Consider the following 125,725-nt stretch of genomic DNA (forward strand, 5'->3'; position numbering starts at 1 on the left):
TTACAGACCATGTAGCTAGGACCCCTACAGACATAATGAGTCAGGTTACAGACCATGTAGCTAGGACCCTAGACATAATGAGTCAGGTTACAGACCATGTAGCTAGGACCCCTAGACATAATGAGTCAGGTTACAGACCATGTAGCTAGGACCCCTAGACAGTCAGGTTACAGACCATGTAGCTAGGACCCCTAGACAGTCAGGTTACAGACCATGCAGCTAGGACCCTAGACATAATGAGTCAGGTTACAGACCATGTAGCCAGGACCCCTAGACATAATGAGTCAGATTACAGACCATGTAGCTAGGACCCCTAGACATAATGAGTCAGGTTACAGACCATGTAGCTAGGACCCTAGACATAATGAGTCAGGTTACAGACCATGTAGCTAGGACCCCTAGACATAATGAGTCAGGTTACAGACCATGTAGCTAGGACCCTAGACATAATGAGTCAGGTTACAGACCATGTAGCTAGGACCCTAGACATAATGAGTCAGGTTACAGACCATGTAGCTAGGACCCCTAGACATAATGAGTCAGGTTACAGACCATGTAGCTAGGGACCCCTAGACATAATGAGTCAGGTTACAGACCATGTAGCTAGGACCACTAGACATAATGAGTCAGGTTACAGACCATGTAGCTAGGACCCCTAGACATAATGAGTCAGACCATGTTACAGACATAACGAGTCAGGTACAGACCATGTAGCTAGACCACTAGACATAAAAATGAGTCAGGTTACAGACCATGTAGCTAGGACCCCTAGACATAATGAGTCAGGTTACAGACCATGTAGCTAGGACCCCTAGACATAATGAGTCAGGTTACAGACCATGTAGCTAGGACCCCTAGACATAATGAGTCAGGTTACAGACCATGTAGCTAGGACCCCTAGACATAATGAGTCAGGTTACAGACCATGTAGCTAGGACCCCTAGACATAATGAGTCAGGTTACAGACCATGTAGCTAGGACCCCTAGACATAATGAGTCAGGTTACAGACCATGTAGCTAGGACCCTAGACATAATGAGTCAGGTTACAGACCATGTAGCTAGGACCCCTAGACATAATGAGTCAGGTTACAGACCATGTAGCTAGGACCCCTAGACTCAGGTTACATAATGAGTCAGGTTACAGACCATGTAGCTAGGACCCCTAGACATAATGAGTCAGGTTACAGACCATGTAGCTAGGACCCCTAGACATAATGAGTCAGGTTACAGACCATGTAGCTAGGACCCCTAGACATAATGAGTCAGATTACAGACCATGTAGCTAGGACCCCTAGACATAATGAGTCAGGTTACAGACCATGTAGCTAGGACCCCTAGACATAATGAGTCAGGTTACAGACCATGTAGCTAGGACCCCTAGACATAATGAGTCAGGTTACAGACCATGTAGCTAGGACCCCTAGACATAATGAGTCAGGTTACAGACCATGTAGCTAGGACCCCTAGACATAATGAGTCAGGTTACATGTACTAGGATAATGAGTCAGGTTACAGACCATGTAGCTAGGACCCCTAGACATAATGAGTCAGGTTACAGACCATGTAGCTAGGACCCCTAGACATAATGAGTCAGGTTACAGACCATGTAGCTAGGACCCCTAGACATAATGAGTCAGGTTACAGACCATGTAGCTAGGACCCCTAGACATAGTCAGGTTACAGACCATGTAGCAGGTTACAGAGTCCAGACCATGTAGCTAGGACCCCTAGACATAATGAGTCAGGTTACAGACCATGTAGCTAGGACCCCTAGACATAATGAGTCAGGTTACAGACCATGTAGCTAGGACCCTAGACATAATGAGTCAGGTTACAGACCATGTAGCTAGGACCCCTAGACATAATGAGTCAGGTTACAGACCATGTAGCTAGGACCCCTAGACATAATGAGTCAGGTTACAGACCATGTAGCTAGGACCCCTAGACATAATGAGTCAGGTTACAGACCATGTAGCTAGGACCCCTAGACATAATGAGTCAGGTTACAGACCATGTAGCTAGGACCCTAGACATAATGAGTCAGGTTACAGACCATGTAGCTAGGACCCCTAGACATAATGAGTCAGGTTACAGACCATGTAGCTAGGACCCCTAGACATAATGAGTCAGGTTACAGACCATGTAGCTAGGACCCCTAGACATAATGAGTCAGGTTACAGACCATGTAGCTAGGACCCCTAGACATAATGAGTCAGGTTACAGACCATGTAGCTAGGACCCCTAGAGTCAGGTTACAGACCATGAGTCAGGTCAGGTTACAGACCATGTAGCTAGGACCCCTAGACATAATGAGTCAGGTTACAGACCATGTAGCTAGGACCCCTAGACATAATGAGTCAGGTTACAGACCATGTAGCTAGGACCCCTAGACATAATGAGTCAGGTTACAGACCATGTAGCTAGGACCCCTAGACATAATGAGTCAGGTTACAGACCATGTAGCTAGGACCCCCTAGACATAATGAGTCAGGTTACAGACCATGTAGCTAGGACCACTAGACATAATGAGTCAGGTTACAGACCATGTAGCTAGGACCACTAGACATAATGAGTCAGGTTACAGACCATGTAGCTAGGACCCCTAGACATAATGAGTCAGGTTACAGACCATGTAGCTAGGACCCCTAGACATAATGAGTCAGGTTACAGACCATGTAGCTAGGACCCCCTAGACATAATGAGTCAGGTTACAGACCATGTAGCTAGGACCCCTAGACATAATGAGTCAGGTTACAGACCATGTAGCTAGGACCCCTAGACATAATGAGTCAGGTTACAGACCATGTAGCTTGGCCTAGGACCCCTAGACATAATGAGTCAGGTTAGCAGACCATGTAGCTAGGACCCCTAGACATAATGAGTCAGGTTACAGACCATGTAGCTAGGACCCCTAGACATAATGAGTCAGGTTACAGACCATGTAGCTAGGACCCCTAGACATAATGAGTCAGGTTACAGACCATGTAGCTAGGACCCCTAGACATAATGAGTCAGGTTACAGACCATGTAGCTAGGACCCCTAGACATAATGAGTCAGGTTACAGACCATGTAGCTAGGACCCCTAGACATAATGAGTCAGGTTACAGACCATGTAGCTAGGACCCTAGACATAATGAGTCAGGTTACAGACCATGTAGCTAGGACCCCTAGACATAATGAGTCAGGTTACAGACCATGTAGCTAGGACCCCTAGACATAATGAGTCAGGTTACAGACCATGTAGCTAGGACCCTAGACATAATGAGTCAGGTTACAGACCATGTAGCTAGGACCCCTAGACATAATGAGTCAGGTTACAGACCATGTAGCTAGGACCCCTAGACATAATGAGTCAGGTTACAGACCATGTAGCTAGGACCCCTAGACATAATGAGTCAGGTTACAGACCATGTAGCTAGGACCCCTAGACATAATGAGTCAGGTTACAGACCATGTAGCTAGGACCCCTAGACATAATGAGTCAGGTTACAGACCATGTAGCTAGGACCCCTAGACATAATGAGTCAGGTTACAGACCATGTAGCTAGGACCCCTAGACATAATGAGTCAGGTTACAGACCATGTAGCTAGGACCCCTAGACATAATGAGTCAGGTTACAGACCATGTAGCTAGGACCCCTAGACATAATGAGTCAGGTTACAGACCATGTAGCTAGGACCCCTAGACATAATGAGTCAGGTTACAGACCATGTAGCTAGGACCCCTAGACATAATGAGTCAGGTTACAGACCATGTAGCTAGGACCCCTAGACATAATGAGTCAGGTTACAGACCATGTAGCTAGGACCCCTAGACATAATGAGTCAGGTTACCCCTAGACATAATGAGTCAGGTTACAGACCATGTAGCTAGGACCCCTAGACATAATGAGTCAGGTTACAGACCATGTAGCTAGGACCCCTAGACATAATGAGTCAGGTTACAGACCATGTAGCTAGGACCCCTAGACATAATGAGTCAGGTTACAGACCATGTAGCTAGGACCCCTAGACATAATGAGTCAGGTTACAGACCATGTAGCATGTAGCTAGGACCCCTAGACATAATGAGTCAGGTTACAGACCATGTAGCTAGGACCCCTAGACATAATGAGTCAGGTTAGACATAGGACCCCTGAGTCAGGTTACAGACCATGTAGCTAGGACCCCTAGACATAATGAGTCAGGTTACAGACCATGTAGCTAGGACCCCTAGACATAATGAGTCAGGTTACAGACCATGTAGCTAGGACCCCTAGACATAATGAGTCAGGTTACAGACCATGTAGCTAGGACCCCTAGACATAATGAGTCAGGTTACAGACCATGTAGCTAGGACCCCTAGACATAATGAGTCAGGTTACAGACCATGTAGCTAGGACCCCTAGACATAATGAGTCAGGTTACAGACCATGTAGCTAGGACCCCTAGACATAATGAGTCAGGTTACAGACCATGTAGCTAGGACCCCTAGACATAATGAGTCAGGTTACAGACCATGTAGCTAGGACCCCTAGACATAATGAGTCAGGTTACAGACCATGTAGCTAGGACCCCTAGACATAATGAGTCAGGTTACAGACCATGTAGCTAGGACCCCTAGACATAATGAGTCAGGTTACAGACCATGTAGCTAGGACCCCTAGACATAATGAGTCAGGTTACAGACCATGTAGCTAGGACCCCTAGACATAATGAGTCAGGTTACAGACCATGTAGCTAGGACCCCTAGACATAATGAGTCAGATTACATGTAGCTAGGACCCCTAGACATAATGAGTCAGGTTACAGACCATGTAGCTAGGACCCCTAGACATAATGAGTCAGGTTACAGACCATGTAGCTAGGACCCCTAGACATAATGAGTCAGGTTACAGACCATGTAGCTAGGACCCTAGACATAATGAGTCAGGTTACAGACCATGTAGCTAGGACCCCTAGACATAATGAGTCAGGTTACAGACCATGTAGCTAGGACCCCTAGACATAATGAGTCAGGTTACAGACCATGTAGCTAGGACCCCTAGACATAATGAGTCAGGTTACAGACCATGTAGCTAGGACTCCTAGACATAATGAGTCAGGTTACAGACCATGAGTCAGGTTACAGCTAGGACCCCTAGACATAATGAGTCAGGTTACAGACCATGTAGCTAGGACCCCTAGACATAATGAGTCAGGTTACAGACCATGTAGCTAGGACCCCTAGACATAATGAGTCAGGTTACAGACCATGTAGCTAGGACCCCTAGACATAATGAGTCAGGTTACAGACCATGTAGCTAGGACCCCTAGACATAATGAGTCAGGTTACAGACCATGTAGCTAGGACCCCTAGACATAATGAGTCAGGTTACAGACCATGTAGCTAGGACCCCTAGACATAATGAGTCAGGTTACAGACCATGTAGCTAGGACCCCTAGACATAATGAGTCAGGTTACAGACCATGTAGCTAGGACCCCTAGACATAATGAGTCAGGTTACAGACCATGTAGCTAGGACCCCTAGACATAATGAGTCAGGTTACAGACCATGTAGCTAGGACCCCTAGACATAATGAGTCAGGTTACAGACCATGTAGCTAGGACCCCTAGACATAATGAGTCAGGTTACAGACCATGTAGCTAGGACCCCTAGACATAATGAGTCAGGTTACAGACCATGTAGCTAGGACCCCTAGACATAATGAGTCAGGTTACAGACCATGTAGCTAGGACCCCTAGACATAATGAGTCAGGTTACAGACCATGTAGCTAGGACCCCTAGACATAATGAGTCAGGTTACAGACCATGTAGCTAGGACCCTAGACATAATGAGTCAGGTTACAGACCATGTAGCTAGGACCCCTAGACATAATGAGTCAGGTTACAGACCATGTAGCTAGGACCCTAGACTAAGAGTCAGGTTAAGCTAGGAGTAATGAGTCAGGTTACAGACCATGTAGCTAGGACCCTAGACATAATGAGTCAGGTTACAGACCATGTAGCTAGGACCCCTAGACATAATGAGTCAGGTTACAGACCATGTAGCTAGGACCCCTAGACATAATGAGTCAGGTTACAGACCATGTAGCTAGGACCCCTAGACATAATGAGTCAGGTTACAGACCATGTAGCTAGGACCCCTAGACATAATGAGTCAGGTTACAGACCATGTAGCTAGGACCCCTAGACATAATGAGTCAGGTTACAGACCATGTAGCTAGGACCCCTAGACATAATGAGTCAGGTTACAGACCATGTAGCTAGGACCCCTAGACATAATGAGTCAGGTTACAGACCATGTAGCTAGGACCCCTAGACATAATGAGTCAGGTTACAGACCATGTAGCTAGGACCCCTAGACATAATGAGTCAGGTTACAGACCATGTAGCTAGGACCCCTAGACATAATGAGTCAGGTTACAGACCATGTAGCTAGGACCCCTAGACATAATGAGTCAGGTTACAGACCATGTAGCTAGGACCCCTAGACATAATGAGTCAGGTTACAGACCATGTAGCTAGGACCCCTAGACATAATGAGTCAGGTTACAGACCATGTAGCTAGGACCCCTAGACATAATGAGTCAGGTTACAGACCATGTAGCTAGGACCCCTAGACATAATGAGTCAGGTTACAGACCATGTAGCTAGGACCCCTAGACAGTCAGGTTACAGACCATGTAGCTAGGACCCCTAGACATAATGAGTCAGGTTACAGACCATGTAGCTAGGACCCCTAGACATAATGAGTCAGGTTACAGACCATGTAGCTAGGACCCCTAGACATAATGAGTCAGGTTACAGACCATGTAGCTAGGACCCCTAGACATAATGAGTCAGGTTAGGACAGACATAATGAGTCAGGTTACAGACCATGTAGCTAGGACCCCTAGACATAATGAGTCAGGTTACAGACCATGTAGCTAGGACCCCTAGACATAATGAGTCAGGTTACAGACCATGTAGCTAGGACCCCTAGACATAATGAGTCAGGTTACAGACCATGTAGCTAGGACCCCTAGACATAATGAGTCAGGTTACAGACCATGTAGCTAGGACCCCTAGACATAATGAGTCAGGTTACAGACCATGTAGCTAGGACCCCTAGACATAATGAGTCAGGTTACAGACCATGTAGCTAGGACCCCTAGACATAATGAGTCAGGTTACAGACCATGTAGCTAGGACCCCTAGACATAATGAGTCAGGTTACAGACCATGTAGCTAGGACCCCTAGACATAATGAGTCAGGTTACAGACCATGTAGCTAGGACCCCTAGACATAATGAGTCAGGTTACAGACCATGTAGCTAGGACCCCTAGACATAATGAGTCAGGTTACAGACCATGTAGCTAGGACCCCTAGACATAATGAGTCAGGTTACAGACCATGTAGCTAGGACCCCTAGACATAATGAGTCAGGTTACAGACCATGTAGCTAGGACCCCTAGACATAATGAGTCAGGTTACAGACCATGTAGCTAGGACCCCTAGACATAATGAGTCAGGTTACAGACCATGTAGCTAGGACCCTAGACATAATGAGTCAGGTTACAGACCATGTAGCTAGGACCCCCCAGGTTACAGACATAGGATGAGTCAGGTTACAGACCATGTAGCTAGGACCCTAGACATAATGAGTCAGGTTACAGACCATGTAGCTAGGACCCCTAGACATAATGAGTCAGGTTACAGACCATGTAGCTAGGACCCCTAGACATAATGAGTCAGGTTACAGACCATAGGACCCCTAGACATAATGAGTCAGGTTACAGACCCTAGGACCCCTAGACATAATGAGTCAGGTTACAGACCATGTAGCTAGGACCCCTAGACATAATGAGTCAGGTTACAGACCATGTAGCTAGGACCCCTAGACATAATGAGTCAGGTTACAGACCATAGGTAGCAGGTTACAGGAGCCCCTAGACATAATGAGTCAGGTTACAGACCATGTAGCTAGGACCCCTAGACATAATGAGTCAGGTTACAGACCATGTAGCTAGGACCCCTAGACATAATGAGTCAGGTTACAGACCATGTAGCTAGGACCCCTAGACATAATGAGTCAGGTTACAGACCATGTAGCTAGGACCCCTAGACATAATGAGTCAGGTTACAGACCATGTAGCTAGGACCCCTAGACATAATGAGTCAGGTTACAGACCATGTAGCTAGGACCCCTAGACATAATGAGTCAGGTTACAGACCATGTAGCTAGGACCCCTAGACATAATGAGTCAGGTTACAGACCATGTAGCTAGGACCCCTAGACATAATGAGTCAGGTTACAGACCATGTAGCTAGGACCCCTAGACATAATGAGTCAGGTTACAGACCATGTAGCTAGGACCCTAGACATAATGAGTCAGGTTACAGACCATGTAGCTAGGACCCCTAGACATAATGAGTCAGGTTACAGACCATGTAGCTAGGACCCCTAGACATAATGAGTCAGACCATTACAGACTAGACATAATGAGTCAGGTTACAGACCATGTAGGACCCCTAGACATAATGAGTCAGGTTACAGACCATGTAGCTAGGACCCCTAGACATAATGAGTCAGGTTACAGACCATGTAGCTAGGACCCCTAGACATAATGAGTCAGGTTACAGACCATGTAGCTAGGACCCCTAGACATAATGAGTCAGGTTACAGACCATGTAGCTAGGACCCCTAGACATAATGAGTCAGGTTACAGACCATGTAGCTAGGACCCCTAGACATAATGAGTCAGGTTACAGACCATGTAGCTAGGACCCCTAGACATAATGAGTCAGGTTACAGACCATGTAGCTAGGACCCCTAGACATAATGAGTCAGGTTACAGACCATGTAGCTAGGACCCCTAGACATAATGAGTCAGGTTACAGACCATGTAGCTAGGACCCCTAGACATAATGAGTCAGGTTACAGACCATGTAGCTAGGACCCCCCTAGACATAATAGACATAATGAGTCAGGTTACAGACCATGTAGCTAGGACCCCTAGACATAATGAGTCAGGTTACAGACCATGTAGCTAGGACCCCTAGACATAATGAGTCAGGTTACAGACCATGTAGCTAGGACCCCTAGACATAATGAGTCAGGTTACAGACCATGTAGCTAGGACCCCTAGACATAATGAGTCAGGTTACAGACCATGTAGCTAGGACCCCTAGACATAATGAGTCAGGTTACAGACCATGTAGCTAGGACCCCTAGACATAATGAGTCAGGTTACAGACCATGTAGCTAGGACCCCTAGACATAATGAGTCAGGTTACAGACCATGTAGCTAGGACCCCTAGACATAATGAGTCAGGTTACAGACCATGTAGCTAGGACCCCTAGACATAATGAGTCAGGTTACAGACCATGTAGCTAGGACCCCTAGACATAATGAGTCAGGTTACAGACCATGTAGCTAGGACCCCTAGACATAATGAGTCAGGTTACAGACCATGTAGCTAGGACCCCTAGACATAATGAGTCAGGTTACAGACCATGTAGCTAGGACCCCTAGACATAATGAGTCAGGTTACAGACCATGTAGCTAGGACCCCTAGACATAATGAGTCAGGTTACAGACCATGTAGCTAGGACCCCTAGACATAATGAGTCAGGTTACAGACCATGTAGCTAGGACCCCTAGACATAATGAGTCAGGTTACAGACCATGTAGCTAGGACCCCTAGACATAATGAGTCAGGTTAGCTAGGACCCCTAGACATAATGAGTCAGGTTACAGACCATGTAGCTAGGACCCCTAGACATAATGAGTCAGGTTACAGACCATGTAGCTAGGACCCCTAGACATAATGAGTCAGGTTACAGACCATGTAGCTAGGACCCCTAGACATAATGAGTCAGGTTACAGACCATGTAGCTAGGACCCCTAGACATAATGAGTCAGGTTACATGTAGCTAGGACCCCTAGACATAATGAGTCAGGTTACAGACCATGTAGCTAGGACCCCTAGACATAATGAGTCAGGTTACAGACCATGTAGCTAGGACCCTAGACATAATGAGTCAGGTTACAGACCATGTAGCTAGGACCCTAGACATAATGAGTCAGGTTACAGACCATGTAGCTAGGACCCCTAGACATAATGAGTCAGGTTACAGACCATGTAGCTAGGACCCCTAGACATAATGAGTCAGGTTACAGACCATGTAGCTAGGACCCCTAGACATAATGAGTCAGGTTACAGACCATGTAGCTAGGACTAGACCCTAGACATAATGAGTCAGGTTACAGACCATGTAGCTAGGACCCCTAGACATAATGAGTCAGGTTACAGACCATGTAGCTAGGACCCCTAGACATAATGAGTCAGGTTACAGACCATGTAGCTAGGACCCCTAGACATAATGAGTCAGGTTACAGACCATGTAGCTAGGACCCCTAGACATAATGAGTCAGGTTACAGACCATGTAGCTAGGACCCCTAGACATAATGAGTCAGGTTACAGACCATGTAGCTAGGACCCCTAGACATAATGAGTCAGGTTACAGACCATGTAGCTAGGACCCCTAGACATAATGAGTCAGGTTACAGACCATGTAGCTAGGACCCCTAGACATAATGAGTCAGGTTACAGACCATGTAGCTAGGACCCCTAGACATAATGAGTCAGGTTACAGACCATGTAGCTAGGACCCCTAGACATAATGAGTCAGGTTACAGACCATGTAGCTAGGACCCCTAGACATAATGAGTCAGGTTACAGACCATGTAGCTAGGACCCCTAGACATAATGAGTCAGGTTACAGACCATGTAGCTAGGACCCCTAGACATAATGAGTCAGGTTACATGTAGCTAGGACCCCTAGACATAATGAGTCAGGTTACATGTAGCTAGGACCCCTAGACATAATGAGTCAGGTTACATGTAGCTAGGACCCCTAGACATAATGAGTCAGGTTACAGACATGTAGCTAGGACCCCTAGACATAATGAGTCAGGTTACAGACCATGTAGCTAGGACCCCTAGACATAATGAGTTAAGCCATTTCATAACTATTGAATTATAACACTAACTAGGTGTGTGTGTGTGTGTGTGTGTGTGTGTGCAGTACTCACGCGGAGCAGGTCCTAGTACGTCTGGTTGGCAGGGGGCTGGGTATGAGGTAACCTCTCATGGGGGAGGGGGAACGGTCTCGGTACCGGGAGACTGGCGGACACAGGGACCCAGGAGAGACCGGGGAGCCAGGGGCCCCAGAGGTCAGGGGAGGGGTCGTAGAGCATGGGGATACTGACCCCTGGATGCGCGTGGCTTCAGAAGACATTGTGTGAGGAAGGAAGGGTAGTCGTGACAACCACCTAGAGTAGACAGACAGAGAGGCAGACAGGAGAGGAGAGAAAGGGAGGAGAAACCCAGTTTACTTGTTATACTAATAGACCTGATTATGACATCACAGTTCCAAATGACCCTCTGAACAGTTTACAACAGACAGGACAGGTGGATGTCGTGACTCCAGAGAATATGAAGAGATAACAGGAAGGGAGGGTGGTATCATTTTTCTCCTTCCCTCCTAACTCTTTTCTCTTGGCCCATCCATCTCTTTCATTTCCTGTTCCACTGTCTAGGAAATGGATTTGGTCTAGGGTTTCTTCCCTAGCCTGGGTACCAGTCTGTTTGTGCCATTATGCCACTGTTAGACATGACAAGCAGTGGTCCTTCTGTAGCACAGTTGGTAGAGCATGGCGCTTGTAACGCCAGGGTAGTGGGTTCGATTCCCGGGACCACCCATACGTAGAATGTATGCACACATGACTGTAAGTCGCTTTGGATAAAAGCGTCTGCTAAATGGCATATATTATTATTATTATATTATTAGCATGATGCACAAACAGAACTGGGACGTGACCAGGCTATTTCTACTCTACTGTGATAGATCAGTAGATCTGGGACCAGGCTATTTCTACTCTACTGTGATAGATCAGTAGATCTGGGACCAGGCTAACTCTACTCTACTATGATAGATCAGTAGATCTGGGACCAGGCTATTTCTACTCTACTGTGATAGATCAGTAGATCTGGGACCAGGCTATTTCTACTCTACTGTGATAGATCAGTAGATCTGGGACCAGGCTATTCTACTCTACTGTGATAGATCAGTAGATCTGGGACCAGGCTAACTCTACTCTACTATGATAGATCAGTAGATCTGGGACCAGGCTAACTCTACTCTACTGTGATAGATCAGTAGATCTGGGACCAGGCTATTTCTACTCTACTGTGATAGATCAGTAGATCTGGGACCAGGCTATTCTACTCTACTGTGATAGATCAGTAGATGTGGGACCAGGCTAATTCTACTCTACTATGATAGATCAGTAGATCTGGGACCAGGCTAATTCTACTCTACTGTGATAGATCAGTAGATCTGGGACCAGGCTAATTCTACTCTACTGTGATAGATCAGTAGATCTGGGACAAGGCTAAGTCTACTTTACTAGACTCACACTGAAAACTGTCAATCAGCTACACAGGCACTAGCCTGACTGCAGACACAGAAACACACCCACTCCAAACCCTGGCCGTCCAATCAGTGCCCTCCTAGGACATTAAGAACCCTCTTCACCATGGCAACACCAATCAAAGAGCTGCCAGGTTCTAGCCCATGGGGCCTGTTCAGGAGGGTTTAATGTTACAGAACATTCAGATATAAAATGTGTTCTACACATTACATTACTATATACAGTTGAAGGGGAAGTTTACATACACTTAGGTTGGAAACATTACAACATCAACCACTCCACACATTTCTTGTTAACAAACTATAGTTTTGTCTAGTTGGTTAGGACATCTACTTTGTGCATGACACAAGTCATTTCTCCAACAATTGTTTACAGACAGATTATTTCCCTTATAATTCACTGTATCACAATTCCAGTGGGTCAGAAGTTTACATCCACTAAGTCGACTGTGCCTTTAAACAGCTTAGGAAATTCCAGAAAATGATGTCATGGCTTTAGAAGCTTCTGATAGGCTAATTGACATCCGTTGAGTCAATTGGAGGTGTACCTGTGGATGTATTTCAAGGCCTACCTTCAGACTCAGTGCCTCTTTGCTTGACATTTGTAACTCATTTGTAAACATTTCTAAAAACATTATTTAAAACTTTAACATGATGGGGTATTGTGTGTAGGCCAGGGACACAACACCAAGATAGTGGGTTCAATCCCAGTGTCGTGTCTTTACTATCATTAAATGAAGACTTTTAGTTTTTAATCAAAGATTCGCTGTCATTAGTATTACGCGATTAAACTGATTAGTCACGTAACTGTAATTAACTAGGAAGTCGGGGCACCAAGGAAAAATATTCAGATTACAAAGTTATAATTTTCCTAATATAACTTTTCAGATATTTTATAACTGATCAATTCATCTTCGAATTAATGAATGATTTACTTTACCTCACGTTAGTCTCATTCCAAACGTCGTAAATTGTTGGTTATCTGCACGAACCCAGTCTTCACTATGAGTCATCCATACATCAATTGTCTTAAATCATTTATTTATTAACGAACTAAACAATCACAGAAGTGCACACACAAAAACACACAAAGTAAATATGGTTACAAGGAAATGATAGGGGAATGTGCCCTAGTGGGCTAAACCGGCATGGTGGCTTGTTAGACAACAGGGGAGTGGGGGTCAGCTGAGGAGTGTTATGGGAAGATTCAGAATTTGTTGGTAACATTTGTAAGATGTTTAATATTCATCAAATGCGTGTAAGTTACTTCTCATCAGAATGGTATTCATGTATAATACTGTGGCGAGGTTGCAGTCATCTGTTCTATGTCAAGACTAAGTTGCATGGGCCGCCGAGAGGGGAGAGGTCAAAGTGTCATCATGTGGAAACATATCTTTTACTCCCTACCTTTTTCTAGTGGGGAAAGGAGGGTGGCAGTGTCTGGAATCATTCTCATGCTCCCTTGTATCTTAACCTATAGCCTCACTCTCCTCTCTGTGAGCTTGTCCAGGTTTGGTTGTATTTTGAGTTGGTTGCATCTAAATGACAATTTGATATATGCCTGTTGATTTGGAGGATTGGTTTATGGTTCTGGGGTTTGAGAAAGGAGACAAAGCTGAACGATGAATTATGTCTATGCTGTCTTGACTGTGTGTGATCTTTGCTATAAAGGATCCCATTTTGCCATTGTGTGGGGACTCTCAACTTTTCATTAGAGATACTGAACTGTTAATAATAATAATAAATGCCATTTAGCAGACGCTTTTATTCAAAGCGACTTACAGTCATGTGTGCATACATTCTACGTATGGGTGGTCCTGGGAATCGAACCCACTACCCTGGCGTTACAAGCGCCATGCTCTACCAACTGAGCTACAGAACTGTTGAAAGTCAAAATGCTATAGAGATTATATAATTAAAGATGGACGTTTATAAACTCTGACTTGTGTGTGTGGTTTGCTCCCATGATTTGGTAAATAGAGGAAATTTCCACGACAGAAGTCACTACAAAGTTGATAATTATAACAATTGAAATGCTAATCCTTTGCACATGATCACTCACTCATTCGGGAACAATTGCAATCAATATACAGTATATCACAAAAGTGAGTACACCCCTCACATTTTTGTAAATATTTGAGTATATCTTTTCATGTGACAACACTGAAGAAATGACACTTTGCTACAACGTAAAGTAGTGAGTGTACAGCTTGTATAACAGTGTAAATTTGCTGTCCCCTCAAAATGACTCAACACACAGACATTAATGTCTAAACCGCTGGCAACAAAAGTGAGTACACCCCTAAGTGAAAATGTCCAAATTGGGCCCAAAGTGTCAATATTTTGTGTGGCCACCATTATTTTCCAGCACTGCCTTAACCCTCTTGGGCACAGAGTTCACCAGAGCTTCACAGGTTGCCACTGGAGTCCTCTTCCACTCCTCCATGACGACATCACGGAGCTGGTGGATGTTAGAGACCTTGCACTCCTCCACCTTCCGTTTGAGGATGCCCCACAGATGCTCAATAGGGTTTAGGTCTGGAGACATACTTGGCCAGTCCATCACCTTTACCCTCAGCTTCGTTAGCAAGGCAGTGGTCGTCTTGGAGGTGTGTTTGGGGCCGTTATCATGTTGGAATACTGCCCTGCGGCCCAGTCTCCGAAGGGAGGGGGATCATGCTCTGCTTCAGTATGTCACAGTACATGTTGGCATTCATGGTTCCATCAATGAACTGTAGCTCCCCAGTGCCAGCAGCACTCATGCAGCCCCAGACCATGACACTCCCACCACCATGCTTGACTGTAGGCAAGACACACTTGTCTTGATTTTCACCTTGTCAGCTCGGGGGAACCAATCTTGCAACCTTACAGTTAACTAGTCCAACGCAATAACGACCTGCCTCTCTCTCGTTGCACTCCACAAGTGCAACGAGAATGCAGTAAGCCAAGGTAAGTTGCTAGCTAGCATTAAACTTAATCAATCAATCAATTAATCAGAATCACTAGTTAACTACACATGGTTGATGATATTACTAGTTTATCTAGCGTGTCATGCGTTGCATATAATCTGACTGAGCATACAAGCACACAAGTATGATTGAGTGGTGATAGTGGTGGTAGGCAGCAAGCAGCAGGCTCGTAAGCATTCATTCAAACAGCACATTTGTGCGTTTTGCCAGCAACTCTTCGTTGTGCGTCAAGCATTGCTCGGTTTATGACTTCAAGCCTATCAACTCCCGAGATGAGGCTGGTGTAACCGATGTGAAATGGCAGGCTAGTTATCGGGGTGCACGATAATAACGTTTCAGACATCGCTCGCTCTGAGACTTGGAGTGGTTGTTCCCCTTGCTCTGCATGGGTAACGCTGCTTCGAGGGCGGCTGTTGTCGTTGTGTTCCTGGTTGGAGCGAGGAGAGGGACAGAAGCTATACTGTTACACTGGCAATACTAAAGTGCCTATAAGAACTTCCAATATCCAATATCCAAAGGTTAATGAAATACAAATGGTATAGAGAGAAATAGTCCTATAATAACTACAACCTAAAACTTCTTACCGGGGAATATTGAAGACTCGTGTTAAAAGGAACCACCAGCTTTCATATGTTCTCATGTTCTGAGCAAGGACCTTAAACGTTAGCTGCCTTACATGGCACATATTGCACTTTTACTTTCTTCTCCAACACTTTGTTTTTGCATTATTTAAACCAAATTAAACATGTTTCATTATTTATTTGAGTCTAAATTGATTTTATTGATGTATTATATTAAGTTAAAATAAGTGTTCATTCAGTATTGTTGTAATTGTCATGATTACAAATACATTTTTTTTTTAAAATCAGATACATTTCCTGTATAAACCTCCTCCTCTGGCTGCAATTGAGATAGCCACACATGTCAACCAGACGGACACAATGGAGCTATTTTACACACACACACACACACACACACACACACACACACACACACACACACCTGCTGACACAGGCTGGTTTCAGTAGCGATCAGACCCATGGAATATTCCACCAGAGACCAATGCTGAGCTCTACATCTCCCTGTGTGTGTGTGTTGTGGGGCTATATTTTAGGGGCACACACACACACACCTGCTGACACAGGCTGGTTTCAGTAGCGATCAGACCCATGGAATATTCCACCAGAGACCAATGCTGAGCTCTACATCTCCCTGTGTGTGTGTGTGTGTGTGTGTGTGTGTGTGGCCTATATTTTGTTGTTTCTGAATAACCTCCAATATTACCGGTCAGACGGGTTTAGCAGTACTGCTACCATCACATACATACATACATACATACACATCACTGTGATAATCATCCCGGTCCCTTTCTGTCTGTATAGGATCAGACACAGTTAAACCTCTTGGAGTTGATTATCATCATCATCACTGTCCCTCCCTCATGTCTGTATAGGATCAGACACAGTTAAACCTCTTGGAGTTGATTATCATCATCATCACTGTCCCTTCCCTCATGTCTGTATAGGATCAGACACAGTTAAACCTCTTGGAGTTGATTATCATCATCATCACTGTCCCTCCCTCATGTCTGTATAGGATCAGACACAGTTAAACCTCTTGGAGTTGATTATCATCATCATCACTGTCCCTCCCTCATGTCTGTATAGGATCAGACACAGTTAAACCTCTTGGTGTTGATTATCATCATCATCACTGTCCCTTCCCTCATGTCTGTATAGGATCAGACACAGTTAAACCTCTTGGTGTTGATTATCATCATCATCATCATCACTGTCCCTTCCCTCATGTCTGTATAGGATCAGACACACAGTTAAACCTCTTGGTGTTGATTATCATCATCATCACTGTCCCTCACTCATGTCTGTATAGGATCAGACACAGTTAAACCTCTTGTGTTGATTATCATAGGATCAGACACAGTTAAACCTCTTTGTGTTGGATTATCATCCCTCACTGTCCCTCCCTCATGTCTGTATAGGATCAGACACAGTTAAACCTCTTGGTGTTGATTATCATCATCATCATCACTGTCCCTCCCTCATGTCTGTATAGGATCAGACACAGTTAAACCTCTTGGTGTTGATTATCATCATCATCACTGTCCCTCCCTCATGTCTGTATAGGATCAGACACAGTTAAACCTCTTGGTGTTGATTATCATCATCATCACTGTCCCTCCCTCATGTCTGTATAGGATCAGACACAGTTAAACCTCTTGGTGTTGATTATCATCATCATCACTGTCCCTCCCTCATGTCTGTATAGGATCAGACACAGTTAAACCTCTTGGAGTTGATTATCATCATCATCACTGTCCCTCCCTCATGTCTGTATAGGATCAGACACAGTTAAACCTCTTGGTGTTGATTATCATCATCATCACTGTCCCTCCCTCATGTCTGTATAGGATCAGACACAGTTAAACCTCTTGGAGTTGATTATCATCATCACTGTCCCTCCCTCATGTCTGTATAGGATCAGACACAGTTAAACCTCTTGGAGTTGATTATCATCATCATCATCACTGTCCCTCCCTCATGTCTGTATAGGATCAGACACAGTTAAACCTCTTGGTGTTGATTATCATCATCATCACTGTCCCTCCCTCATGTCTGTATAGGATCAGACACAGTTAAACCTCTTGGAGTTGATTATCATCATCATCACTGTCCCTCCCTCATGTCTGTATAGGATCAGACACAGTTAAACCTCTTGGTGTTGATTATCATCATTATCACTGTCCCTCCTCATGTCTGTATAGGATCAGACACTAGTTAAACCTCTTGGTGTTGATTATCATCATCATCACTGTCCTCCCTCATGTCTGTATAGGATCAGACACAGTTAAACCTCTTGGTGTTGATTATCATCATCATCACTGTCCCTCCCTCATGTCTGTATAGGATCAGACACAGTTAAACCTCTTGGAGTTGATTATCATCATCATCACTGTCCCTCCCTCATGTCTGTATAGGATCAGACACAGTTAAACCTCTTGGTGTTGATTATCATCATCATCACTGTCCCTCCCTCATGTCTGTATAGGATCAGACACAGTTAAACCTCTTGGTGTTGATTATCATTATCACTGTCCCCTCCCTCATCATCAGTTAAACTGTCCCTCCCTCATGTCTGTATAGGATCAGACACAGTTAAACCTCTTGGTGTTGACACTATGTAGTGTAGGTTGGCATAACGGAGGAGATTCAGCTGGTTCTAGTAGTGACCACATCAACAGGTTGACATAACGGAGGAGTCAGCTGGTTCTGTAGTGTAGTCAACAGGTAACGGAGGAGATCCACAATGGAAACAAGTCAACATGTTGAGTTATCCTCCATGATTCTAGATGCTGTTTCCACTTGAGTAGCTGAATTATAGTCTGTACCAGTGAATCCCTGTTTAACAGACTAGACACTAACCAGGACACTACATCTGAATTATAGTCTGTACCAGTGAATCCCTGTTTATAGACTAGACACTAACCATCATGACACTACATCTGAATTATAGTCTGTACCAGTGGATCCCTGTTTAATAGACTAGACACTAACCAGGACACTACATCTGAATTATAGTCTGTACCAGTGGATCCCTGTTTAATAGTGTAGACTAGACACTAACCAGCAGGACACTACATCTGAATTATAGTCTGTACCAGTGAATCCCTGTTTAATAGACTAGACACTAACCAGGACACTACATCTGAATTATAGTCTGTACCAGTGGATCCCTGTTTAATAGACTAGACACTAACCAGGACACTACATCTGAATTATAGTCTGTACCAGTGATCCCTGTTTAATAGACATAGACACTAACCAGGACACTACATCTGAATTATAGTCTGTACCAGTGAATCCCTGTTTAATAGACTAGACACTAACCCAGGACACTACATCTGAATTATAGTCTGTACCAGTGAATCCCTGTTTAATAGTGTAGACAGGTTAACCAGCAGGACACTACATCTGAATTATAGTCTGTACCAGTGGATCACTGTTTAATAGGTAGACACTAACCAGGACACTACATCTGAATTATAGTCTGTACCAGTGAATCCCTGTTTAATAGTGTAGACACTAACCAGCAGGACACTACATCTGAATTATAGTCTGTACCAGTGGTTGGCATAACGGAGGAGATTCAGCTGGTTCTAGTAGTGAACAGATCAACAGGTTGACATAACGGAGGAGATTCAGCTGGTTCTAGTGGTGAACACATCAACAGGTTGGCATAACGGAGGAGATTCAGCTGGTTCTAGTAGTGAACAGATCAACAGGTTGACATAACGGAGGAGATTCAGCTGGTTCTAGTAGTGAACACATCAACAGGTTGACATAACGGAGGAGATTCAGCTGGTTCTAGTAGTGAACACATCAACAGGTTGACATAACGGAGGAGATTCAGCTGGTTCTAGTAGTGAACACATCAACAGGTTGACATAACGGAGGAGATTCAGCTGGTTCTAGTGGTGAACACATCAACAGGTTGACATAACGGAGGAGATTCAGCTGGTTCTAGTAGTGAACACATCAACAGGTTGACATAACGGAGGAGATTCAGCTGGTTCTAGTAGTGAACACATCAACAGGTTGACATAACGGAGGAGATTCAGCTGGTTCTAGTGGTGAACACATCAACAGGTTGACATAACGGAGGAGATTCAGCTGGTTCTAGTAGTGAACACATCAACAGGTTGACATAACGGAGGAGATTCAGCTGGTTCTAGTGGTGAACACATCAACAGGTTGACATAACGGAGGAGATTCAGCTGGTTCTAGTGGTGAACACATCAACAGGTTGACATAACGGAGGAGATTCAGCTGGTTCTAGTAGTGAACACATCAACAGGTTGACATAACGGAGGAGATTCAGCTGGTTCTAGTGGTGAACACATCAACAGGTTGACATAACGGAGGAGATTCAGCTGGTTCTAGTGGTGAACACATCAACAGGTTGACATAACGGAGGAGATTCAGCTGGTTCTAGTAGTGAACACATCAACAGGTTGACATAACGGAGGAGATTCAGCTGGTTCTAGTAGTGACCACATCAACAGGTTGACATAACGGAGGAGATTCAGCTGGTTCTAGTAGTGACCACATCAACAGGTTGACATAACGGAGGAGATTCAGCTGGTTCTAGTAGTGAACACATCAACAGGTTGACATAACAGAGGAGATTCAGCTGGTTCTAGTAGTGAACACATCAACAGGTTGACATAACGGAGGAGATTCAGCTGGTTCTAGTGGTGAACACATCAACAGGTTGACATAACGGAGGAGATTCAGCTGGTTCTAGTAGTGAACAGATCAACAGGTTGACATAACGGAGGAGATTCAGCTGGTTCTAGTGGTGAACACATCAACAGGTTGACATAACGGAGGAGATTCAGCTGGTTCTAGTGGTGAACACATCAACAGGTTGACATAACGGAGGAGATTCAGCTGGTTCTAGTAGTGAACACATCAACAGGTTGACATAACGGAGGAGATTCAGCTGGTTCTAGTGGTGAACACATCAACAGGTTGACATAACGGAGGAGATTCAGCTGGTTCTAGTGGTGAACACATCAACAGGTTGACATAACGGAGGAGATTCAGCTGGTTCTAGTAGTGAACACATCAACAGGTTGACATAACGGAGGAGATTCAGCTGGTTCTAGTAGTGAACACATCAACAGGTTGACATAACGGAGGAGATTCAGCTGGTTCTAGTAGTGAACACATCAACAGGTTGACATAACGGAGGAGATTCAGCTGGTTCTAGTGGTGAACACATCAACAGGTTGACATAACGGAGGAGATTCAGCTGGTTCTAGTAGTGAACACATCAACAGGTTGACATAACGGAGGAGATTCAGCTGGTTCTAGTGGTGAACACATCAACAGGTTGACATAACGGAGGAGATTCAGCTGGTTCTAGTAGTGAACACATCAACAGGTTGACATAACGGAGGAGATTCAGCTGGTTCTAGTAGTGAACACATCAACAGGTTGACATAACGGAGGAGATTCAGCTGGTTCTAGTAGTGAACACATCAACAGGTTGACATAACGGAGGAGATTCAGCTGGTTCTAGTGGTGAACACATCAACAGGTTGACATAACGGAGGAGGAGGAGATTCAGCTGGTTCTAGTGGTGAACACATCAACAGGTTGACATAACGGAGGAGATTCAGCTGGTTCTAGTGGTGAACACATCAACAGGTTGACATAACGGAGGAGATTCAGCTGGTTCTAGTGGTGAACACATCAACAGGTTGACATAACGGAGGAGATTCAGCTGGTTCTAGTAGTGAACACATCAACAGGTTGACATAACAGGTTGAGGAGATTCAGCTGGTTCTAGTAGTGAACACATCAACAGGTTGACATAACGGAGGAGATTCAGCTGGTTCTAGTAGTGAACACATCAACAGGTTGACATAACGGAGGAGATTCAGCTGGTTCTAGTAGTGAACACATCAACAGGTTGACATAACAGAGGAGATTCAGCTGGTTCTAGTAGTGAACACATCAACAGGTTGGCATAACAGAGGAGATTCAGCTGGTTCTAGTAGTGAACACATCAACAGGTTGGCATAACAGAGGAGATTCAGCTGGTTCTAGTAGTGAACACATCAACAGGTTGGCATAACGGAGGAGATTCAGCTGGTTCTAGTAGTGAACAGATCAACAGGTTGACATAACGGAGGAGATTCAGCTGGTTCTAGTAGTGAACACATCAACAGGTTGACATAACGGAGGAGATTCAGCTGGTTCTAGTGGGGAACACATCAACAGGTTGACATAACGGAGGAGATTCAGCTGGTTCTAGTGGTGAACACATCAACAGGTTGACATAACGGAGGAGATTCAGCTGGTTCTAGTAGTGAACACATCAACAGGTTGACATAACGGAGGAGATTCAGCTGGTTCTAGTGGTGAACACATCAACAGGTTGACATAACGGAGGAGATTCAGCTGGTTCTAGTAGTGAACACATCAACAGGTTGACATAACGGAGGAGATTCAGCTGGTTCTAGTAGTGAACACATCAACAGGTTGGCATAACGGAGGAGATTCAGCTGGTTCTAGTAGTGAACACATCAACAGGTTGACATAACGGAGGAGATTCAGCTGGTTCTAGTAGTGAACACATCAACAGGTTGACATAACGGAGGAGATTCAGCTGGTTCTAGTAGTGAACACATCAACAGGTTGACATAACAGAGGAGATTCAGCTGGTTCTAGTAGTGAACACATCAACAGGTTGACATAACGGAGGAGATTCAGCTGGTTCTAGTAGTGAACACATCAACAGGTTGGCATAACAGAGGAGATTCAGCTGGTTCTAGTAGTGAACACATCAACAGGTTGACATAACGGAGGAGATTCAGCTGGTTCTAGTAGTGAACACATCAACAGGTTGACATAACGGAGGAGATTCAGCTGGTTCTAGTAGTGACCACATCAACAGGTTGACATAACGGAGGAGATTCAGCTGGTTCTAGTAGTGAACACATCAACAGGTTGACATAACGGAGGAGATTCAGCTGGTTCTAGTGGTGAACACTGAATCCTTCCATTTCTTTCTGGTCTGTGTTTGTCCAATCAGCTGTCTCAGTCTCACGTTTATCCATATTTCTCAAACGTAACATTTAGAAGTTTTTCCAAACATCACATGTTTGTGTTTAGGGTGAAGTTTAGGCATTAACTCCAAATAGTTAAGCATAGGCTTAAAACACAAACACACAGCCTGTGTAGAGACAACTCCTCCCCCCACCCCTATCCTTCCTTCCCACACCATCCTCAGGGAGGAAACCAGGAACAGGACTGGCGCTTCCTGGAAAACATAAATCAGGAAGTGCCCAAGTCTCTTCCTGCCCAGTCACCGGAGATGAAATCCCTTTAACAAAACTAAACTGAGAAATGTCCTTCTGTTCTATTTAGTTCTACTCTTCCTGCAAAGGTGTGAAGCAAGGAGCAGTGTGAAGTTGTACAGCAGTAGTCAGACAGACTGCCATCCAGGACCTCTATACCAGGCGGTGTCAGACAGACTGCCATCCAGGACCTCTATACCAGGCCGGGTCAGACAGACTGCCATCCAGGACCTCTATACCAGGCGGTGTCAGACAGACTGCCATCCAGGACCTCTATACCAGGCCGGGTCAGACGTCCTGGATGGCAGTCTCTCTATACCAGGCGGTGTCAGACAGACTGCCATCCAGGACCTCTATACCAGGCGGTTTCAGACAGACTGCCATCCAGGACCTCTATACCAGGCCGGGTCAGACAGACTGCCATCCAGGACCTCTATACCAGGCCGGGTCAGACAGACTGCCATCCAGGACCTCTATACCAGGCGGTGTTAGACTGCCATCCAGGACCTCTATACCAGGCCGGGTCAGACAGACTGCCATCCAGGACCTCTATACCAGGCCGGGTCAGACAGACTGCCATCCAGGACCTCTATACCAGGCCGGGTCAGACAGACTGCTATCCAGGACCTCTATACCAGGCCGGGTCAGACAGAAATGTTAACAAATAAATGCATAAATGTCTTGAGTCAATAAGTATTCAACCCCGTTGTTATGGAAACACCTAAATAAGTTCAGGAGTAAACATTTGCGCAACAAGTGACATAATAAGTTGCATGGACTCACTATGTGTCCAATAATAGTGTTTAACATAATTTTTTCATGATTATCTCATCTCTGTACCCCAGTACACAACTATCTGTAAGGTCCCTCAGTCGAGCAGTGAATTACAAACACAGATTCAACCACAAAGACCGGGGAGGTTTTCCAATGCCTCGCAAAACAGACATTAAAAACCCCTTTGAACATGGTGAAGTCATTAATTACACTTCGGATAGTGTACCAATACACCCAGACACTACAAAGATACAGGCGTCCCTCCTAACTCAGTTGCCGGAGAGGAAGGAAACCACTCAGTGATTTCACCATGAGGTCAATGGTGACTTTAAAACAGTTACAGAGTTTAATGGCTGTGAGAACACTGAGGATGGATCAACTACATTATAGTTACTCCACAATACTAACCTAAATGACAGAGTTTAATGGCTGTGATAGGAGAACACTGAGGATGGATCAACAACATTATAGTTACTCCTCAATACTAACCTAACTGACAGAGTTTAATGGCTGTGATAGGAGAACACTGAGGATGGATCAACAACATTATAGTTACTCCTCAATACTAACCTAAATGACAGAGTGAAAAGGCTGTGATAGGAGAACACTGAGGATGGATCAACTACATTATAGTTACTCCACAATACTAACCTAACTGACAGAGTGAAAAGAAGGAAGCCTGTACAGAATAACAATATTCCAAAACATACATCCTGTTTGTAAACAAGGTACTAAAGTAATACTGCAAAGAATGTGGCAAAGAACTGTACTTTATGTCCTGATTACAACCTGTTATGTTTGTAGCAAAGCCAATAGATCACCGAGTACCACTTCATATTCTGAGGACAAAAATAAACTCAGAGTTAAGCACCGGCAAAATCTTAGGAGTTAAATAAATAAATATATGCCAAAGACGCTTTTGGACTTACAGTCATGTGTGCATACATTCTACGTATGGGTTTCCACCCTGGCCAAGCGCCATGCTCTACCAACTGAGCTACAGAAGGACCACAAGTCTGGTTTCCACCAGAGAGATGGGAGATGAATTCACCTTTCAGCAGGACAATAACCTAAAACACAAGGCCAAATATACACTGGAGTTGTTTACCAATAAGACAGTGAATGTTCCTGAGTGGCCGAGTTACAGTTTTGACTTAAAATCGGTTTGATAATGTATGAGCAAGACTTGAAAATGGCTGTCTAGCAATGATCAACGACCAACTTGTCAGAGCTTGAAGATTTGTGTTTAGAATAATGTGCAAACATTGTACAATCCAGGTGTGTAAAGCTCTTAGAGACTCACCCAGAAGGACTCACAGCTCTTAGAGACTCACCCAGAAGGACTCACAGCTCTTAGAGACTAACCCAGAAGGACTCACAGCTCTTAGAGACTAACCCAGAAGGACTCACAGCTCTTAGAGACTCACCCAGAAGGACTCACAGCTCTTAGACTCACCCAGAAGGACTCACAGCTCTTAGACTCACCTAGAAAGACTCACAGCTCTTCAGAGACTCACCCAGAAAGACTCACAGCTCTTAGAGACTCACCCAGAAGGACTCACAGCTCTTAGAGACTCACCCAGAAGGACTCACAGCTCTTAGAGACTCACCCAGAAGGACTCACAGCTCTTAGAGACTCACCCAGAAGGACTCACAGCTCTTAGAGACTCACCCAGAAGGACTCACAGCTCTTAGAGACTTTGTGCCTGGTCAACAACAGAGAGGGTAACAGCTAATGTGTCTATGTCTTTATGCCTGGTCAACAACAGAGAGGTTAACAGCTAATGTGTCTATGTCTTTGTGCCTGGTCAACAACAGAGAGGGTAACAGCTAATGTGTCTATGTCTTTGTGCCTGGTCAACAACAGAGAGGTTAACAGCTAATGTGTCTATGTCTTTGTGCCTGGTCAACAACAGAGGTTAACAGCTAATGTGTCTATGTCTTTGTGCCTGGTCAACAACAGAGTGCCTGGTTAACAGCTAATGTGTCTATGTCTTTGTGCCTGGTCAACAACAGAGAGGTTAACAGCTAATGTGTCTATGTCTTTGTGCCTGGTCAACAACAGAGGTTAACAGCTAATGTGTCTATGTCTTTATGCCTGGTCAACAACAGAGAGGGTAACAGCTAATGTGTCTGTCTTTGTGCCTGGTCAACAACAGAGAGGGTAACAGCTAATGTGTCTATGTATTTGTGCCTGGTCAACAACAGAGAGGTTAACAGGTGTGTCTATGTCTTTGTGCCTGGTCAACAACAGAGAGGTTAACAGGTGTGTCTATGTCTTTGTGCCTGGTCAACAACAGAGAGGTTAACAGCTAATGTGTCTATGTCTTTGTGCCTGGTCAACAACAGAGAGGTTAACAGCTAATGTGTCTATGTCTTTGTGCCTGGTCAACAACAGAGAGGGTAACAGCTAATGTGTCTATGTCTTTGTGCCTGGTCAACAACAGAGAGGTTAACAGCTAATGTGTCTATGTCTTTGTGCCTGGTCAACAACAGAGAGGGTAACAGCTAATGTGTCTATGTCTTTGTGCCTGGTCAACAACAGAGAGGTTAACAGCTAATGTGTCTATGTCTTTGTGCCTGGTCAACAACAGAGAGGTTAACAGGTGTGTCTATGTCTTTGTGCCTGGTCAACAACAGAGAGGTTAACAGCTAATGTGTCTATGTCTTTGTGCCTGGTCAACAACAGAGAGGTTAACAGCTAATGTGTCTATGTCTTTGTGCCTGGTCAACAACAGAGAGGGTAACAGCTAATGTGTCTATGTCTTTGTGCCTGGTCAACAACAGAGAGGTTAACAGCTAATGTGTCTATGTCTTTGTGCCTGGTCAACAACAGAGAGGTTAACAGCTAATGTGTCTATGTCTTTGTGCCTGGTCAACAACAGAGAGGGTAACAGCTAATGTGTCTATGTCTTTGTGCCTGGTCAACAACAGAGAGGTTAACAGCTAATGTGTCTATGTCTTTGTGCCTGGTCAACAACAGAGAGGTTAACAGCTAATGTGTCTATGTCTTTGTGCCTGGTCAACAACAGAGAGGTTAACAGCTAATGTGTCTATGTCTTTGTGCCTGGTCAACAACAGAGAGGTTAACAGCTAATGTGTCTATGTCTTTGTGCCTGGTCAACAACAGAGAGGTTAACAGCTAATGTGTCTATGTCTTTGTGCCTGGTCAACAACAGAGAGGTTAACAGCTAATGTGTCTATGTCTTTGTGCCTGGTCAACAACAGAGAGGGTAACAGCTAATGTGTCTATGTCTTTGTGCCTGGTCAACAACAGAGAGGTTAACAGCTAATGTGTCTATGTCTTTGTGCCTGGTCAACAACAGAGAGGTTAACAGCTAATGTGTCTATGTCTTTGTGCCTGGTCAACAACAGAGAGGTTAACAGATGTGTCTATGTCTTTGTGCCTGGTCAACACACACAGCTAATGGTAGTCTTTGGAGCTAATGTGTCTATGTCTTTGTGCCTGGTCAACAACAGAAAGGGTAACAGCTAATGTGTCTATGTCTTTGTGCCTGGTCAACAACAGAGAGGGTAACAGCTAATGTGTCTGTCTTTGTGCCTGGTCTGACTTCATGTCTCTCTGTCTTTGTGCCTGGTCAACAACAGAGAGGGTAACAGCTAACAGCTAATGTGTCTATGTCTTTGTGCCTGGTCTGACTTCAGAGGGTAACAGCTAATGTGTCTGTCTTTGTGCCTGGTCTGTCAACAGAGAGGGTAACAGCTAATGTGTCTATGTCTTTGTGCCTGGTCAACAACAGAGAGGGTAACTGTGTGTCTGTCTTTGACTTCATGTCTCAACAACAGAGAGGGTGTGTCTGTCTGTGCCTGGTCAACTTAACAGCATGTCTATGTCTTTGTGCCTGGTCAACAACTGTCTAATGTGTCTATGTCTTTGTGCCTGGTCAACAACAGAGAGGGTAACAGCTAATGTCTATGTCTTTGTGCCTGGTCAACAACAGAGAGGTTAACAGCTAATGTGTCTATGTCTGTGCCTGGTCTTAACATAATGTGTCTGTCTTTGTGCCTGGTCAACAACAGAGAGGTTAACAGCTAATGTGTCTGTCTTTGTGCCTGGTCAACAACACACACTGTCGGGAGTCTGAGGGAAGTAGCCGACTCATATCTCATGTCTCTCTCTCTATGTCTGTCTGTCTGTCTGTCTGTCTGTCTGTCTTCATGTCCCTGTCTGTCTGTCTGTCTGTCTTCATGTCCGTCTGTCTGTCTGTCTGTCTGTCTGTGGTTCCTGATATCACATTCACAAACAGCTGAAATGATATGATAATACAGCAAGTGTGTTATATATACACACACACACACACACACACACACACACACACACACAGTGAGTGAGCACACACAATACTGTACAAAGGCAAGGTTCCCAGGACTGTGTCCTTAATAGCAGCCTATTCTCTCCGTTTTACACTACTTGACCAGGACCCATACGGCTCCAGTCCAGAGGGCACTATGGAGGGGTCAGGGTGCCATTTAGGGCACACACCACAGGACTGGTCACATTTACCCGGAGAAACACAGAGGATTTACTGTACGGATCTAGTAACACAATTTCTATGATGCTTAGACCTTCACACACACACACACACATCTACTTCCCCATTCCCAGACCTTGGAGTGGTAGAGACACATCTACTCCCCATTCCCAGACCTTGGAGTGGTAGAGACACATCTACTCCCCATTCCCAGACCTTGGAGTGGTAGAGACACATCTACTTCCCCATTCCCAGACCTTGGAGTGGTAGAGACACATCTACTTCCCCATTCCCAGACCTTGGAGTGGTAGAGACATCTACTTCCCCATTCCCAGACCTTGGAGTGGTCTCTCTCCTCCTAATATCCTCCCTCTCTGTCTCTCTCCTCCTAATATCCTCCCTCTCTGTCTCTCCTCCTAATATCCTCCCTCTCGGTCTCTCCTCCTAATATCCTCCCTCTCTCCTCCTAATATCCTCCCTCTCTCCTCCTAATATCCTCCCTCTCTCCTCCTAATATCCTCCCTCTCTCCTCCTAATATCCTCCCTCTCTGTCTCTCCTCCTAATATCCTCCCTCTCTCCTCCTAATATCCTCCCTCTCTCTCTCCTCCTAATATCCTCCCTCTCTGTCTCTCCTCCTAATATCCTCCCTCTCTGTCTCTCCTCCTAATATCCTCCCTCTCTGTCTCTCCTCCTAATATCCTCCCTCTCTGTCTCTCCTCCTAATATCCTCCCTCTCTGTCTCTCCTCCTAATATCCTCCCTCTCTGTCTCTCCTCCTAATATCCTCCCTCTCTGTCTCTCCTCCTAATATCCTCCCTCTCTGTCTCTCTCCTCCTAATATCCTCCCTCTCTGTCTCTCTCCTCCTAATATCCTCCCTCTCTGTCTCTCCTCCTAATATCCTCCCTCTCTGTCTCTCCTCCTAATATCCTCCCTCTCTGTCTCTCCTCCTAATATCCTCCCTCTCTGTCTCTCTCCTCCTAATATCCTCCCTCTCTGTCTCTCTCCTCCTAATATCCTCCCCTCTCTGTCTCTCCTCCTAATATCCTCCCTCTCTGTCTCTCCTCCTAATATCCTCCCTCTCTGTCTCTCTCCTCCTAATATCCTCCCTCTCTGTCTCTCTCCTCCTAATATCCTCCCTCTGTCTCTCCTCCTAATATCCTCCCTCTCTGTCTCTCCTCCTAATATCCTCCCTCTCTGTCTCTCTCCTCCTAATATCCTCCCTCTCTGTCTCTCTCCTCCTAATATCCTCCATCTCTGTCTCTCTCCTCCTAATATCCTCCCTCTCTGTCTCTCCTCCTAATATCCTCCCTCTGTCTCTCCTCCTAATATCCTCCCTCTGTCTCTCCTCCTAATATCCTCCCTCTCTGTCTCTCTCCTCCTAATATCCTCCCTCTCTGTCTCTCTCCTCCTAATATCCTCCCTCTCTGTCTCTCCTCCTAATATCCTCCCTCTCTGTCTCTCCTCCTAATATCATCCCTCTCTCTCTCCTCCTAATATCCTCCATCTCTGTCTCTCCTCCTAATATCCTCCATCTCTGTCTCTCCTCCTAATATCCTCCCTCTCTGTCTCTCCTCCTAATATCCTCCCTCTCTGTCTCTCCTCCTAATATCATCCCTCTCTCTCTCCTCCTAATATCCTCCATCTCTGTCTCTCCTCCTAATATCCTCCATCTCTCTCTCCTCCTAATATCCTCCCACTCTGTCTCTCCTCCTAATATCATCCCTATGTCTCTCCTAATATCCTCCCTCTCTGTCTCTCCTCCTAATATCATCCCTCTGTCTCTCCTCCTAATATCCTCCCTCTCTGTCTCTCCTCCTAATATCATCCATCTGTCTCTCTCCTCCTAATATCCTCCCTCTCTGTCTCTCCTCCTAATATCCTCCCTCTCTGTCTCTCTCCTCCTAATATCCTCCCTCCCTCTCTCTCTCCTCCTAATATCCTCCCTCTCTGTCTCTCCTCCTAATATCCTCCCTCTCTGTCTCTCCTCCTAATATCATCCCTCTCTCTCTCCTCCTAATATCCTCCCATCTCTGTCTCTCCTCCTAATATCATCCCTCTGTCTCTCCTAATATCCTCCCTCTCTGTCTCTCCTCCTAATATCCTCCCTCTCTGTCTCTCCTCCTAATATCATCCCTATGTCTCTCCTCCTAATATCCTCCCTCTCTGTCTCTCCTCCTAATATCATCCATCTGTCTCTCTCCTCCTAATATCCTCCCTCTCTGTCTCTCCTCCTAATATCCTCCCTCTCTGTCTCTCTCCTCCTAATATCCTCCCTCTCTCTCTCTCTCCTCCTAATATCCTCCCTCTCTGTCTCTCTCCTCCTAATATCCTCCCTCTCTGTCTCTCCTCCTAATATCCTCCCTCTCTGTCTCTCCTCCTAATATCCTCCCTCTCTGTCTCTCCTCCTAATATCCTCCCTCTCTGTCTCTCTCCTCCTAATATCCTCCCTCTCTGTCTCTCTCCTCCTAATATCCTCCCTCTCTGTCTCTCTCCTCCTAATATCCTCCCTCTCTGTCTCTCTCCTCCTAATATCCTCCCTCTCTGTCTCTCTCCTCCTAATATCCTCCCTCTCTGTCTCTCTCCTCCTAATATCCTCCCTCTCTGTCTCTCTCCTCCTAATATCCTCCCTCTCTGTCTCTCTCCTCCTAATATCCTCCCTCTCTGTCTCTCTCCTCCTAATATCCTCCCTCTCTGTCTCTCTCCTCCTAATATCCTCCCTCTCTGTCTCTCCTCCTAATATCCTCCCTCTCTGTCTCTCTCCTCCTAATATCCTCCCTCTCTGTCTCTCTCCTCCTAATATCCTCCCTCTCTGTCTCTCTCCTCCTAATATCCTCCCTCTCTGTCTCTCTCCTCCTAATATCCTCCCTCTCTGTCTCTCTCCTCCTAATATCCTCCCTCTCTGTCTCTCTCCTCCTAATATCCTCCCTCTCTGTCTCTCTCCTCCTAATATCCTCCCTCTCTCTCTCCTCCTAATATCCTCCCTCTGTCTCTCCTCCTAATATCCTCCCTCTGTCTCTCCTCCTAATATCCTCCCTCTCTGTCTCTCCTCCTAATATCCTCCCTCTCTGTCTCTCCTCCTAATATCCTCCCTCTCTGTCTCTCCTCCTAATATCCTCCTCTCTGTCTCTCCTCCTAATATCCTCCCTCTCTGTCTCTCCTCCTAATATCTCCTCTCTGTCTCTCCTCCTAATATCATCCCCTCTCTGTCTCTCCTCCTAATATCTCCCTCTCTGTCCTCCTAATATCATCCCTCTGTCTCTCCTCCTAATATCCTCCCTCTCTGTCTCTCCTCCTAATATCCTCCCTCTCTGTCTCTCCTCCTAATATCCTCCCTCTCTGTCTCTCCTCCTAATATCCTCCCTCTCTGTCTCTCCTCCTAATATCCCCCTCTCTGTCCTCCTACTTTCGTTTTATTGCCCACTAGGGACCATTAGCACAGAAAACTAGTCTACAGAACACTAGCCTTCTAGAACCACTCATATTGACAACAGAACACTAGCCTTCTAGAACCACTCATATTGACAACAGAACACTAGCCTTCTAGAACCACTCATATTGACAACAGAACACTAGCCTTCTAGAACCATTCATATTGACAACAGAACACTAGCCTTCTAGAACCATTCATATTGACAACAGAACACTAGCCTTCTAGAACCATTCATATTGACAACAGAACACTAGCCTTCTAGAACCATTCATATTGACAACAGAACCTAGCCTTCTAGAACCATTCATATTGACAACAGAACAGTAGCCTTCTAGAACCATTCATATTGACAACAGAACAGTAGCCTTCTAGAACCATTCATACTGACAACAGAACACTAGCCTTCTAGAACCATTCATATTGACAACAGAACACTAGCCTTCTAGAACCACTCATATTGACAACAGAACACTAGCCTTCTAGAACCATTCATACTGACAACAGAACACTAGCCTTCTAGAACCATTCATACTGACAACAGAACACTAGCCTTCTAGAACCATTCATACTGACAACAGAACACTAACCTTCTAGAACCATTCATACTGACAACAGAACACTAGCCTTCTAGAACCATTCATACTGACAACAGAACACTAACCTTCTAGAACCATTCATACTGACAACAGAACACTAGCCTTCTAGAACCATTCATACTGACAACAGAACACTAACCTTCTAGAACCATTCATACTGACAACAGAACACTAGCCTTCTAGAACCATTCATACTGACAACAGAACACTAGCCTTCTAGAACCATTCATACTGACAACACTGAAGAGAAGAAAACTGGGATTTACACCAGTCTTTGACTCTTAACATGCACACAAACCCCCTACCCCGCCCCCACGCAACCCACTCCCGCCCTAACTTCCAACTACAAATATTTAAATAAATAAAAATATGCTTCACTTCGTTTTGAATCCCCATCAGTTAATCATTAATGGGTATGTTTTAGACTTAATTATAAAACATCTAGTAGTAAAATAGCCAACTATAGTTATTTTGATTTTATCGAGCGACTGCACTGATTTTCATTCGACTGTGTCAATAATGTAGGCTAACAGCGTAACTGTTTATAAATGCTGTACGATATAAATGCTGTACGCATTATATGAATGGCGTTAATGAATCAATCATGTTTGCGCGTCACCACTCACCTTTTCCGAACTTTTCCGTGGAGGAAACAAAAGCACTTTCCTTTTGAGGTCGAGCAGCAGGAAATGGATACAAACGGACTCCCTGCAGTCTGAGATTGGAATCAATCAATTCGTAACCTTTTCTCACAACCAAATAGTTTATTCGGGAAAATAGACAAGGACATGTGAAGTACACGACAGCAGTGAAGCTGGGTTTGTCTCTCCGTTCGTTTCAGTGCGAGTCCCGATGGGCGGGACCCATCTAGAGATGACGTCATCGTGGAGTCGGCTCCTCATTACCCGAAGAGATCTGAATCTAAAACCTCCACAACGGAGATTTTAGTAGCGCGCGATATTGATCGATCCAGCTCTCCATGCGGCACGTTAGGACGACAAAAAAACTATTGTCCCCAAGTGCAAAAGTCAACCTTTACCTAACGCAACATGAGTTTACAGTAAAGGGTTGACTTTTACCGACAGATCTAGGAACAGATTACCAGGCCATTGGTCGAGTTCATGCCTCACGACATTACAGACACATGCCATATTTTTACAACGTCTGGATTTTTTAAATTGTACCTTTATTTAACTAGGCAAGTCAGTTAAGAACAAATTCTTATTTACAATGACGTCCTACCCAGGTCAAACAACCCTGCTTTAACCTTCCATTAACTGTTAGACTGTTAACAGTTAGACTGTTACCCTGTGGACTATAACACTAGAAACACCATTAGAGGAATAGACTGTGGACTACAAGTGGGTGGTATTCACTAGGAACCAAACGGAGGCCAACAGGCCAAAACGGGGAGGGACTAACCTGTGATATATTCATTTGTGCACACCGTAGTAAAAATGTCTTGCAACGACAACTCATCTATCATCCTGAACACCCACTTCCCCCACATACTGACCTCTGACATCAACTACTAAGGAAATTACCTTCATAACATCGTTAAATGTAACAAGACATTATTTATTTTAAAAAGGCAATCTAATATTAATATGGTTTGTGAACTCTAGAATTTGTTTGCAAGCATGATATCTGTACAAAACACTAACGTGTCCTAACAAACAAAACACTAACGTGTCCTAACAAACAAAACACTAACGTGCCCCAACAAACAAAACACTAACGTGCCCTAACAAACAAAACACTAACGTGTCCTAACAAACAAAACACTAACGTGTCCTAACAAACAAAACATTAACGTGTCCTAACAAACAAAACACTAACGTGTCCTAACAAACAAAACACTAACGTGTCCTAACAAACAAAACACTAACGTGTCCTAACAAACAAAACACTAACGTGTCCTAACAAACAAAACACTAACGTGTCCCAACAAACAAAACACTAACGTGTCCTAACAAACAAAACACTAACGTGCCCTAACAAACAAAACACTAACGTGTCCCAACAAACAAAACACTAACGTGTCCTAACAAACAAAACACTAACGTGCCCTAACAAACAAAACACTAACATGTCCTAACAAACAAAACACTAACCTGTCCTAACAAACAAAACACTAACGTGTCCCAACAAACAAAACACTAACAACTAACAAACAAAACACTAACATGCCTAACAAACAAAACACTAACGTGCCTAACAAACAAAACACTAACGTGCCTAACAAACAAAACACTAACGTGTCCTAACAAACAAAACATAACCTGTCCTAACAAACAAAACACAAACCTGTCCTAACAAACAAAACACTACATGTCCTAACAAACAAAACACTAACGTGTCTAACAAACAAAACACTAACGTGTCCTAACAAACAAAACACTAACGTGTCCCAACAAACAAAACACTAACGTGTCCTAACAAACAAAACACTAACATGCTCTAACAAACAAAACACTAACGTGCCCTAACAAACAAAACACGAACCTGCCCTAACAAACAAAACACTAACGTGCCCTAACAAACAAAACACTAACGTGCCCTAACAAACAAAACACTAACGTGCCCCAACAAACAAAACACTCAATCAAGGGACCCCACAGCATGACATTGTAAATTCATTTATTTTCAACTGAGCTGTTGGTACAAATGTTTAACATTGGGGCTTGTGTGTGTGTATATGTGACTGTACGTGTGTGTGTGTGTATATGTGACTGTACGTGTGTGTGTGTGTATATGTGACTGTACGTGTGTGTGTGTATATGTGACTGTGTGTGTGTGTGTGTGTGTATGTGACTGTGTGTGTGTGTGTGTGTGTGTGTGTGTGTGTGTGTGTGTGTGTGTGTGTGTGTGTGTGTGTGTGTGTGTGTGTAAATGTGTGTGTGATGTAACATGTGTGATTGTGAGGTGTGCTGTGTGTGTGTGTGTGTAATGTGTGCCCTGATACTGGATGTGAAATCACAAACTAAACCAGAGGAACAGGAACTTGAAATGGTTATTCAAACTAAACCAGATACAGGAAACAGGACATGGTGTATTCAAACTAAACCAGATAAAGGAAACAGGAAACAGGAAATGGTCGTATTCAAACTAAACCAGAACAGGAAACAGGACATGGTTGTATTCAAACTGAAACGAAATGGTTGTATTCAAACTAAACCAGGAAATGGTTGTATTCAAACTAAACCAGATACAGGAAACAGGACATGGTTGTATTCAAACTAAACCAGGAAACAGGAAACAGGACATGGTCGTATTCAAACTAAACCAGATACAGGAAACAGGACATGGTTGTATTCAAACTAAACCAGATACAGGAAACAGGACATGGTTGTATTCAACCTAAACCAGGAAACAGGAAACAGGACAAAGGACATGGTCTTATTCAAACTAAACCAGATACAGGAAACATGACATGGTCGTATTCAAACTAAACCAGGAAACAGGAAACAGGACAGAGGACATGGTCTTATTCAAACTAAACCAGGAAACAGGAAACAGGACATGGTCTTATTCAAACTAAACCAGATACAGGAAACAGGACATGGTCTTATTCAAACTAAACCAGACACAGGAAACAGGACATGGTCTTATTCAAACTAAACCAGATACAGGAATCAGGACATGGTCTTATTCAAACTAAACCAGATACAGGAAACAGGACATGGTCTTATTCAAACTAAACCAGATACAGGAAACAGGACATGGTCTTATTCAAACTAAACCAGATACAGGAAACAGGACATGGTCTTATTCAAACTAAACCAGATACAGGACAACAGGACATGGTCTTATTCAAACTAAACCAGATACAGACAGGACAGGACATGGAAACAGGACAAAGGACATGGTCGTATTCAAACTAAACCAGGAAACAGGACATGGTCTTATTCAAACTAAACCAGGAAACAGGACAGGACATGGTCGTATTCAAACTAAACCAGGAAACAGGGTATTCAAACTAAACCAGATACAGGAACAGGACATGGTTGTATTCAAACTAAACCAGGAAACAGGAAATGGTTGTATTCAAACTAAACCATGGTTGTATTCAAACTAAACCAGATACAGGAAACAGGACATGGTTGTATTCAAACTAAACCAGAAACAGGAAACAGGACATGGTTGTATTACTAAACCAGATACAAACAGGACATGGTTGTATTCAAACTAAACCAGATACAGGAAACAGGACATGGTTGTATTCAACCTAAACCAGGAAACAGGAAACAGGACAAAGGACATGGTCTTATTCAAACTAAACCAGATACAGGAAACATGACATGGTCGTATTCAAACTAAACCAGGAAACAGGAAACAGGACAGAGGACATGGTCTTATTCAAACTAAACCAGGAAACAGGAAACAGGACATGGTCTTATTCAAACTAAACCAGATACAGGAAACAGGACATGGTCTTATTCAAACTAAACCAGACACAGGAAACAGGACATGGTCTTATTCAAACTAAACCAGATACAGGAATCAGGACATGGTCTTATTCAAACTAAACCAGATACAGGAAACAGGACATGGTCTTATTCAAACTAAACCAGATACAGGAAACAGGACATGGTCTTATTCAAACTAAACCAGATACAGGAAACAGGACATGGTCTTATTCAAACTAAACCAGATACAGGAAACAGGACATGGTCTTATTCAAACTAAACCAGATACAGGAAACAGGACATGGTCTTATTCAAACTAAACCAGATACAGGAAACAGGACAAAGGACATGGTCGTATTCAAACTAAACCAGGAAACAGGACATGGTCTTATTCAAACTAAACAAGGAAACAGGAAACAGGACAAAGGACATGGTCGTATTCAAACTAAACCAGGAAACAGGACATGGTCTTATTCAAACTAAACCAGGAAACAGGAAACAGGACATGGTCGTATTCAAACTAAACCAGATACAGGAAACAGGACATGGTTGTATACAAACTAAACCAGATACAGGAAACAGGACATGGTCGTATTCAAACTGAAACAGGAAACAGGACAAAGGACATGGTCGTATTCAAACTAAACCAGGAAACAGGACATGGTCTTATTCAAACTAAACCAGGAAACAGGAAACAGGACAAAGGACATGGTCGTATTCAAACTAAACCAGGAAACAGGACATGGTCTTATTCAAACTAAACCAGGAAACAGGAAACAGGACATGGTCGTATTCAAACTAAAACAGATACAGGAAACAGGACATGGTTGTATTCAAACTAAACGAGATACAGGAAACAGGACATGGTCTTATTCAAACTAAACCAGGAAACAGGACAAAGGACATGGTCGTATTCAAACTAAACCAGGAAACAGGACATGGTCTTATTCAAACTAAACCAGGAAACAGGAAACAGGACATGGTCGTATTCAAACTAAACCAGATACAGGAAACAGGACATGGTTGTATTCAAACTAAACCAGATACAGGAAACAGGACATGGTCTTATTCAAACTAAACCAGATACAGGAAACAGGACATGGTCTTATTCAAACTAAACCAGATACAGGAAACAGGACATGGTCTTATTCAAACTAAACCAGATACAGGAAACAGCACATGGTCTTATTCAAACTAAACCAGATACAGGAAACAGGACATGGTCGTATTCAAACTAAACCAGATACAGGAAACAGGACATGGTCGTATTCAAACTAAACCAGATACAGGAAACAGGACATGGTCGTATTCAAACTAAACCAGATACAGGAAACAGGACATGGTCTTATTCAAACTAAACCAGATACAGGAAACAGGACATGGTCTTATTCAAACTAAACCAGATACAGGAAACAGGACATGGTCTTATTCAAACTAAACCAGGAAACAGGAAACAGGACATGGTCGTATTCAAACTAAACCAGATACAGGAAACAGGACATGGTCTGATTCAAACTAAACCAGATACAGGAAACAGGACGTGGTCTTATTCAAACTAAACCAGATACAGGAAACAGGACATGGTTGTATTCAAACTAAACCAGATACAGGAAACAGGAAACAGGACATGGTCGTATTCAAACTAAACCAGATACAGGAAACAGGACATGGTTGTATTCAAACTAAACCAGATACAGGAAACAGGACATGGTCGTATTCAAACTAAACCAGATACAGGAAACAGGACATGGTTGTATTCAAACTAAACCAGATACAGGAAACAGGACATGGTCTTATTCAAACTAAACCAGATACAGGAAACAGGACATGGTTGTATTCAAACTAAACCAGATACAGGAAACAGGACATGGTCGTATTCAAACTAAACCAGATACAGGAAACAGGACGTGGTGTTATTCAAACTAAACCAGATACAGGAAACAGGACATGGTCTTATTCAAACTAAACCAGATACAGGAAACAGGACATGGTTGTATTCAAACTAAACCAGATACAGGAAACAGGACATGGTTGTATTCAAACTAAACCAGACGCAGGAAACAGGACATGGTTGTATTCAAACTAAACCAGACACAGGAAACAGGACATGGTTGTATTCAAACTAAACCAGACACAGGAAACAGGACATGGTTGTATTCAAACTAAACCAGAAACAGGAAACAGGACATGGTTGTATTCAAACTAAACCAGATACAGGAAACAGGACATGGTTGTATTCAAACTAAACCAGATACAGGAAACAGGACATGGTCGTATTCAAACTAAACCAGGAAACAGGAAACAGGACATGGTTGTATTCAAACTAAACCAGGAAACAGGAAACAGGACATGGTCGTATTCAAACTAAACCAGGAAACAGGAAACAGGACATGGTCGTATTCAAACTAAACCAGGAAACAGGACATGGTTGTATTCAAACTAAACCAGGAAACAGGACATGGTTGTATTCAAACTAAACCAGGAAACAGGAAACAGGACATGGTCGTATTCAAACTAAACCAGAAACAGGAAACAGGACATGGTCGTATTCAAACTAAACCAGGAAACAGGAAACAGGACATGGTCGTATTCAAACTAAACCAGGAAACAGGAAACAGGACATGGTCGTATTCAAACTAAACCAGGAAACAGGACATGGTTGTATTCAACCTAAACCAGATACAGGAAACAGGACATGGTTGTATTCAACCTAAACCAGATACAGGAAACAGGACATGGTTGTATTCAACCTAAACCAGATACAGGAAACAGGACATGGTTGTATTCAACCTAAACCAGATACAGGAAACAGGACATGGTTGTATTCAACCTAAACCAGATACAGGAAACAGGACATGGTCATATTCAAACTAAACCAGAAACAGGAAACAGGACATGGTCGTATTCAAACTAAACCAGGAAACAGGAAACAGGACATGGTCGTATTCAAACTAAACCAGGAAACAGGAAACAGGACATGGTCGTATTCAAACTAAACCAGGAAACAGGAAACAGGACATGGTCGTATTCAAACTAAACCAGACGCAGGAAACAGGACATGGTCGTATTCAAACTAAACCAGGAAACAGGACATGGTTGTATTCAACCTAAACCAGGAAACAGGAAACAGGACATGGTTGTATTCAACCTAAACCAGGAAACAGGAAACAGGACATGGTTGTATTCAAACTAAACCAGGAAATGGTTGTATTCAAACTAAACCAGATACAGGAAACAGGACATGGTTGTATTCAAACTAAACCAGGAAACAGGACATGGTTGTATTCAAACTAAACCAGGAAACAGGAAACAGGACATGGTTGTATTCAAACTAAACCAGACGCAGGAAACAGGACATGGTTGTATTCAAACTAAACCAGGAAACAGGAAACAGGACATGGTTGTATTCAAACTAAACCAGATACAGGAAACAGGACATGGTTGTATTCAAACTAAACCAGATACAGGAAACAGGACATGGTTGTATTCAAACTAAACCAGATACAGGAAACAGGACATGGTCTTATTCAAACTAAACCAGATACAGGAAACAGGACATGGTTGTATTCAAACTAAACCAGATACAGGAAACAGGACATGGTTGTATTCAAACTAAACCCGATACAGGAAACAGGACATGGTTGTATTCAAACTAAACCAGATACAGGAAACAGGACATGGTCTTATTCAAACTAAACCAGATACAGGAAACAGGACATGGTTGTATTCAAACTAAACCAGATACAGGAAACAGGACATGGTTGTATTCAAACTAAACCCGATACAGGAAACAGGACATGGTTGTATTCAAACTAAACCAGGAAACAGGAAACAGGACATGGTTGTATTCAAACTAAACCAGGAAACAGGAAACAGGACATGGTTGTATTCAAACTAAACCAGGAAACAGGAAACAGGACATGGTCGTATTCAAACTAAACCAGATACAGGAAACAGGACATGGTTGTATTCAAACTAAACCAGGAAACAGGAAACAGGACATGGTTGTATTCAAACTAAACCAGGAAACAGGAAACAGGACATGGTTGTATTCAAACTAAACCAGGAAACAGGAAACAGGACATGGTTGTATTCAAACTAAACCAGGAAACAGGAAATGGTTGTATTCAAACTAAACCAGATACAGGAAACAGGACATGGTTGTATTCAAACTAAACCAGATACAGGAAACAGGAAACAGGACATGGTCTTATTCAAACTAAACCAGATACAGGAAACAGGACACAGGTCGTATTCATTAGGCACCAAACAGTGAAGGACTACCTGAACTTATCCAGAATGAAACACACGTGATTTCATTACAAAGCATTTTCTGTTGCAATAACACTTTGCTACGGTTTCCTAGTGTGCACAAATTAATATACCGCGGGACAGGGTTGTATTCATTAGGAATCAAACAGAATGAATACACCACAGAACAGGTGATTCATTAGGAATCAAACAGAATGAATACACCACAGAACAGGTGATTCATTAGGAATCAAACAGAATGAATACACCACAGAACAGGTGATTCATTAGGAATCAAACAGAATGAATACACTACAGAACAGGTGATTCATTAGGAATCAAACAGAATGAATACACCACAGAACAGGTGATTCATTAGGAATCAAACAGAATGAATACACTACAGAACAGGTGATTCATTAGGAATCAAACAGAATGAATACACCACAGAACAGGTGATTCATTAGGAATCAAACAGAATGAATACACCACAGAACAGGTGATTCATTAGGAATCAAACAGAATGAATACACCACAGAACAGGTGATTCATTAGGAATCAAACAGAATGAATACACTACAGAACAGGTGATTCATTAGGAATCAAACAGAATGAATACACCACAGAACAGGTGATTCATTAGGAATCAAACAGAATGAATACACTACAGAACAGGTGATTCATTAGGAATCAAACAGAATGAATACACCACAGAACAGGTGATTCATTAGGAATCAAACAGAATGAATACACTACAGAACAGGTGATTCATTAGGAATCAAACAGAATGAATACACCACAGAACAGGTGATTCATTAGGAATCAAACAGAATGAATACACCACAGAACAGGGTTGTATTCATTAGGAATCAAACAGAATGAATACACCACAGAACAGGGTTGTATTCATTAGGAATCAAACAGAATGAATACACCACAGAACAGGTGATTCATTAGGAATCAAACAGAATGAATACACCACAGAACAGGTGATTCATTAGGAATCAAACAGAATGAATACACCACAGAACAGGGTTGTATTCATTAGGAATCAAACAGAATGAATACACCACAGAACAGGTGATTCATTAGGAATCAAACAGAATGAATACACCACAGAACAGGGTCGTATTCATTAGGAATCAAACAGAATGAATACACCACAGAACAGGTGATTCATTAGGAATCAAACAGAATGAATACACCACAGAACAGGTGATTCATTAGGAATCAAACAGAATGAATACACCACAGAACAGGTGATTCATTAGGAATCAAACAGAATGAATACACCACAGAACAGGTGATTCATTAGGAATCAAACAGAATGAATACACCACAGAACAGGTGATTCATTAGGAATCAAACAGAATGAATACACTACAGAACAGGTGATTCATTAGGAATCAAACAGAATGAATACACCACAGAACAGGTGATTCATTAGGAATCAAACAGAATGAATACACCACAGAACAGGTGATTCATTAGGAATCAAACAGAATGAATACACCACAGAACAGGTGATTCATTAGGAATCAAACAGAATGAATACACCACAGAACAGGTGATTCATTAGGAATCAAACAGAATGAATACACTACAGAACAGGTGATTCATTAGGAATCAAACAGAATGAATACACCACAGAACAGGTGATTCATTAGGAATCAAACAGAATGAATACACCACAGAACAGGTGATTCATTAGGAATCAAACAGAATGAATACACTACAGAACAGGTGATTCATTAGGAATCAAACAGAATGAATACACTACAGAACAGGTGATTCATTAGGAATCAAACAGAATGAATACACCACAGAACAGGTGATTCATTAGGAATTAACAGAATGAATCAGAACAGGTGATTCATTAGGAATCAAACAGAATGAATACACCACAGAACAGGTGATTCATTAGGAATCAAACAGAATGAATACACTACAGAACAGGTGATTCATTAGGAATCAAACAGAATGAATACACCACAGAACAGGTGATTCATTAGGAATCAAACAGAATGAATACACCACAGAACAGGTGATTCATTAGGAATCAAACAGAATGAATACACCACAGAACAGGTGATTCATTAGGAATCAAACAGAATGAATACACTACAGAACAGGTGATTCAGAATCAAACAGAATGAATACACCACAGAACAGGTGATTCATTAGGAATCAAACAGAATGAATACACCACAGAACAGGTTGTATTCATTAGGAATCAAACAGAATGAATACACCACAGAACAGGTGATTCATTAGGAATCAAACAGAATGAATACACTACAGAACAGGTTGTATTCATTAGGAATCAAACAGAATGAATACACCACAGAACAGGGTTGATTCATTAGGAATCAAACAGAATGAATACACCACAGAACAGGTGATTCATTAGGAATCAAACAGAATGAATACACCACAGAACAGGTGATTCATTAGGAATCAAACAGAATGAATACACCACAGAACAGGTGATTCATTAGGAATCAAACAGAATGAATACACTACAGAACAGGTGTATTCATTAGGAATCAAACAGAATGAATACACCACAGAACAGGTGATTCATTAGGAATCAAACAGAATGAATACACCACAGAACAGGTGATTCATTAGGAATCAAACAGAATGAATACACCACAGAACAGGGTCGTATTCATTAGGAATCAAACAGAATGAATACACCACAGAACAGGTGATTCATTAGGAATCAAACAGAATGAATACACTACAGAACAGGTGATTCATTAGGAATCAAACAGAATGAATACACCACAGAACAGGTGATTCATTAGGAATCAAACAGAATGAATACACTACAGAACAGGGTTGTATTCATTAGGAATCAAACAGAATGAATACACCACAGAACAGGGTTGTATTCATTAGGAATCAAACAGAATGAATACACCACAGAACAGGTGATTCATTAGGAATCAAACAGAATGAATACACCACAGAACAGGTGATTCATTAGGAATCAAACAGAATGAATACACCACAGAACAGGTGATTCATTAGGAATCAAACAGAATGAATACACTACAGAACAGGTGATTCATTATGAATCAAACAGAATGAATACACCACAGAACAGGTGATTCATTAGGAATCAAACAGAATGAATACACCACAGAACAGGTGATTCATTAGGAATCAAACAGAATGAATACACTACAGAACAGGGTTGTATTCATTAGGAATCAAACAGAATGAATACACTACAGAACAGGGTTGTATTCATTAGGAATCAAACAGAATGAATACACTACAGAACAGGTGATTCATTAGGAATCAAACAGAATGAATACACCACAGAACAGGTGATTCATTAGGAATCAAACAGAATGAATACACCACAGAACAGGTGATTCATTAGGAATCAAACAGAATGAATACACTACAGAACAGGTGATTCATTAGGAATCAAACAGAATGAATACACTACAGAACAGGTGATTCATTAGGAATCAAACAGAATGAATACACTACAGAACAGGTGATTCATTAGGAATCAAACAGAATGAATACACCACAGAACAGGTGATTCATTAGGAATCAAACAGAATGAATACACCACAGAACAGGTGTATTCATTAGGAATCAAACAGAATGAATACACCACAGAACAGGTGATTCATTAGGAATCAAACAGAATGAATACACCACAGAACAGGTGATTCATTAGGAATCAAACAGAATGAATACACCACAGAACAGGTGATTCATTAGGAATCAAACAGAATGAATACACTACAGAACAGGGTTGTATTCATTAGGAATCAAACAGAATGAATACACCACAGAACAGGGTTGTATTCATTAGGAATCAAACAGAATGAATACACCACAGAACAGGTGATTCATTAGGAATCAAACAGAATGAATACACCACAGAACAGGTGATTCATTAGGAATCAAACAGAATGAATACACCACAGAACAGGTGATTCATTAGGAATCAAACAGAATGAATACACTACAGAACAGGTGATTCATTATGAATCAAACAGAATGAATACACCACAGAACAGGTGATTCATTAGGAATCAAACAGAATGAATACACCACAGAACAGGTGATTCATTAGGAATCAAACAGAATGAATACACTACAGAACAGGGTTGTATTCATTAGGAATCAAACAGAATGAATACACTACAGAACAGGGTTGTATTCATTAGGAATCAAACAGAATGAATACACTACAGAACAGGTGATTCATTAGGAATCAAACAGAATGAATACACCACAGAACAGGTGATTCATTAGGAATCAAACAGAATGAATACACCACAGAACAGGTGATTCATTAGGAATCTAACAGAATGAATACACTACAGAACAGGTGATTCATTAGGAATCAAACAGAATGAATACACTACAGAACAGGTGATTCATTAGGAATCAAACACAATGAAACACTACAGAACAGGTGATTCATTAGGAATCAAACACAGATACACCACAGAACAGGTGATTCATTAGGAATCAAACAGAATGAATACACCACAGAACAGGTGATTCATTAGGAATCAAACAGAATGAATACACCACAGAACAGGTGATTCATTAGGAATCAAACAGAATGAATACACCACAGAACAGGTGATTCATTAGGAATCAAACAGAATGAATACACCACAGAACAGGTGATTCATTAGGAATCAAACAGAATGAATACACCACAGAACAGGGTTGTATTCATTAGGAATCAAACAGAATGAATACACTACAGAACAGGTGATTCATTAGGAATCAAACAGAATGAATACACCACAGAACAGGTGATTCATTAGGAATCAAACAGAATGAATACACCACAGAACAGGGTTGTATTCATTAGGAATCAAACAGAATGAATACACCACAGAACAGGTGATTCATTAGGAATCAAACAGAATGAATACACTACAGAACAGGTGATTCATTAGGAATCAAACAGAATGAATACACCACAGAACAGGTGATTCATTAGGAATCAAACAGAATGAATACATAAACCGAACAGGTGATTCATTAGGAATCTAACAGAATGAATACACCACAGAACAGGTGATTCATTATGAATCAAACAGAATGAATACATAAACAGAACAGGTGATTCATTAGGAATCAAACAGAATGAATACACTACAGAACAGGTGATTCATTAGGAATCTAACAGAATGAATACACCACAGAACAGGTGATTCATTAGGAATCAAACAGAATGAATACACCACAGAACAGGTGATTCATTAGGAATCAAACAGAATGAATACACTACAGAACAGGTGATTCATTAGGAATCAAACAGAATGAATACACCACAGAACAGGTGATTCATTAGGAATCAAACAGAATGAATACACCACAGAACAGGTGATTCATTAGGAATCAAACAGAATGAATACACCACAGAACAGGGTCGTATTCATTAGGAATCAAACAGAATGAATACACCACAGAACAGGTGATTCATTAGGAATCAAACAGAATGAATACACCACAGAACAGGTGATTCATTAGGAATCAAACAGAATGAATACACCACAGAACAGGTGATTCATTAGGAATCAAACAGAATGAATACACCACAGAACAGGTGATTCATTAGGAATCTAACAGAATGAATACACCACAGAACAGGTGATTCATTAGGAATCTAACAGAATGAATACACCACAGAACAGGTGATTCATTAGGAATCAAACAGAATGAATACACCACAGAACAGGTGATTCATTAGGAATCAAACAGAATGAATACACCACAGAACAGGTGATTCATTAGGAATCAAACAGAATGAATACACCACAGAACAGGTGATTCATTAGGAATCAAACAGAATGAATACACCACAGAACAGGTGATTCATTAGGAATCAAACAGAATGAATACACTACAGAACAGGTGATTCATTAGGAATCAAACAGAATGAATACACCACAGAACAGGTGATTCATTAGGAATCAAACAGAATGAATACATAAACCGAACAGGTGATTCATTAGGAATCAAACAGAATGAATACACTACAGAACAGGTGATTCATTAGGAATCAAACAGAATGAATACACCACAGAACAGGTGATTCATTAGGAATCAAACAGAATGAATACACCACAGAACAGGTGATTCATTAGGAATCAAACAGAATGAATACATAAACCGAACAGGTGATTCATTAGGAATCAAACAGAATGAATACACCACAGAACAGGTGATTCATTAGGAATCAAACAGAATGAATACACTACAGAACAGGTGATTCATTAGGAATCAAACAGAATGAATACACCACAGAACAGGTGATTCATTAGGAATCAAACAGAATGAATACACTACAGAACAGGTGATTCATTAGGAATCAAACAGAATGAATACACTACAGAACAGGTGATTCATTAGGAATCTAACAGAATGAATACACCACAGAACAGGTGATTCATTAGGAATCTAACAGAATGAATACACTACAGAACAGGTGATTCATTAGGAATCAAACAGAATGAATACACCACAGAACAGGGTCGTATTCATTAGGAATCTAACAGAATGAATACACCACAGAACAGGTGATTCATTAGGAATCAAACAGAATGAATACACTACAGAACAGGTGATTCATTAGGAATCAAACAGAATGAATACACCACAGAACAGGTGATTCATTAGGAATCAAACAGAATGAATACACCACCGAACAGGTGATTCATTAGGAATCAAACAGAATGAATACATAAACCGAACAGGTGATTCATTAGGAATCAAACAGAATGAATACACCACAGAACAGGTGATTCATTAGGAATCAAACAGAATGAATACACTACAGAACAGGTGATTCATTAGGAATCAAACAGAATGAATACACTACAGAACAGGGTTGTATTCATTAGGAATCAAACAGAATGAATACACCACAGAACAGGGTTGTATTCATTAGGAATCAAACAGAATGAATACACCACAGAACAGGTGATTCATTAGGAATCAAACAGAATGAATACACCACAGAACAGGTGATTCATTAGGAATCAAACAGAATGAATACACTACAGAACAGGGTTGTATTCATTAGGAATCAAACAGAATGAATACACCACAGAACAGGTGATTCATTAGGAATCAAACAGAATGAATACACCACAGAACAGGTGATTCATTAGGAATCAAACAGAATGAATACACCACAGAACAGGTGATTCATTAGGAATCAAACAGAATGAATACACCACAGAACAGGTGATTCATTAGGAATCAAACAGAATGAATACACTACAGAACAGGTGATTCATTAGGAATCAAACAGAATGAATACACCACAGAACAGGTGATTCATTAGGAATCAAACAGAATGAATACACTACAGAACAGGGTTATATTCATTAGGAATCAAACAGAATGAATACACTACAGAACAGGGTCATGTTCATTAGGAATCAAACAGAATGAATACACCACAGAACAGGGTCGTGATTCATTAGGAATCTAACAGAATGAATACACTACAGAACAGGTGATTCATTAGGAATCTAACAGAATGAATACACCACAGAACAGGTGATTCATTAGGAATCAAACAGAATGAATACACCACAGAACAGGTGATTCATTAGGAATCAAACAGAATGAATACACCACAGAACAGGTGATTCATTAGGAATCTAACAGAATGAATACACTACAGAACAGGTGATTCATTAGGAATCAAACAGAATGAATACACCACAGAACAGGTGATTCATTAGGAATCAAACAGAATGAAAACACTACAGAACAGGTGATTCATTAGGAATCAAACAGAATGAATACACCACAGAACAGGTGATTCATTAGGAATCAAACAGAATGAATACACCACAGAACAGGTGATTCATTAGGAATCAAACAGAATGAATACACTACAGAACAGGTGATTCATTAGGAATCAAACAGAATGAATACACCACAGAACAGGGTTGTATTCATTAGGAATCAAACAGAATGAATACACTACAGAACAGGGTTGTATTCATTAGGAATCAAACAGAATGAATACACTACAGAACAGGGTTATATTCATTAGGAATCAAACAGAATGAATACACCACAGAACAGGTGATTCATTAGGAATCAAACAGAATGAATACACTACAGAACAGGGTTGTATTCATTAGGAATCAAACAGAATGAATACACTACAGAACAGGGTTGTATTCATTAGGAATCAAACAGAATGAATACACTACAGAACAGGTGATTCATTAGGAATCAAACAGAATGAATACACTACAGAACAGGTGATTCATTAGGAATCAAACAGAATGAATACACCACAGAACAGGTGATTCATTAGGAATCAAACAGAATGAATACACCACAGAACAGGTGATTCATTAGGAATCAAACAGAATGAATACACTACAGAACAGGTGATTCATTAGGAATCAAACAGAATGAATACACCACAGAACAGGTGATTCATTAGGAATCAAACAGAATGAATACACCACAGAACAGGTGATTCATTAGGAATCAAACAGAATGAATACACCACAGAACAGGTGATTCATTAGGAATCAAACAGAATGAATACACTACAGAACAGGTGATTCATTAGGAATCAAACAGAATGAATACACCACAGAACAGGGTTGTATTCATTAGGAATCAAACAGAATGAATACACCACAGAACAGGTGATTCATTAGGAATCAAACAGAATGAATACACTACAGAACAGGGTTGTATTCATTAGGAATCAAACAGAATGAATACACTACAGAACAGGTGATTCATTAGGAATCAAACAGAATGAATACACCACAGAACAGGTGATTCATTAGGAATCAAACAGAATGAATACACCACAGAACAGGTGATTCATTAGGAATCAAACAGAATGAATACACCACAGAACAGGTGATTCATTAGGAATCAAACAGAATGAATACACTACAGAACAGGTGATTCATTAGGAATCAAACAGAATGAATACACCACAGAACAGGTGATTCATTAGGAATCAAACAGAATGAATACACTACAGAACAGGGTCGTATTCATTAGGAATCTAACAGAATGAATACACCACAGAACAGGTGATTCATTAGGAATCAAACAGAATGAATACACTACAGAACAGGTGATTCATTAGGAATCAAACAGAATGAATACACCACAGAACAGGTGATTCATTAGGAATCAAACAGAATGAATACACCACAGAACAGGTGATTCATTAGGAATCAAACAGAATGAATACAGAATGAATACACCACAGAACAGGTGATTCATTAGGAATCAAACAGAATGAATACACTACAGAACAGGTGATTCATTAGGAATCAAACAGAATGAATACACCACAGAACAGGTGATTCATTAGGAATCAAACAGAATGAATACACTACAGAACAATTCATTAGGGAATGAATGATTCATTAGGAATCAAACAGAATGAATACACCACAGAACAGGTGATTCATTAGGAATCAAACAGAATGAATACACCACAGAACAGGTGATTCATTAGGAATCAAACAGAATGAATACACTACAGAACAGGTGATTCATTAGGAATCAAACAGAATGAATACACTACAGAACAGGTGATTCATTAGGAATCAAACAGAATGAATACACCACAGAACAGGTGATTCATTAGGAATCAAACAGAATGAATACACCACAGAACAGGTGATTCATTAGGAATCAAACAGAATGAATACACTCAAACAGAAGAACAGGTGATTCATTAGGAATCAAACAGAATGAATACACTACAGAACAGGTGATTCATTATGAATCAAACAGAATGAATACACCACAGAACAGGTGATTCATTAGGAATCAAACAGAATGAATACACCACAGAACAGGTGATTCATTAGGAATCAAACAGAATGAATACACCACAGAACAGGTGATTCATTAGGAATCAAACAGAATGAATACACTACAGAACAGGGTTGTATTCATTAGGAATCAAACAGAATGAATACACCACAGAACAGGTGATTCATTAGGAATCAAACAGAATGAATACACCACAGAACAGGTGATTCATTAGGAATCAAACAGAATGAATACACCACAGAACAGGTGATTCATTAGGAATCAAACAGAATGAATACACCACAGAACAGGTGATTCATTAGGAATCAAACAGAATGAATACACTACAGAACAGGGTTGTATTCATTAGGAATCAAACAGAATGAATACACTACAGAACAGGGTTGTATTCATTAGGAATCAAACAGAATGAATACACTACAGAACAGGGTCGTATTCATTAGGAATCAAACGGAATCAAACAGGCTGAAACGAGGAGAGACTACCTGAACATGTCTAATAAGAAAACGCTCGTTTTCCATTGTGTAAAAACGTTTTTTTCCCCCGCTAAGGTGTGCTACTAATGAACACGACCCAGGTGTGTGAAGATGTGAAGGGGGGAACATTAGACTGCACTACTTCCATTAAACAGCAATGACATACAGTTCTACCATTGGTTGGGGAAAGGGGTTGTCAGCGTACGTAGTACACCTATCAGTATACACAGTAATATAGCGAACAGGGTGGAGCTCCATTTCAAGTAAACCGAATTCCAAATGTTCTTTATTGAAAGGCAGTGATGACAGTTGGAACTGGAATGTCAGTGAACATTCTCAATTGACTGGAATTTGAAAAGTGATTTTGACCCCTGACCCCGGTAACCTCTTACCTGATAGAAAAGTGATTTGACCCCCAAGGTAACCTCTAACAAGATAGAAAAGTGATTTGACCCCCAACCCCTGTTAACCTCTAACATGATACAAAAGTGATTTATTTCTTTAACACAGAATAAAAACATGAATTTGCTACTGGATACAGGTAATGTGTTTTCTGCGTCATCATGTCTGAATGTGAACCCCTGGTAACCTCTAACATGATACAAAAGTGATTTTGACCCCCAACCCTGGTAACCTCTAACCTGATAGAAAAGTGATTTATTTCTTTAACACAGAATAAAAACATGAATTTGCTACTGGATACAGGTAATGTGTGATTCATCATGTCAAACGTTGTGACCCCGACCCCTGGTAACCTCTAACATGATAGAAAAGTGATTTTGACCCCCAACCCTGGTAACCTCTAACAAGATAGAAAAGTGATTTTGACACCCGACCCTGGTAACCTCTTACCTGATAGAAAAGTGATTTTGACCCCCAACCCCGGTAACCTCTAACATGATAGAAAAGTGATTTTGACCCCCGACCCTGGTAACCTCTTACCTGATAGAAAAGTGATTTGACCCCCAACCCCTGGTAACCTCTAACATGATAGAAAAGTGATTTTGACCCCCGACCCTGGTAACCTCTTACCTGATAGAAAAGTGATTTGACCCCCACCCCTGGTAACCTCTTACCTGATAGAAAAGTGATTTTGACCCCCAACCCCAGTAACCTCTAACATGATAGAAAAGTGATTTTGACCCCCGACCCTGGTAACCTCTTACCTGATAGAAAAGTGATTTGACCCCAACCCCTGGTAACCTCTAACATGATAGAAAAGTGATTTTGACCCCCAACCCTGGTAACCTCTAACCTGATAGAAAAGTGATTTTGACCCCCAACCCTGGTAACCTCTAACCTGATAGAAAAGTGATTTTGACCCCCAACCCTGGTAACCTCTAACATGATAGAAAAGTGATTTTGACCCCCGACCCTGGTAACCTCTAACATGATAGAAAAGTGATTTTGACCCCCAACCCCTGGTAACCTCTAACCTGATAGAAAAGTGATTTATTTCTTTAACACAGAATAAAAACATGAATTTGCTACTGGATACAGGTAATGTGTTTTCATTGGTCATCATGTCTAGTCGTCCCCATCTGAACTGTTATACGTTGCTCTGTATAAAAGCAGTATTGGATTCAAGGCTGCAGGTGAACTTGAAGAAGTGGTTTCTCATTCACAACGGAGAAAGGATCTAGTCAAATCAGCTATTCATACAAGGTCCCTTATTGAAGAAAAACACAACAAAAGGTGATTTGAGGAAAAAACAGAAGGCAAGACACCACAGAAAAGACGTTTTTAACAAACCAAATCAAAAGAATCAATCACCACCTTCCTGAAACCCCACCTCTTTAAGGAATACCTAGGATAGGATAAGTAATCCAGAACAGGTGATTCATTGAAACCCCACCTCTTTAAGGAATACCTAGGATAGGATAAGTAATCCTTCTCCCCCCTTCCAGAACACCTGAAACCCCACCTCAGAAAGGTGATACCTAGGATAGGAAAGAATCCTTCTCCCCCCTTCCTGAAACCCCACCTCTTTAAGGAATACCTAGGATAGGATAAGTAATCCTTCTACCCCCTTCCAGAGACACCTGAAACCCCACCTCTTTAAGGAATACCTAGGATAGGATAAGTAATCCTTCTCACCCTCCCCAGAACCGGTGATTCATTGAAACCCCACCTCTTTAAGGAATACCTAGGATAGGATAAGTAATCCTTAGGAATCAAACAGAGACACCTGAAACCCCACCTCTTTACAGAAACCTAGGTGATAAGTAATCCTTCAAACCCCTTCCAGAGACACCTGAAACCCCACCTCTTTAAGGAATACCAGGATAGGATAGTAATCCTTCTCCCCAGAACAGAGACACCTGAAACCCCACCTCTTTAAAATACCTAGGATAGGATAGTAACAGGTTTCCTTCCAGAGACACCTGAAACCCCACCTCTTTAAGGAATACCTAGGATAGGATAAGTAATCCTTCTCCCCCCTTCCAGAGACACCTGAAACCCCACCTCTTTAAGGAATACCTAGGATAGGAATAAGTAATCCTTCTCCCCCCTTCCAGAGACACCTGAAACCCCACCTCTTTAAGGAATACCTAGGATAGGATAAGTAATCCTTCTGATTCCAGGTGAGACACCTGAAACCCCACCTCTTTAAGGAATACCTAGGAAGGAAAGTAATCCTTCTCCCCCTTCCAGAGAACCTGAAACCCCACCTCTTTAAGGAATACCTAGGATAGGAAAGTAATCCTTCTCCCCCCTTCCAGAGACACCTGAAACCCCACCTCTTTAAGGAATATAGGATAGGAAAAGTAATCCTTTTCCAGAGACACCTGAAACCCCACCTCTTTAAGGAAACCAGGATAAGTTAATCCTTCTCCCCCCTTCCAGAGACACCTGAAACACCTCTTTAACTGGAATACCTAGGATAGGATTTTCCTTCTCCCCCCTTCCAGAGACACCTGAAAACCTCTTTAAGGAATACCTAGGATAGGAAAAGTAATTTTTCTCCCCCCTCTTACCAGAGACACCTGAAACCCCAACCCTCTTTAAGGAATACTGATAGAAAAGTGATTTTCACCCCCCCCTTCCAGAGACCCTGGTAACCTCTTACCTGATAGATAAGTAATCCTTCTCTCCCCCCTTCCGGAGACACCTGAAACCCCACCTCCTTAAGGAAACCTAGGATAGGATAAGTAATCCTTCTGATTCCAGAGACACCTGAAACCCCACCTCTTTAAGGAATACCTAGGATAGGAAAAGTGAATCCTTCTCCCCCCTTAACCAGATACACCTGAAAATCAAACCCTTTAAGGAATACCTAGGATAGAAAAGTAATCCTTTGACCCCCAACCCCTGAAACCCCACCTCTAACAGGAATACCTAGGATAGGATAAGTTCCTTCTCCCCCCCTTCCAGAGACACCTGAAACCCCACCTCTTTAAGGAATACCTAGGATAGGATAAGTAATCCTTCTCCCCAACCGGAGACCCTGAAAACCTCTTTAAGGAATACCTAGGATAGGATAAGTAATCCTTTCCCCCTTCCAGAGACACCTGAAAACCTCTTTAAGGAATACCTAGGATAGATAAGTAATCCTTCTCCCCCCTTCCAGAGACACCTGAAAACCTCTTTAAGGAATACCTAGGATAGGATAAGTAATCCTTCTCCCCCCTTCCGGAGACACCTGAAAACCTCTTTAAGGAATACCTAGGATAGATAAGTAATCCTTCTCACCCCCCCTTCCAGAGACACCTGAAACCCCACCTCTTTAAGGAATACCTAGGATAGGATAAGTAATCCTTCTCACCCCTGGTAACCTTCCAGAGACACCTGAAACCCCACCTCTTTAAGGAATACCAGGATAGGATAAGTAATCCTTCTGACCCCCCCCTTCCAGAGAACCTGAAACCCCACCTCTTTAAGGAATACCTAGGATAGGATAAGTAATCCTTCTCCCCCTGGTAACCTTCCAGAGACAGTGAAACCCCACCTCTTTAACCTCTTACCTAGGATAGGATAAGTAATCCTTCTCCCCCCCCCCAGAGACACCTGAAACCCCACCTCTTTAAGGAATACCTAGGATAGGATAAGTAATCCTTTCACCCCCCCCTTCCGGAGACACCTGAAAACCTCTTTAAGGAATACCTAGGATAGGAAAAGTAATCCTTCTGACCCCCCCCCTTCCAGAGAACACCTGAAACCCCACCTCTTTAAGGAATACCTAGGATAGGAAAAGTAATCCTTCTCCCCCCTTCCAGAGACACCTGAAACCCCACCTCTTTAAGGAATACCTAGGATAGGATAAGTAATCCTTCTCCCCCCTTCCAGAGACACCTGAAACCCCACCTCTTTAAGGAATACCTAGGATAGGAAAGTAATCCTTCTGACCCCCCCCGGAGACCCTGAAACCCCACCTCTTTAAGGAATACCTAGGATAGGATAAGTAATCCTTCTCACCCCCACCTTGGTAACCTGAAACCCCACCTCTTTAAGGAATACCTAGGATAGGATAAGTAATCCTTCTCACCCCCCTTCCAGAGATTTTGAAACCCCACCTCTTTAAGGAATACCAGGATAGGATAAGTAATCCTTCTCCCCCTTCCAGAGACCCTGGTACCCCACCTCTTTAAGGAATACCTAGGATAGGATAAGTAATCCTTCTCCCCCCTTCCAGAGACACCTGAAACCCCACCTCTTTAAGGAATACCTAGGTTAGGATAAGTAATCCTTCTCACCCCCCTTCCAGAGACACCTGAAACCCCACCTCTTCAAGGAATACCTAGGATAGGATAAGTAATCCTTCTCACCCCCCTTCCGGAGACACCTGAAACCCCACCTCTTTAAGGAATACCTAGGATAGATAAAGTAATCCTTCTATTTCCTTCCGGAGAATGAAACCCCACATCTTTAAGGAATACCTAGGATAGGATAAAGTAATTCTCACCCCCCTTCCAGAGACACCTGAAACCCCACCTCTTTCAGGAATACCTAGGATACTGTTAAAGTTCCTTCTCACCCCCTTCCAGAGACAGAAACCCCACCTCTTTAAGGAATACTTAGGATAGGATAAAGTAATTTTCTCATTCCCCACCTTCCAGAGACACCTGAAACCCCACCTCAAATCAGAAACTAGGACAGGATAAGTAATCCTTCTATTCCGGAGACACCTGAAAACAGAAGGCAAGGAATACCTACAAACAGGATAAGTAATCCTTCTCACCCCCTTCCGGAGACACCTGAAACCCCACCTCTTCAAGGAATACCTAGGATAGGATAAAGTAATCCTTCTCACCCCCTTAAAAGATTTAGATGCACTATTGTAAAGTGACTGTTCCACTGGATGTCATAAGGTGAATGCACCAATCTGTAAGTCGCTCTGGATAAGAGCGTCTGCTAAATGACTTAAATGTAAATGTAAAAGGTCTCTTTCCTGTCCCTGTCCACATAGAAGACAACACATCAACAGAAGGACATGAGCACAACATTTTAAATATATATTACATAGAGAAGCAGCTCAAGATGCAAGTTTTATTTTTTAAAACAGTAATTCTTCTGCTGTGGGGGAAAAAAAGGACTTTATATATTTTGTATTTACACTACCTACAACCAGATGAACTACTCACCAAATGGAGCCCTATTCCCTATGTAGTACACTACCTACAACCAGATGAACTACTCACCAAATGGAGCCCTATTCCCTATAGTAGTACACTACCTACAACCAGATGAACTACTCACCAAATGGAGCCCTATTCCCTATGTAGTACACTACCTACAACCAGATGAACTACTCACCAAATGGAGCCCTATTCCCTATATAGTGCACTACTTTTAACCAGAGCCCTGATTGGCTAAACCCTCTGTGGTTACTGTAGTAGTTCACTACTTTTAACCAGAGCTCTGATTGGCTAAACCCTCTGTGGTTACTGTAGTAGTGCACTACTTTCAACCAGAGCCCTGATTGGCTAAACCCTCTGTGGTTACTGTAGTAGTGCACTACTTTTAACCAGAGCCCTGATTGGCTAAACCCTCTGTGGTTACTGTAGTAGTTCACTACTTTTAACCAGAGCTCTGGTTGGCTAAACCCTCTGTGGTTACTGTAGTAGTGCACTACTTTCAACCAGAGCCCTGATTGGCTAAACCCTCTGTGGTTACTGTAGTAGTGCACTACTTTTAACCAGAGCCCTGATTGGCTAAACCCTCTGTGGTTACTGTAGTAGTGCACTGCATAGGGAATAGGGTGCCATTTGGGACAAACTCACACTGACTCTTAAGACACAAACGTGATAAAAATAAAAACATTTAAAACACCTCCTGATCAAATTATATTTTCAGTTGAACAATAGTGTCTCAATCCCAAATGACACCCTATTCCCTGTTTAAGCGCATTACCTGTTGACATTGGTTTGTGGTCAAAAGTAGTGAACTAATTCGGGAACTGGGTGCCGTTTGGGGTTCAGACAGTTTCTACGGGACCCACTCTGTTCCATTTCATCAACATCAACAGGGGAGGTTCCCAGACCCTGAACTGGGTGCCGTTTGGGGTTCAGACAGTTTCTACGGGACCCACTCTGTTTCCATTTTTCAACATCAACTGGGTGCCGTTTGGGGAGAGGTTCCTACGAGACCCACTCTGATCAACCAGGGGAAGGTTCCCAGACCCTGACAAACGGTTCCTATTTTCATAGCGCAAAAAAAAAAAAACATTGTGCAAAATTGGGAAAAAAATGACAGTAAACCTGAATCTCGCAGTGAGATTTAATTTGAAAACTTTTCTTCAACAATACGCGTTATAAAAGAGGCGATTGCCTCACTAGAGGTCAGTAAACTGAGCGATGCCTTAACAGACGTCTCTTTATAAACACTTATTGTTGAAGAAAAGTTTTAAATGAAATCCAATTTCCAGATTTTAACAAGTTTAACCGTACATTTTTTGCACATTGCTTTTGCACTATAAAAACGTGGCTCTAATGCTGCTATTGATGAGAATACATCTCAATTTAGCATCTGTGTCCTGAGTGAGATGTTTCTTCTAAAATCAGACTGGTCAGTTAACCGGATGGTCAGTTAACTGGATCTGTGTCCAGACAGTCGTTTCTTCTAAAATCAGACTGGTCAGTTAACTGGATGGTCAGTTAACTGGATCTGTGTCCAGACTGAGTTGTTTCTTCTAAAATCAGACTGGTTAGTTAACCGGATGGTCAGTTAACCGGATGGTCAGTTAACCGGATGGTCAGTTAACTGGATCTGTGTCCAGAGTGAGTTGTTTCTTCTAAAATCAGACTGGTCAGTTAACTGGATCTGTGTCCAGACTGAGTCGTTTCTTCTAAAATCAGACTGGTCAGTTAACCGGTGCCATCAACACTACAGCATTATCTCAATACACCCTCCTGTTTAAAGATGTTATCTAGACACCTAGTAGCGTTGCAAAAACTCTGTAAACCTTCTCAAAGTTCCATGGTATTTAACTATCCTAGTTGGACGATTCCCGTATTTCCTGCTTATCCGATCGCCATTCCAGGAATCGTCCAACCGGGATTTCTGGAAAACTTTGGGAGTGTTGGGAAAGATAGAGGACTTCTGTAAAACTTTGGGAGTGTTGGGAAAGATAGAGGACTTCTGTAAAACTTTGGGAGTGTTGGGAAAGATAGAGGACTTCTGTAAAACTTTGGGAGTGTTGGGAAAGATAGAGGACTTCTGTAAAACTTTGGGAGTGTTGGGAAAGATAGAGGACTTCTGTAAAACTTTGGGAGTGTTGGGAAAGATAGAGGACTTCTGTAAAACTTTGGGAGTGTTGGGAAAGATAGAGGACTTCTGTAACCCTGAACACACAGTGCTCCTCTTTAAAACATTATCTAGAAACGGTCGTAACTACACCTTGGCAAAGTCCCAAATAGCACCCTATTCCCTATATAGTGCATTACATTTGACTAGACACACCCACACATATATATTTGGGTTATTGGTGGAATCTCACAGAGAGAGCAACTTCTACCATGTTATATTTTTTAATCTCTTAAATACAAACAGGCAGACATACAAATCTAATGTCAGCTATGTTAAACATCTGGATTAAAACCAGACTGTCTGGTTGTCTACGTGAGCAGCAGAATGACAGACAGCCCTGAAGGGGGACAGACAGACAGCAGGGTTTCGGATCAAAACCCATTTCAGGTCAAAATTAGGTCAGGAAGGTCACAATTCAGACTTGAGTTTTACTAAACGTGGACTTCAGTAAAACAAAAACAAACGATTTACTGTAAGTCAACTTATCTCAAGTCTGAATCAGACCCAAAGTGAACCGAAAGTCAGTCTGGGAGGAATCCTAGTCCTTGAGACCTCTGTGCACACTTAAAAGTAGACTTCTGTGTAGATCATATGTTGATGTCACTGGAAGATGTGTGTGAACATGTGAGTGCTGACCTCAACTCAGGATTCAGGATTTCAATGATTGTATTGAAATAACAAATTATTTTTCTATTTAGATTCTGACTATTGACAAGTAGCATTTCAAATGGTCTGAACTGAAAACAGAGTTGACCCCAATCCTACTAAATCTCACCCCGGTCTAGTTGAACCCAGAGTTGATCCCAATCTTACTGAATCGTAACCCAGTCCAGTTGAAACCAGAGTTGAACCCAATCCTACTGAATCGTAACCCAGTCCAGTTGAAACCAGAGTTGAACCCAATCCTACTGAATCGTAACCCCAGTCCAGTTGAAACCAGAGTTGATCCCAATCTTACTGAATCGTAACCCAGTCCAGTTGAAACCAGAGTTGATCCCAATCCTACTGAATCGTAACCCCAGTCCAGTTGAAACCAGAGTTGATCCCAATCCTACTGAATCGTAACCCAGTCCAGTTGAAACCAGAGTTGAACCCAATCCTACTGAACCCAATCCTACTGAATCGTAACCCCGGTCCAGTTGAACCCAGAGTTGATCCCAATCCTACTGAATCGTAACCCCGGTCCAGTTGAACCCAGAGTTGATCCCAATCTTACTGAATCGTAACCCAGTCCAGTTGAACCCAGAGTTGATCCCAATCTTACTGAATCGTAACCCCGGTCCAGTTGAACCCAGAGTTGATCCCAATCTTACTGAATCGTAACCCAGTCCAGTTGAACCCAGAGTTGATCCCAATCTTACTGAATCGTAACCCAGTCCAGTTGAACCCAGAGTCGATCCCAATCCTACTGAATCGTAACCCAGTCCAGTTGAAACCAGAGTTGATCCCAATCCTACTGAATCGTAACCCAGTCCAGTTGAAACCAGAGTTGATCCCAATCCTACTGAATCGTAACCCAGTCCAGTTGAAACCAGAGTTGATCCCAATCCTACTGAATCGTAACCCAGTCCAGTTGAAACCAGAGTTGATCCCAATCCTACTGAATCGTAACCCAGTCCAGTTGAAACCAGAGTTGATCCCAATCCTACTGAATCGTAACCCAGTCCAGTTGAAACCAGAGTTGATCCCAATCCTACTGAATCGTAACCCAGTCCAGTTGAAACCAGAGTTGAACCCAATCCTACTGAATCGTAACCCAGTCCAGTTGAAACCAGAGTTGATCCCAATCCTACTGAATCGTAACCCAGTCCAGTTGAAACCAGAGTTGATCCCAATCAGTCCAGTTGAAACCAGAGTTGATCCCAATCCTACTAGTCCAGTTGAAACCAATCAATCCTACTGAAACAGTTGAATCGTATCCCAGTCCAGTTGAAACCAGAGTTGATCCCAATCCTACTGAATCGTAACCCAGTCCAGTTGAAACCAGAGTTGAACCCAATCCTACTGAATCGTAACCCCAGTCCAGTTGAAACCAGAGTTGAACCCAATCCTACTGAATCGTAACCCAGTCCAGTTGAAACCAGAGTTGAACCCAATCCTACTGAATCGTAACCCCAGTCCAGTTGAAACCAGAGTTGATCCCAATCCTACTGAATCGTAACCCAGTCCAGTTGAAACCAGAGTTGAACCCAATCCTACTGAATCGTAACCCAGTCCAGTTGAAACCAGAGTTGAACCCAATCCTACTGAATCGTAACCCAGTCCAGTTGAAACCAGAGTTGATCCCAATCCTACTGAATCGTAACCCAGTCCAGTTGAAACCAGAGTTGAACCCAATCCTACTGAATCGTAACCCCAGTCCAGTTGAAACCAGAGTTGATCCCAATCCTACTGAATCGTAACCCAGTCCAGTTGAAACCAGAGTTGAACCCAATCCTACTGAATCGTAACCCCAGTCCAGTTGAAACCAGAGTTGATCCCAATCCTACTGAATCGTAACCCAGTTGTCCAGTTGAAACCAGAGTTGAACCCAATGATCCCCTACTGAATCGTCCAACCCCAGTTGTCCAGTTGAAACCAGAGTTGAACCCAATCCTACTGAATCGTAACCCAGTCCAGTTGAAACCAGAGTTGATCCCAATCCTACTGAATCGTAACCCAGTCCAGTTGAAACCAGAGTTGAACCCAATCCTACTGAATCGTAACCCAGTCCAGTTGAAACCAGAGTTGATCCCAATCCTACTGAATCGTAACCCAGTCCAGTTGAAACCAGAGTTGAACCCAATCCTACTGAATCGTAACCCAGTCCAGTTGAAACCAGAGTTGAACCCAATCCTACTGAATCGTAACCCAGTCCACACCATTCCAGTGAAAAAGGTAACATTCAATCCCTATATTTCAATGCATTTTCCCCCGATAGTAAAGAGAAGGTGAACAGCGTCTGCATGTGTTGACCCTCCACTACACCACTGGCTCAGACAGTAGAGTGGAGGGCAGCTACTGACAGGGTATATATATATATATATATACAGTATATATGTATTTATATATTAGAGGATATATGTAATGTACAGTTATAATACATTGTCTCTATATGAGCTGTAGGACAGGATAGGACAGCTAGGGTGAGACGAGACGCTTGGTGTGTAGCTTGCTGGGAGGCTTGGTTTGGTGGGCTGGTTGGCTTGGTGTGTGGGTGGCTGGGTGGGTGGGTTGGTGGGCGGCTTGGTGTGGTGGGTGGCTTGGGCGGCTTGGTGTGGTGGGTGGCTTGGGCGGCTTGGTGTGGTGGGTGGCTTGGGCGGCTTGGTTTAGTGGGCTGGGTGGCTTGGTTTGGTGGGCTGGGTGGCTTGGTTTGGTGGGCTGGGCTGGGTGGCTTGGTATGGTGGGCTGGGTGGCTTGGTTTGTAGGGTCTGGGCTTAGTGGCTGGGTGTCTTGGTTGGTGTTTGGGGGGTCTCAGCCCTCAGTCTTTCCAGGGTTCCGAGTGGTGGTGGGTCAGATGAGGTCAGACGGTCCTGAAGAACACAGGGGAAGACCATGAAGAAAACCAGAAATGGGGAGAGAAAAGAAGGTGAGAGACAGAGAGACAGAGATAAACAGAGAGGGGGAAGAGAGACAGAGATAAACAGAGAGGGGGAAGAGAGACAGAGATAAACAGAGAGGGGAGAGAAGGAGAGAGGCGGGAGAGAGAGGGAGAGAGGGGAGAGAGAGACAGAGATAAACAGAGAGGGGAGAGAAAAGAAGGTGAGAGGCGGGAGAGAGAGGGAGAGAGGGGAGAGAGAGACAGAGAAACAGAGAGGGGAGAGAAGGAGTGAGAGAGTATTGAGTTAAATGAAAGTCAAACAACAACACATAGTGTACCCCCCTCTCCCTAATACACACCTGTACTGTCACATGGTCCTACTGTACTGGATCCCCCCACCCTAATACAAACCCCCTCCCTCTCCCTAATACACACCTGTACTGTCACATGGTCCTGCTGTACTGGATCCCCCCCTCTCCCTAATACACACCTGTACTGTCACATGGTCCTACTACACACTGGACTGTCACCCCCCTCCCAAATACACACCTGTACTGTCACATGGTCCTACTGTACTGGATCCCCCCTCCCAAATACACACCTGTACTGTCACATGGTCCTACTGTACTGGATCCCCCCCTCTCCCTAATACACACCTGTACTGTCACATGGTCCTGCTGTACTGGATCCCCCCCTCTCCCTAATACACACCTGTACTGTCACATGGTCCTGCTGTACTGGATCCCCCCCTCCCTAATACACACCTGTACTGTCACATGGTCCTGCTGTACTGGATCCCCCCCCCTCTCCCTAATACTGTCACACCTGTACTGTCACATGGTCCTGCTGTACTGGATACCACCCCCCCCTCTCCCAAATACACACCTGTACTGTCACATGGTCCTACTGTACTAATACACACCTGGATCACCCCCCCCTCCCAAATACACACCTGTACTGTCACATGGTCCTACTGTACTGGATACCCCCCTCTCCCTAATACACACCTGTACTGTCACATGGTCCTACTGTACTGGATACCCCCCCCTTCCTAATACACACCTGTACTGTCACATGGTCCTACTGTACTGGATCCCCCCCCCTCCCTAATACACACCTGTACTGTCACATGGTCCTGCTGTACTGGATACCCCCCCTCTCCCTAATACACACCTGTACTGTCACATGGTCCTACTGTACTGGATCCCCCCCCCCTCCCTAATACACACCTGTACTGTCACATGGTCCTGCTGTACTGGATACCCCCTCTCCCTAATACACACCTGTACTGTCACATGGTCCTACTGTACTGGATCCCCCCCCCCTCCCTAATACACACCTGTACTGTCACATGGTCCTGCTGTACTGGATCCCCCCCCCCTCTCCCTAATACACACCTGTACTGTCACATGGTCCTACTGTACTGGATCCCCCCTCCCTAATACACACCTGTACTGTCACATGGTCCTACTGTACTGGATCCCCCCCCCCCTCTCCCTAATACACACCTGTACTGTCACATGGTCCTACTGTACTGGATCCCCCCCCCTCTCCCTAATACACACCTGTACTGTCACATGGTCCTACTGTACTGGATCCCCCCCCTCCCAAATACACACCTGTACTGTCACATGGTCCTACTGTACTGGATCCCCCCCCCCTAATACACACCCCTCCCTCTCCCTAATACACACCTGTACTGTCACATGGTCCTACTGTACTGGATCCCCCCTCTCCCTAATACACACCTGTACTGTCACATGGTCCTACTGTACTGGATCCCCCCTCTCCCAAATACACACCTGTACTGTCACATGGTCCTACTGTACTGGACCCCCCCCCCCTCCCAAATACACACCTGTACTGTCACATGGTCCTACTGTACTGGATCCCCCCTCCCTGATACACACCTGTACTGTCACATGGTCCTACTGTACTGGATCCCCCCTCCCTAATACACACCTGTACTGTCACATGGTCCTGTACTGTACTGGATCCTACCCCCCCCTCTCCCTAATACACACCTGTACTGTCACATGGTCCTACTGTACTGGATCCCCCCCTCCCTAATACACACCTGTACTGTCACATGGTCCTACTGTACTGGATCCCCCCCCTCCCTAATACACACCTGTACTGTCACATGGTCCTACTGTACTGGATCCCCCCTCTCCCTAATACACACCTGTACTGTCACATGGTCCTACTGTACTGGATACACACCCCTCCCCTAATACACACCTGTACTGTCACATGGTCCTACTGTACTGGATCCCCCCCTCTCTCCCTAATACACACCTGTACTGTCACATGGTCCTACTGTACTGGATCCCCCTCTCCCTAATACACACCTGTACTGTCACATGGTCCTACTGTACTGGATCCCCCCCACCCTGTCCATGGTCCTACTGTACTGGATCCCCTCTCCCTAATACACACCTGTACTGTCACATGGTCCTGCTGTACTGGATCCCCCCTCCCTAATACACACCTGTACTGTCACATGGTCCTACTGTACTGGATCCCCCCCCCCTCTCCCTAATACACACCTGTACTGTCACATGGTCCTGCTGTACTGGATCACCCCCCCTCTCCCTAATACACACCTGTACTGTCACATGGTCCTGCTGTACTGGATCCCCCCCCCCCTCCCTAATACACACCTGTACTGTCACATGGTCCTACACACTGTACTGATGGTCCCCCCTCCCTCTCCCTAATACACACCTGTACTGTCACATGGTCCTACTGTACTGGATCCCCCCCCTCTCCCTAATACACACCTGTACTGTCACATGGTCCTGCTGTACTGAATCCCCCCCTCACTCCCTAATACACACCTGTACTGTCACATGGTCCTGCTGTACTGGATCCCCCCCCTCCCTAATACACACCTGTACTGTCACATGGTCCTACTGTACTGGATCCCCCCCTCCCTAATACACACCTGTACTGTCACATGGTCCTACTGTACTGGATCCCCCCCCCTCCCTAATACACACCTGTACTGTCACATGTCACATGGTCCTACTGTACTGGATACACACCCCCCTCTCCCTAATACACACCTGTACTGTCACATGGTCCTACTGTACTGGACCCCCCCCCCCTAATACACACCTGTACTGTCCCTAATACACACCTGTACTGTCACATGGTCCTGCTGTACTGGATCCCCCCCCCCTCCCTAATACACACCCTGTCCATCTCCCTAATACACACCTGTACTGTCACATGGTCCTACTGTACTGGATCCCCCCCCCCCCTCCCTAATACACACCTGTACTGTCACATGGTCCTACTGTACTGGATCCCCCCCCCCCTCTCTCCCTAATACACACCTGTACTGTCACATGGTCCTACTGTACTGGATCCCCCCTCTCCCTAATACACACCTGTACTGTCACATGGTCCTACTGTACTGGATCCCCCCCTCTCCCTAATACACACCTGTACTGTCACATGGTCCTACTGTACTGGATCCCCCCTCTCCCTAATACACACCTGTACTGTCACATGGTCCTGCTGTACTGGATACCCCCCTCCCTCTCCCTAATACACACCTGTACTGTCACATGGTCCTGCTGTACTGGATACCCCCCTCCCTCTCCCTAATACACACCTGTACTGTCACATGGTCCTACTGTACTGGATCCCCCCCTCCCTCTCCCTAATACACACCTGTACTGTCACATGGTCCTACTGTACTGGATCCCCCCTCTCCCTAATACACACCTGTACTGTCACATGGTCCTGCTGTACTGGATCCCCCCTCTCCCTAATACACACCTGTACTGTCACATGGTCCTACTGTACTGGATCCCCCCCTCTCCCTAATACACACCTGTACTGTCACACATGGTCCTACTGTCCTAATACACACCTGTACTGTCACATGGTCCCCTGGATCCCCCTCTCCCTAATACACACCTGTACTGTCACATGGTCCTGCTGTACTGGATCCCCCCTCTCCCTAATACACACCTGTACTGTCACATGGTCCTGCTGTACTGGATACCCCCCCTCTCCCTAATACACACCTGTACTGTCACATGGTCCTGCTGTACTGGATCCCCCCTCTCCTAATACACACCTGTACTGTCACATGGTCCTGCTGTACTGGATCCCCCCTCCTAATACACACCTGTACTGTCACATGGTCCTGCTGTACTGGATCACATGGTCCCCCCTCTCCCTAATACACACCTGTACTGTCACATGGTCCTGCTGTACTGGATCCCCCCTCTCCCTAATACACACCTGTACTGTCACATGGTCCTACTGTACTGGACCCCCCCCTCCCTAATACACACCTGTACTGTCACATGGTCCTGCTGTACTGGATCCCCCCTCCCTAATACACACCTGTACTGTCACATGGTCCTGCTGTACTGGACCCCCCTCTCCCTAATACACACCTGTACTGTCACATGGTCCTGCTGTACTGGATCCCCCCCCTCTCCCTAATACACACCTGTACTGTCACATGGTCCTACTGTACTGGATCCCCCCCCTCTCCAATACACATACACACCTGTACTGTCACATGGTCCTACTGTACTGGACCCCCCTCTCCCTAATACACACCTGTACTGTCACATGGTCCTGCTGTACTGGATCCCCCCCCCTCTCCCTAATACACACCTGTACTGTCACATGGTCCTGCTGTACTGGATACCCCCCCCTCTCCTAATACACACCTGTACTGTCACATGGTCCTACTGTACTGGATCCCCCTCTCAATACACACCCCCCATGGACTCCCTAATACATACACACCTGTACTGTCACATGGTCCTGTACTGTCCCTAATACACTGGATCCCCCCCCCTCCCTAATACACACCTGTACTGTCACATGGTCCTACTGTACTGGATCCCCCCCTCTCCCTAATACACACCTGTACTGTCACATGGTCCTGCTGTACTGGATCCCCCCCCCCTAATACACACCTGACTGTCACATGGTCCTGTCAACACCAGACTGGATCAACTCCCTAATACACACCTGTACTGTCACATGGTCCCTGTACTGGATCCCCCCCCTCTCCCTAATACACACCTGTACTGTCACATGGTCCTACTGTACTGGATCCCCCCCCCGTCTCCCTAATACACACCTGTACTGTCACATGGTCCTGCTGTACTGGATCCCAGTCTTGGATGCGATGCCGGACCAGGGGATCAGGCTGCGGAGCAGAGACTGGGCCTGTCTGTAGAGTCTCTGGGGGATCGAACAGGGACTGAGGCTGGCCAGGGCCGAGCCAATGTGTTGGATGTAGTCAGTGCAAGAGGACCGTCAAGGAATATAGGATTTATGTAGCAAGGTTAGGATCAATTACACAAACAACTACATGTCAACAACAGACTGAGTCAACAACAGACTGAGTCAACTACATGTCAACAACAGACTGAGTCAACTACATGTCAACACCAGACTGAGTCAACTACATGTCAACACCAGACTGAGTCAACTACATGTCAACACCAGACTGAGTCAACTACATGTCAACACCAGACTGAGTCAACTACATGTCAACACCAGACTGAGTCAACTACATGTCAACACCAGACTGAGTCAACTACATGTCAACACCAGACTGAGACAACTACATGTCAACACCAGACTGAGTCAACTACATGTCAACACCAGACTGAGTCAACTACATGTCAACACCAGACTGAGTCAACTACATGTCAACACCAGACTGAGTCAACTACATGTCAACACCAGACTGAGTCAACTACATGTCAACACCAGACTGAGACAACTACATGTCAACACCAGACTGAGTCAACTACATGTCAACACCAGACTGAGTCAACTACATGTCAACACCAGACTGAGACAACTACATGTCAACACCAGACTGAGACAACTACATGTCAACACCAGACTGAGTCAACTACATGTCAACACCAGACTGAGTCAACTACATGTCAACACCAGACTGAGTCAACTACATGTCAACACCAGACTGAGTCAACTACATGTCAACACCAGACTGAGTCAACTACATGACAACTACATGTCAACACCAGACTGAGTCAACTACATGTCAACACCAGACTGAGTCAACTACATGTCAACACCAGACTGAGTCAACTACATGTCAACACCAGACTGAGACAACTACATGTCAACACCAGACTGAGTCAACTACATGTCAACACCAGACTGAGACAACTACATGTCAAACAGACTGAGTCAACTACATGTCAACACCAGACTGAGTCAACTACATGTCAACACCAGACTGAGTCAACTACATGTCAACACCAGACTGAGTCAACTACATGTCAACACCAGACTGAGTCAACTACATGTCAACACCAGACTGAGTCAACTACATGTCAACACCAGACTGAGTCAACTACATGTCAACACCAGACTGAGTCAACTACATGTCAACACCAGACTGAGTCAACTACATGTCAACACCAGACTGAGTCAACTACATGTCAACACCAGACTGAGTCAACTACATGTCAACACCAGACTGAGTCAACTACATGTCAACACCAGACTGAGTCAACAACAGACTGAGTCAACTACATGTCAACACCAGACTGAGTCAACTACATGTCAACACCAGACTGAGTCAACTACATGTCAACACCAGACTGAGTCAACTACATGTCAACACCAGACTGAGTCAACTACATGTCAACACCAGACTGAGTCAACTACATGTCAACACCAGACTGAGTCAACTACATGTCAACACCAGACTGAGTCAACTACATGTCAACACCAGACTGAGACAACTACATGTCAACAACAGACTGAGTCAACTACATGTCAACAACAGACTGAGACAACTATATATCTATTACCAGACTGAAAAACATGTGCACCAGACTGGTTGGGGCCATGTCAACACCAGAAGCATTGTCACAGTACATGTCAACACCAGACTGAGTCAACTAAGGTCAACACCAGACTGAGACAAATAAACGTTGATTTTATGACTATCAACTACATGTCAACACCAGACTGATCAACAAGTTACATTTACCAGACTGATAATATATTCAATTAGGCACAGACTGTGTGAAGGCTGCAGACTACATGAATCAACACCAGATGTCCCTGTCACCAGAAAACACAGACCAAGAATGACTCAGACTGTTCAATTCAATTCCAATTCCAAGAATGATTTTCTTTTATAATTAGACTTTTAAAGAGAGCTGCAATTCCATTCACCAGACTGAGTCAACTGCTTGAATTCCAATTCAATTCAACTCCAGACTTCAACTACATGTCAATTCCAGACTTCAAACTCAACACCAGACTTCCTGCTTGAATTCCAATTCAATTCTCCACTTCAACTACTGTCAATTCCAACTCAATCAACATGTCAACACCAGACTGAGTCAACTCAAATCTCCACACCAGACTGAGTCAACTCAAATCTCCAGACTGAATTCCAATTCAAATCAACCAATGAGTCAACTACATGTCAACACCAGACTTCAACTCAAATCTCCAATTCCAGACTGAATTCAACTCACTGTCAATCTCCACTTCCTGCTGTCAACACCAGACTGAGTCAACTATGTCAACCAGGAATGTCAACACCAGACTGAGTCACAGTCTTCACAGACTGATGTCATCTTCCATTTCTAAATAGGCATTACATTTGGATGATTTTACCACTGAGTCAACTACATGTCAACACCAGACATTTAAAAAGTGAAATAAAAATATAAATTACATATAAAAACAAAGAAATATTGACTGCGAAAGGTCCCCACAACCCCTTGCTGTGACACAAGTTAGATCAGGAGCTCCACATGGACACACTCAGACTCCTACCCCACCCAGACATCAACTACATGTCCCCCTGTACAACCATGTCAAACCAGACAATCATCAACATCACACAGACTTGTCAACCCCACTGTCAGTACACCAGGATATAAGACTGTCCAGGGCGGATACATGTCCCACCCCCAGTAGCCAGTCAGTAAAGGATATAAGACTGTCAACACCAGACGGATGTCAACTACATGTCAGTACCAGATATAAGACTGTCAACAGGCAGATGCCCCCACTATGTAAAGGATATAAGACTGTCCAGGCGGATCAACCCCAGAGTAGTAAAGGATATAAGACTGTCCATGGGCGGATGTCCCCCAGTAGTCAAGGATATAAGACTGTCCAACTACATGGCAACAGATGCCCCCCAGTAGTAAAGGATATAAGACTGTCCAGGGCGGATGTCCCCCAGTACAGTAAAGGATATAAGACTGTCCAGGGCGGATGCCCCCCAGTATGTCAAAGGATATAAGACTGTCCAGGGCGGATGCCCCCAGTAGTAAAGGATATAAGACTGTCCAGGGCGGATGCCCCCAGTAGTAAAGGATATAAGACTGTCCAAAGGATGCCCCCAGTAGTAAAGGATATAAGACTGTCCAGGGCGGATGCCTGTCCCAGTAGTAATTCACAGGATATAAGACTGTCCAGGGCGGATCCCCCCCCAGTGACAAGTAAAGGATATAAGACTGTCCTGCTTGGCCCCCCAATTCTCCAGTAAAGGATATAAGACTGTCCACTTCCCCCAGAAGTAAAACTGATATAAGACTGTCAGGGCGGATGCCCCCATTTAAAGGATATAAGACTGTCCAGGGCGGATCCCCCCCCAGTAGTAAAGGATATAAGACTGTCCCGGATACTTCCCACCCCCAGTAGCCAGTAGTAAAGGATATAAGACTGTCCAGGGCGGATGCCTTGCCCCCAAAGTAAAGGATATAAGACTTCCAGGGCGGATGCCCCCAGTAGTAAAGGATATAAGACTGTCCAGGAAGTGGATGCCCCCAGTAGTAAAGGATATAAGACTGTCCAGGGCGGATCTTCCCCCCAGTAGTAAAGGATATAAGACTGTCCAGGGCGGATGCCAGGAGCTCCACATGGTCAGTAAAGGATATAAGACTACAATCCAGGGCGGATGCCCCCAGTAGTAAAGGATATAAGACTGTCCAGGGCGGATGCCCCCCAGTAGTAAAGGATATAAGACTGTCCAGGGCGGACCCCCAGTAGTAAAGGATATAAGACTGTCCAGGGCGGATGCAAGGATATAAGTCCCCCCACCAATCCCCCCCCAGTAGTAAAGGATATAAGACTGTCCAGGGCGGATGTCCCCCACCCCCAGTAGTAAAAGGATATAAGACTGTCCAGGGCGGGATCCCCCCCCAGTAGTAAAGGATATAAGACTGTCCAGGGCGGATGCCCCCAGTAGTAAAGGATATAAGACCCAGGGCGGATGCCCCCAGTAGTAAAGGATATAAGACTGTCCAGGGCGGATGCCCCCCAGTAGTAAAGGATATAAGACTCCAGGGCGGATGCCCCCCAGTAGTAAAGGATATAAGACTGTCCAGGGCGGATGCCCCCAGTAGTAAAGGATATAAGACTGTCCAGGCGGATGTCCAGGGCCCCCCAGTAGTAAAGGATATAAGACTGTCCAGGGCGGATAAAGGATATAAGACCCCCCCAGTAGTAAAGGATATAAGACTGTCCAGGGCGGATGCCCCCAGTAGTAAAGGATATAAGACTGTCCAGGGCGGATGCCCCCCCCAGTAGTAAAGGATATAAGACTGTCCAGGGCGGATGCCCCCCAGTAGTAAAGGATATAAGACTGTCCAGGGCGGATGCCCCCCCCAGTAGTAAAGGATATAAGACTGTCCAGGGCGGATGCCCCCAGTAGTAAAGGATATAAGACTGTCCAGGGCGGATGCCCCCCCCAGTAGTAAAGGATATAAGACTGTCCAGGGCGGATGCCCCCAGTAGTAAAGGATATAAGACTGTCCAGGGCGGATGCCCCCCCAGTAGTAAAGGATATAAGACCCCCAGTAGTAAAGGATATAAGACTGTCCAGGGCGGATGCCCCCCCAATCCCCCAGTAAAGGATATAAGACTGTCCAGGGCGGATGCCCCCCACCAATCCCCCCCCCCCAGTAGTAAAGGATATAAGACTGTCCAGGGCGGATGCCCCCAGTAGTAAAGGATATAAGACTGTCCAGGGCGGATGCCCCCAGTAGTAAAGGATATAAGACTGTCCAGGGCGGATGCCCCCCCCCCAGTAGTAAAGGATATAAGACTGTCCAGGGCGGATGCCCCCCGTTGATGTACAGTACGTAGGTGAACCCATCCTTCAGCACCCCTCGTATGGAGTAGTAGTAAGGTAGGTAGTGATGCTGCGTGAAGTCTCTGTTGGGATTCATGTCTTTTAGATCATCATTTTAAAACACATATACAACCAGTCGCTACAGTGGGGCAAAAAAAGTATTTAGTCAGCCACCAATTGTGCAAGTTCTCCCACTTAAAAAGATGAGAGAGGCCTGTAATTTTCATCGTAGGTAGACTTCAATTATGACAGACAAAACGAGAAAAAAAATCCAGAAAATCACATTGTAGGATTTTTAATGAATTTATAAAAATAATAATAAATAATAATTGTTATAATTTTTATAATAATAATAATTTATTTGGAAATTATGGTGGAAAATGTTTATCTCAATACTTTGTTATATACCCTTTGTTGGCAATGACAGAGGTCAAACGTTTTCTGTAAGTCTTCAGAAGGTTTTCACACACTGTTGCTGGTATTTTGGCCCATTCCTCCATGCAGATCTCCTCTAGAGCAGTGATGTTTGGGGGCTGTTGCTGGGCAACACGGACTTTCAACTCCCTCCAAATATTTTCTATGGGGTTGAGATCTGGAGACTGGCTAGGCCACTCCAGGACCTTGAAAAGATTCTTACGAAGCCACTCCTTCGTTGCCCGGGCGGTGTGTTTGGGATCATTGTCATGCTGAAAGACCCAGCCACATTTCATCTTTAATGCTCTTGCTGATGGAAGGAGGTTTTCACTCAAAATCTCACGTTACATGGCCCCATTCATTCTTTCCTTTACACGGATCAGTCGTCCTGGTCCCTTTGCAGAAAAACAGCCCCAAAGCATGATGTTTCCACCCCCATGCTTCACAGTAGGTATGGTGTTCTTTGGATGCAACTCAGCATTCTTTGTCCTCCAAACACGACGAGTTGAGTTTTTACCAAAAAGTTATATTTTGGTTTCATCTGACCATATGACATTCTCCCAATCTTCTTCTGGATCATCCAAATGCTCTCTAGCAAACTTCAGACGGGCCTGGACATGTACTGGCTTAAGCAGGGGGACACGTCTGGCACTGCAGGATTTGAGTCCCTGGCGGCGTAGTGTGTTACTGATGGTAGGCTTTGTTACTTTGGTCCCAGCTCTCTGCAGGTCATTCACTAGGTCCCCTCCCGTGTGGTTCTGGGATTTTTGCTGATCATTTTGACCCCAAGGGGTGAGGTCTTGCGTGGAGCCCCAGATCGAGGGAGATTATCAGTGGTCTTATATGTCTTCCATTTCCTAATAATTGCTCCCACAGTTGATTTCTTCAAACCAAGCTGCTTACCTATTGCAGATTCAGTCTTCCCAGCCTGGTGCAGGTCTACAATTTGTTTCTGGTGTCCTTTGACAACTCTTTGGTCTTGGCCATAGTGGAGTTTGGAGTGTGACTGTTTGAGGTTGTGGACAGGTGTCTTTTATACTGATAACAAGTTCAAACAGGTGCCATTAATACAGGTAACGAGTGGAGGACAGAGGAGCCTCTTAAAGAAGAAGTTACAGGTCTATGAGAGCCAGAAATCTTGCTTGTTTGTAGGTGACCAAATACTTATTTTCCACCATAATTTGCAAATAAATTCATTAAAAATCCTACAATGTGATTTTCTGGAAAAAAAATCTAATTTTGTCTGTCATAGTTGAAGTGTACCTATGATGAAAATTACAGGCCTCTCTCATCTTTTTAAGTGGGAGAACTTGCACAATTGTTGGCTGACTAAATACTTTTTTGCCCCACTGTATATCTACAAACACATATACAACCAGTATTTATATCTAAAAATACACATTCACCCAGTAGCTATATCTAAAAACACATATTCACCCAGTAGCTATATCTAGGGTCTTCAAATGGACATTGACCCCAAGCATACTTCCAAAGTTGTGGAAAAATGGCTTAAGGGCAACAAAGTCAAGGTATTGGAGTGGCCATCAAAGCCCTGACCTCAATCCTATAGAACATTTGTGGGCAGAACTGAAAAAGTGTGTGAGAGCAACGAGGCCTACAAACCTGACTCAGTTACACCAGCTCTGTCAGGAGGAATGGGCCAAAATTCACTCAACTTATTGTGGGAAGCTTGTGGAAGGCTACCCGAAACATTTGACCCAAGTTAAACAATTTAAAGGCAATGCTACCAAATACTAATTGAGTGTATGTAAACTTCTGATACACTGGGAATGTGATGAAAGAAATAAAAGCTAAAAAAAAAAAAAAATCTTTCTACTATTATTCTGACATTTCAATTTCTTAAAATGAAGTGGTGATCCTAACTGACCTAAGACAGGGAATTTTTACTAGGATTAAATGTCAAGAATTGTGAAAAACTGAGTTTAAATGTATTTGGCTAAGGTGTAAGTAAACTTCCCGACTTCAACTGTGTATATAGTATATATTATTAGTATTATTGTTTCATGTACTTCAACTGTGTATATAGTATATATTATTAGTAGTATTGTTTCATGTACTTCAACTGTGTATATAGTATATATTATTAGTAGTATTGTTTCATATACTTCTCTTCAACTGTATGTGAACTTCTGACCCACTGGAATTGTAATAGAGTGAATTATAAGTGAAATAATCTGTCTGTAAACTCTTGTTGTAAAAATTACTTGTGTCATGCACAAAGTAGACGTCCTAACCAACTTGCCTAAACTATAGTTTGTTAACAACACATTTGTGGAGTAGTTGAAAAACTAGTTTTAATGACTCCAACCTAAGTGTATGTAAACTTCTGACTTCAACTGTACCTACCTACCTGTTGTGGTAGAACTGTATAGCAGGTCTCTACCTACCTGTTGTGGTAGAAGTGTATAGCAGGTCTCTACCTACCTGTTGTGGTAGAAGTGTATAGCAGGTCTCTACCTACCTGTTGTGGTAGAAGTGTATAGCAGGTCTCTACCTACCTGTTGTGGTAGAAGTGTATAGCAGGTCTCCTACCTACCTGTTGTGGTAGAAGTGTATAGCAGGTCCCTACCTACCTGTTGTGGTAGAAGTGTATAGCAGGTCTCTACCTACCTGTTGTGGTAGAAGTGTATAGCAGGTCTCCACCTACCTACCTGTTGTGGTAGAAGTGTATAGCAGGTCTCTACCTACCTGTTGTGGTAGAAGTGTATAGCAGGTCTCTACCTACCTGTTGTGGTAGAAGTGTATAGCAGGTCTCTACATACCTGTTGTGGTAGAAGTGTATAGCAGGTCTCTACCTACCTGTTGTGGTAGAAGTGTATAGCAGGTCTCTACATACCTGTTGTGGTAGAAGTGTATAGCAGGTCTCTACCTACCTACCTGTTGTGGTAGAAGTGTATAGCAGGTCTCTACCTACCTACCTGTTGTGGTAGAAGTGTATAGCAGGTCTCTACCTACCTGTTGTGGTAGAAGTGTATAGCAGGTCTCTACCTACCTGTTGTGGTAGAAGTGTATAGCAGGTCTCCACCTACCTGTTGTGGTAGAAGTGTATAGCAGGTCTCTACCTACCTGTTGTGGTAGAAGTGTATAGCAGGTCTCCACCTACCTGTTGTGGTAGAAGTGTATAGCAGGTCTCTACCTACCTGTTGTGGTAGAAGTGTATAGCAGGTCTCTACCTACCTGTTGTGGTAGAAGTGTATAGCAGGTCTCTACCTACCTGTTGTGGTAGTAGTGTATAGCAGGTTTCTACCTACCTGTTGTGGTAGAAGTGTATAGCAGGTCTCCACCTACCTGTTGTGGTAGAAGTGTATAGCAGGTCTCCACCTACCTACCTGTTGTGGTAGAAGTGTATAGCAGGTCTCTACCTACCTGTTGTGGTAGAAGTGTATAGCAGGTCTCCACCTACCTGTTGTGGTAGAAGTGTATAGCAGGTCTCTACCTACCTGTTGTGGTAGAAGTGTATAGCAGGTCTCTACCTACCTCCCTACCTGTTGTGGTAGAAGTGTATAGCAGGTCTCTACCTACCTGTTGTGGTAGAAGTGTATAGCAGGTCTCTACCTACCTGTTGTGGTAGAAGTGTATAGCAGGTCTCTACCTACCTACCTGTTGTGGTAGAAGTGTATAGCAGGTCTCTACCTACCTGTTGTGGTAGAAGTGTATAGCAGGTCTCTACCTACCTGTTGTGGTAGAAGTGTATAGCAGGTCTCTACCTACCTACCTGTTGTGGTAGAAGTGTATAGCAGGTCTCTACCTACCTGTTGTGGTAGAAGTGTATAGCAGGTCTCCACCTACCTGTTGTGGTAGAAGTGTATAGCAGGTCTCTACCTACCTGTTGTGGTAGAAGTGTATAGCAGGTCTCTACCTACCTGTTGTGGTAGAAGTGTATAGCAGGTCTCTACCTACCTGTTGTGGTAGAAGTGTATAGCAGGTCTCTACCTACCTACCTGTTGTGGTAGAAGTGTATAGCAGGTCTCCACCTACCTGTTGTGGTAGAAGTGTATAGCAGGTCTCTACCTACCTGTTGTGGTAGAAGTGTATAGCAGGTCTCTACCTACCTGTTGTGGTAGAAGTGTATAGCAGGTCTCCACCTACCTGTTGTGGTAGAAGTGTATAGCAGGTCCCTACCTACCTGTTGTGGTAGAAGTGTATAGCAGGTCTCCACCTACCTGTTGTGGTAGAAGTGTATAGCAGGTCCCTACCTACCTGTTGTGGTAGAAGTGTATAGCAGGTCTCTACCTACCTGTTGTGGTAGAAGTGTATAGCAGGTCTCTACCTACCTGTTGTGGTAGAAGTGTATAGCAGGTCTCTACCTACCTGTTGTGGTAGAAGTGTATAGCAGGTCTCCACCTACCTGTTGTGGTAGAAGTGTATAGCAGGTCTCTACCTACCTGTTGTGGTAGAAGTGTATAGCAGGTCTCTACCTACCTGTTGTGGTAGAAGTGTATAGCAGGTCTCTACCTACCTGTTGTGGTAGAAGTGTATAGCAGGTCTCTACCTACCTGTTGTGGTAGAAGTGTATAGCAGGTCTCTACCTACCTGTTGTGGTAGAAGTGTATAGCAGGTCTCTACCTACCTGTTGTGGTAGAAGTGTATAGCAGGTCTCCACCTACCTACCTGTTGTGGTAGAAGTGTATAGCAGGTCTCTACCTACCTGTTGTGGTAGAAGTGTATAGCAGGTCTCTACCTACCTGTTGTGGTAGAAGTGTATAGCAGGTCTCCACCTACCTGTTGTGGTAGAAGTGTATAGCAGGTCTCTACCTACCTGTTGTGGTAGAAGTGTATAGCAGGTCTCTACCTACCTGTTGTGGTAGAAGTGTATAGCAGGTCTCTAACTACCTGTTGTGGTAGAAGTGTATAGCAGGTCTCCACCTACCTACCTGTTGTGGTAGAAGTGTATAGCAGGTCTCTACCTACCTGTTGTGGTAGAAGTGTATAGCAGGTCTCTACCTACCTGTTGTGGTAGAAGTGTATAGCAGGTCTCCACCTACCTGTTGTGGTAGAAGTGTATAGCAGGTCTCTAACTACCTGTTGTGGTAGAAGTGTATAGCAGGTCTCTACCTACCTGTTGTGGTAGAAGTGTATAGCAGGTCTCCACCTACCTGTTGTGGTAGAAGTGTATAGCAGGTCTCTACCTACCTGTTGTGGTAGAAGTGTATAGCAGGTCTCTACCTACCTGTTGTGGTAGAAGTGTATAGCAGGTCTCTAACTACCTGTTGTGGTAGAAGTGTATAGCAGGTCTCCACCTACCTACCTGTTGTGGTAGAAGTGTATAGCAGGTCTCTACCTACCTGTTGTGGTAGAAGTGTATAGCAGGTCTCTACCTACCTGTTGTGGTAGAAGTGTATAGCAGGTCTCCACCTACCTGTTGTGGTAGAAGTGTATAGCAGGTCTCTAACTACCTGTTGTGGTAGAAGTGTATAGCAGGTCTCTACCTACCTGTTGTGGTAGAAGTGTATAGCAGGTCTCCACCTACCTGTTGTGGTAGAAGTGTATAGCAGGTCTCCACCTACCTGTTGTGGTAGAAGTGTATAGCAGGTCTCTACCTACCTGTTGTGGTAGAAGTGTATAGCCGTGGTGTTGGTTGTCAGCACGTGGAGGTAGATGGCCTTGCAGTGGTCCTGGGCCGTGGTGGAGATGTGTTCCTTCAGACTGTCCAGCAGCAAGGAGCCTGGGAGGGGGAGAAGAGGAGAGTAGCAGGACAGTGAGTGACTGAGTGAGTGAGTGAGTGAGTGAGTGAGTGAGTGAGTGAGTGAGTGAGTGAGCGAGCGAGACCGACCGACCGACCGACTGAGTGACTGAGTGACTGAGTGACTGAGTGACTGAGTGAGTGAGTGACTGAGTGAGTGACTGAGTGAGTGACTGAGTGAGTGACTGAGTGAGTGACTGAGTGAGTGACTGAGTGAGTGACTGAGTGACTGAGTGACTGACTGACTGACTGAGTGAGTGAGTGACTGAGTGAGTGACTGAGTGAGTGACTGAGTGAGTGAGTGAGTGAGTGAGTGAGTGAGTGAGTGAGTGACGTGAGTGAGTGACGTGAGTGAGTGACTGAGTGAGTGACTGACTGAGTGAGTGAGTGAGTGACTGAGTGAGTGACTGAGTGACTGAGTGAGTGACTGACTGAGTGACGGAGTGACTGACGGAGTGACTGACGGAGTGACTGACTCAGTGAGTGACTCAGTGAGTGACTGAGTGAGTGACTGTGAGTGTACCTAGGGTTGTGGCAGTCACAAAAATTGTCAGCCGATAATTGTCATGCAAATAACAGCCTACAAGCCAAGTCAAATAACTGCCGGTCTCACGGTGAGTGACAGGTTAATTAACATCAACACATTTAGCATCTCCTGGTTCCCACACACAGCCTACAAGCCATTTTTAAAAAGTCAAATAAATCAATGTAATATAGCCTACACCTTCACAATAAATTAACTATTTATTTTAGACAGGTCTAAAGGGGCATGATATGAAGAGAATGTGGTCTATTTCAGAAGAACAGAATAGCGTACTCTGAGTTGTCGTTATTATTAGGCCCTGACCTGGCTCAGCCATATGGCTGTGGGCGACACTAGTTCACTTAGCAGACAAGACATACTTAGAATTCCCTGGCAATATTTTATATTAGTTTCAAATAGGAAGAATACAATTGAACAAAGCTGAATAAAATATAAATATTTTCTCCAAACGATTTGAAGGAAGTGCACACATTCAGCTATTCTGTGTTGAGCTGTTAACAAAGAAACAGGTCCTCCTATATGCTTCATTTAGAGTTATTCATGTAACTTTAGTTGTTCTACTAACGTATGTTTTGATGTTTAAGACATTGTAAGGCTGCATGACGAGTCTAATGATGATTTGAAAAATGTTTGCTTTAAAAGGCATTGAGCTCTGCTAAGTTTTTTTTGCGCAGGCTGTACACACTCCAATAGTCTCTCATTCACAATTTGACAAGCACTTGATAATGCCTCGTATTTCACGGCTGCATCCCCTTTGCGGCCGTAACGCACCCTAAATCTGTGCCTTTTGTGGCCCGGAGTGCTGCGTTGTGACCTTCTCCCTGTGCTGCGCTGTCCGAAGCGTCTCTCACTCACACGGCTCTCCGTCACGAGATCAAGGTCTTTCTCACAGGCTACAAGTGAAGACACATCGGGGATGCACCTGCGAGCGTCCTTATCCAAATATCCGAGGTGCATATTGAAGATATTGGAAGAACTCTCCACATTCACTTTATCAGCCAACTAGATGAGTAGGCCTAACGAACAGCAAACGCACTGGCCTATAGAAAGCTGATGGGATCCTCCTCTTTTTATTAGAGGCCATCACTCTGTTTTTTTCTCCCGCAATTGCATAGCCTATAGAAATGATACGCAACATGGGCACTCATGAAGTATTGGATTAGATTTTTCTAATACATTTGCATTGATGTCAGAGTGATTAGAGGGACAGAGTGCTGAAGTACTAGGCAGTTAGCAAGTTTGGTAGACTACGATTTTTTTATTTTACATTTATTTAACTAGGCAAGTCAGTTAAGAACAAATTCTTATTTTCAATGACGGCCTTGGAACAGTGGGTTAACTGCCTTGTTCAGGGGCAGAACGACAGATGTGTACCTTGTCAGCTCGGGGATTTGAACTTGCAACCTTCCGGGTTACTTGTCCAACGCTCTAACCACTAGGCCACCCTGCCGCCCCATCAGCAGCATCCGAGCTCGGCGAAGCCTAATTACCTTGACTACACGGTCATGTGGAATTTGACTACCTCAATGACTCGTGACTCGCCAGTGTGGCAGTGTACCTACCTATTCCATGTTTCCTGAACTCCTTCACCACCCCCAGACTCAGGATGTAAGCCACCTGGGTGTCCACAGGAAATCTAGAGGCCAGGATGTCTCCATCCTGCAGAGAGGAGAGTTTATACACAGCTATTAATACTTATAAACACTGGACTAACACCAGGAAATCTAGAGGCTAGGATGTCTCCATCCTGCAGAGAGGAGAGTTTATACACAGCTATTAGTACATAAACACTGACTAACACTAGGAAATCTAGAGGCTAGGATGTCTCCATCCTGCAGAGAGGAGAGGTTATACACAGCTATTAGTACTTATAAACACTGGACTAACACCAGGACATCTAGAGGCTAGGATGTCTCCATCCTGCAGAGAGGAGAGGTTATACACAGCTATTAGTACTTATAAACACTGGACTAACACCAGGACATCTAGAGGCTAGGATGTCTCCATCCTGCAGAGAGGAGAGGTTATACACAGCTATTAATACTTATAAACACTGGACTAACACCAGGACATCTAGAGGCTAGGATGTCTCCATCCTGCAGATGTATACCGAACAACACAACCCCCTACACCTCTCTCCATTACTCTTCAATACCCCTCCATCCCCCACACCCCTCCACCTCATGCCCCCCTCCTCCATTATCACCCTCCTTTTCTCCTCCACCCTTCCATCCCCACCCCCTCCTCCTCCTCTCCACCTCCACTCCACCTCCTCTCCCCTCACCCCCACCCTCCTCCTCTCCCCTCGTCCCCATCCCCCTCCTCTCCCCTCATCCCCCTCCTCTCCCCTCATCCCCTCCTCCTCCTCCCCACCCCCCTAATTAGTAGGAGACTATAAACAGAATGTAGAATGTCAGTGTGTTCCATTTCAGACTGTTCCTAAGGAATGTGAGTGACGGGGATGTGGAACTAACAGCACTACTGGAAACACAACTACTATGATCAGTGTTGGGCTCAAAGCCATTTACATTACAGATAGTAACACAACTACTATGATCAGTGTTGGGCTCAAACCCATTTACATTACAGATAGTAACACAACTACTATGATCAGTGTTGGGCTCAAACCCATTTACATTACAGATAGTAACACAACTACTATTATCAGTGTTGGGCTCAAACCCATTTACATTACAGATAGTAACACAACTACTATGATCAGTGTTGGGCTCAAACCCATTTACATTACAGATAGTAACACAACTACTATGATCAGTGTTGGGCTCAAACCCATTTACATTACAGATAGTAACACAACTACTATGATCAGTGTTGGGCTCAAACCCATTTACATTACAGATAGTAACACAACTACTATGATCAGTGTTGACTTTAACCCTGACTTTAATATGACCCCAACCCTGACTTTAATGTGACCCCAACCCTGACTTTAATATGACCCCAACCCTGACTTTAATGTGACCCCAACCCTGACTTTAATATGACCCCAACCCTGACTTTAATGTGACCCCAACCCTGACTTTAATATGACCCCAACCCTGACTTTTTAATGACTTTAATATGACCCCAACCCTGACTTTAATATGACCCCAACCCTGACTTTAATATGACCCCAACCCTGACTTTAATGTGACCCCAACCCTGACTTTAATATGACCCCAACCCTGACTTTAATATGACCCCAACCCTGACTTTAATATGACCCCAACCCTGACTTTAATATGACCCCAACCCTGACTTTAATATGACCCCAACCCTGACTTTAATATGACCCCAACCCTGACTTTAATATGACCCCAACCCTGACTTTAATATGACCCCAACCCTGACTTTAATATGACCCCAACCCTGACTTTAATGTGACCCCAACCCTGACTTTAATGTGACCCCAACCCTGACTTTAATGTGACCCCAACCCTGACTTTAATATGACCCCAACCCTGACTTTAATATGACCCCAACCCTGACTTTAATATGACCCCAACCCTGACTTTAATGTGACCCCAACCCTGACTTTAATATGACCCCAACCCTGACTTTAATATGACCCCAACCCTGACTTTAATATGACCCCAACCCTGACTTTAATATGACCCCAACCCTGACTTTAATATGACCCCAACCCTGACTTTAATATGACTCCAACCCTGACTTTAATATGACCCCAACCCTGACTTTAATATGACCCCAACCCTGACTTTAATGTGACCCCAACCCTGACTTTAATATGACCCCAACCCTGACTTTAATATGACCCCAACCCTGACTTTAATATGACCCCAACCCTGACTTTAATATGACCCCAACCCTGACTTTAATATGACCCCACTAACTACTGTCTGTCAATACATTCAGCTTCCAACATGTTCAATATGGAGTACATTCACAGTCGATAACGGACATCTCTTCCAACATGCTCAATATGGAGTACATTCACAGTCGATAACGGACATCTCTTCCAACATGTTCAATATGGAGTACATTCACAGTCTATAACGGACATCTCTTCCAACATGTTCAATATGGACTACATTCACAGTCTATAATGGACATCTCTCCTGAAAACATGTTCAATATGGAGTACATTCACAGTCTATAATGGACATCTCTTCCAACATGTTCAATATGGACTACATTCACAGTCTATAATGGACATCTCTTCCAACATGTTCAATATGGACTACATTCACAGTCTATAATGGACATCTCTTCCAACATGCTCAATATGGACTACATTCACAGTCTATAACGGACATCTCTTCCAACATGCTCAATATGGAGTACATTCACAGACCATCTCTACCCCAGCACCCGTACCTCTCTGTGTACTGTCAGTCAGGACTATCTCTACCCCAGCACCCGTACCTCTCTATGTACTGTCAGTCAGGACCATCTCTACCCCAGCACCCGTACCTCTCTGTGTACTGTCAGTCAGGACCATCTCTACCCCAGCACCCGTACCTCTCTGTGTACTGTCAGTCAGTCAGGACCATCTCTACCCCAGCACCCGTACCTCTCTGTGTACTGTCAGTCAGTCAGTCAGGACCATCTCTACCCCAGCACCCGTACCTCTCTGTGTACTGTCAGTCAGTCAGTCAGGACCATCTCTACCCCAGCACCCGTACCTCTCTGTGTACTGTCAGTCAGTCAGTCAGGACCATCTCTACCCCAGCACCTCTCTGTGTACTGTCAATCAGTCAGGACCATCTCTACCCCAGCACCCGTACCTCTCTGTGTACTGTCAGTCAGGACCATCTCTACCCCAGCACCCGTACCTCTCAGTGTACTGTCAGTCAGGACCATCTCTACCCCAGCACCCGTACCTCTCTGTGTACTGTCAGTCAGTCAGGACCATCTCTACCCCAGCACCCCTCCCGTACCTCTCTGTGTACTGTCAGTCAGTCAGTCAGGACCATCTCTACCCCAGCACCCGTACCTCTCTGTGTACTGTCAGTCAGTCAGGACCATCTCTACCCCAGCACCCGTACCTCTCTGTGTACTGTCAGTCAGTCAGGACCATCTCTACCCCAGCACCAGTACCTCTCTGTGTACTGTCAGTCAGGACCATCTCTACCCCAGCACCCGTACCTCTCTGTGTACTGTCAGTCAGTCGGAAACCACCTCTACCCCAGCACCCGTACCTCTCTGTGTACTGTCAGTCAGGACCATCTCTACCCCAGCACCCGTACCTCTCTGTGTACTGTCAGTCAGGACCATCTCTACCCCAGCACCCGTACCTCTCTGTGTACTGTCAGTCAGGACCATCTCTACCCCAGCACCCGTACCTCTCTGTGTACTGTCAGTCAGTCAGGACCATCTCTACCCCAGCACCCGTACCTCTCTGTGTACTGTCAGTCAGTCAGGACCATCTCTACCCCAGCACCAGTACCTCTCTGTGTACTGTCAGTCAGTCAGGACCATCTCTACCCCAGCACCCGTACCTCTCTGTGTACTGTCAGTCAGGACCATCTCTACCCCAGCAACCGTACCTCTCTGTGTACTGTCAGTCAGGACCATCTCTACCCCAGCACCCGTACCTCTCTGTGTACTGTCAGTCAGGACCATCTCTACCCCAGCACCCGTACCTCTCTGTGTACTGTCAGCCAGTCAGGACCATCTCTACCCCAGCACCCATACCTCTCTGTGTACTGTCAGTCAGTCAGGACCATCTCTACCCCAGCACCCGTACCTCTCTGTGTACTGTCAGTCAGTCAGTCAGGACCATCTCTACCCCAGCACCAGTACCTCTCTGTGTACTGTCAGTCAGTCAGGACCATCTCTACCCCAGCACCCATACCTCTCTGTGTACTGTCAGTCAGTCAGGACCATCTCTACCCCAGCACCCGTACCTCTCTGTGTACTGTCAGTCAGTCAGGACCATCTCTACCCCAGCACCAGTACCTCTCTGTGTACTGTCAGTCAGTCAGGACCATCTCTACCCCAGCACCCGTACCTCTCTGTGTACTGTCAGTCAGGACCATCTCTACCCCAGCACCAGTACCTCTCTGTGTACTGTCAGTCAGTCAGGACCATCTCTACCCCAGCACCAGTACCTCTCTGTGTACTGTCAGTCAGGACCATCTCTACCCCAGCACCCGTACCTCTCTGTGTACTGTCAGTCAGTCAGGACCATCTCTACCCCAGCACCCATACCTCTCTGTGTACTGTCAGTCAGTCAGGACCATCTCTACCCCAGCACCCGTACCTCTCTGTGTACTGTCAGTCAGTCAGTCAGGACCATCTCTACCCCAGCACCAGTACCTCTCTGTGTACTGTCAGTCAGTCAGGACCATCTCTACCCCAGCACCCGTACCTCTCTGTGTACTGTCAGTCAGTCAGGACCATCTCTACCCCAGCACCCGTACCTCTCTGTGTACTGTCAGTCAGTCAGGACCATCTCTACCCCAGCACCCGTACCTCTCTGTGTACTGTCAGTCAGTCAGGACCATCTCTACCCCAGCACCAGTACCTCTCTGTGTACTGTCAGTCAGTCAGGACCATATCTACCCCAGCACCCGTACCTCTCTGTGTACTGTCAGTCAGGACCATATCTACCCCAGCACCAGCACCTCTCTGTGTACTGTCAGTCAGTCAGGACCATCTCTACCCCAGCACCCGTACCTCTCTGTGTACTGTCAGTCAGTCAGGACCATCTCTACCCCAGCACCTCTCTGTGTACTGTCAGTCAGTCAGGACCATCTCTACCCCAGCACCTCTCTGTGTACTGTCAGTCAGTCAGGACCATCTCTACCCCAGCACCCGTACCTCTGTGTACTGTCAGTCAGGACCATCTCTACCCCAGCACCAGTACCTCTCTGTGTACTGTCAGTCAGGACCATCTCTACCCCAGCACCAGACCTCTCTGTGTACTGTCAGTCAGTCAGGACCATCTCTACCCCAGCACCTCTCTGTGTACTGTCAGTCAGTCAGGACCATCTCTACCCCAGCACCTCTCTGTGTACTGTCAGTCAGTCAGGACCATCTCTACCCCAGCACCCGTACCTCTCTGTGTACTGTCAGTCAGGACCATCTCTACCCCAGCACCAGCACCTCTCTGTGTACTGTCAGTCAGTCAGGACCATCTCTACCCCAGCACCTCTCTGTGTACTGTCAGTCAGTCAGGACCATCTCTACACCAGCACCTCTCTGTGTACTGTCAGTCAGGACCATCTCTACCCCAGCACCCGTACCTCTCTGTGTACTGTCAGTCAGGACCATCTCTACCCCAGCACCAGCACCTCTCTGTGTACTGTCAGTCAGTCAGGACCATCTCTACCCCAGCACCAGCACCTCTCTGTGTACTGTCAGTCAGTCAGGACCATCTCTACCCCAGCACCAGTACCTCTCTGTGTACTGTCAGTCAGTCAGGACCATCTCTACCCCAGCACCAGTACCTCTCTGTGTACTGTCAGTCAGTCAGGACCATCTCTACCCCAGCACCCGTACCTCTCTGTGTACTGTCAGTCAGGACCATCTCTACCCCAGCACCTCTCTGTCTACTGTCAGTCAGTCAGGACCATCTCTACCCCAGCACCTCTCTGTGTACTGTCAGTCAGTCAGGACCATCTCTACCCCATCACCTCTCTGTGTACTGTCAGTCAGTCAGGACCATCTCTACCCCAGCACCAGTACCTCTCTGTGTACTGTCAGTCAGGACCATCTCTACCCCAGCACCTCTCTGTGTACTGTCAGTCAGTCAGGACCATCTCTACCCCAGCACCTCTCTGTCTACTGTCAGTCAGTCAGGACCATCTCTACCCCAGCACCTCTCTGTGTAGTGTCAGTCAGTCAGGACCATCTCTACCCCAGCACCCGTACCTCTCTGTGTACAGTCAGTCAGGACCATCTCTACCCCAGCACCCGTACCTCTCTGTGTACTGTCAGTCAGTCAGGACCATCTCTACCCCAGCACCCGTACCTCTCTGTGTACTGTCAGTCAGTCAAGACCATCTCTACCCCAGCACCAGTACCTCTCTGTGTACTGTCAGTCAGTCAAGACCATCTCTACCCCAGCACCAGTACCTCTCTGTCTACAGTCAGTCAGTCAGGACCATCTCTACCCCAGCACCCGTACCTCTCTGTGTACTGTCAGTCAGTCAAGACCATCTCTACCCCAGCACCAGTACCTCTCTGTCTACAGTCAGTCAGGACCATCTCTACCCCAGCACCAGTACCTCTCTGTGTACAGTCAGTCAGTCAGGACCATCTCTACCCCAGCACCCGTACCTCTCTGTGTACTGTCAGTCAGTCAGGACCATCTCTACCCCAGCACCCGTACCTCTCTGTGTACTGTCAGTCAGGACCATCTCTACCCCAGCACCTCTCTGTGTACAGTCAGTCAGTCAGGACCATCTCTACCCCAGCACCTCTCTGTGTACTGTCAGTCAGTCAGGACCATCTCTACCCCAGTACCTCTCTGTGTACTGTCAGTCAGTCAGGACCATCTCTACCCCAGCACCCATACCTCTCTGTGTACTGTCAGTCAGTCAGGACCATCTCTACCCCAGCACCCATACCTCTCTGTGTACAGTCAGTCAGTCAGGACCATCTCTACCCCAGCACCTCTCTGTGTACTGTCAGTCAGTCAGGACCATCTCTACCCCAGCACCTCTCTGTGTACTGTCAGTCAGTCAGGACCATCTCTACCCCAGCACCCATACCTCTCTGTGTACAGTCAGTCAGTCAGGACCATCTCTACCCCAGCACCTCTCTGTGTACTGTCAGTCAGTCAGGACCATCTCTGTCCCAGCACCTCTCTGTGTACTGTCAGTCAGTCAGGACCATCTCTACCCCAGCACCTCTCTGTGTACAGTCAGTCAGTCAGGACCATCTCTACCCCAGCACCTCTCTGTGTACTGTCAGTCAGTCAGGACCATCTCTACCCCAGCACCCATACCTCTCTGTGTACTGTCAGTCAGTCAGGACCATCTCTACCCCAGCACCCATACCTCTCTGTGTACTGTCAGTCAGTCAGGACCATCTCTACCCCAGCACCCGTACCTCTCTGTGTACTGTCAGTCAGTCAGGACCATCTCTACCCCAGCACCTCTCTGTGTACTGTCAGTCAGTCAGGACCATCTCTACCCCAGCACCAGTACCTCTCTGTGTACTGTCAGTCAGTCAGGACCATCTCTACCCCAGCACCTCTCTGTGTACTGTCAGTCAGTCAGGACCATCTCTACCCCAGCACCCGTACCTGTCTGTGTACTGTCAGTCAGGACCATCTCAACCCCAGCACCCGTACCTCTCTGTGTACTGTCAGTCAGGACCATCTCTACCCCAGCACCAGTACCTCTCTGTGTACTGTCAGTCAGTCAGGACCATCTCTACCCCAGCACCAGTACCTCTCTGTGTACTGTCAGTCAGTCAGGACCATCTCTACCCCAGCACCAGTACCTCTCTGTGTACTGTCAGTCAGTCAGGACCATCTCTACCCCAGCACCAGTACCTCTCTGTGTACTGTCAGTCAGGACCATCTCTACCCCAGCACCAGTACCTCTCTGTGTACTGTCAGTCAGTCAGGACCATCTCTACCCCAGCACCAGTACCTCTCTGTGTACTGTCAGTCAGTCAGGACCATCTCTACCCCAGCACCAGTAGCTCTCTGTGTACTGTCAGTCAGTCAGGACCATCTCTACCCCAGCACCAGTACCTCTCTGTGTACTGTTAGTCAGTCAGGACCATCTCTACCCCAGCACCAGTACCTCTCTGTGTACTGTCAGTCAGTCAGGACCATCTCTACCCCAGCACCTCTCTGTGTACTGTCAGTCAGTCAGGACCATCTCTACCCCAGCACCTCTCTGTGTACTGTCAGTCAGTCAGGACCATCTCTACCCCAGCACCTCTCTGTGTACTGTCAGTCAGGACCATCTCTATCCCAGCACCAGTACCTCTCTGTGTACTGTCAGTCAGTCAGGACCATCTCTACCCCAGCACCCGTACCTCTCTGTGTACTGTCAGTCAGTCAGGACCATCTCTACCCCAGCACCTCTCTGTGTACTGTCAGTCAGTCAGGACCATCTCTACCCCAGCACCCGTACCTCTCTGTGTACTGTCAGTCAGTCAGGACCATCTCTACCCCAGCACCTCTCTGTGTACTGTCAGTCAGTCAGGACCATCTCTACCCCAGCACCCGTACCTCTCTGTGTACTGTCAGTCAGTCAGGACCATCTCTACCCCAGCACCTCTCTGTGTACTGTCAGTCAGTCAGGACCATCTCTACCCCAGCACCCGTACCTCTCTGTGTACTGTCAGTCAGTCAGGACCATCTCTACCCCAGCACCCGTACCTCTCTGTGTACTGTCAGTCAGTCAGGACCATCTCTACCCCAGCACCTCTCTGTGTACTGTCAGTCAGTCAGGACCATCTCTACCCCAGCACCCGTACCTCTCTGTGTACTGTCAGTCAGTCAGGACCATCTCTACCCCAGCACCCGTACCTCTCTGTGTACTGTCAGTCAGTCAGGACCATCTCTACCCCAGCACCCGTACCTCTCTGTGTACTTTGGTCCGGCCCTTGATCTCAGCTACGATCATTCCCACGATGCCTCCCTTGAAAATGGCGGCGAGGGAGAAGAACTTCTTGTTGGATGTGATGTCATTATACCATGAGTCTGGGTACCTGTTGGGGGACAGGTGAGGATCAGAGGTTAGATTCCTGCTGAGGCCACTCATATGGAAAATGCATGTCTAAGTCACTTGGGATAAAAGCGTATCGCGAAATGGCTTATAGGCCTAATATGCCTTAAGGTACAGGTGGTAAATAGAATGAGTAGACTTCAGCTGTATTAAGGTGACAGGTGAGGACAGGTGAGGTAGACTTCAGCTGTATTAAGGTGACAGGTGAGGACAGGTGAGGTAGACTTCAGCTGTATTAAGGTGACAGGTGAGGACAGGTGATGTAGACTTCAGCTGTTTTAAGGTGACAGGGGACAGGTGAGGACAGGTGATGTAGACTTCAGCTGTATTAAGGTGACAGGTGAGGACAGGTGAGGACAGGTGATGTAGACTGCAGCTGTATTAAGGTGACAGGGGACAGGTGAGGACAGGTGATGTAGACTTCAGCTGTATTAAGGTGACAGGGGACAGGTGAGGACAGGTGATGTAGACTTCAGCTGTATTAAGGTGACAGGGGACAGGTGAGGACAGGTGATGTAGACTTCAGCTGTATTAAGGTGACAGGTGAGGACAGGTGAGGTAGACTTCAGCTGTATTAAGGTGACAGGTGAGGACAGGTGATGTAGACTTCAGCTGTATTAAGGTGACAGGGGACAGGTGAGGACAGGTGATGTAGACTTCAGCTGTATTAAGGTGACAGGTGAGGACAGGTGAGGTAGACTTCAGCTGTATTAAGGTGACAGGTGAGGACAGGTGAGGTAGACTTCAGCTGTATTAAGGTGACAGGTGAGGACAGGTGATGTAGACTTCAGCTGTTTTAAGGTGACAGGTGAGAACAGGTGATGTAGACTTCAGCTGTTTTAAGGTGACAGGTGAGGACAGGTGATGTAGACTGCAGCTGTATTAAGGTGACAGGTGAGGACAGGTGAGAACAGGTGATGTAGACTTCAGCTGTTTTAAGGTGACAGGGGACAGGTGAGGACAGGTGATGTAGACTTCAGCTGTTTTAAGGTGACAGGTGAGAACAGGTGATGTAGACTTCAGCTGTATTAAGGTGACAGGTGAGGACAGGTGATGTAGACTTCAGCTGTATTAAGGTGACAGGGGACAGGTGAGAACAGGTGATGTAGACTTCAGCTGTTTTAAGGTGACAGGGGACAGGTGAGGACAGGTGATGTAGACTTCAGCTGTATTAAGGTGACAGGTGAGGACAGGTGATGTAGACTTCAGCTGTATTAAGGTGACAGGTGAGGACAGGTGATGTAGACTTCAGCTGTTTTAAGGTGACAGGTGAGGACAGGTGATGTAGACTGCAGCTGTATTAAGGTGACAGGTGAGGACAGGTGAGAACAGGTGATGTAGACTTCAGCTGTTTTAAGGTGACAGGGGACAGGTGAGGACAGGTGATGTAGACTTCAGCTGTTTTAAGGTGACAGGTGAGAACAGGTGATGTAGACTTCAGCTGTATTAAGGTGACAGGTGAGGACAGGTGATGTAGACTTCAGCTGTATTAAGGTGACAGGGGACAGGTGAGAACAGGTGATGTAGACTTCAGCTGTTTTAAGGTGACAGGGGACAGGTGAGGACAGGTGATGTAGACTTCAGCTGTATTAAGGTGACAGGTGAGGACAGGTGATGTAGACTTCAGCTGTATTAAGGTGACAGGTGAGGACAGGTGATGTAGACTTCAGCTGTATTAAGGTGACAGGGGACAGGTGAGAACAGGTGATGTAGACTGCAGCTGTTTTAAGGTGACAGGGGACAGGTGAGGACAGGTGATGTAGACTTCAGCTGTATTAAGGTGACAGGTGAGGACAGGTGAGGTAGACTTCAGCTGTATTAAGGTGACAGGTGAGGACAGGTGATGTAGACTTCAGCTGTATTAAGGTGACAGGTGAGAACAGGTGATGTAGACTTCAGCTGTATTAAGGTGACAGGTGAGAACAGGTGATGTAGACTTCAGCTGTATTAAGGTGACAGGTGAGGACAGGTGATGTAGACTTCAGCTGTATTAAGGTGACAGGGGACAGGTGAGAACAGGTGATGTAGACTTCAGCTGTATTAAGGTGACAGGGGACAGGTGAGGACAGGTGGGGCTCAACAAAGCAAAGCATTTTGAAACGGAAAGTGAAAATCTGTTCTTATTAGACAAGTTAAAGTACCACTACAGTTTCACTCAGCTCTCTCTCTAGTGAACACGATGCGATGCTGTGTTGCTATTGGCTGCGTGGCGCAGTACTCACTCGATGGGGAACCAATCACCGCACAGCAGCTTGACGCTGCCTATGTCATCGTGGCAGAGGAGGCGGAGCTGGACTTCGCTGAGCGCAGTGGGGGACACCACGTCGGTCATTCACACCTAGAAAACGACCAATGCCAGGAGAGATACAGTTATTAACTCCTACAACCCATCAATCACAGATCACAAACACCAATCACACTGATCAATCTTCTAGAACATTAACATGATATATTTATACACAACTTTTAAAATGTTTAGTCAGCTGGTTAATGAGTTGCCAGGTCAACTGTCCTTGGTCCTTTTAAAATGGTTAGTCAGCTGGTTAATAATAGTTGCCAGGTCAACTGTCCTTGGTCCTTTTAAAATGGTTAGTCAGCTGGTTAATAATAGTTGCCAGGTCAACTGTCCATGGTCCTTTTAAAATGGTTAGTCAGCTGGTGAATGAATTGCCAGGTCAACTGTCCTTGGTCCTTTTAAAATGGTTAGTCAGCTGGTTAATAATAGTTGCCAGGTCAACTGTCCATGGTCCTTTTAAAATGGTTAGTCAGCTGGTGAATGAATTGCCAGGTCAACTGTCCTTGGTCCTTTTAAAATGGTTAGTCAGCTGGTTAATAATAGTTGCCAGGTCAACTGTCCTTGGTCCTTTTAAAATGGTTAGTCAGCTGGTTAATAATAGTTGCCAGGTCAACTGTCCTTGGTCCTTTTAAAATGGTTAGTCAGCTGGTTAATAATAGTTGCCAGGTCAACTGTCCATGGTCCTTTTAAAATGGTTAGTCAGCTGGTGAATGAATTGCCAGGTCAACTGTCCTTGGTCCTTTTAAAATGGTTAGTCAGCTGGTTAATAATAGTTGCCAGGTCAACTGTCCTTGGTCCTTTTAAAATGGTTAGTCAGCTGGTTAATAATAGTTGCCAGGTCAACTGTCCATGGTCCTTTTAAAATGGTTAGTCAGCTGGTGAATGAATTGCCAGGTCAACTGTCCTTGGTCCTGGATATGAGTGTCCATCCCTTCATCCCAAATGGCACCCTAATACCTTTATAATTCACTACTTTGACCTGTGCTCTATGGGTCTGGATATGAGTGTTCATCCCAAATGGCACCCTAATACCTTTATAAAGTAGTGCACTATGTAGGGAATAGGGGGCCATTTGCCATAGGGTTCTGGTCAACAGTAGTGCACTATAAAGGGGATAGGGTGCCATTTGGGAGGCACAGGTGGATGGAGAGGGACAGGGAATGATAGCTAGACAGGCAAACAAACTTCTGAAACCTCTCTCCTCTGCCCCTGGTGGCAGTAGCAACTGTCGTCGGTGAGGACGAAACCAAGAGCTTTAAAGTGAAATGCCAAAACAACCTCATCAGCAGCCCTAGTATAAGGTGCTATATGTTAATCAAGCTAGCTAACACTGCTAGCAAACTGGCATCTCTGTTGTTCGGTTGACATTCCACAGTAAATTCAGCTAAACAAGATGCATTATTAGCCAATTCCTTCCCCCTTTTAGCTAGCGTTGGATAGATAGACTTGACTGGTTGTCAAAAACAAGAGAGTTAGCTAACCTAGCTAGTTAGCTAGCTGACGTAGCGACCTACTTAGCTACGATTCCAGGCAAAATAAGTAAAGGAAATATAAGTATAACTGGACACCACTTCGCTAACTATGTCAGCTCAAAAGTGAGTAGAGGATAATGGCTACAACTAGCAGGGTAGCCAGCTGACCTCACCTTGTTTATGCGCTCGAACAAGAGGAAAGTGTGGGGTGAAATCCCCTCGGGTGTCGTTTAAAGTGTTTTCTACAGTGGAAACACCATGATAAAACCCAAATTTGCTCTCTATTCAGAAAACCACTGACACTGGTCTCCCACCAATACATTAGCTGGCTAGTCAGCTTTTGCTAATTTGACAACTGGCCGAGTTGGCTTCTTCCTGTGTGTGTCCCATTCCGGAAGTCATTCGGCTTTGTTTTGCGGAAATGTAGTTTCTCTGGGATATCAGTACCTCTCTGTGTACTGTCAGTCAGATATGAGGTCAGTACAGGTGTATCAAAGCTGGGACCGAGAGACTGAAAAACAGCTTCTATCTCAAGGCCCATCAGACTGTTAAACAGCCACCACTAAACCCACAGAGAGAGGCTGCTGCCAACATACAGACTTGAAATCACTGGCCACTTTAATACGTGGAACACTAGTCACATTTATAATGCATTACTCATCTCATATGTATATACTGTATTCTATACTATTCTACTGTATCTTAGTCTATGCATTACTCATCTCATATGTATATACTGTATTCTATTCTACTGTATCTTAGTCTATGCATTACTCATCTCATATGTATATACTGTATTCTATACTATTCTACTGTATCTTAGTCTATGCATTACTCATCTCATATGTATATACTGTATTCTATACTATTCTACTGTATCTTAGTCTATGCATTACTCATCTCATATGTATATACTGTATTCTATACTATTCTACTGTATCTTAGTCTATGCATTACTCATCTCATATGTATATACTGTATTCTATACTATTCTACTGTATCTTAGTCTATGCATTACTCATCTCATATGTATATACTGTATTCTATTCTACTGTATCTTAGTCTATGCATTACTCATCTCATATGTATATACTGTATTCTATACTGTTCTACTGTATCTTAGTCTATGCATTACTCATCTCATATGTATATACTGTATTCTATACTATTCTACTGTATCTTAGTCTATGCATTACTCATCTCATATGTATATACTGTATTCTATTCTACTGTATCTTAGTCTATGCATTACTCATCTCATATGTATATACTCTATTCTATACTATTCTACTGTATCTTAGTCTATGCATTACTCATCTCATATGTATATACTGTATTCTATACTATTCTACTGTATCTTAGTCTATGCATTACTCATCTCATATGTATATACTGTATTCTATACTATTCTACTGTATCTTAGTCTATGCATTACTCATCTCATATGTATATACTGTATTCTATTCTACTGTATCTTAGTCTATGCATTACTCATCTCATATGTATATACTGTATTCTATACTGTTCTACTGTATCTTAGTCTATGCATTACTCATCTCATATGTATATACTGTATTCTATACTATTCTACTGTATCTTAGTCTATGCATTACTCATCTCATATGTATATACTGTATTCTATTCTACTGTATCTTAGTCTATGCATTACTCATCTCATATGTATATACTCTATTCTATACTATTCTACTGTATCTTAGTCTATGCATTACTCATCTCATATGTATATACTGTATTCTATACTATTCTACTGTATCTTAGTCTATGCATTACTCATCTCATATGTGTATACTGTATTCTATACTATTCTACTGTATCTTAGTCTATGCATTACTCATCTCATATGTATATACTGTATTCTATTCTACTGTATCTTAGTCTATGCATTACTCATCTCATATGTATATACTGTATTCTATACTATTCTACTGTATCTTAGCCTATGCATTACTCATCTCATATGTATATACTGTATTCTATACTATTTTACTGTATCTTAGTCTATGCATTACTCATCTCATATGTATATACTGTATTCTATACTATTCTACTGTATCTTAGTCTATGCATTACTCATCTCATATGTATATACTGTATTCTATACTATTTTACTGTATCTTAGTCTATGCATTACTCATCTCATATGTATATACTGTATACTATACTATTCTACTGTATCTTAGTCTATGCATTACTCATCTCATATGTAGATACTCTATTCTATACTATTCTACTGTATCTTAGTCTATGCATTACTCATCTCATATGTATATACTGTATTCTATTCTACTGTATCTTAGTCTATGCCGCTCTGTCATTGCTCCTCCATATACAGTGCCTTGCGAAAGTATTCGGCCCCCTTGAACTTTGCGACCTTTTGCCACATTTCAGGCTTCAAACATAAAGATATAAAACTGTATTTTTTTGTGAAGAATCAACAACAAGTGGGACACAATCATGAAGTGGAACAACATTTATTGGATATTACAAACTTTTTAACAAATCAAAGACTGAAAAATGGGTGTGCAAAATTATTCAGCCCCTTTACTTTCAGAGCAGCAAACTCTCTCCAGAAGTTCAGTGAGGATCTCTGAATGATCCAATGTTGACCTAAATGACTAATGATGATAAATACAATCCACCTGTGTGTAATCAAGTCTCCGTATAAATGCACCTGCACTGTGATAGTCTCACCTGTGTGTAATCAGGTCTCCGTATAAATGCACCTGCACTGAGGTCCGTTAAAAGCGCAGAGAGCATCATGAAGAACAAGGAACACATCAGGCAGGTCCGAGATACTGTTGTGAAGAAGTTTAAAGCCAGATTTGGATACAAAAAGATATATATATATATATATATATATATATATATATTCTTATTCCATTCCTTTACTTAGATCTGTGTGTACTAGGTATTTGTTGTGGAATTGTTAGATATTACTTGTTCGATTTTGCTGCACTGTCGGAACTAGTACTCCATCCCTATTGGTTAGTACACACATCTCCTCCATTCTTATTGGTCAGTAAAAGCATTTCTCTACACCACAAGCATTTCGTTACACTCGCATTAACATCTGCTAACCATGTGTATGTGACCAATAACATCTGCTAACCCTGTGTATGTGACCAATAACATCTGCTAACCCTGTGTATGTGACCAATAACATCTGCTAACCCTGTGTATGTGACCAATAACATCTGCTAACCATGTGTATGTGACCAATAACATCTGCTAACCATGTGTATGTGACCAATAACATCTGCTAACCCTGTGTATGGGACCAATAACATCTGCAAACCATGTGTATGGGACCAATAACATCTGCTAACCATGTGTATGTGACCAATAACATCTGCTAACCCTGTGTATGTGACCAATAACATCTGCTAACCATGTGTATGTGACCAATAACATCTGCTAACCATGTGTATGTGACCAATAACATCTGCTAACCATGTGTATGTGACCAATAACATCTGCTAACCCTGTGTATGTGACCAATAACATCTGCTAACCATGTGTATGTGACCAATAACATCTGCTAACCATGTGTATGTGACCAATAACATCTGCTAACCCTGTGTATGTGACCAATAAAATTTGATTTGAGTTGATTTGACCTTTCAGCCTTGACAAAAAATAGCAATTTATTCCCACTTTGTAACACAACAAAATGTGGAAAAATTTGAGGGGTGTGAATATTTTCTGAAGGCACATATCTTAAGCCCAATTCCCATAGCAGGGGTGTCGAGGTGCTGCAGCACTCCCTGATAAATTACATTCAAAATATATATAATAATAAAAAATAACTTTTAGTGCAAAATCAAATCAAATCACATTTTATTTTTCACATGCGCCGAATTACAACAAGTGTATAACATACCTACCTACCCACACCTGTTGTAGGTACTGTATGTAGGTATGTTATACACCTGTTGTGTAGGTACTGTATGTAGGTATGTTATACACCTGTTGTGTAGGTACTGTATGTAGGTATGTTATACACCTGTTGTGTATAACAACATACAGTACCTAAACAACAGGTGTGGGTAGGTAGGTATGTTATACACTTGTTGTAATTCGGCGCATGTGAAAAATAAAATGTGATTTGATTTGATTATGCACTACTTTTGACCAGAAAAAAGTAATTTTTATTTATATATATATTTTTGGAATGTAATGTAATTACAGTCAAATGCTTAGTTACAAGCTCTTAATCAACAATGCAGTTTTAAGAACATTTTTAAAAAGTTTTAAGAAAGTAAATTTATATACTAAAATAAACTGAAGTTAAAAAAATAAAAGTAAAAAACCACTATGTTTGGAATAGGGTCACAGGTGCCATTTGATAACGTAGATACAGATATGCTGTGTCATCCCTGAGACTCACATGGAAAGTTATACACCTAACCAGTAAGAGCACCAGTCAAACACGTAGGTACTTCACTCTACCAAGTTTAGGTTTAATCTTATCACCTCACTGAAGACACCTGGTATGTCTATGTTACACCCAGGACAAACACTAACATGTAGGTACCTCTGGGCTGTGAAGCAGCTGTGTAGGTACTTATATTAGGATAGGCTGCACCAGGAGGTACTGTTTGTAGGCATGTGCACCTGTTGTGTAGGTACTGATATGTCTGGGAAACAATTTGTGTGCCAGACTTATCTCATCTATAGTATAATATTAGACTCCCTGGTGCAGCGGTCTAAGGCACTGCATCTCAGTGCAAGAGGCATCACTACAGTCCCTAGGTTTGAATCCAGGTATATCACATCTGGCCGTGATTGTAGGAATCCTGTAGGGTGCGTAGGTACAATTGACCCAGCGTCATAGGTTTGGTATGGGGTAGGCATTGTAAATAAGAATTTGTTCTTAGCTGACTTGCCTAGTTAAAAAAAGGTCAAATAAAATAGTAGTCTATATGTGTCCTGAACATTTCAACTGATCTCAGTTCTATAATTCAATATGTGTCCTGAACTGATCTCACTAGCCTTGTAGGCCTGGATTTAATCCCATCACCTTTATCTTCATCTGAACTAGCCTTGGTACTGGGGATTACATTATTATTACATTTAAGTCATTTAGCAGACGCTGTTATCCAGTAGGTACTTATGTAAATGTGTATGCATTACACCTGTTGTTATGTACATCCAGTGGAACAGCCACTTTACAATAGTGCATCTAAATCTGTTTTAACTGTATGTAGGGGGGTTACTTTATCCTATCCTAGGTATTCCTTAAAGAGGTGGGGTTTCAGGTGTCTCCGGAAGGTGGTGATTACTACACCTGTCCTGTAGGTACTGTGAGGGAGGTTTGTTCCACCTTGGGGGCCAGGTACGAACAGTTTTGACTGGGCTGATGTAGGAACTGTTATACACCAGTGGTAGGTACTGCAGCAGGCCAGAGGTGGATGTTAACACCCTTGTTTGGGTGTAGTAGGCCTGTTATAACCTGAGGTACCGAGGTGCCGTTCCCCTCACAGCTCCGTAGGCATTAGCACCTGGTCTTGTAGCGGAAAAAAGTTCATTTTTACTTTAAGCCAGTTGGATTTTAGCGGAGGATGGGGTGACGTGAGAGAACTTAGGGAAGGTTGAACACCAGACGGGCTGCAGTTTTAAGATGAGTTGTAAAGAGGGTTTAATGGCACATTTAGGGAGCCCAAATAACAGCTGAAGTTAAAGTAATACAGACGGGAGATGACACTAGTGCCTGGATTAGGACCTGCGCAGCTTCCTGTGTGAGGCAGGTCAGATCTGCGGATGTTGTAGAGCATGAACCACAGGAACGGGCCACCGCCTTGATGTTAGTTGAGAACGACAGGGTGTTGTCCAGGATCTACGTTTAGGTTCTTAGCGCTCTGGGAGGAGGACACAATGGAGTTGTCAACCGTGATGGACAGATCATGGAACGGGCAGTCCTTGTGGGAGGAAGAGCAGCTCAACGTATGTTATCTTGCCGAGGTTCAGCAGGAGGTTGTGATCCGTCATCCACACTGATATGTCTGCCAGACATGCAGTGATGCGATTATCCACTATGGTCATCAGAAGGGGGAAAGGAGAAGGCATTGTGCATCTCTGCATAGCAATGATAGGAGAGACCATGTGAGGCTGTATGACAGAGCCAAGTGACTTGGTGTATAGCGAGAATAGGAGAGGGCCTAAAACAGAGCCCTGGGGGACACCAGTGGTGAGTAGCTGCGTGGTGAGGAGACAGATTCTGCTTACGCCACCTGGTAGGAAAACCTGTCAGGTAGGAAAATCCAGTAGTCGTGGGTGTCCTGGAGATGCCCAACTCGGGAGAGGGTGGAGAGGAGGATCTGATGGTTCACAGTTCAAGGCAGCCGATAGGTCTAGAAGGATGAGAGCAGAGGATTCAAGAGTTACCACTTCTTCATCTGAACGCCTCCGGGATACAGACCCCATCACCAGTTGAATGACTAGTCTGAAACCTGACTGATTTGGATCAAGATCAGGTCTATTCTGAGAGAGCCTTAGCGGGATTCAACCCTGGCCACGGATCTTCATCTGTTCAAGAGTTTTGGAGAGAAAAGATTCAAGGGATACTGGTCTGTCTTCATTGACATCGGAGGGATCGGTGTAGGTTTTTTCAGAAGGGGTCAACTCTTCTTCATCTTGAAGACGGAAGGGATTCAACCCGGTCAGGGATGAGTTGATGAACTAGGTGAGGTGGGGAGAAGGTCCCCATCAATGGTCTTCATCTGAACTAGAGGCCGGGATAGGGTCAACCGGGCAGGTTGTCTGAACGGCCTTGGCCGATTCACAAGACCGTAGATTTCATCTGAGAGAGAGGGAGAAAGAGGTCAGACCACAGGGTAGGGCAGTGAGAGCAGAACCAGCCTTGGGTTTGACTTCAACCCCATCACCACTCTATCTTCATCTGACCTAGCTTTTCAAAATGGTTCAACCCCATCACCAGTCATCTTCATCTGAAGGAGCCTTGGGGAGGAGGATTCAGGAGGGAGGAGAAGGTGGCAAAGATCTTCCAGGGTTGAACTAGCCTTGGAATTTAACCCCATCACCACTGGCATCTTCATCTGAAGAGACAGATTCAACCCCATCACCACTCTATCTTCATCTGAACTAGCCTTGGGCCGGGGATTCAACCCCATCACCACTCTATCTTCATCTGAACTAGCCTTGGGCCGGGGATTCAACCCCATCACCACTCTTCAGCTATGCACCTTTTAAAGGCAATGTTCCCTCCTCACCACTGTCACTCTACACCTAGTTCAGCCTTGATGCTTTCACCCCCCCCCGCGTGCTACCCTCAACCCCCCGCCCCACTCCCTCCCTCCCCCTCACCCTCCAACCAACCTCTTCCTCCCTCCGTGGACCTAACAACGTGCTGTTTTCCCACAGTCCCAGCCTCCAGCCCAGGTGAATGTAAGCCGATGGGGGAGGGGGACTTCTGTGTCAAAGGCACTACAGTAGACTGTTAGAACGGACACACAGAGGGCTCTGTCCTCTCTCCATAATAGCAGGCTTCCTCTCCCTTCAGACCCACAGTGGACCCACACTACATTCAACCAACCAACACAAGCAGGTAAGTTGCTCTTCTTCATGTTTCGTTTACACTATGCTTATGTCCCAAATGTGTATTTGTATTTATTAGGGATCAGCATTAGTTCCTGCCAAGGCAGCAGCTACTCTTCCTGGGGTTTATTATGGATCCCCATTAGTTCCTGCCAAGGCAGCAGCTACTCTTCCTGGGGTTTATTATGGATCCCCATTAGTTCCTGCCAAGGCAGCAGCTACTCTTCCTGGGGTTTATTATGGATCCCCATTAGTTCCTGCCAAGGCAGCAGCTACTCTTCCTGGGGTTTATTATGGATCCCCATTAGTTCCTGCCAAGGCAGCAGCTACTCTTCCTGGGGTTTATTACGGATCCCCATTAGTTCCTGCCAAGGCAGCAGCTACTCTTCCTGGGGTTTATTATGGATCCCCATTAGTTCCTGCCAAGGCAGCAGCTACTCTTCCTGGGGTTTATTATGGATCCCCATTAGTTCCTGCCAAGGCAGCAGCTACTCTTCCTGGGGTTTATTACGGATCCCCATTAGTTCCTGCCAAGGCAGCAGCTACTCTTCCTGGGGTTTATTATGGATCCCCATTAGTTCCTGCCAGGGCAGCAGCTACTCTTCCTGGGGTTTATTAAGGATCCCTATTAGTTCCTGCCAAGGCAGCAGCTACTCTTCCTGGGGTTTATTATGGATCCCCATTAGTTCCTGCCAGGGCAGCAGCTACTCTTCCTGGGGTTTATTACGGATCCCCATTAGTTCCTGCCAAGGCAGCAGCTACTCTTCCTGGGGTTTATTATGGATCCCCATTAGTTCCTGCCAGGGCAGCAGCTACTCTTCCTGGGGTTTATTACGGATCCCCATTAGTTCCTGCCAAGGCAGCAGCTACTCTTCCTGGGGTTTATTACGGATCCCCATTAGTTCCTGCCAAGGCAGCAGCTACTCTTCCTGGGGTTTATTATGGATCCCCATTAGTTCCTGCCAAGGCAGCAGCTACTCTTCCTGGGGTTTATTATGGATCCCCATTAGTTCCTGCCAGGGCAGCAGCTACTCTTCCTGGGGTTTATTATGGATCCCCATTAGTTCCTGCCAAGGCAGCAGCTACTCTTCCTGGGGTTTATTATGGATCCCCATTAGTTCCTGCCAAGGCAGCAGCTACTCTTCCTGGGGTTTATTATGGATCCCCATTAGTTCCTGCCAAGGCAGCAGCTACTCTTCCTGGGGTTTATTATGGATCCCCATTAGTTCCTGCCAAGGCAGCAGCTACTCCACCTGGGGTTTATTATGGATCCCCATTAGTTCCTGCCAAGGCAGCAGCTACTCCACCTGGGGTTTATTATGGATCCCCATTAGTTCCTGCCAAGGCAGCAGCTACTCTTCCGGGGTTTATTATGGATCCCCATTAGTTCCTGTCAAGGCAGCAGCTACTCTTCCTGGGGTTTATTATGGATCCCCATTAGTTCCTGTCAAGGCAGCAGCTACTCTTCCTGGGGTTTATTACGGATCCCCATTAGTTCCTATCAAGGCAGCAGCTACTCTTCCTGGGGTTTATTATGGATCTCCATTAGTTCCTGCCAAGGCAGCAGCTACTCTTCCTGGGGTTTATTATGGATCCCCATTAGTTCCTGCCAAGGCAGCAGCTACTCTTCCTGGGGTTTATTATGGATCCCCATTAGTTCCTGTCAAGGCAGCAGCTACTCTTCCTGGGGTTTATTATGGATCCCCATTAGTTCCTGCCAAGGCAGCAGCTACTCTTCCTGGGGTTTATTACGGATCCCCATTAGTTCCTGTCAAATGTATTTATAGAGCCCTTCGTACATCGGCTTATATCTCAAAGTGCTGTACAGAAACCCAGCCTAAAACCCCAAACAGCAAGCAATGCAGGTGTCGAAGCACGGTGGCTCGGAAAAACTCCCTAGAAAGGCCAAAACCTAGGAAGAAACCTCGAGAGGAACCAGGCTATGTGGGGTGGCCAGTCCTCTTCTGGCTGTGCCGGGTGGAGATTATAACAGAACATGACCAAGATGTTCAAATGTTCATAAATGACCAGCATGGTCGAATAATAATAAGGCAGAACAGTTGAAACTGGAGCAGCAGCATGGCCAGGTGGACTGAGGACAGTAAGGAGTCATCATGTCAGGTAGTCCTGAGGCATGGTCCTAGGGCTCAGGGCCTCCGAGAGAGAAAGAAAGAGAGAAAGAAATAATTAGAGAGAGCGTACTTAAATTCACACAGGATACCGGATAAGACAGGAAAAGTACTCCAGATATAACAGACTGCCCCTAGCCCCCGACACATAAACTACTGCGATACCCCAGGACAGGGCCAAACAGGCAGGATATAACCCCATATCTAACCTCTAATCCCTGACCTCCAGGATGTGTGTGGCCTGTAATATCTGACCTCTAATCCCTGACCTCCAGGACGTGTGTGTGGCCTGTAATATCTGACCTCTAACCCCTGACCCCTAGAATGCGTGTAGCCTGTCTGTTAGTGCTGTTCCTATTGGCCCTGGTGCCGCTGGGAGGCTGTCTGCTGCTAGGAGCCTTCAACATCAAGACATTCGGAGACAAGAAGTCCTCCAACTCAACCCTCATGGACATCATCACCCAGGTAGAGCTTTATCTCATAACATCACATTGTAACACTTTATCTCATAACATCACAATGTAACGTTTTATTTCATGACATCATAATGTAACGTTTTATCTCATGACATCATAATGTAACGTTTTATCTCATGACATCACAATGTAACGTTTTATCTCATGACATCACAATGTAACGTTTTATCTCATGACATCACAATGTAACGTTTTATCTCATGACATCATAATGTAACGTTTTATCTCATGACATCACAATGTAACGTTTTATCTCATGACATCACAATGTAACGTTTTATCTCATGACATCATAATGTAACGTTTTATCTCATGACATCACAATGTAACGTTTTATCTCATGACATCACAATGTAACACTTTATCTCATAACATCTTGGGAGTAAAAGGGATTGTAGATTCTCCATCTGAAAGTACTTCTTAGTCCCAGACCAGGCTGTGTCCGGGAACCTTAGTTGTTATTCATTTATATGATGATTTTTTAAATGTATTAGATAGTGCACCGTTATGATATCGTGCTGATCCAGGAAGTAAGAGACACTGACCTATCAGCAACCAACAAACTGATGCATCACGTCAACAAGTAAGACCAATCACAGCCCTGAAACAATATTACATCCACTAACCAATGACAGCCCCTCCGATATAAAGACTTGTAATGTGTGTTGTCTAATAACTATATTTCTTTGTTGTCAGAGGCTTGTCTCCCTATAGGTACAGTCACATTGTCAGCGAGGAACTGGGCCGCAGTACTTACACAGAGAGATACCTCTACCTGTACAGGTAATATACAGAGATATACAGTGCCTTGCGAATGTATTCGGCCCCCTTGAACTTTGCGACCTTTTGCCACATTTCAGGCTTCAAACATAAAGATATAAAACTCTATTTTTTTGTGAAGAATCAACAATAAGTGGGACACAATCATGAAGTGGAACGACATTTATTGGATATTTCAAACTTTTTTAACAAATCAAAAACGGAAAAATTGGGCGTGCAAAATTATTCAACCCCCTTAAGTAAATACTTTGTAGCTCCACCTTTTGCTGCGATTACAGCTGTAAGTCGCTTGGGGTATGTCTCTATCAGTTTTGCACATCGAGAGACTGAAATTTTTTCCCATTCCTCCTTGCAAAACAGCTCGAGCTCAGTGAGGTTGGATGGAGAGCATTTGTGAACAGCAGTTTTCAGTTCTTTCCACAGATTCTCGATTGGATTCAGGTCTGGACTTTGACTTGGCCATTCTAACACCTGAATATGTTTATTTTTGAACCATTCCATTGTAGATTTTGCTTTATGTTTTGGATCATTGTCTTGTTGGAAGACAAATCTCCGTCCCAGTCTCAGGTCTTTTGCAGACTCCATCAGGTTTTCTTCCAGAATGGTCCTGTATTTGGCTCCATCCATCTTCCCATCAATTTTAACCATCTTCCCTGTCCCTGCTGAAGAAAAGCAGGCCCAAACCATGATGCTGCCACCACCATGTTTGACAGTGGGGGTGGTAGGTTCAGGGTGATGAGCTGTGTTGCTATTCCGCCAAACATAACGTTTTGCATTGTTGCCAAAAAGTTACATTTTGGTTTCATTTGACCAGAGCACCTTCTTCCACATGTTTGGTGTGTCTCCCAGGTGGCTTGTGGCAAACTTTAAACAACACTTTTTATGGATATCTTTAAGAAATGGCTTTCTTCTTGCCACTCTTCCATAAAGGCCAGATTTGTGCAATATACGACTGATTGTTGTCCTATGGACAGAGTCTCCCACCTCAGCTGTAGATCTCTGCAGTTCATCCAGAGTGATCATGGGCCTCTTGGCTGCATCTCTGATCAGTCTTCTCCTTGTATGAGCTGAAAGTTTAGAGGGACGGCCAGGTCTTGGTAGATTTGCAGTGGTCTGATACTTCCATTTCAATATTATCGCTTGCACAGTGCTCCTTGGGATGTTTAAAGCTTGGGAAATCTTTTTGTATCCAAATCCGGCTTTAAACTTCTTCACAACAGTATCTCGGACCTGCTTGGTGTGTTCCTTGTTCTTCATGATGCTCTCTGCGCTTTTAACGGACCTCTGAGACTATCACAGTGCAGGTGCATTTATACGGAGACTTGATTACACACAGGTGGATTGTATTTATCATCATTAGTCATTTAGGTCAACATTGGATCATTCAGAGATCCTCACTGAACTTCTGGAGAGAGTTTGCTGCACTGAAAGTAAAGGGGCTGAATAATTTTGCACGCCCAATTTTTCAGTTTTTGATTTGTTAAAAAAGTTTGAAATATCCAATAAATGTCGTTCCACTTCATGATTGTGTCCCACTTGTTGTTGATTCTTCACAAAAAAATACAGTTTTATATCTTTATGTTTGAAGCCTGAAATGTGGCAAAAGGTTGCAAAGTTCAAGGGGGCCGAATACTTTCGCAAGGCACTGTACCTCTTATCTGTACAGGTTCTGTGCTGCACTAAACACTGAAACCATCTCCTAAAGTGTGTGTTTGTCCTGTTATATGATAGAGAGGAGACGGTCTCTGTGGCTAAGAACTACATGTACGATGACGGCTGTGAGCCCTGCGGTACAGATACCTTCATCAGAGAGCCCTTCATTGTCATGTTCTCCTCGAACTACACAGGTAGAAGGGGATGGGGGGGGGGTGATGGGGAGAGGTGGGAGGGGGAGGGGGATGGTGATGGGGGAGAGAGTGGGGAGGGAGAGGGGGAATGAGAGGGAGAGAGAGATTCAGTGTGTGTGTGAGAGTGAGAGAGAGAGAGAGAGAGAGAGGGAGAGTTAGAGAGTCCATTAGTACATTAGTCCTGTTGATACAGTCAGTCCATTAGTCCTGTTGTTACAGTCAGTCCATTAGTCCTGTTGTTACAGTCAGTCCATTAGTCCTGTTGTTACAGTCAGTCCATTAGTCCTGTTGATACAGTCAGTCCATTAGTCCTGTTGATACAGTCAGTCCATTAGTCCTGTTGATACAGTCAGTCCATTAGTCCATTAGTCCTGTTGATACAGTCAGTCCATTAGTCCTGTTGATACAGTCAGTCCATTAGTCCTGTTGATACAGTCAGTCCATTAGTCCTGTTGATACAGTCAGTCCATTAGTCCTGTTGATGCAGTCAGTCCATTAGTCCTGTTGATGCAGTCAGTCCATTAGTCCTGTTGATACAGTCAGTCCATTAGTCCTGTTGATACAGTCAGTCCATTAGTCCTGTTGATACAGTCAGTCCATTAGTCCTGTTGATACAGTCAGTCCATTAGTTCATTAGTCCTGTTGATACAGTCAGTCCATTAGTCCTGTTGATACAGTCAGTCCATTAGTCCATTCAGTCCTGTTGATACAGTCAGTCCATTAGTCCTGTTGATACAGTCAGTCCATTAGTCCTGTTGATACTGTCAGTCCATTAGTTCATTAGTCCTGTTGATACAGTCAGTCCATTAGTCCTGTTGATACAGTCAGTCCATTAGTCCTGTTGATACAGTCAGTCCATTAGTCATGTTGATACAGTCAGCCCATTAGTCCATTAGTCCTGTTGATACAGTCAGTCCATTAGTCCTGTTGATACAGTCAGTCCATTAGTCCTGTTGATACAGTCAGTCCATTAGTCCTGTTGATACAGTCAGTCCATTAGTCCTGTTGATACAGTCAGTCCATTAGTCCTGTTGATACAGTCAGTCCATTAGTCCTGTTGATACAGTCAGTCCATTAGTCCTGTTGATACAGTCAGTCCATTAGTCCTGTTGATACAGTCAGCCCATTAGTCCATTAGTCCTGTTGATACAGTCAGTCCATTAGTCCTGTTGATACAGTCAGTCCATTAGTCCTGTTGATACAGTCAGTCCATTAGTCCTGTTGATACAGTCAGTCCATTAGTCCTGTTGATACAGTCAGTCCATTAGTCCTGTTGATACAGTCAGTCCATTAGTCCTGTTGATACAGTCAGCCCATTAGTCCTGTCGATCAAATCAAATCAAATCAAATGTATTTCTATAGCCCTTCGTACATCAGCTGATATCTCAAAGTGCTGTACAGAAACCCAGCCTAAAACCCCAAACAGCAAACAATGCAGGTGTAAAAGCACGGTGGCTAGGAAAAACTCCCTAGAAAGGCCAAAACCTAGGAAGAAACCTAGAGAGGAACCGGGCTATGTGGGGTGGCCAGTCCTCTTCTGGCTGTGCCGGGTAGAGATTATAACAGAACATGACCAAGATGTTCAAATGTTCATAAATGACCAGCATGGTCGAATAATAATAAGGCAGAACAGTTGAAACTGGAGCAGCAGCACAGTCAGGTGGACTGGGGACAGCAAGGAGCCATCATGTCAGGTAGTCCTGGGGCACGGTCCTAGGGCTCAGGTCCTCCGAGAGAGAGAAAGAAAGAGAGAATTAGAGAGAGCATATGTGGGGTGGCCAGTCCTCTTCTGGCTGTGCCGGGTGGAGATTATAACAGAACGTGGCCAAGATGTTCAAATGTTCATAAATGACCAGCATGGTTGAATAATAGTAAGGCAGAACAGTTGAAACTGGAGCAGCAGCATGGCCAGGTGGACTGGGGACAGCAAGGAGTCATCATGTCAGGTAGTCCTGGGACATGGTCCTAGGGCCCAGGCCAGTTGAAACTGGAGCAGCAGCATGGCCAGGTGGACTGGGGACAGCAAGGAGTCATCATGTCAGGTAGTCCTGGGGCATGGTCCTAGGGCTCAGGTCCTCCGAGAGAGAGAAAGAAAGAGAGAAGGAGAGAATTAGAGAACGCACACTTAGATTCACACAGGACACCGAATAGGACAGGAGAAGTACTCCAGATATAACAAACTGACCCTAGCCTCCCGACACATAAACTACTGCAGCATAAATACTGGAGGCTGAGACAGGAGGGGTCAGGAGACACTGTGGCCCCATCCGAGGACACCCCGGACAGGGCCAAACAGGAAGGATATAACCCCACCCACTTTGCCAAAGCACAGCCCCCACACCACTAGAGGGATATCTTCAACCACCAACTTACCATCCTGAGACAAGGCCGAGTATAGCCCACAAAGATCTCCGCCACGGTACAACCCAAGGGGGGCGCCAACCCAGACAGGCCGACCACAACAGTGAATCAACCCACCCAGGTGACGCACCCCCCCCCCCCAGGGACGGCACGAGAGAGCCCCAGCAAGCCAGTGACTCAGCCCCAGTAACAGGGTTAGAGGCAGAGAATCCCAGAATCGATACAGTTAGTCCATTAGTCCTGTTGATACAGTCAGTCCATTAGTCCTGTTGATACAGTCAGTCCATTAGTCCTGTTGATACAGTCAGTCCATTAGTCCTGTTGATACAGTCAGTCCATTAGTCCATTAGTCCTGTTGATACAGTCAGTCCATTAGTCCTGTTGATACAGTCAGTCCATTAGTCCTGTTGATACAGTTAGTCCATTAGTCCTGTTGATACAGTCAGTCCATTAGTCCTGTTGATACAGTCAGTCCATTAGTCCTGTTGATACAGTCAGTCCATTAGTCCATTAGTCCTGTTGATACAGTCAGTCCATTAGTCCTGTTGATACAGTCAGTCCATTAGTCCTGTTGATACAGTCAGTCCATTAGTCCTGTTGATACAGTCAGTCCATTAGTCCTGTTGATACAGTCAGTCCATTAGTCCTGTTGATACAGTCAGTCCATTAGTCCTGTTGATACAGTCAGTCCATTAGTCCTGTTGATACAGTCAGTCCATTAGTCCTGTTGATACAGTCAGTCCATTAGTCCATTAGTCCTGTTGATACAGTCAGTCCATTAGTCCTGTTGATACAGTCAGTCCATTAGTCCTGTTGATACAGTTAGTCCATTAGTCCTGTTGATACAGTCAGTCCATTAGTCCTGTTGATACAGTCAGTCCATTAGTCCTGTTGATACAGTCAGTCCATTAGTCCTGTTGATACAGTCAGTCCATTAGTCCATTAGTCCTGTTGATACAGTCAGTCCATTAGTCCTGTTGATACAGTCAGTCCATTAGTCCTGTTGATACAGTCAGTCCATTAGTCCATTAGTCCTGTTGATACAGTCAGTCCATTAGTCCTGTTGATACAGTCAGTCCATTAGTCCTGTTGATACAGTCAGTCCATTAGTCCTGTTGATACAGTTAGTCCATTAGTCCTGTTGATACAGTCAGTCCATTAGTCCTGTTGATACAGTCAGTCCATTAGTCCTGTTGATACAGTCAGTCCATTAGTCCTGTTGATACAGTCAGTCCATTAGTCCTGTTGATACAGTCAGTCCATTAGTCCTGTTGATACAGTCAGTCCATTAGTCATGTTGATACAGTCAGCCCATTAGTCCATTAGTCCTGTTGATACAGTCAGTCCATTAGTCCTGTTGATACAGTCAGTCCATTAGTCCTGTTGATACAGTCAGTCCATTAGTCCTGTTGATACAGTCAGTCCATTAGTCCTGTTGATACAGTCAGCCCATTAGTCCTGTCGATCAAATCAAATCAAATCAAATGTATTTATATAGCCCTTCGTACATCAGCTGATATCTCAAAGTGCTGTACAGAAACCCAGCCTAAAACCCCAAACAGCAAACAATGCAGGTGTAAAAGCACGGTGGCTAGGAAAAACTCCCTAGAAAGGCCAAAACCTAGGAAGAAACCTAGAGAGGAACCGGGCTATGTGGGGTGGCCAGTCCTCTTCTGGCTGTGCCGGGTAGAGATTATAACAGAACATGACCAAGATGTTCAAATGTTCATAAATGACCAGCATGGTCGAATAATAATAAGGCAGAACAGTTGAAACTGGAGCAGCAGCACAGTCAGGTGGACTGGGGACAGCAAGGAGCCATCATGTCAGGTAGTCCTGGGGCACGGTCCTAGGGCTCAGGTCCTCCGAGAGAGAGAAAGAAAGAGAGAATTAGAGAGAGCATATGTGGGGTGGCCAGTCCTCTTCTGGCTGTGCCGGGTGGAGATTATAACAGAACGTGGCCAAGATGTTCAAATGTTCATAAATGACCAGCATGGTTGAATAATAGTAAGGCAGAACAGTTGAAACTGGAGCAGCAGCATGGCCAGGTGGACTGGGGACAGCAAGGAGTCATCATGTCAGGTAGTCCTGGGACATGGTCCTAGGGCCCAGGCCAGTTGAAACTGGAGCAGCAGCATGGCCAGGTGGACTGGGGACAGCAAGGAGTCATCATGTCAGGTAGTCCTGGGGCATGGTCCTAGGGCTCAGGTCCTCCGAGAGAGAGAAAGAAAGAGAGAAGGAGAGAATTAGAGAACGCACACTTAGATTCACACAGGACACCGAATAGGACAGGAGAAGTACTCCAGATATAACAAACTGACCCTAGCCTCCCGACACATAAACTACTGCAGCATAAATACTGGAGGCTGAGACAGGAGGGGTCAGGAGACACTGTGGCCCCATCCGAGGACACCCCCGGACAGGGCCAAACAGGAAGGATATAACCCCACCCACTTTGCCAAAGCACAGCCCCCACACCACTAGAGGGATATCTTCAACCACCAACTTACCATCCTGAGACAAGGCCGAGTATAGCCCACAAAGATCTCCGCCACGGTCAACACCCAAGGGGGGGGGGGGCGCCAACCCAGACAGGCCGACCACAACAGTGAATCAACCCACCCAGGTGACGCACCCCCCCCCCCAGGGACGGCACGAGAGAGCCCCAGCAAGCCAGTGACTCAGCCCCAGTAACAGGGTTAGAGGCAGAGAATCCCAGAGTCGATACAGTTAGTCCATTAGTCCTGTTGATACAGTCAGTCCATTAGTCCTGTTGATACAGTCAGTCCATTAGCCCTGTTGATACAGTCAGTCCATTAGTCCTGTTGATACAGTCAGTCCATTAGTCCTGTTGATACAGTCAGTCCATTAGTCCTGTTGATACAGTCAGTCCATTAGTCCTGTTGATACAGTTAGTCCATTAGTCCTGTTGATACAGTCAGTCCATTAGTCCTGTTGATACAGTCAGTCCATTAGTCCTGTTGATACAGTCAGTCCATTAGTCCTGTTGATGCAGTCAGTCCATTAGTCCTGTTGATACAGTCAGTCCATTAGTCCTGTTGATACAGTCAGTCCATTAGTCCTGTTGATACAGTCAGTCCATTAGTCCTGTTGATACTGTCAGTCCATTAGTTCATTAGTCCTGTTGATACAGTCAGTCCATTAGTCCTGTTGATACAGTCAGTCCATTAGTCCTGTTGATACAGTCAGTCCATTAGTCCTGTTGATACAGTCAGTCCATTAGTCCTGTTGATACAGTCAGTCCATTAGTCCTGTTGATACTGTCAGTCCATTAGTTCATTAGTCCTGTTGATACAGTCAGTCCATTAGTCCTGTTGATACAGTCAGTCCATTAGTCCTGTTGATACAGTCAGTCCATTAGTCATGTTGATACAGTCAGCCCATTAGTCCATTAGTCCTGTTGATACAGTCAGTCCATTAGTCCTGTTGATACAGTTAGTCCATTAGTCCTGTTGATACAGTCAGTCCATTAGTCCTGTTGATACAGTCAGTCCATTAGTCCTGTTGATACAGTCAGTCCATTAGTCCTGTTGATACAGTCAGTCCATTAGTCCTGTTGATACAGTCAGTCCATTAGTCCTGTTGATACAGTCAGTCCATTAGTCATGTTGATACAGTCAGCCCATTAGTCCATTAGTCCTGTTGATACAGTCAGTCCATTAGTCCTGTTGATACAGTCAGTCCATTAGTCCTGTTGATACAGTCAGTCCATTAGTCCTGTTGATACAGTCAGTCCATTAGTCCTGTTGATACAGTCAGTCCATTAGTCCTGTTGATACAGTCAGTCCATTAGTCCTGTTGATACAGTCAGCCCATTAGTCCTGTCGATCAAATCAAATCCAATCAAATGTATTTATATAGCCCTTCGTACATCAGCTGATATCTCAAAGTGCTGTACAGAAACCCAGCCTAAAACCCCAAACAGCAAACAATGCAGGTGTAAAAGCACGGTGGCTAGGAAAAACTCCCTAGAAAGGCCAAAACCTAGGAAGAAACCTAGAGAGGAACCGGGCTATGTGGGGTGGCCAGTCCTCTTCTGGCTGTGCCGGGTAGAGATTATAACAGAACATGACCAAGATGTTCAAATGTTCATAAATGACCAGCATGGTCGAATAATAATAAGGCAGAACAGTTGAAACTGGAGCAGCAGCACAGTCAGGTGGACTGGGGACAGCAAGGAGCCATCATGTCAGGTAGTCCTGGGGCACGGTCCTAGGGCTCAGGTCCTCCGAGAGAGAGAAAGAAAGAGAGAATTAGAGAGAGCATATGTGGGGTGGCCAGTCCTCTTCTGGCTGTGCCGGGTGGAGATTATAACAGAACGTGGCCAAGATGTTCAAATGTTCATAAATGACCAGCATGGTTGAATAATAGTAAGGCAGAACAGTTGAAACTGGAGCAGCAGCATGGCCAGGTGGACTGGGGACAGCAAGGAGTCATCATGTCAGGTAGTCCTGGGACATGGTCCTAGGGCCCAGGCCAGTTGAAACTGGAGCAGCAGCATGGCCAGGTGGACTGGGGACAGCAAGGAGTCATCATGTCAGGTAGTCCTGGGGCATGGTCCTAGGGCTCAGGTCCTCCGAGAGAGAGAAAGAAAGAGAGAAGGAGAGAATTAGAGAACGCACACTTAGATTCACACAGGACACCGAATAGGACAGGAGAAGTACTCCAGATATAACAAACTGACCCTAGCCTCCCGACACATAAACTACTGCAGCATAAATACTGGAGGCTGAGACAGGAGGGGTCAGGAGACACTGTGGCCCCATCCGAGGACACCCCGGACAGGGCCAAACAGGAAGGATATAACCCCACCCACTTTGCCAAAGCACAGCCCCCACACCACTAGAGGGATATCTTCAACCACCAACTTACCATCCTGAGACAAGGCCGAGTATAGCCCACAAAGATCTCCGCCACGGTACAACCCAAGGGGGGCGCCAACCCAGACAGGCCGACCACAACAGTGAATCAACCCACCCAGGTGACGCACCCCCCCCCCCAGGGACGGCACGAGAGAGCCCCAGCAAGCCAGTGACTCAGCCCCAGTAACAGGGTTAGAGGCAGAGAATCCCAGAATCGATACAGTTAGTCCATTAGTCCTGTTGATACAGTCAGTCCATTAGTCCTGTTGATACAGTCAGTCCATTAGTCCTGTTGATACAGTCAGTCCATTAGTCCTGTTGATACAGTCAGTCCATTAGTCCATTAGTCCTGTTGATACAGTCAGTCCATTAGTCCTGTTGATACAGTCAGTCCATTAGTCCTGTTGATACAGTCAGTCCATTAGTCCTGTTGATACAGTCAGTCCATTAGTCCTGTTGATACAGTCAGTCCATTAGTCCTGTTGATACAGTCAGTCCATTAGTCCATTAGTCCTGTTGATACAGTCAGTCCATTAGTCCTGTTGATACAGTCAGTCCATTAGTCCTGTTGATACAGTCAGTCCATTAGTCCTGTTGATACAGTCAGTCCATTAGTCCTGTTGATACAGTCAGTCCATTAGTCCTGTTGATACAGTCAGTCCATTAGTCCTGTTGATACAGTCAGTCCATTAGTCCTGTTGATACAGTCAGTCCATTAGTCCTGTTGATACAGTCAGTCCATTAGTCCATTAGTCCTGTTGATACAGTCAGTCCATTAGTCCTGTTGATACAGTCAGTCCATTAGTCCTGTTGATACAGTTAGTCCATTAGTCCTGTTGATACAGTCAGTCCATTAGTCCTGTTGATACAGTCAGTCCATTAGTCCTGTTGATACAGTCAGTCCATTAGTCCTGTTGATACAGTCAGTCCATTAGTCCATTAGTCCTGTTGATACAGTCAGTCCATTAGTCCTGTTGATACAGTCAGTCCATTAGTCCTGTTGATACAGTCAGTCCATTAGTCCATTAGTCCTGTTGATACAGTCAGTCCATTAGTCCTGTTGATACAGTCAGTCCATTAGTCCTGTTGATACAGTCAGTCCATTAGTCCTGTTGATACAGTTAGTCCATTAGTCCTGTTGATACAGTCAGTCCATTAGTCCTGTTGATACAGTCAGTCCATTAGTCCTGTTGATACAGTCAGTCCATTAGTCCTGTTGATACAGTCAGTCCATTAGTCCTGTTGATACAGTCAGTCCATTAGTCCTGTTGATACAGTCAGTCCATTAGTCATGTTGATACAGTCAGCCCATTAGTCCATTAGTCCTGTTGATACAGTCAGTCCATTAGTCCTGTTGATACAGTCAGTCCATTAGTCCTGTTGATACAGTCAGTCCATTAGTCCTGTTGATACAGTCAGTCCATTAGTCCTGTTGATACAGTCAGCCCATTAGTCCTGTCGATCAAATCAAATCAAATCAAATGTATTTATATAGCCCTTCGTACATCAGCTGATATCTCAAAGTGCTGTACAGAAACCCAGCCTAAAACCCCAAACAGCAAACAATGCAGGTGTAAAAGCACGGTGGCTAGGAAAAACTCCCTAGAAAGGCCAAAACCTAGGAAGAAACCTAGAGAGGAACCGGGCTATGTGGGGTGGCCAGTCCTCTTCTGGCTGTGCCGGGTAGAGATTATAACAGAACATGACCAAGATGTTCAAATGTTCATAAATGACCAGCATGGTCGAATAATAATAAGGCAGAACAGTTGAAACTGGAGCAGCAGCACAGTCAGGTGGACTGGGGACAGCAAGGAGCCATCATGTCAGGTAGTCCTGGGGCACGGTCCTAGGGCTCAGGTCCTCCGAGAGAGAGAAAGAAAGAGAGAATTAGAGAGAGCATATGTGGGGTGGCCAGTCCTCTTCTGGCTGTGCCGGGTGGAGATTATAACAGAACGTGGCCAAGATGTTCAAATGTTCATAAATGACCAGCATGGTTGAATAATAGTAAGGCAGAACAGTTGAAACTGGAGCAGCAGCATGGCCAGGTGGACTGGGGACAGCAAGGAGTCATCATGTCAGGTAGTCCTGGGACATGGTCCTAGGGCCCAGGCCAGTTGAAACTGGAGCAGCAGCATGGCCAGGTGGACTGGGGACAGCAAGGAGTCATCATGTCAGGTAGTCCTGGGGCATGGTCCTAGGGCTCAGGTCCTCCGAGAGAGAGAAAGAAAGAGAGAAGGAGAGAATTAGAGAACGCACACTTAGATTCACACAGGACACCGAATAGGACAGGAGAAGTACTCCAGATATAACAAACTGACCCTAGCCTCCCGACACAAACTACTGCAGCATAAATACTGGAGGCTGAGACAGGAGGGGTCAGGAGACACTGTGGCCCCATCCGAGGACACCCCCGGACAGGGCCAAACAGGAAGGATATAACCCCACCCACTTTGCCAAAGCACAGCCCCCACACCACTAGAGGGATATCTTCAACCACCAACTTACCATCCTGAGACAAGGCCGAGTATAGCCCACAAAGATCTCCGCCACGGTACAACCCAAGGGGGGGGGGGGGCGCCAACCCAGACAGGCCGACCACAACAGTGAATCAACCCACCCAGGTGACGCACCCCCCCAGGGACGGCACGAGAGAGCCCCAGCAAGCCAGTGACTCAGCCCCAGTAACAGGGTTAGAGGCAGAGAATCCCAGAATCGATACAGTTAGTCCATTAGTCCTGTTGATACAGTCAGTCCATTAGTCCTGTTGATACAGTCAGTCCATTAGTCCTGTTGATACAGTCAGTCCATTAGTCCTGTTGATACAGTCAGTCCATTAGTCCATTAGTCCTGTTGATACAGTCAGTCCATTAGTCCTGTTGATACAGTCAGTCCATTAGTCCTGTTGATACAGTCAGTCCATTAGTCCTGTTGATACAGTCAGTCCATTAGTCCTGTTGATACAGTCAGTCCAGTCCATTAGTTCATTAGTCCTGTTGATACAGTCAGTCCATTAGTCCTGTTGATACAGTCAGTCCATTAGTCCTGTTGATACAGTCAGTCCATTAGTCCTGTTGATACAGTCAGCCCATTAGTCCATTAGTCCTGTTGATACAGTCAGTCCATTAGTCCTGTTGATACAGTTAGTCCATTAGTCCTGTTGATACAGTCAGTCCATTAGTCCTGTTGATACAGTCAGTCCATTAGTCCTGTTGATACAGTCAGTCCATTAGTCCTGTTGATACAGTCAGTCCATTAGTCCTGTTGATACAGTCAGTCCATTAGTCCTGTTGATACAGTCAGTCCATTAGTCATGTTGATACAGTCAGCCCATTAGTCCATTAGTCCTGTTGATACAGTCAGTCCATTAGTCCTGTTGATACAGTCAGTCCATTAGTCCTGTTGATACAGTCAGTCCATTAGTCCTGTTGATACAGTCAGTCCATTAGTCCTGTTGATACAGTCAGTCCATTAGTCCTGTTGATACAGTCAGTCCATTAGTCCTGTTGATACAGTCAGTCCATTAGTCCTGTTGATACAGTCAGCCCATTAGTCCTGTCGATCAAATCAAATCAAATCAAATGTATTTATATAGCCCTTCGTACATCAGCTGATATCTCAAAGTGCTGTACAGAAACCCAGCCTAAAACCCCAAACAGCAAACAATGCAGGTGTAAAAGCACGGTGGCTAGGAAAAACTCCCTAGAAAGGCCAAAACCTAGGAAGAAACCTAGAGAGGAACCGGGCTATGTGGGGTGGCCAGTCCTCTTCTGGCTGTGCCGGGTAGAGATTATAACAGAACATGACCAAGATGTTCAAATGTTCATAAATGACCAGCATGGTCGAATAATAATAAGGCAGAACAGTTGAAACTGGAGCAGCAGCACAGTCAGGTGGACTGGGGACAGCAAGGAGCCATCATGTCAGGTAGTCCTGGGGCACGGTCCTAGGGCTCAGGTCCTCCGAGAGAGAGAAAGAAAGAGAGAATTAGAGAGAGCATATGTGGGGTGGCCAGTCCTCTTCTGGCTGTGCCGGGTGGAGATTATAACAGAACGTGGCCAAGATGTTCAAATGTTCATAAATGACCAGCATGGTTGAATAATAGTAAGGCAGAACAGTTGAAACTGGAGCAGCAGCATGGCCAGGTGGACTGGGGACAGCAAGGAGTCATCATGTCAGGTAGTCCTGGGACATGGTCCTAGGGCCCAGGCCAGTTGAAACTGGAGCAGCAGCATGGCCAGGTGGACTGGGGACAGCAAGGAGTCATCATGTCAGGTAGTCCTGGGGCATGGTCCTAGGGCTCAGGTCCTCCGAGAGAGAGAAAGAAAGAGAGAAGGAGAGAATTAGAGAACGCACACTTAGATTCACACAGGACACCGAATAGGACAGGAGAAGTACTCCAGATATAACAAACTGACCCTAGCCTCCCGACACATAAACTACTGCAGCATAAATACTGGAGGCTGAGACAGGAGGGGTCAGGAGACACTGTGGCCCCATCCGAGGACACCCCGGACAGGGCCAAACAGGAAGGATATAACCCCACCCACTTTGCCAAAGCACAGCCCCCACACCACTAGAGGGATATCTTCAACCACCAACTTACCATCCTGAGACAAGGCCGAGTATAGCCCACAAAGATCTCCGCCACGGTACAACCCAAGGGGGGCGCCAACCCAGACAGGCCGACCACAACAGTGAATCAACCCACCCAGGTGACGCACCCCCCCAGGGACGGCACGAGAGAGCCCCAGCAAGCCAGTGACTCAGCCCCAGTGACAGGGTTAGAGGCAGAGAATCCCAGAATCGATACAGTTAGTCCATTAGTCCTGTTGATACAGTCAGTCCATTAGCCCTGTTGATACAGTCAGTCCATTAGTCCTGTTGATACAGTCAGTCCATTAGTCCTGTTGATACAGTCAGTCCATTAGTCCATTAGTCCTGTTGATACAGTCAGTCCATTAGTCCTGTTGATACAGTCAGTCCATTAGTCCTGTTGATACAGTTAGTCCATTAGTCCTGTTGATACAGTCAGTCCATTAGTCCTGTTGATACAGTCAGTCCATTAGTCCTGTTGATACAGTCAGTCCATTAGTCCTGTTGATACAGTCAGTCCATTAGTCCATTAGTCCTGTTGATACAGTCAGTCCATTAGTCCTGTTGATACAGTCAGTCCATTAGTCCTGTTGATACAGTCAGTCCATTAGTCCATTAGTCCTGTTGATACAGTCAGTCCATTAGTCCTGTTGATACAGTCAGTCCATTAGTCCTGTTGATACAGTCAGACCATTAGTCCTGTTGATACAGTCAGTCCATTAGTCCTGTTGATACAGTCAGTCCATTAGTCCTGTTGATACAGTCAGTCCATTAGTCCATTAGTCCTGTTGATACAGTCAGTCCATTAGTCCTGTTGATACAGTCAGTCCATTAGTCCTGTTGATACAGTTAGTCCATTAGTCCTGTTGATACAGTCAGTCCATTAGTCCTGTTGATACAGTCAGTCCATTAGTCCTGTTGATACAGTCAGTCCATTAGTCCTGTTGATACAGTCAGTCCATTAGTCCTGTTGATACAGTCAGTCCATTAGTCCTGTTGATACAGTCAGTCCATTAGTCCTGTTGATACAGTCAGTCCATTAGTCATGTTGATACAGTCAGCCCATTAGTCCATTAGTCCTGTTGATACAGTCAGTCCATTAGTCCTGTTGATACAGTCAGTCCATTAGTCCTGTTGATACAGTCAGTCCATTAGTCCTGTTGATACAGTCAGCCCATTAGTCCTGTCGATCAAATCAAATCAAATCAAATGTATTTATATAGCCCTTCGTACATCAGCTGATATCTCAAAGTGCTGTACAGAAACCCAGCCTAAAACCCCAAACAGCAAACAATGCAGGTGTAAAAGCACAGTGGCTAGGAAAAACTCCCTAGAAAGGCCAAAACCTAGGAAGAAACCTAGAGAGGAACCAGGCTATGTGGGGTGGCCAGTCCTCTTCTGGCTGTGCCGGGTAGAGATTATAACAGAACATGACCAAGATGTTCAAATGTTCATAAATGACCAGCATGGTCGAATAATAATAAGGCAGAACAGTTGAAACTGGAGCAGCAGCACAGTCAGGTGGACTGGGGACAGCAAGGAGCCATCATGTCAGGTAGTCCTGGGGCACGGTCCTAGGGCTCAGGTCCTCCGAGAGAGAGAAAGAAAGAGAGAATTAGAGAGAGCATATGTGGGGTGGCCAGTCCTCTTCTGGCTGTGCCGGGTGGAGATTATAACAGAACGTGGCCAAGATGTTCAAATGTTCATAAATGACCAGCATGGTTGAATAATAGTAAGGCAGAACAGTTGAAACTGGAGCAGCAGCATGGCCAGGTGGACTGGGGACAGCAAGGAGTCATCATGTCAGGTAGTCCTGGGACATGGTCCTAGGGCCCAGGCCAGTTGAAACTGGAGCAGCAGCATGGCCAGGTGGACTGGGGACAGCAAGGAGTCATCATGTCAGGTAGTCCTGGGGCATGGTCCTAGGGCTCAGGTCCTCCGAGAGAGAGAAAGAAAGAGAGAAGGAGAGAATTAGAGAACGCACACTTAGATTCACACAGGACACCGAATAGGACAGGAGAAGTACTCCAGATATAACAAACTGACCCTAGCCTCCCGACACATAAACTACTGCAGCATAAATACTGGAGGCTGAGACAGGAGGGGTCAGGAGACACTGTGGCCCCATCCGAGGACACCCCGGACAGGGCCAAACAGGAAGGATATAACCCCACCCACTTTGCCAAAGCACAGCCCCCACACCACTAGAGGGATATCTTCAACCACCAACTTACCATCCTGAGACAAGGCCGAGTATAGCCCACAAAGATCTCCGCCACGGTACAACCCAGGGGGGCGCCAACCCAGACAGGCCGACCACAACAGTGAATCAACCCACCCAGGTGACGCTCCCCCCCAGGGACGGCACGAGAGAGCCCCAGCAAGCCAGTGACTCAGCCCCAGTAACAGGGTTAGAGGCAGAGAATCCCAGAATCGATACAGTCAGTCCATTAGTCCTGTTGATACAGTCAGTCCATTAGTCCTGTTGATACAGTCAGTCCATTAGTCCTGTTGATACAGTCAGTCCATTAGTCCTGTTGATACAGTCAGTCCATTAGTCCATTAGTCCTGTTGATACAGTCAGTCCATTAGTCCTGTTGATACAGTCAGTCCATTAGTCCTGTTGATACAGTCAGTCCATTAGTCCTGTTGATACAGTCAGTCCATTAGTCCTGTTGATACAGTCAGTCCATTAGTCCTGTTGATACAGTCAGTCCATTAGTCCTGTTGATACAGTCAGTCCATTAGTCCATTAGTCCTGTTGATACAGTCAGTCCATTAGTCCTGTTGATACAGTCAGTCCATTAGTCCTGTTGATACAGTACCATTAGTCCTGTTGATACAGTCAGTCCATTAGTCCTGTTGATACAGTCAGTCCATTAGTCCATTAGTCCTGTTGATACAGTCAGTCCATTAGTCCTGTTGATACAGTCAGTCCATTAGTCCTGTTGATACAGTCAGTCCATTAGTCCATTAGTCCTGTTGATACAGTCAGTCCATTAGTCCTGTTGATACAGTCAGTCCATTAGTCCTGTTGATACAGTCAGTCCATTAGTCCTGTTGATACAGTCAGTCCATTAGTCCTGTTGATACAGTCAGTCCATTAGTCCATTAGTCCTGTTGATACAGTCAGTCCATTAGTCCTGTTGATACAGTCAGTCCATTAGTCCTGTTGATACAGTCAGTCCATTAGTCCATTAGTCCTGTTGATACAGTCAGTCCATTAGTCCTGTTGATACAGTCAGTCCATTAGTCCTGTTGATACAGTCCATTAGTCCATTAGTCCATTAGTCCTGTTGATACATAGTCCATTAGTCAGTCAGTCCATTAGTCCTGTTGATACAGTCAGTCCATTAGTCCTGTTGATACAGTCAGTCCATTAGTCCATTAGTCCTGTTGATACATAGTCCATTAGTCCTGTTGATACAGTCCATTAGTCCTGTTGATACAGTCAGTCCATTAGTCCTGTTGATACAGTCAGTCCATTAGTCCTGTTGATACAGTCAGTCCAGTCCATTAGTCCTGTTGATACAGTCAGTCCATTAGTCCTGTTGATACAGTCAGTCCATTAGTCCTGTTGATACAGTCAGTCCATTAGTCCATTAGTCCTGTTGATACAGTCATTAGTCCATTAGTCCTGTTGATACAGTCAGTCCATTAGTCCTGTTGATACAGTCAGTCCATTAGTCCTGTTGATACAGTCAGTCCATTAGTCCTGTTGATACAGTAGTCCTGTTAGTCCTGTTGATACAGTCAGTCCATTAGTCCTGTTGATACAGTCAGTCCATTAGTCCTGTTGTCCATTTGATACAGTCAGTCCATTAGTCCTGTTGATACAGTCAGTCCATTAGTCCTGTTGATACAGTCAGTCCATTAGTCCTGTTGATACAGTCAGTCCATTAGTCCTGTTGATACAGTCAGTCCATTAGTCCTGTTGATACAGTCAGTCCATTAGTCCTGTTGATACAGTCAGTCCATTAGTCCTGTTGATACAGTCAGTCCATTAGTCCATTAGTCCATTAGTCCTGTTGATACAGTCAGTCCATTAGTCCTGTTGATACAGTCAGTCCATTAGTCCTGTTGATACAGTCAGTCCATTAGTCCATTACAGTCAGTCCATTAGTCCTGTTGATACAGTCAGTCCATTAGTCCTGTTGATACAGTCAGTCCATTAGTCCTGTTGATACAGTCAGTCCATTAGTCCTGTTGATACAGTCAGTCCATTAGTCCTGTTGATACAGTCAGTCCATTAGTCTGTTGATACAGTCAGTCCATTGTCCTGTTGATACAGTCAGTCCATTAGTCCTGTTGATACAGTCAGTCCATTAGTCCTGTTGATACAGTCAGTCCATTAGTCCTGTTGATACAGTCAGTCCATTAGTCCTGTTGATACAGTCAGTCCATTAGTCCTGTTGATACAGTCAGTCCATTAGTCCTGTTGATACAGTCAGTCCATTAGTCCTGTTGATACAGTCAGTCCATTAGTCCTGTTGATAGTCAGTCAGTCCATTAGTCCTGTTGATACAGTCAGTCCATTAGTCCTGTTGATACAGTCAGTCCATTAGTCCTGTTGATACAGTCAGTCCATTAGTCCTGTTGATACAGTCAGTCCATTAGTCCTGTTGATACAGTCAGTCCATTAGTCCTGTTGATACAGTCAGTCCATTAGTCCTGTTGATACAGTCAGTCCATTAGTCCTGTTGATACAGTCAGTCCATTAGTCCTGTTGATACAGTCAGTCCATTAGTCCTGTTGATACAGTCAGTCCATTAGTCCTGTTGATACAGTCAGTCCATTAGTCCTGTTGATACAGTCAGTCCATTAGTCCTGTTGATACAGTCAGTCCATTAGTCCTGTTGATACAGTCAGTCCATTAGTCCTGTTGATACAGTCAGTCCATTAGTCCTGTTGATACAGTCAGTCCATTAGTCCTGTTGATACAGTCAGTCCATTAGTCCTGTTGATACAGTCAGTCCATTAGTCCTGTTGATACAGTCAGTCCATTAGTCCTGTTGATACACAGTCCAGTCCATTAGTCCTAGTCCTGTTGATACAGTCAGTCCATTAGTCCTGTTGATACAGTCAGTCCATTAGTCCTGTTGATACAGTCAGTCCATTAGTCCAGTCAGTCCATTAGTCCTGTTGATACAGTCAGTCCATTAGTCCTGTTGATACAGTCAGTCCATTAGTCCTGTTGATACAGTCAGTCCATTAGTCCTGTTGATACAGTCAGTCCATTAGTCCTGTTGATACAGTCAGTCCATTAGTCCTGTTGATACAGTCAGTCCATTAGTCCTGTTGATACAGTCAGTCCATTAGTCCTGTTGATACAGTCAGTCCATTAGTCCTGTTGATACAGTCAGTCCATTAGTCCTGTTGATACAGTCAGTCCATTAGTCCTGTTGATACAGTCAGTCCATTAGTCCTGTTGATACAGTCAGTCCATTAGTCCTGTTGATACAGTCAGTCCATTAGTCCTGTTGATACAGTCAGTCCATTAGTCCTGTTGATACAGTCAGTCCATTAGTCCTGTTGATACAGTCAGTCCATTAGTCCTGTTGATACAGTCAGTCCATTAGTCCTGTTGATACAGTCAGTCCATTAGTCCTGTTGATACAGTCAGTCCATTAGTCCTGTTGATACAGTCAGTCCATTAGTCCTGTTGATACAGTCAGTCCATTAGTCCTGTTGATACAGTCAGTCCATTAGTCCTGTTGATACAGTCAGTCCATTAGTCCTGTTGATACAGTCAGTCCATTAGTCCTGTTGATACAGTCAGTCCATTAGTCCATTAGTCCTGTTGATACAGTCAGTCCATTAGTCCTGTTGATACAGTCAGTCCATTAGTCCTGTTGATACAGTCAGTCCATTAGTCCTGTTGATACAGTCAGTCCATTAGTCCTGTTGATACAGTCAGTCCATTAGTCCTGTTGATACAGTCAGTCCATTAGTCCTGTTGATACATAGTCCATTAGTCCTGTTGATACAGTCAGTCCATTAGTCCTGTTGATACAGTCAGTCCATTAGTCCTGTTGATACAGTCAGTCCATTAGTCCTGTTGATACAGTCAGTCCATTAGTCCTGTTGATACAGTCAGTCCATTAGTCCTGTTGATACAGTCAGTCCATTAGTCCTGTTGATACAGTCAGTCCATTAGTCCTGTTGATACAGTCAGTCCATTAGTCCTGTTGATACAGTCAGTCCATTAGTCCTGTTGATACAGTCAGTCCATTAGTCCTGTTGATACAGTCCATTAGTCCCATCAGTCCATTAGTCCTGTTGATACAGTCAGTCCATTAGTCCTGTTGATACAGTCAGTCCATTAGTCCTGTTGATACAGTCAGTCCATTAGTCCTGTTGATACAGTCAGTCCATTAGTCCTGTTGATACAGTCAGTCCATTAGTCCTGTTGATCAGTCCATTAGTCCTGTTGATACAGTCAGTCCATTAGTCCTGTTGATACAGTCAGTCCATTAGTCCTGTTGATTCCAGTCCATTAGTCCTGTTGATACAGTCAGTCCATTAGTCCTGTTGATACAGTCAGTCCATTAGTCCTGTTGATACAGTCAGTCCATTAGTCCTGTTGATACAGTCAGTCCATTAGTCCTGTTGATACAGTCAGTCCATTAGTCCTGTTGATACAGTCAGTCCATTAGTCCTGTTGATACAGTCAGTCCATTAGTCCTGTTGATACAGTCAGTCCATTAGTCCTGTTGATACAGCCCATTAGTCCATTAGTCCTGTTGATACAGTCAGTCCATTAGTCCTGTTGATACAGTCAGTCCATTAGTCCTGTTGATACAGTCAGTCCATTTAGTCCTGTTGATACAGTCAGTCCATTAGTCCTGTTGATACGGTCAGTCCATTAGTCCTGTTGATACAGTCCTACAGTCAGTCCATTAGTCCTGTTGATACAGTCAGTCCATTAGTCCTGTTGATACAGTCAGTCCATTAGTCCTGTTGATACAGTCAGTCCATTAGTCCTGTTGATACAGTCAGTCCATTAGTCCA

General features: G+C 44.5%; 2 protein-coding genes and 9 long non-coding RNA genes across 50 annotated transcripts; 7 read left to right on the top strand and 4 right to left on the bottom strand.

The window, feature by feature from the left end:
• The first annotated feature begins 9,716 nt into the window (after positions 1-9,716).
• On the top strand, positions 9,717-11,053 carry LOC127919735 (uncharacterized). Its single transcript, XR_008103934.1, has 3 exons — positions 9,717-9,973; positions 10,831-10,906; positions 10,949-11,053. It is a non-coding gene; the product is annotated as an uncharacterized LOC127919735 (long non-coding RNA).
• Positions 11,054-19,591: 8,538 nt separating this feature from the next.
• LOC127919733 (uncharacterized) lies at positions 19,592-22,708 on the top strand. 26 transcript variants are annotated; one of them, XR_008103921.1, is made up of 6 exons: positions 19,645-19,683; positions 19,892-19,943; positions 20,516-20,827; positions 20,932-21,035; positions 21,930-22,085; positions 22,606-22,708. It is a non-coding gene; the product is annotated as an uncharacterized LOC127919733 (long non-coding RNA). The 26 variants fall into 26 exon arrangements; XR_008103920.1 differs by lacking the exon at positions 19,892-19,943 and adding an exon at positions 20,048-20,099; XR_008103919.1 differs by lacking the exon at positions 19,892-19,943 and adding an exon at positions 20,152-20,203.
• A 2,916-nt stretch (positions 22,709-25,624) lies between these two features.
• LOC127919734 (uncharacterized) lies at positions 25,625-27,452 on the top strand. Of its 5 annotated transcripts, none has more exons than XR_008103929.1 (4): positions 25,625-26,012; positions 26,256-26,306; positions 26,497-26,738; positions 26,837-26,985. It is a non-coding gene; the product is annotated as an uncharacterized LOC127919734 (long non-coding RNA). The 5 variants fall into 5 exon arrangements; XR_008103931.1 differs by having other exon boundaries at positions 26,595-26,738; XR_008103933.1 differs by lacking the exons at positions 26,497-26,738; positions 26,837-26,985 and adding an exon at positions 27,327-27,452.
• A 4,427-nt stretch (positions 27,453-31,879) lies between these two features.
• LOC127919736 (uncharacterized) lies at positions 31,880-32,850 on the bottom strand. Its single transcript, XR_008103935.1, has 3 exons — positions 32,754-32,850; positions 32,305-32,716; positions 31,880-32,268 (listed from the first exon to the last, which is right to left on the bottom strand). It is a non-coding gene; the product is annotated as an uncharacterized LOC127919736 (long non-coding RNA).
• A 6,740-nt stretch (positions 32,851-39,590) lies between these two features.
• On the top strand, positions 39,591-48,622 carry LOC127919737 (uncharacterized). Of its 6 annotated transcripts, none has more exons than XR_008103940.1 (3): positions 39,591-39,647; positions 41,272-42,354; positions 48,206-48,622. It is a non-coding gene; the product is annotated as an uncharacterized LOC127919737 (long non-coding RNA). The 6 variants fall into 6 exon arrangements; XR_008103936.1 differs by lacking the exon at positions 39,591-39,647 and adding an exon at positions 39,919-40,044; XR_008103939.1 differs by lacking the exons at positions 39,591-39,647; positions 48,206-48,622 and adding exons at positions 39,919-40,044; positions 46,121-46,167.
• Positions 48,623-48,758: 136 nt separating this feature from the next.
• Positions 48,759-50,506, top strand: LOC127919738 (uncharacterized). 2 transcript variants are annotated; one of them, XR_008103942.1, is made up of 3 exons: positions 48,759-48,793; positions 49,865-49,955; positions 50,311-50,506. It is a non-coding gene; the product is annotated as an uncharacterized LOC127919738 (long non-coding RNA). The 2 variants fall into 2 exon arrangements; XR_008103943.1 differs by lacking the exon at positions 48,759-48,793 and adding an exon at positions 48,935-48,969.
• A 6,557-nt stretch (positions 50,507-57,063) lies between these two features.
• On the bottom strand, positions 57,064-58,126 carry LOC127919740 (uncharacterized). The gene is made up of 2 exons (XR_008103944.1): positions 57,265-58,126; positions 57,064-57,206 (listed from the first exon to the last, which is right to left on the bottom strand). It is a non-coding gene; the product is annotated as an uncharacterized LOC127919740 (long non-coding RNA).
• A 1,422-nt stretch (positions 58,127-59,548) lies between these two features.
• Positions 59,549-62,124, top strand: LOC127919741 (uncharacterized). Its single transcript, XR_008103945.1, has 4 exons — positions 59,549-60,518; positions 61,261-61,453; positions 61,599-61,791; positions 61,951-62,124. It is a non-coding gene; the product is annotated as an uncharacterized LOC127919741 (long non-coding RNA).
• Positions 62,125-62,546: 422 nt separating this feature from the next.
• nat15 (N-acetyltransferase 15 (GCN5-related, putative)) lies at positions 62,547-94,461 on the bottom strand. Of its 2 annotated transcripts, none has more exons than XM_052503548.1 (8): positions 94,244-94,461; positions 92,525-92,640; positions 90,156-90,285; positions 81,207-81,303; positions 78,962-79,082; positions 72,952-73,065; positions 67,976-68,140; positions 62,547-62,848 (listed from the first exon to the last, which is right to left on the bottom strand). In XM_052503548.1, exons 2-7 carry the CDS (start codon positions 92,632-92,634, stop codon positions 67,984-67,986), a joined length of 729 nt encoding a protein of 242 aa, XP_052359508.1. In that variant the 5' UTR covers positions 92,635-92,640; positions 94,244-94,461; the 3' UTR covers positions 62,547-62,848; positions 67,976-67,983. The 2 variants fall into 2 exon arrangements, with proteins under 2 accessions (XP_052359508.1, XP_052359507.1); XM_052503547.1 differs by having other exon boundaries at positions 72,907-73,065.
• On the bottom strand, positions 76,276-77,167 carry LOC127919742 (uncharacterized). Of its 4 annotated transcripts, none has more exons than XR_008103948.1 (3): positions 77,088-77,167; positions 76,665-76,738; positions 76,276-76,290 (listed from the first exon to the last, which is right to left on the bottom strand). It is a non-coding gene; the product is annotated as an uncharacterized LOC127919742 (long non-coding RNA). The 4 variants fall into 4 exon arrangements; XR_008103946.1 differs by lacking the exon at positions 77,088-77,167 and adding an exon at positions 76,973-77,082; XR_008103949.1 differs by lacking the exon at positions 76,276-76,290 and adding an exon at positions 76,317-76,331.
• A 7,016-nt stretch (positions 94,462-101,477) lies between the features above and the next one.
• On the top strand, positions 101,478-106,984 carry dnase1 (deoxyribonuclease I). Its single transcript, XM_052503549.1, has 5 exons — positions 101,478-101,655; positions 104,098-104,239; positions 104,745-104,833; positions 104,947-105,033; positions 106,762-106,984. The coding sequence occupies exons 2-5, from the start codon at positions 104,099-104,101 to the stop codon at positions 106,967-106,969; spliced, it is 525 nt and encodes a 174-aa protein (XP_052359509.1). The 5' UTR covers positions 101,478-101,655; position 104,098; the 3' UTR covers positions 106,970-106,984.
• Positions 106,985-125,725: the final 18,741 nt, after the last annotated feature.

Source organism: Oncorhynchus keta, unplaced genomic scaffold (genome assembly GCF_023373465.1).
Source record: "Oncorhynchus keta strain PuntledgeMale-10-30-2019 unplaced genomic scaffold, Oket_V2 Un_contig_17448_pilon_pilon, whole genome shotgun sequence".
NCBI lineage: Eukaryota > Metazoa > Chordata > Actinopteri > Salmoniformes > Salmonidae > Oncorhynchus > Oncorhynchus keta.

What these genes read in the sequence shown, in the direction of transcription:
- nat15 (XM_052503547.1), bottom strand. Translation starts at nt 92,634, where the DNA reads ATGACCGACGTGGTGTCCCCCACTGCGCTCAGCGAAGTCCAGCTCCGC. An exon ending in GGTGATTGGTTCCCCATCGA is followed by an intron (nt 90,286 to 92,524) that starts GTGAGTACTGCG and finishes GTCCCCCAACAG; the next exon opens with GTACCCAGACTCATGGTATA. An exon ending in CATCCGCCCTGGACAGTCTT is followed by an intron (nt 68,141 to 72,906) that starts ATATCCTTTACT and finishes GTCCTCTTGCAC; the next exon opens with TGACTACATCCAACACATTG.
- dnase1 (XM_052503549.1), top strand. Translation starts at nt 104,099, where the DNA reads ATGCGTGTAGCCTGTCTGTTAGTGCTGTTCCTATTGGCCCTGGTGCCG. An exon ending in CTGATGCATCACGTCAACAA is followed by an intron (nt 104,834 to 104,946) that starts GTAAGACCAATC and finishes CTTTGTTGTCAG; the next exon opens with AGGCTTGTCTCCCTATAGGT. An exon ending in AGATACCTCTACCTGTACAG is followed by an intron (nt 105,034 to 106,761) that starts GTAATATACAGA and finishes GTTATATGATAG; the next exon opens with AGAGGAGACGGTCTCTGTGG.